The sequence below is a fragment of the Oryctolagus cuniculus genome, chromosome 16 (genome assembly GCF_051225735.1).
Source record: "Oryctolagus cuniculus isolate XC-2025 breed Fujian yellow rabbit chromosome 16, ASM5122573v1, whole genome shotgun sequence".
Lineage (NCBI taxonomy): Eukaryota > Metazoa > Chordata > Mammalia > Lagomorpha > Leporidae > Oryctolagus > Oryctolagus cuniculus.
In genome coordinates, this window is record NC_142882.1 from 71,923,182 (window position 1) to 72,067,360 (window position 144,179).

Below are 144,179 nucleotides of genomic sequence, written 5' to 3' on the forward strand. Positions count from 1 at the left end.
TGTAGGAGAGGTGGTGTTAAGAGTTTCTGAGGAACAGTAGGGATTCCAGTGTGCCTGAAATAACCCATGGAGTTAAGAAGCAAGATAGAGCAAGGACCCTGTAAAGACTAGAGGAGATAATATTGGATTTTCCTGTACTCTATACGCCTTTCAATCTGGTGGAGAGTTTTAGGTATGTGGGAAACATAATTTTACTAAACACTATGGTCATTCTTGGTACTATATTGAAAAGTGATTTCAAAGGAGTAAATGTTGAATCAGTAACACCAATCATCGGGCAACAGAAATAGTTAGGATGAGATATTCACATTACACTAAGACTTTTCTGAAACTGAGATTATGGAGTGAGTGCAGTGGATGGTAATGAAGAAACCCACATGGAGCTCAGTGTTGGTTGAGATAAGGTATGTGAGAAGACCATTAGGAGTCAAGGAACTGAGAGGCCAGAGTATTCACATTGTCATCTGTGTGGGTAGTGAACTCAGGGCCATTGTGTCAAAGACATACTGAGCCAAGAACTTCTATACTGGGTTCTCTCCAATTCATTCTCTTTCAAATCCAATTCTCATCATGCCTTTCTCTTCCTTAACACTCTTCAGTATCTTCTCATTCATGTTAGGATAAAATCCAAAGTCTGTGACGTGGTTCAAGGAGCCATGTGTGATCTGACTCCTGCCTGCTTCGGCCTTAGTCACTTTCCCCTTGGCCCAGTGTGTCAGCAGCATCTCCACCCCTGATCTTCCTACAGCTGTAGGCACGGCTTCTGCTCCTCCCCTCTTGAGGGACCTTTTACATGCTGCCCCTTCTGCTTGGAGCTCATTGTCTTCCCTGCCCTTATTGTCTTCATTTAATTTTTATCTTGGTTTAATTGCTGTCTTTACTGAAACCTTACTTCAGTAACGATAGTATTGTTTTTCTCCTTTTTAATAATATTAACTACTTGTGATTAGATTTCTTCAAGAAAGAGAGAGAGAGAGAGAGAGAGAAAGAGTGCACATGCGAGAGAGGGAGAGAGATCTCCAATCTACTGGTTCACTCCCCAAATATTTGTAATATCTGGGGCTGAGCCAAGCCTCAGCAAGAAGCCTGGAACTCCATCCAGGTCTCTCATGTGAGTAACAGGGACCTAAATACTTTCACTATCACCTGCTGCATCCCTGGGTTCAGATTAGCGTAAAGCTGAATTGGAAGAAGAGTAGTCTGGACTTGAACACTCTGATACAGCATGCAAATGTGCAAACTGGTGACTTAACCATTGCACTACATAACTACCCCAGGATTTTTTTTTTTTAATGAAAATATTTTGGTCTCTATCTACCTCATTCCTGTGTTAATTACACAACAAATCTTACCTGGGTTGGTCAAAGAAAAATTTATTTAGTGTGATCCCTGAACTTCAATAGTAATAAAGAAGACCTTCCATGTTTTTATAACTGATGTTAACATGAAATTGTATCTCTTTAGTCAGGGCTATGTCCAGAAATTTCTGATATTTCAGTTTATTTACATAAAAATCTAATCTCTATTAATAAAATTTCTACATCTATCATAGCAACTTGGGGACTACTACCCCATACCAAAAATCCCCTGAGGTTGAATATTCCAGTGATGTCATTTGAGAAGAAAATTCACCAAATTGTGGTATAATTATTCCCCAGGTCTATCCAAAGTAATTATGAAACCCTGACCTCCTAAATTTAAATGGCAGCACTAAATTGTGTCTGAATCCTTTACTGTAAAGAAGTTGGGAGAAAACATGTAAAGAGAGTTTCTTTTAAGAAAAGAGGAGGTAAAGAAAGGAGAAAAGTATCATTATGTTCTTAGAATTTTATGAACTACATTGAATCTGTTCTTTTTGTGTATAATACCACATAACATCAGAATTCTGTTATAGTAATTATGTATTTGCTGTGACCCTAAGAATCTTACATAGTATAAGATTTTTAAAATAAGTGAGTAAAGGAATGGGTCTTTTAAAAGCTTTTCTAAGGTTAGTGTAGAAATAGATTTTTATTTTTCAATTCATTTTATTTAGAAGATAGTGAGGATATGGTGCTTTTTTAGTTCCCTTTGCCTGTCACCAGAATATATACAGTGACCTTTCTCATAACCCAGAGGCAGTAATACTAGAAATATTAGATTAATAAATGAATATAAGGAGAAGGCATAAAAATATGAGATATGGTACTTGCTCTCAAGATATATTAAAGTTTGACTAAGAAGATAATATCCATAAAATGGTAAAGGATGAAATAAGTTTTAGCTGAATTGCCAAATGGAAGATGGAGATAGTGACACAGCATTTGGGACGAAGATAGAAACACTGGTGAATGAGGCTATCAGAAGAGTTCACTGAGGAGGTAGGAGACAGGGAGATTCAGTTTCAGAGAAACAGAGAAGGGACTCCTGTTTCTGTGCTGTGTGTCTTTGTATAAAAGTGTTTTCTTGAGATACTGAACTCTTCTTTTAAATTGAAAATAACAAACGTAACTATACAAGACTGGGCCGGCGCCACGGCTCAACAGGCTAATCCTCCGCCTTGCGGCGCCGGCACACCGGGTTCTAGTCCCAGTTGGGGCGCCGGATTCTGTCCCGGTTGCCCCTCTTCCAGGCCAGCTCTCTGCTGTGGCCCGGGAGTGCAGTGGAGGATGGCCCAAGTCCTTGGGCCCTGCACCCCATGGGAGACCAGGAGAAGCACCTGGCTCCTGCCATCGGATCAGCACGCGGTGCGCTGGCCGCAGCATGCTGGCTGTGGTGGCCTTTGGAGGGTGAACCAACGGCAAAGGAAGACCTTTCTCTCTGTCTCTCTCTCTCTCTCACTGTCCACTCTGCCTGTCAAAAAAATAAATAAATAAAAAAAATACAAGACTGCCTAATTTTTTTGTTTAAACCTACTACAACATAATCAAACCTTTCCTTTTAGCATTCTTTTCATGAAAGTTCCGCTATCACTAGACAGAGTACTCACTGCATATTTGTTTCTATCTTTTTAGATGGACTTTGTCAAGTAGTACCTGTGATTTTGGCAACACTATTTTGGAATTTGCTTGCTTGTCTATCACACTCCCCGACTTCTCTATGAAGACTTCCTCATCCCACAACCAATGGGAATATCTCTACCATAGCTTTCCATTGAACTCCTTGTTTGGAGGAAAATTCAAATATTTTTTATTTGTGTGTGTCCTTTTTCTATGAGATATTTTTAATATCTTCTTGGGTAATGGTTTTTTTTTTAATACCTGGACCAATTATTTTTTTTTATCTCTGAAAGACCTTGCCATAATTAGATTCTCAGTACATACGTGTTGGAAAAATTATAACAAAGTGATTTGCAAAGCTATGAGATTTATTGACCAATTGTTCTTCCACTGCTGAGTGTGTTGATACGTAGCCTGGACAGTGATGAGTATCGGACTGTTTTGTTTGGGCTCTGTTCAGTTTACTGGGGAGGATCTGTTTGTTGTTACCTTATTTACTTGACGAGCTCTCTCCTGAGAAATCTCACAGGCCTTCAGGAAAAACACACGATTGAAACGTTTTTTTAGGCTTCTCTTCCCTGACTCCACTGCAAATACTTACTGTCACATGTCTCTGTGTCATTGCGTTGGTGCTTTCCCCTCAGAAGCCATTGGAAAGAACAGTCTGTGTTGTCTGGGTGAGAATGCTGCAGTCTAGCAGGGGCAGACAATGCTGCAATCATGTCATCAAGTTGACCTTTCAGTATTCTTTCAGAACTTTGGGTCATGGGAATCAATTAAGAAAATTCAGTAATAACTGGAATCCACAAAATTTGTTACATTTTTAAAAATTAATCTTTGGATGCTACATGTTGATTTAGCATGCTGTCTTGACTCTGTGATGTAAAATGTTAAGATTGTATCTGAACTCTTTGTATAAGAAGAGTATAAACCATGGCCAGTGGACTTTCAGGTCAACAAAGAAGCTATCAGGAAGTTTCTGAGACTTCAAAGAGGAAGGGGAAAAGCAATGAAAATTAATTAAAAACCAATAGCAACAACACTAAAACTAACCAGAATACATAAAGAGAATTAAAAAGAAAATAGTATAGACACTAAGATTTATAGTAAAAAATTATCCCATCCTGTTGGGGATTTTCACTAACAATGCTCAGATAGACCACTGAGAAATTGTTTACACAGGAAGAAGATGGCCTTGTAACCCTTCCTGCTAGAACTCATCACTTCAAAACTACTGAATGTTTCCTAACTGAAAAGTGATCCCTGTTAGGAATTTGGAAAACATTATGCTGAGTGAAATAAGCCAATCCCAAAGGGACAAATACCACTGGTTCTCCTTGATAGGTGACAACTAACTGAGCACCAAAAAGGAAACCTGCTAAAGTGAAATGAACACTATGAGAAACGGTGACTTGATCAGCCCTCGCCTTGACTGTTGATGAACAACTTAATACATTATCCCTCTTAGTATATTTTTTTTGTTTGTTCTACTTAATGCTTTTGGTTGAATACTGTAATCAATACACAATTCTTCTTAAGTGCTGAAACTTAACTGAAAAGTGATCGCTGTTAAATATAAGAGTGGGAATAAGAGAGGGAAGAGATGTGCAATTTGAGACATGCTCAAGCTGACTTACCTCAAACGGTAGAGTTAGAAACATACCAGGGGATTCCAATTCAATCCCATCAAGGTGGCATGTACCAATGCCATCTCACTAGTCCCAGTGATCAATTTCTGTTCACAATTGATCGTAATGATAGGACTAAGAACCAAAGGGATCACGTGAACAAGAATAGTGTCTGCAAATACTAGCTGATAGAATAAAAAAGGGAGAGAATGGTCCAACATGGGAAGTGGGATACACAGCATACTCAGAATGGCAGATGTCCTAAACAGCACTCTGGCCTCATAATCAGCCCTTAAGGCATGCGGATCCAGCTGAAAAGCCCATGAGAGTATTTCAGGCATGGAAAGCCAAGACACTCTGGGGAAAAAAAAAACAACCCTAAATGAAAGATCTCCATGAGTGAGATCCCAGTGGAAAGAATGGGTCATCAAAGAAGGAGGTACCTTTCTCTGAAGGGAGGAGAGAACTTCCACTTTGACCATGGCCTTGTCTAAATATGATCAGAGTTGGTGAACTCAGGGGGCTTCCATAGGCTTGGCAGCTCATGACAAGAGCCTAGGGTGATTACTGAGGCCATAAACAAGAGTGTCAATTTGTTAAGTCAACAACAGGAGTCACTGTGCTCTTACTCCTCATGTAGGATCTTTGTCCTTAGTGTGCTGTACATTGTGATTTAATGCTATAACTAGTACTCAAACAGTATTTTTCACTTTATGTTTCTGTGTGGGAGCAAACTGTTGAAATCTTTACTTAATGTATGCTAAACTGATCTTCTGTATATAAAGAGAATCGAATATGAATCTTGATGTGAATGGAAGGGGGGAGGTGTCGCTCCCCCTCTTCGTGGAGGAGCAACACAAGACCCTGCGCTGTTCTTTCGTCTGCTCGGCCCTCCCCGGGTTTGCTGCTGGTTCTTCCTGGGTTGGCTACCGTCCCTTCCACCTCCGTGGAAGGGCAGTTCCCCCTGGCCACATTCCCCACTTCCGCAGGGGAGCGGCACACCGCCGGCCGGCTCTCTCGGGGGCTGCACAGGTGTTCCCTTAGATGTTCCCCTTAGATGTTCCTGGTGCATGCCGTCTCTCTCCTCCTTTATAGTCCTCCTCCGCCAATCCCAACTTGGCTGCCCACACGCCGAGTACGCTGCTCTCCAATCAGGAGCAAGTCCTACAGTTTATTAGCTGAACTGGAGGCAGCTGTGCAGAAGCTGTTTACTTCTCTCCCAGCGCCATATTGTGGGAGAGCAGATGCATAGAATAAGTCTTAATTCCAGTAACTCAGTCTAGTCCGGATTGCTCCCCACAGGGAGGGAGTGGGAAAGGGGAGGGTTGTGGGTGGGAGGGAAGTTATGCTGGGGGGAAAAAAGCCATTGTAATCCATAAGCTGTACTTTGGAAATTTATATTCATCAAATAAAAGTTAAAAAATAAATAAAAAAAGCATTAAAAAAAGTGAAGTCATCCTCTTTCTTCAAACAAATACCTTTCTAAGGAATGTAGAGCTATTTATTACTGCCTGGCTGTTTGTTCAGTTTTATTATGGTGTAACTTTTTTTTTTCATGGGGTAGAAGTGTTATAGCCCAGTCAGGTATGAAAAATCAGTCGTAGCAAGGGGTAAAAGCTGGAAGTGCCAAAGCATGTATAACTGAGAATTATAGTTTACACACACTCCTACAGGCAAGAAAATAGTGCTACTCCAGCAGCAATATTATATAATAGTTATGCTATAGTAATTATGGGCCAAGCACTTCCTATCTAGTATGTTATTTCATTCTCATGGTGATACCACAAGAAGTATGTTACTATATCTCTATTACAGATACCGGGAATGAGCTACAAAGATTAATCATGTGCATATGGTTAAAATTGTAGAACCTACTTCTGCTTGAATTTGGTTTGTCTATTCTTAAATATTTTTGCTATAGTTCAGATATTTAAGGAATAAATTCATCTTTATAGAGTAAAGAATCATGTACTATGAACAAGAGATAAGTGACCAAAAAGATACCAAAAAAAATTGTCAAGGACTCCATAAATACAGTATCTTCCTGGTATATTCTAATAGCAATCAGATTTGCAATGAGAGACATGAAGGAAATCAACTCTGATCCTTATTGTCAAATATCATTGTAGGAATACATAGTTGTTCCTTAAAAATAAAAAAGAACAAAATTCTGTCTTTTGCAACAAATTGGATTCAACTAGAGACCATTATGCTTAGTGAAATAAGCCAGTCCCAAAAGATAAATATCATATATTTTCTGTGATTTGTGGTAGCTGATATTGAGTACAAAAAATTAATATATATAAGTAAATTTGTTGGGATTTGATTATTTTATAGCATTTATCTATACTCCTGTGGAGCAGTGGCCTTTCTACTTTCTACTTGTTGAAATCTTCATTTAGTGAAGGATTAAAGCTTTGATTATAAAAGTAAATTAAAAATGTTATTGCAAAAATTAAAAACGAGGATGGGAGGGAGGAAATATATTCTTAGAGTTGTGTCTGAACTATAGGAAATCTGTTCTTTATATTAATAAAAATAAAAAGTAAATGAATATAAATGTTAGGAAAATACTTTTAAACCTTACCAACATTTGGAAGAATGCAGTGGAGCTTTACCCTTTGCAGTCGGCTCATGGTTAGGAGAGGTGTGGAGAATGATGGAAAATCTTCCTCAGATTTGGCAAGACCTCAGGTAAAAGCCTCTGGCTCACAGAACTGAAGCAACCCTACTGATAAGAATCCCCCTGCCATTTTTGATGATGAGCCTTTCAGGGGCAACCCCCTAGGGAAGCTTCAGGGCTGTGTAGGCTGGTTCCGTGGTCACCCATTTTCTTCAGGACTACTACTTCTTCCCTTGTCTAGGAATTTAACTTCCCAGAACTTGTCACAGAAGAGCTTATCCAGGCACAGCATGGCTTGATTCAAGTGCTTCTCAAAGACTAGGCAGGCATTTATGGCATCCAGTTTACCTGTCAGCATGGATGGCATAGGAACCTCTTTGAAAAATGGTGCAACTGTGTGTCTTATCTGTTCAGGAAATACTCTGATTTTACTTTTGTCAACTCACAACTGTCCTCAGGCATGAGGTTGAAACAGAATTAGAAGTGTGGGGAGAAATATGGGATATCCACAATCTTTCAGGCAAACACAATTCACAAGAGTTTCATTCCCCATGTGTCTAATAGAATTCTTAAGACCAGCTCCATCAACCTTATCTTTGTTTAGACTCAGTCTTTCGTTAGGCTATGGTGCATGAATGTAACTGGAGCTCCAAAATAAAGTGTCATTTCAAATAGGCTTCTGAGTTCACCAGGATTCTTATGTATTTGTTGATACAAATACAAGGGGTGTTGTGGAAATCTTCTTACCTAATCATATATCTTGAGCGCATTCATTTATCAATGAAAATTATTACTAATTTACCTTCTGCTAATTGATGGATTTTTAAAGGGGATATAAGTATTTGGATGAATGTGAACTACTTATATAACTATGTCTGAGAGCAGTTTGTGGATGTTGGTATTTTCAAAGATAGGCCAAAGGCTGGCACTATAGTCTAGTAGGTTAAGCCTCCACCCATATATGGCACCATCCCATATGGGCACAAGTTCAAGTCCTGGCTGCTCCACTTCCAATCCAGCTCACTGCTGATGGCATGGGAAAGCCATGGAAGATGGCCCAAGTGCTTGTATCCCTGCACCCATGTGGGAGACCTGGACAAAGCTCCTGGCTCCTGGCTTTGGATTGGCCCAGATCCAGCCATTGAGGCCATTTGACGAGTGAACCAGTTGATAGAAGATCTCTGTCTCTCCTTCTCTCTCTGTAACTCTGCCTTTTTAATAAAATCTTCAAAAAAAAGTCACCCTTCACCACCACCTCCAGAGTAATTTATATAACATACCAAAGTATTCCATATTACATTGGATATATGATAGACAAGGGAAGCTTGGCCAAATGAACAAAGTTTATTCTGAGAGCACTGAATCTAGACCATTCTCCTGATCAGGATTTGATGTCTTTTCCTCTCTGATTAAATTACTCAAATAGTTGCAGATCTTTGTAATTTTTTAGCTCTTATCCACGAGGTCCTCCCAACTACTGAAACAGATGTTAGGAAGGTCCATTAACACCACTGCATTGCTCTTTTATCGACTGATTCTTGCCTCCCATCCTAACTTATCAGCATGGACACGCTGAGATTTTACTCAGATGTCACCTTCTCTTTGAGGCCCATTCCAGCCACTCTGTGTAGAGAAACTCTAGTCCTTATTCCTTTCCCGTCTACTCTTCTTTTTCTCCTTAGCTATATATGCTGTAATTTCCATCTCTTTTTATTCAGTGTTTTATCCCTAGTGCCAGGAGCAGGCACTGACACAGAAGAAATGACCAGTATATGCTAACTGACTGAATGAAAAACCTACTTTGTGTGAAATGTAATCAATATGATCGTTGGAAAGAATTTGAGAATGTATATAACACTTTGTTCTTGTTCATTAGTTTTTGCCCTGATAAATCTACACTTAGGAATCTATACTAAGTAAACAATCGAAGACAATCAGAAGTATACCCACAGTCCCTCAAGGGTTGTGCCTCAGCTTACGGGAACATGTCTGTCAGCCACAGAAGTGTGCTGATTACCATCCCGAGACCTGACTAAACGCTTCTGTGTGTTCTCCATCGCGATCGTTCCCATCTACCATTTTGTGTGGTGCTGGATGACCAGATGTGTGTGAAAAGATGTTCAGTTTTGAGGACAGTGACATCAGCGAGGTGACTCCTTTCATGGCTTATAAGACCCTAAATCAACATAGTTTTATACAAACAGTCTTCACTCTGTAACAAAAGCCTTAAATGTAGTCAAAGTCTTAACACAGAAACCTGACTTCCAAGAACTGGTCATAGAGAAATATGTTAAAAAAATAATATAGCACACCAAACAGCAGTCTACATATAGCAACGGTCACCATATCATTATTGATACTGACCTAAAGTTCAAAAGAAATCTCAATGTTTATTCAAAAAGTTAATGTTAAGTTTATTATGGAATATTGGATTTTTATTTTAAAATTTCTTGTTTTCTCAAGCAAATGCTCATGTTAAGTAAAATGCTTGTGACAAGTAAAAAAAAATCAATATTTATTTTGACATACATTTATTTATAAATATATGTACAGAGAAGGAATGGAATAAATTCATTAAAATGTTATATGTGAAATTTGTCATGGATGATGTTTCTCACTATCTTATTCTGGTATATTTCTTTCAAAATTCTCTTCAGGAGTATATATAACTTGTGAATTCAGAAACAAAATTAAAATAGACCAAAACCAATCATACTCTACTAGAGAAAAATAAAAAACCTTACTGGAAAACATTGAACTTTAAAGACTGTTCTTGCAAAAATCTCATTCCCTTGTATCACTGAATATTAAGCAAACTAGGAAATGGGACAGGAGAGTAAAAATCATTTTTGATTGAAAATCGCCAGGTTTCCTTGCATGACCTTTCCATTTACATAACACTACACATTCCTCCTTGTGTCAGTCAGTTCTTCCAACTGCCCTGTGGGGTTGGCAGGTCGAGTAATATTATCTTCAGTTCTTAGAAATGAGATAATCGAGACTCAGAGAGGTTAAGTGACTTGGCCAAAGTAACCCAGTTAGAAAGTAATGAAACTAACATAAAATACCTACATCTTCTTTTCTGGTCACACGCTTGCTCCAAACTATTATGCTGATAAATTAGAAAAGAGAAAGATAGTGATTGTGTTTTCAGCAAGTTATTCGAGTGAGCTTTTATTAGTGCCACAGAGCTTTGAAATCATTGATTGCCACTGTGAGATGATGAGATTGTGCTGCACAGAACTTGGCCATCGTCACCATGTGATTTTCAATTAAGAGGAAAAATCAAAAGTATCCCAGTGTCATGGTCATAACCTGGAGGGTTCAGACAGGCTACCAGCTGCATACAAATCAGGGTGAGCTAACCATTTGTGTGCAGACTGCAGTCTTTCAGAAGAAATGATCCTTCACACTTGTGGCTTAGCTATTTTATTTTTCATTCCATGTATACTGTCCTTTATGAATTAGGCCTCTAGTTGTTTTTTTTTTAAACTCTTGGGAAAACTTAACTGAGAAACTTCACTGAACAATCAGTATAATAATACAGAATGTTACCATGTGTGTTAGCACTCAACAGTTCTCAGAAGTTCATTAGGAATTATGTGGGATCTATAAGAAGCTGTGGGATCAACACTGCTAACCTGATGGCCTAGCTATCAATTTTGTAATTCATAAAACAGGGCTACTAATCTCTATCAAAAGTGTAATAACACATATAATATAGATATGCTGAGTACATTTTTGTTTTGCTTTTCTTTCAATATGGTGATAGCAAAAGAGCTTTCTAGGGTAACATCAGCTAGAGACTTTAAGGGATCCCCTAAGCATGTCATTGTGAGAAGGCATTGCAGGTGGTGCCAAATGATACACCCTTGAGTACCCCATGAGGAGGACGTGAAGGAGCCGTATGAAATATGCTCCCATCATGCCTGCCTGTGGTAGATCCTTAGGTATTATACTGGATCTTAGTGCAAAGGATACAAAGTATCTTTTACAAGTATATGGGAGAGAAGGACATAGCTACCTCATTCTGGTTTTATGTCTTAATTGTAAAGCAAGGTGCAGCTGTCAGAAAAAAAATTTGACTTGATTTTCAGTTTTATTGACAATGATAGCTTTATCTTGTTAGCACAAATAGCACTAAGTAATATGTGAACTGCATACTTGAAACCAAGTAAGATCTGGATTGATTTTATTAAGTACTTTCTGCTTATTTATCACTGGGTACCCTTTTGGCTAACCTACATAAAAGCTTATTTTTAAAACTATGTGTATTAGAAGGTATGGTGTATAATCTCCAAATTTTTATTCCGTAGTCAGTTGAATATAAATGTTAGTTTCCAAATATGTAGACTTCAATTTCACCTTTTAAAATTCTTCACCAATTCAGTCACTGCATGGCAAGCTCTATATTATTATACTGTTGGTGATGTGTCCAGGTCCAAAGCACCCTGCCTTTTAGTTTAAATTGAAGCACTTGACATAATTTAGTTTTGGGGGCTCCTCTGGTGTCATGAATGAAATGATTTGATGAGCATGCTGCCATGCTCAGCAATCATATTTAATCTTCCCTTGGGACACGTAAAAACCAAAAATCAAAGATGACAAGTGATTATCAATTTTTCAGAGCAGATTAACTCTTAATATTAATGTGAATGTCAGGGTACATGAGGATCCTTATGTTTAAGGGTGGAGATTTGAAAATCACTGCCAAGTTCCTGAGGCTGAGATGTGCTAGGATTATTTGCATATGTATCTTTGTTCTGAGTGGTGTGCCTAGGAGCTATGCTGAAGGGTGTAATGTAAGTGTTTCTTTGAAGAGCATAAGATGTGGATCTCTGTTACTTTTAAAATTTACTTTACTGATTTTTATTTATTGAAAGGGAGGCAGAGACAAATAGGCAGATGGGGGTGGGGTGGGGTGGGGTGGGTGTTAGATGTATCAATGTTGGATTTCACTTCCCAAATGCTCCCAACAGCTGGGCCTGGGCCAGGCTGAAGCCAGGAGCCTGGAACTCAATCCAGATCTTTCAAATGGATGGCAGGAATGCAACGCAAGTATTCCAGCCATCACTTCCTGCCTCTTGGGGTCTGCATTAGCAAGAAGTTGGTTTGGAGGAATAGCTGGGACTCAAACCCAAGTGCTCCAACATAGGAGGTGGGCATCTCAAGTGATCTTTCAACCACTGCACCACATGCCTGTCTCTGGCGATGTTTTTGTTCATTCACTCACTCATGCATTCAACAAATATATCTTGGATGCCTATTATGTACTAGGTACAGTTATCTGAATTGAGAATACATAAAAATGAAAAGTTATTAACTTTGAAGGTTATGTTCTATAGAGTGATAGGAAATAGGTGAAATAATTAGCATATTAGAAACTGTGTCTGGTTAGTGTTAAATGTGGTCACACTTAGGACTTACCTCAAAAAATAATATAATTGATTATGACATATTTGAAAATCTTCAAGTAAAAGAAATATTTTCAAGTCAGATTTCCACCACCATCAACATGTTGAAAAACATCTTTATCCTAGTTTGTACCCGTATGTCGTTTAGGACTGGCCACTAGGTGCTATATCTTGAGTATTTGTATAGAGAGCTTTTGTTTAAGTCACTATCACTTTGTTCATGATATATATTAAAGCAAATTCCTTTTCTGTGGCTTCTGATTTACCCAGAATTTCTGTAGATGTAGAGTTGCTCTTGAAACTTCATTAGAGGATGGCTGGTGCCGCAGCTCACTAGGCTAATCCTCCGCCTGCAGTGCCGGCACCCAGGGGTTCTAGTCCCAGTTGGGGTTCCAGATCCTGTCCCAGTTGCTCCTCTTGCAGTCCAGCTCTCTGCCAGGAAGGCAGTGGAGGATGGCCCAGGTCTTTGGGTCCTGCACCCGCATGGGAGACCAGGAGGAAGCACCTGGTGCTCACTGTCTAACTCTGCCTGTCAAAAAAAAAAAAAAATTCATTAGAGGAAATATAATTTTTTAAAAATTTTGACAGGTAGAGTTATAGACAGTGAGAGAGAGACAGAGAGAAAGGTCTTCCTTTTCCATTGGTTCACCCCGCAAATGGCTGCTATGGCTGGCGCTGTGCCAGTCTGAAGCCAGGAGCCAGGTGCTTCTTCCTGGTCTCCCATGCAGGTGCAGGGGCCCGAGCACTTGGGCCATCCTCCACTGCCCTCCCAGGCCACAGCAGAGAGCTGGACTGGAAGAGGGGCAACCAGGACTAGAACCCGGCGCCCATACGGGATGCCGGCACCGCAGGTGGAGGATTAGCTAAGTGAGCTACGGCGCCGGCTAGGAACCATAATCTTAAAAGCTGACCATATTCCAGCACAGATTTTATTTGGAAGTTTGAAAATGAAAATATTAATAATTATGTTATTAAAGTTTTATCATCATTGAATGAACTTCATCAATTGTCAAATCTGTAACAGCAGCCTAATTCACCCATTATCCTGGGCACGTAGTCAGCAGTCAACTCACTGTCGGTATTCTGAGGACTTGAGATCAGTAGTTGGTTAAGGACATGTAACTGTATTTGTGAGAAGGCCCATAGCAGGACCATTACTTGACTCTTTGGGCACGTTTAAATGGGTATCAGAAGAAATTGCTCTATTAGAATTTTCAAAAAAACCTCATTTACTGCTTAAAGTTTGAGCATGATCCAAATGAATGGAAGATGTTGAGTAAATAGTAATTTCTCTGTTTTTGCAATGTCTCCCAGTGGATGTCATAAATGTTGGTTGAATGTTGCAGGAACAAATCCTGGCAGTTAGAAACCCCTGCATGCGGTGCATCATTAGGCTGTTTGTGGAAGGTGTAAATAGTTTCCGTAAGAAGGAGGAAGGGTTAACAGATGGTAGTTAAACAAGGGGACCAGCTGCACACTACAAATTAACATTGAAACTATCACACAGGATTTTTTTTTTTTTTGCATATGCTACTAATAGTTGCTTTGAAATACAATAGAATAAATTGTCCTACAGGGTCAGCATAACAATCGAGTTGGCAGTTTATACAGGGTTGTACTCATTAGGTATTTGCCGGGGCTGTGCGTGGAGCCCTGTTGTTGTTGGACAAATACAGTAGTTAAATATTTTCTTCAAAGTATATACATCCAACAAAGGGCCTCCTACGAAGAGGTGTTCAGCAAAAGAACTGCAGCTGCATGATTTAGAAAGCATGAGGGAAAGGTAAGTACCTCAGAATCCATAAATATCTCATTTTTCTTTTTATACAGGTTTGTCATTAATCAGAATTTTTTTTTTATCTTGGACCTTGGAAGAATCGGTAGAGAAAAAAAATTAAAGGATATATTTGATTCTAAGAAAGTAGACACTTTGTGTCCCCTTAACCAGACTCACTAATATCATTGTTCTGTTATCTTTCATAAGTTATATCATAAATATGGTTTTATTGTAGGCAGGCCTACAGTATAAAATTGATTAGGTTTGTAAGCTGGAAGGCCATGGCTTCACCACATCCCTGTATGTCCTCACACCCCTACCCTGTGCCCACCTGACAATCAGGGTAATTAACCACTCCACTTTGGAAGTGCATTAAAGGCCTGGAACACAGTAAGCCCAGCCCTTTTTCAGCCTTTTCCCTTCTGCCCTAGTCATGCTTGCTGCCCCCATGTTATCGGGGTGTGTGGCTTTTGGGCCACTTGCTCCATGCTTTCTGGCCTACATGCTCCTCCATGTGGATGGCTCCTGGTGCTCCGTATGAATCCAGATTTCTCTCTCTCTCTTTTAGATAGAGCCTTCACTTTCCTGTGAATTTCTCTCTGAATAAAAAGCTTAAAACTTATGCTGCCTCGTTTATTTGTGCCAGTATTCAGAATTCTTCTCTGGATATTAGGCAAGAACCCTCAGGCTCATTAAGGGGTCTGTCTCCTTTAACAATTTGACAACTGTATTTTTCTGTTTTAAAAGAGTGTGTACAGGGGGCCGGCTCTGTGGTGTAGCAGCTAAAGCTGCCGCCTGAGTGCTGGCATCCCATATGGGCACCGGTTCAAATCCCAGCTGCTCCACTTCCAATCCAGCTCCCTGAGAAGGTACCTGGGGAAGCAGTGGACGGTGGCCCAAGTCCTTGGTCCCCTGCACCCACATGGGAGACCTGGATGAAGTTCCTGGCTCCTGGCTTCGGATTCGCACAGCTCTGGCCATTGCAGCCATCTGGGGAGTGAACCAGCAGATGGAAGACCTCTGTCTGTCTCTGCCTCTCCTGTTCTCTCTGTGTAACTCCAACTTTCAAATAAATACACATTAAAAAAAAGTGTGCACATGGTCAGGTTATGGTAACTTGCTGTTTTGAGTATTGAGCGTTTTCCATTCTGCTGCTTCTCCTCCTCCTTGGCACTAAATTAAGTTTAAAAATGAGTTCATGTTACTGAGAACAGTCTTTAATTACTTATGTCTTTCACACTTGAAGTTGTAATGAGTAGTTTGAGGTTATAATGGTGCCACTTCCGAGAGCTTTCATTTCAAGGCCAAGACAAAGGGTTGAGAGCTGTTAGATTAATGGACCACAAAGAAACTGTATTAATGAAGATATCTACACTTGCAAAATTACTAAGTTTTGTCTAAACAGACTTATTTTTTTTTTCAAAATATTCTGAATGATGGTCTTTGTACACTGTTCTGTGCTTAGAATGAACCTTATACTCACTGCATGGAAAGTCGGGTTCGTTGCTGTGTGCTGTGTGGAATGGGTCACTGCCATGGGTGTGGCACCTGCTGTGGTTTCTTCTGGAAAAAGTAGCTTCCTGGTCACACTCGCCACATCGTGTGACATACTCTATCACACAAGATTAGAATGTCTTCTCCTTCTGACCAACTGTATACTTGTCACCTTTATAATCATTATAATCTGTATTTATGTGAGGTATTCAGTTTTATTTCTTGCTTTTCAGTATCTCCAACACACAGAGCTATAAATCAAGAATCTGATGTATTCATTGGTAATTCTTATTTTCCATCTGTTGAAGTCATTTAATGGAGCTGATCTCTTACTGGCTCCAACTCAGAGCCCAGAAAATAATAGTTTAGAATATTCCTATGGTGCTTTTTTCAGTAACTTTTCCCCATTGATGTTTAATGTTTTTTTCCTTCTCTGGTGACGTTTTTTTACTCCAGCATAGAACTGAAGGTGTTGCACTGTCTTCTATTTAACTTAATACTACACACTGCATTCCACGACTACAACCTGTAAGTACAGTGAATTTCCATATAAACTGAGGATTTGAAGGCTGGGACTCTGTCAAGCTTAGATTTTCCCATCTCTTGAAATATTTTCCACTTAGAAACCTCTTTGCATTACTTGGAAAGCTTTTATGGGGCATGCCAGTCAAAAAGATGACTAACCAAAGAAAAAAAGCACTTCAAAGACCAATTTTTTTGGATTAGTGTATGCTTCATAGGCAATTCAATGGCTAAAACAGTTTGCATTGAATGAGTGTTAGAAGGGCAAATATTTTGCTGCTGTTTATATTGCATATATTAAGGGAGATTAATTATATATCAGCTATCTGGATTTTGTCTGACTTTTAAAACTCAGTTTCCATTTTTATTACCCCATCTTGAGCTGCTGTTTCTAGGAATGGAATGTGAGGAACAGATTAGTGATGATGACATCAGGTGAGTGATTGCAGATATATGTCTATGTACTCAAATCCTGCCTAGAGCAGTTATGGTTCCTTGCCTGACAGAAAGAATGGGATGAGATCAGTGTTGTCAATTATGAGTGTGTTTATGCCTATGTCTAAGTATACATAGATCACCTATATTGGCAATGGCCTACCCTCCACAGAATCCAGGAATACACACTGCCGGGGGGGGGGGGGGGAGGAGGAATGGGGGAAGGGAAAGGCAGAAGGAAGTGATCCACTGTTGTCTCCTGGACTTTTTTTTTTCTTTAATATTTGTTGCTACTCTTTTTTAAGATTTATTTATTTATTTGAAAGTCAAAGTTACACACAGGAGAGACAGAGAGAGAGAGAGAGGAGAGAGAGGTCCTCCATCCGATGGTTCACTCCCTGATTGGCCGCAACTGCCGGAGCTGTGCTGATCTGTAGCCAGGAGCCAGGAGCCTCTTCCAGGTCTCCCACATGGGTGCAGGGGCCCAAGGACTTGGGCCATCTTCTATTGCTTTCCAAGGCCATAGCAGAGAGCTGGATTGGAAGTGGAACAGCTGGGTCTCGAACGGCGCCCATATGGGATGCAGGCGCTTCAGGCCAGGGCGTTAATCTGCTGTGCCACACAGCAGGCCCCAGTTTCCTGGACTTTTAAAATGCATCTTGAGTTTTCTTTTGGGCCTCATTCTGATTAAAGGGATATCTATAATACAAGTTCCCAATTCATATTCTCCTTGGATACTTAATATAAGTAGCTCTGCCTTCTTTCCAATCATGAATCGTCATTTTGGAAATGTGTCAGTGATAATAATAGCTTATATGTAATAAACACCATTTTTTTTTGTTAAAGGGATGCTTCTAGATAGTTTATATACCTTATTTTATTCAGTTAGCTCAATTATCTTGAGAGTTTCTCATAGGAACTTTGGTGAAGGTTTTAGAGCTAGTGAATGGCAGAAAATGGAATTAATGTCGATGGTCTCTATGACCTTTTTATTTAAACCAAAGGCTCTAGTGTCCTTGGAATGTGAAGACTGTTTTAATTTTAATCAATTAATCTTCTGCTGGAATTAAACTAAAGTGAGCCTGCATTGAATGGATGAGTACTCTATTCACAAACAGACCTGGGTTGACTATTTGCCTGGATTTTCAAGTATAAGTCATGCCTGCGCCTGTCTTGGTGTCTTACCATGTCATCGGAGACATCAAGTCTGTCTTAATTGGTTGCCACTCCATGCTTTCTTTGCCTGCCTTAATTGTCATTGTTGGCCATCACCCCAGTTGGTTTCCCTCTAAAGTCACATTTCCTAGCTCTGCTCAGACACAGCTGGAGTCTGTCAACTGCCTACAAACATGTAATTTTCATAATATTTTTTAGCTTTCTAAATGGAAATCCCATGGGTGCACCTTTGAGGATATTGTTTATTTTCTAATTCGAAAAAACATAAAATATGTATTTTACATGTGTTATTCTTGAACAGGAAATTTTAAGGCAGAATTTTAGATGCAGCAATGCATGTATCAACTCTATTTTTCACTTCCAAAGTAAAGCTCCTATTTCCATTTTGTCTATCAGAGATATTTACTTTATCTGAAATTTGTTTTTTATTTTGATAAACCATTTACATGTGATGAAGAGAAGTAAAAGTGACTGAATAGCTGACTACTCATAAGAGTACATTTATTTTATTTGGAGACACATATTGCTTTAATGAGAGGGCCCAGGGCCATTTTGGCCTCTCCCCTTGTTAGTCTGGTCCTCCTAAGGAACTTAGGAAACTTCTTTACTCTTTAGTTATTGACCCACAGAAACACCTTTCCTTAAAATAAGCATTAACATCCTGTGGAATCAGTGTCGAGTACTTTGGCAAATGCTAGGGATTGCCTGTCAGTTGGAGGGAGCTGGAAAGATTAAGCAGTCTTCAAGTTCCACTAATTGGGACAAATGTTGGAAAAAGGACTGTAGGGAGACCTACTGAGATGCATCAATAAAATGACACACTGAGGAAAATGATGAATATGAAACTTATTATAATTTTTAAAATTCTAATAGACTCTGTAGACCCAATTTCAGCCAACCAGAATGATATTTGGAAACTTTACAGGAAATAAAATCACTTTTGGAAAATCTTCGTTTGATACTTCTGTCCAGGAACAATTAATTATAAGATGTGCACAAAAACCCAGTTGTAAGTAGAGTGCACATCCTACTGAGGAACCTCCCTTCTTTCAAGGGAGATCAGTCCTGTCTGACCTCAGTTTTACTCTTTCTTTGTTTTATGATTTACTTAGTTGTTGGGTATCAGCGAGGTCAAAGAAGTCAGATTTATCAAAGTCCTAACCAAATGCCTTAAAGGATTATAGATAAAGTGAGTCTCAAGTCATGGAGAGCAATTCAATGAGGCATTAGGAAAATAAATCTCATAACTGCTGAGTGATGTGGGTTCTTTTTCCCCATTTGTCAATCAGTAGTTTTCCTTTAATTAAATCCTGTGATAATTTTATAAATAGTATTCTTTTGTACTTAAGCCTCTTTATTCAATGGTCAACACTTCATTTCTTAACACTACCTTGCAGACACATATGATCATAATCAAGACATGATTGCTGCCCTGCTATCATGTAACAGTCTACCAGGAATACAGACACATGTGTCATGAGTCCTGTGCTGGCATGATACACATGTACAAGCTGTGGGCAGCACATGGGAGGGATAATGAACTCTGGTATTGAAAAGGAGGAGTAGGACCAGGTCAAGAGCAGAAAGGAGTATTTTATGTATGAGTGTGCTGAGGCATTGCTGCTCCAGCAGCAAGGTGTCCTCACAAGATCAGCAGGCATTGCTGAAGCCTCAGGAGTGTGGCTAGGAGTGGACATAGATAAAGCTGGAGTCTAATTACAGAGGCCTTTGCCTGTTAGGCAAAGCAGGCTTCTCTTTTTCCTGTAGGGTATGAGGGAGCCTCTGGTGGGTTTTAAATTTGAAGGACAGTCCTGATTTTGGAATTCTCTTAGCCTTACCAAAAATTAAAATAAGTACTTTCTGGTTTATCTGTGTCCTCCTAATATAAAATTTTCCTTCTTTTTTTAACTTCCATTGAATGAATATATTATAGGAGAGTTGCCTTGCTACTGCTTTGATCACACTTTCAAGTGTGTAATCTCATTGTCTCCTTTCTGTTGTGGATTATCCATTTGACCTTCTAATAAAATGATTTGAAAGCATAATTGGGATGGTTATTTGACACACAAGTGATAAACAAATAAGAGATGGCAAAAAATTATTTTCCACAGGAATTAGGGTCCTTATCACAAATGTCCTCAGTTTCACGTACAGAGTCTTATTAAACTTCGATGCTAGACCATGCATGAAGGATAATGGGCCTTGCTGTTAGTAAAATGAGTGCTGTTTCCGTGGTAATCACCTTAGATTGGCTCCGAACAGCGTACCCACTTCTGTGGCCTCATGGAGAGAACACTGCTTCTTAGTCTGACAATGTCAGTGGAATATGCCATTCTATTAATCTCTAGCCATGGGATACAGAATTTTCTACATAATGTGGTGATCAGCTATTTCTGTTATGATTTTATGGAAAAGGCCAACTGGCTAATGCTTTAATTATTGAGGAGATATTGTCACAGAATTGCAACAGAGAATTCACTTAGGATGATGTCTTTTCAGATCAAGGACAACCAGACTGTCTTGGAGGTCACAAGGATATATGCCTGAGATTTGAAGATTTAATTTTTTAAACTTAAAAACTTAAAGTTTCTTGTTATAAACTTCTTATTGAAAAAATGCAGAGGGCAAAAATTATTAATTCATCATAATCCTATGACAAATAGAACACCACTATTAAAATGTTTGATACTTTTATCCATATTCGTATTCATTTCTATATTAATATCCATATCTTCTGTAAATATGTCTGATAAAGTAAGTGTAATAACAGCAAAGTATGTCTAAAGTATCATTCTAAAACTTCTTATTTTGTATCAAAAATTCTGTTTGTTAGTTATTATTGTCCACATGGTGCATCTAAGGAACTCAGAAACACAAAGCTTAAGTGATTTATTATGGTCACAAAGCTTGCTAAGTACAAGCCAAATTCGAGCTTCAAAGCACAAGCCATTGATGACATGCTTTACTTACAGGCATTCATGTATGTACATATGAGAACATATGGGGCCGAAGAAAATTCCAAATATATGTATTTAAAAGAGAAATCTTACTCCATACAGCTCCACTTGGATTTTTCATTTAATTTTTTGTTGTCCCTAATAAGTTAGATCTATATAGATATTCTGTTTAATGATTTCATGTCATGGAAATCTAATTTACTTATTCAATAGGGATACAAATATATGTTAATACTGAACTTCAAAATAAGCTTTCATTATTATATAACACTTTTTAAATTATAAAGTAAAAATTATAGTTGTTTGTGGATTACAAAATAATGTTATGATCTATCAAAATAATGTGGGATAATTAAATAAGGTTACTAACATATCCATCACTTCAAATACTTTTTTTGTGTGAGAACATTTGGATTTTATTTAAAGCAGCCCAATCCTCCAACTGCTGCCTCTTTATCTCACTGATATTTCCACTCTGCTTGGGTTTCATCTCTCTCTGTCATGGTTTAGAAAATATCTGAACAGAATGGTAGCTAATAATTTGGGTCAGTTGTTGTTTTTCCATTTTTATAAGGATCATCATTCTGATTCACAAAGACTGAAACCGGTTGATTCATGTATTCTTTCCAATTTTATATTTACTAATGGCAGAGGATCATGATGCCAGTGATCCTATCATGGCCAAAGCTAGAGATCAAGCCAACATATTTTTTGAAAAACTCACTTTTGGACCATAAGATCTTCCCGGCAATGTAAGATTCAGTTTTCTTGGTTTCTTTTTTTTTTTTTTTTGAGTTTGTGTGTGTGTGTGTGTGTGTATGTTAAAGATATATTTATTAGAAAGGCAGAATAACGTACAGAGAGAAAGACGAGTTATTTTCCATCTGCAGATTCATTCCGCAGATGCCTGCAATAGTCAGCCAGATCTGGGTCATGCAAAACCAGGAGCCTGAAGCTCTATCCAGGCCTCCCACATCAGTAGCAGGGTCTCAGGGACATGGGCCATCTTCTGCTGCTTTCTTAGGAACATTAACAGAGAGCTGGATAGGAAGCAGAGGATTACAGTGTCGTAAGCCACAACCTAACCTTCTGTGCCTCAACACTGGCCCCAATTTGCCTGATTCTTTGAAGTTTTTGAGATGTTCTAATTCGTAGCACACAGTTAAAAATTACTGTGCTTCTCTAAGGCTAATGTATAGGTATGTATTGTTTAGATTAGGGGATGGACTTCTTAATGGCTGTGTAATACAAAAACAGAACATCGCCTCTAAGAAGATGCGGTTTCTATAATCTTTCTTCATTGCTCTTTGCTGCTCTTCAGGTCTTTTGAAGTCTTATTGAAGACCTTTCCAGTTGGAAATTTCATCCAAAATCCATTTATATGATGCTAGGTATACCATTATTCTGCCACAAACTGTAGTGATGCTTATTATGCCCTTCAAAATGTTGAAGATCTTGCACCATTTTCTCATTTTCTAGCGACCTTTTTTTTTTTATCTTTTATTTAATGAATATAAATTTCCAAAGTACGACTCATGGGTTACAATGGCTTCCCCCCCATACCGTCCCTCCCACCCACAACCCTCCCCTTTCCCACTCCCTCTCCCCTTCCATTCACATCAAGATTCATTTTCGATTATCTTAATATACAGAAGATCAGCTTAGTATACCTTAAGTAAGGATTTCAACAGTTTGCTCCCACACAGAAACATAACGTGAAAAATAATAAATGATTTTTTTTTAAATGATGATGAAATCAGATCAGACCTATCGTCATGTTTAATCCCAGTGAGAGTCAAGTTGGGAATTGATAATTTCTTTTCTTTTCTTTTTCTTTTTTTTTTTTTTTTACAGAAGATCAGTTTAGTGTACATTAAGTAAAGATTTCAATCGTTTGCACCCCCATAGAAACACAAAGTGAAATATACTGTTTGAGTACTCGTTATAGCATTAAGCCTCAGTGTACAGCACATTAAGGACAGAGATTGTACATGAGGAGTAAGTGCACAGTGACTCCTGTTGTTGACTTTACAAATTGACACTCCTGTTTATGGCATCAGTAATCTCCCTATGCACCAGTCATGAGTTTCCAAGGCTATGGAAGCCCCTTGAGTTCTCCGACTCTTATCTTGTTTAGACACGGTCATAGTCAAAGTGGAGGTTCTCTCCTCCCTTCAGAGAAAGGCACCTCCCTCTTTGAAGACCTGTTCTTTCCACTGGGATCTCACTCACAGAGATCTTTTTGCCAGAGTGTCTTGGCTTTCCATGCCTGAAATACTCTCATGGGCTTTTCAGCCAGATCCAAGTGCCTTTAGGGCTGATTCTGAGGCCAGAGTGCTATTTAGGACATCCGCCATTCTATGAGTCTGCTGAGTATCTCACTTCCCATGTTGGATCACTCTCCCCTTTATTTATTCTATCGGTTAGTGTTAGCAGATACTAGACTTGTTTATGTGCTCCCTTTGACTCTTAGTCCTTTCATTATGATCAATTGTGAACTGAAATTGATCACTTGGAATAGTGAGATGGCATTGGCACATGCCACCTTGATGGGATTGAACTGGAATCCCCTGGTATGTTTCCAACTCTACCAATTGGGGCAAGTCAGCCCGAGCATGCCCCAAATTATACATCTCTTCCCTCTCTTATTCCCACTCTTATGTTTAACAGGGATCACATTTCAGTTAATTTTCAACACTTAAGAATAACTGTGTGATAATTACAGAATTAAACCAGTCATACTAAGTAGAACAGACAAAAAAAAAATACTAAGAGGGATAATGTATTAAGTTGTCCATTAGCAGTCAGGGCTATGCTGATCAAGTCACCATTTCTCATAGTGTCCATTTCACTTCAGGAGGTTTCCTTTTTGGTGTTCAGTCAGTTGTCACCGATCAGGGAGAACATATGGTATTTGTCCCTTTGGGACTGGCTTACTTCACTCAGCATGATGTGTTCCAGATTCCTCCATTTTGTTGCAAATGACTGGATTTCGTTGTTTCTTACTGCGGTATAGTACTCTAAAGAATACATATCCCATAATTTCTTTATCCAGTCTACCATTGATGGGCATTTAGGTTGGTTCCAGGTCTTGGCTATTGTGAATTGTGCTGCAATAAACATTAGGGTGCAGACCGCTTTTTTGTTTATCAATTTAAACTCCTTTGGGTAAATTCCAAGGAGTGGGATGGCTGGGTTGAACGGTAGGGTTATATTCAGGTTTCTGAGGAATCTCCAGACTGATTTCCATAGTGGCTTGACCAGTTTGCATTCCCACCAACAGTGGATTAGTGTCCCTTTTTCCCCACATCCTCGCCAGCATCTGTTGTTGGTAGATTTCTGTATGTGAGCCATTCTAACCGGGGTGAGGTGAAACCTCATTGTGGTTTTGATTTGCATTTCCCTGATTGCTAGTGACCTTGAACATTTTTTCATGTGCCTGTTGGCCATTTGGATTTCCTCTTTTGAAAAATGTCTGTTGAGGTCCTTGGCCCATCTCTTAAGTGGGTTGTTGGTTTTGTTTTTGTGGAGTTTCTTGATCTCTTTGTAGATTCTGGTTATTAACCCTTTATCTGTTGCATAGTTTGCAAATATTTTTTCCCATTCTGTCGGTTGTCTCTTCACTCTCCTGACTGTTTCTTTTGCAGTACAGAAACTTCTCAATTTGATGCAATCCCAATAGTTGATTTTGGCTTTCTGTCTGTGCCTCCTCGGTCTTTTCCAGAAATTCTTTGCCTGTGCCAATATCTTGAAGGGTTTCTCCAATGTTCTCTAATAACTTAGTGGTGTCAGGACGTAGATTTAGGTCTTTAATCCACGTTGAGTGGATTTTTGTGTAAGGTGTAAGGTAGGGGTCTTGCTTCATGCTTCTGCACGTGGAAATCCAGTTTTCCCAGCACCATTTATTGAATAGACTGTCCTTGCTCCAGGAATTAGTTTTAGATCCTTGATCAAATATAAGTTGGCTGTAGATGTTTGGATTGATTTCTGGTGTTTCAATTCTGTTCCATTGGTCTATCCATCTGTTTCTGTACCAGTACCATGCTGTTTTGATTACAACTGCCCTGTAGTATGTCCTGAAATCTGGTATTGTGATGCCTCCGGCTTTGTTTTTGTTGTACAAGATTGCTTTAGCTATTCGAGGTCTCTTGTGCCTCCATATGAATTTCAGCATCATTTTTTCTAGATCTGCGAAGAATGTCTTTGGTATCTTGATTGGGATTGCATTGAATCTATAAATTGCTTTTGGGAGAATGGACATTTTGATGATGTTGATTCTTCCAATCCATGAGCATGGAAGATTTTTCCATTTTTTGGTATCCTCTTCTATTTCTTTCTTTAAGGTTTTGTAATTTTCATCGTAGAGATCTTTAACATCCTTGGTTAAGTTTATTCCAAGGTATTTGATTGTTTTTGTAGCTATTGTGAATGGGATTGATCTTAGCAGTTCTTTCTCAGTCATGGCATTGCTTGTGTATACAAAGGCTGTTGATTTTTGTGCATTGATTTTATATCCTGCCACTTTGCCAAACTCCTCTATGAGTTCCAATAGTCTCTTAGTAGAGTTCTTTGGATCCTCTAAGTACAGAATCATATCGTCTGCAAAGAGGGATAGTTTGACTTCTTCCTTCTTGATTTGTATTCCTTTGATTTCTTTTTCTTGTCTGATGGCTCTGGCTAAAACTTCCAGAACTATGTTAAATAGCAGTGGTGAGAGTGGGCATCCCTGCCTGGTGCCAGATTTCAGTGGAAATGCTTCCAACTTTTCCCCATTCAATAGGATGCTGGCTGTGGGTTTTTTATAAATTGCTTTGATTATATTGAGGAATGTTCCTTCTATACCCAATTTGCTTAGAGTTTTCATCATGAAAGGGTGTTGAATTTTATCAAATGCTTTCTCTGCATCAATTGAGATAACCATATGGTTTTTCTTCTGCAGTCTGTTAATGTGGTGAATCACATTGATTGATTTGCGAATGTTGAACCATCCCTGCATACCAGGGATGAATCCCACTTGGTCTGGGTGGATGATTTTCCTGATGTGTTGTTGTATTTTATTGGCAAGAATTTTATTGAGGATTTTTGCATCTATGTTCATCAGGGATATTGGTCTGTAATTTTCTTTCAATGCTGCATCTTTCTCTGGCTTAGGGATTAAGGTGATGCTGGCTTCATAGAAAGAATTTGGGAGGATTCCCTCTTTTTCGATTGTTCTGAACAGTTTGAGAAGAAATGGGATTAGTTCTTCTTTAAATGTCTGGTAGAATTCAGCAGTGAATCCGTCTGGTCCTGGGCTTTTCTTTGTTGGGAGGGCCTTTATTACTGTTTCAATTTCTGTTTCAGTTATGGGTCTATTTAGGTTTTCGATGTCTTCATGGTTCAATTTTGGTAGATTGCATGTGTCCAGGAATCTATCCATTTCTGATAGGTTTTCCTGTTTGCTGGCATACAGGTCCTTGTAGTAATTTCTGATGATTCTTTTTATTTCTGTGGTGTCTGTTGTTACGTTTCCTTTTTCATCTCTGATTTTATTGATTTGGGTCTTTTCTTTTTTTAGTTAGTTGGGCCAATGGGGTGTCAATTTTGTTTATTTTTTCAAAAAACCAGCTTCTCGCTTGGCTGATTTTTTGTAATGTTTTTTTGGATTCAATCCTGTTAATTTCTTCTCTGGTTTTAATTATTTCTCTTTTCCTACTAGATTTGGGTTTGGTTTGCTGCAGTTTTTCTAGGTCCTTGAGGTGCGCTGAAAGCTCATTTATTTGGTAGCTTTCCAATTTCTTGATATAGGCACCTATTGCTATAAATTTGCCTCTCAATACTGCTTTTGCTGTATCCCATAAGTTTTGATATGTTGTGTTATTGTCTTCATTTACTTCCAGAAAGTTTTTGATTTCTCTTTTGATTTCTTGAATGACCCAGTGTTCATTCAGGAGCATGTTGTTCAGTCTCCATGTGTTTGCATACTTTCTGGGGTTTCCTGAGTTGCTAATTTCCAGCTTCATCCCGCTGTGGTCTGAGAAGCTGCATGGTATGATTCTAATTCTTTTAAATTTGCTGAGACTTGCTTTATGGCCTAGTATGTGATCAATCCTAGAGAAGGTTCCATGCACTGCTGAGAAGAATGTGAAGTCTGTAGATGTAGGGTTGAAAGTTCTGTAGATATCTGTTAGATCCATTTGGGCAATAGTGTCAATTAAATCTGCTATTTCCTTGTTGATCTTCTGTCCGGATGATCTGTCTATTTCTGAGAGTGGAGTATTGAAGTCCCCCAGTACTATTGTATTGGAATCTAAATCTCCCTTTAAGTCCCTTAACATATCTTTTAAATAGACCGGTGCCCTGTAATTAGGTGCATATACATTTATAATAGTTACATCTTCCTGTTGAATTGAACCCTTAATCATTATATAGTGTCCCTCTTTGTCTCTCTTAACAGTTTTTGTATTAAAGTTTATTTTGTCTGATATTAGTATGGCTACACCTGCTTTTTTTTGGTTTCTGTTGGCATGAAATATCTTTTTCCAACCTTTCACTTTCAGTCTGCATGCCTCTTTGTTAGAGAGATGTGTTTCTTGTAGGCAACAAATAGTTGGGTTGTGTTCTGTGAGCCAGTCAGCCAAACGGTGTCTTTTAACTGAAGAATTCAGACCATTAATGTTCAATGTGACTATTGATACGTAGTGACTTTGCCCTGCCATTTTCCCGGAAATATTTTCTAGTATATGCTTTGAGCTTCCCATGCTCTTTTACTGGTAGGTGTTCTTCCTTTCCCTTCTTTCATATTGATGGCCGTGTTTCTGTGTTTCTGAGTGTAGCACATCTTTAAGTATCTTTTGCAGGGCCGGACGAGTGGCCACAAAGTCTTTTCAATTTCTGTTTGCTATGAAAGGTCTTTATTTCACCTTCATTCACAAATGAGAGCTTGGCAGGATATAATATTCTGGGCTGGCAATTTTTCTCTCTTAGCACCTGTGCTATGTCTCGCCATTCCCTCCTAGCTTGTAGGGTTTCTGATGAGAAGTCAGCTGTGAGTCTGATTGGAGATCCTCTGAGAGTAATCTGACGTTTCTCTCTTGCACATTTTAGGATCTTTTCTTTATGTTTCACTGTGGTAAGTTTAATTACCATGTGTCGTGGTGAGGATCTCTTTTGGTCATGTTTATTGGGGGTTCTATGAGCTTCCTGTACTAGGATATCTCTGTCCTTCTCCAAACCTGGAAAGTTCTCTGCTAGTATCTCACTAAAAAGGCCTTCCAATCCTTTCTCTCTCTCCATGCCTTCAGGAACTCCTAGAACTCGAATGTTGGTTTTTTTAATAGTATCCTGTAGATTCCCAACAATATTTTTTAGATTTCTAATTTCCTCTTCTTTTCTTTGGTTTGACTGTATGTTTTCCTGTGCTCTATCTTCTAAGTCCGATATTCTCTCTTCTGCTTCACCCATTCTGTTTTTAAGGCTTTCTAATGTGTTTGTCATTTGATCTATTGAGCTCTTCATTTCATTTTGATTTCTCTTGACTATTACACTTTCCTGTTCTACTAGTTTCTGAGTTTCATTTTGACTCTTCCTTAAAATTTCATTTTCACGAGAGAGATTTTCAATCTTGTCCATTAAGGATTTCTGTAGTTCAAGGATTTGCTTTTGAAAACTTCTAAATGTTCTTATCATAAATTTTTTGAAATCCGTATCTTGCATTTCTTCTATCTCATCATCTTCATACTCTTGGCTTGGGGTGTTTTGCTTATTTGGAGGCATCATAGTGTCATCGTTGATCTTGCTCCCTCTATTTCTGTGTTTGTTACTCGGCATAGTTAATTCTTCTTGCGTCACTGTGCGTTTTTTTTTCTTTTTTTTTTATACTGTGTCCGTGTTAAGTGGACTGCCTGCTGTTGGAGGAGCCAGCGACCTATTTTTTTTATTTCTTGTGCCATTTCTAAGATCTACAGAAAACCTCACAACAGCCCTATAGAATATTCTGTTTTTGATTGTGATGAATTCATTCTATCAGTTGTACTCTTTTTGCCAACCATTAATGGTTAACAGTTTTTCAACTAAACAAAAAATTAACAACATAAAGAGTACAAGTGGAATAAATAGTGTGATATTGGGCACACCATACTCAAAGGAGGATGTTCATTTTATGAAAGCAAGCAATATAATACCTTTCTAACGTTGTCTTGCTGAAAGGTGATGGCACTCTAAGTAGGAGAACATATAAATGAACAAAGTTCTTTAACTGATATACATCCATACATATATACACGTTTATATATTTAGTAAGTGTTTACTTTTCAGGAAAGTGAATTAGAGATAAATGGTTATATAATGAATCAGTGGCATTAACCATAGTATTTACTTTTAAAAATTGATTTTGAAGGTTTGATCTTCTATTTATCTTTAGTCTTTCTTTTTAATATTTATAATTTTATTTAATTATTTGAGAGGTGGAAGACAGAGTTCCTGACCACGGGTTCTCTTCTAAAATGATCACATGGCCAAGGCTGGGCCAGGGCAAAGCTGGGAACTGGGAACTCAATCCAGGTCTCCCAGGAGGGTGTCAGAGATCTAACCACCTGTGTGAGCTCCCAGGGTCTGCATTAGCATGAGGCAAGAATTGTCAGCAGAGTGGGGATTCAAACCCAGACACTCCAGTATGGGCTTTGGTCCTCTCAACTGGCATCTTAACTACTAGTGCAAATTCCTGAAATGCCTGTCTGTATTCTTCCTATGCAACAAGAATTCTCTGTGCTTCAGTCATGCTTTTTCTACCTCTGAAGCACAGATTATTTGAAAGAAAAAATGGTATATTTCAGGAACAATGAAACTTTCCAAAATCTAAAGCTGCTTGAAATGTTACCCTGATGTCTTGTTTAAAATATTTAAATGGTAGAGTCTGCATCAGGCTTGTTCTTCTCTGACTGAAAATAGGAGGTTGAAAGTCAGCAGAAGTATTTAGAGTCTCTGTTGATCTGGGTAGTTGGTTTCATTGGTTACAGTGTGGTGCTAATGACAGCAGCTTCAGGGATTGGAGCCTCTGCATGACTCACGTGGCTTCATACTGAGGAATTTCCGTGTTCCAGAGCCTGAGATGCTTTCTACCTCTTGACAGCTGTATCCCCAATCACGCAAATTGCAAGGCGCTAAGGAACTAATTGTTATCAACAAACAGCCATCAAAATTTTTGAATAACCTGCCAATAATGATATAAATTCATTATTTGATTTTGAAATTGCCAATTTTCTAGGACACACATCTCCACTAAGAATTTTTCTGTGATTCAGCTGATGAATACATGTACCTCCACAAAGAAAGACTTCCTTAGATTTCTATGTTAACTTCAAGCACCTTTGGAAGTTTTCAATAAAAATTCCTGAATAAGATGTGAGTAGGATGTCTTGAGCTGGGTTACCTATCTAAATAAAAACTATCTTTCTTTAACTTACTATTGCTGAGATCTCTTTGTTTTATTTTATGACATTGGAAGTTACCAAATACTATGAGAATTCTAAAATTTTACCCACATTCTTGTCAAATCATAATGAATTTAACTAACATTTACTAACTAAATTTGCTAGTCTTTGATGACACTGGTGAACTTATGGATATACAGTCCTTCAGTCGTGCAGGATACAGTCAAGATGAGTATGGAGACTAACTAATAGTCTGTAAGCAATCTGATCAAGTAATTATACTTGCAGTAAGTGTATGAAACAACTAGACACTGAAGTGGAGAATATGAGGAATAGAATGGGAGGAGTGGTTGGATTCTAAGAGTATATTTTAGTCAGAGATGAAAAGAAGGTGTTTCTAATGGAGGAGACGTTTCAGCTGAGCTAGGAACAGTGAGAAGGAATCTGCCAAGCAAGGAGAAGGGCAGAGAACACTTCTGGCAGAGGAAATAGTACGTGCAAACATCACATGTTTGCCAAGGAGAAACGTTTGGTACTTTGAGGAAATGTGCTTATGAGAAGTAAGGAAGAGGTCAAAATATTGGAGAAATCTATAAATTCATATCAAGCTAAGTTAGGTCATTTTTTTGAAAAAAAAAAATCAAAATGTGTTTAAAAAAGAAAAACAACCTTAGAGGAGGGGCTGGCATTGTGGCAAAGTGGGTAAAGCCGCCGCCTGCAGTGCTGGCATCCCATATGGGCACCTGTTAGAGTCCCGGCTGCTCCACTTCTGATTCAGCTCTCTGCTATGACCTGAGAGAGCAGTGGAATTGGGCCCCTGAACCAGTGCAGGGAAGACCAATCTCCTATCTCTCCCTCTCTGTCTCTCTCTCTCTCTGCCTCTGCCTCTGCCTCTCTGTAACTCTGCCTTTCAAAGAAATAAATCTTTAAAAAGCCTTAGAGGAGTTTTAGTAAGGTATATACAGAATTGATCAACATATTAAAGAATCACTCCTGTCACTGTGTGGAAAGCAGACTGAATAGGGGTCAGATGAAAAGCAGGAAGTATACAGACAAGGGGGGTACAGGTTAGAATTTTTACTGTCTGTGTAATTGATAACATTTGTTGGTGGAATGTGGGGAACAGGTGGATCCAGGATGGTTGCTGGTTGTAAATAACTGAATGTACTGTGGTTGTGTTTGGGGATGTGGGAAATATGGAGAGCAAGTTGGAAAGAACAAGATAGAAAATCAGGGGTTCAGTTTTGAGCCAAGTTTTTTCAAATTGAAATTTTCATTTTAGTTTGAAAGTTGAATATTTATAATGGTTTAATATAACAAGTTATTGATTATTGAATAAAATTAGTTTCTTAATGTCATAATATTTTAACTTTTATGTTGACTTTTATAATTAGAGCAGTCTTAAATTTTCTTATATTTAAAACTATTGCTAATACTAAGAATTCACTACATTTCTTATACTAATAAAATTTTCCTTTTTTACTGTAGACTTTTTTTCAGTCTAATGATATCTTTTAGATCTAAATAACTTGTCATAATGACTAATATGCAAAAACGTAAATGCAAAGTTGCTGGTAATGCAGCAAGATACAATGATTCAAATGAGGAGAAATTTTATTGAATGATTGAATTTCTTGGATCACCCTCCTGGGACAAATTTAACAGAAACAAATTACAAAATCAGATTTGTCTTCATGCACAGAGTATTTTTAACTTAGAAATCATGTGGATATCACTTTTAAAATGTTTTATAGTCTGATATGCTATTTACTAGTTCATATTTACCACATGTAGCACCATTATAAAAGACCAATATTAATTATTAATAACTGATATACTATTGTCATTCAATCAGTCTATACTTATTTGTAAGTAATATTTGTAATATTTTCTCTATTTCTGAAGCAATAGTTTAACAATAATTTTAACAATACTTCTGTTACCTAAGCTTTAATCCCTGATACCAATACTTAATTTGCATATGCCAAGAGACTTTATTTTTGTGAAAACTTTTTGTCATGTAGATTTTGAGAGATTTTTTAATTTTTAAACTTTTATTTAATAAATATAAATTTCCAAGTACAGCTTTTGGATTACAGTGGCTTTTTCCCCCAAAAAACTTCTCTCCCACCCACAACCCTTCTATCTGCCGCTCCCTCAATCATCCAATTCACATCAAGATTCATTTTCAATTATCTTTATATACAGAAGATCAATTTAGTATATACTAAGTAAAGATTACAACAGTTTGCACCCACACAGAAACACAAAGTGAAAAATACTGTTTGAGTACTAGTTATAGCATTAATTCACATTGTACAACACATTAAGGACAGAGATCCTACATGGGGAGTAAGTGCATAGTGACTCCTATTGTTGACTTAACAATTGACACTCTTCTTTATGGTGTCAGTAATCACCCTAGGCTCTTGTCATGAGTTGCCAAGGCTTTGGAGGCCTTTTGAGTTCACCAACTCCGATCTTATTTAGACAAGGTACCCTTCAGAGAAAGGTACCTCTGTCTTTGATGGCCTGTTCTTTCCACTGGGATCTCAATCACAGAGATCTTTCATTTAGGTCTATTTTTTTTTTTTTTTGGCCAGAGTTTCTTGGCTTTCAATGCCCGAAATATTCTCATGGGCTTTTTAGCCAGATCCGAATGCCTTAAGGGCTGATTCTGAGGCCAGAGTGCTGTTTAGGACATCTGCCATTCTGAGTCTGCTGTGTATCCTACTTCCCATGTTGGATTGTTCTCTCCTTTTTAATTCTATCAGTTAGTATTAGCAGACACTGGTCTTGTTTATGTGATCCCTTTGACTCTTAGTCCTATCATTATGATCAATTATGAACTTAAACTGATCCCTTTGACTAGTGAGATGGCACTTGTACATACTACCTTGATGGGATTGAATTGGAATCCCCTGGCATGTTTCTAACTCTACCATTTGGGGCAAGTCCAATTGAGCATGTCCCAAATTGTACATCTCTTCCCTCTCTTATTCCCACTCTTACATTTAACGGAGATCACTTTTCAGTTAAATTTAAATACCCAAGGATAATTGTGTGTTAATTAAAGAGTTCAACCAATGATATTAAGTAGACAAAAAAAAAATAAAGTATTAAGTTGTTCATCAACAGTCAGGGCAAGGGCTGATCAAGTCACCATTTCTCATAGTGTCCATTTCACTCAATAGGTTTCCTTTTTGGCGCTAAGTTAGTTGTCACTGATCAGGGAGACTGGCTTATTTCACTCAGCATGATGTTTTCCAGATTCCTCCATTTGTTGCAAATGACCAGATTTCATTGTTTTTTTTTTTTTTTACTGCTATATAGTATTCTATAGAGTACATATCCCATGATTTCTTTATCCAGTCTACTGTTGATGGTCATTTAGGTTGATTCCAGGTCTTAGAGCTATTATGAATTGAGCTACAATAAGCATTAAGGTGCAGACAGCTCTTTTATTTGCCAATTTAATTTCCTTTGAGTAAATTCCAAGGAGTGGGATGGCTCAGTTGTATGCTAGCGTTATATTTAGGTTTCTGAGGAATCTCCAAACTGACATCCATAGTGGTTTTACCAGTTTACATTCCCACCAACAGTGGGTTAGTGTCCCCTTTTCCCCACATCCTAGCCAGCATCTGTTGTTGGTAATTTCTGTATGTGAGCCATTCTAACTGGGGAGAGGTAAAAACTCACTGTGGTTTTGATTTGCATTTCCCTGATTGTTAGTGATCCTGAACATTTTTTCATGTGTCTGTTGGCCATTTGGATTTCCTCTTTTGGAAAAATGTCTATTGAGGTCCTTGGCCCATCTCTTAAGTGGTTGTTTGTTTTGTTGTTGTGGAGTTTCTTGATCTCTTTGTAGATTCTGGTTATTAACCCTTTATCTGTTGCATAGTTTGCAAATATTTTTTCCTATTCTGTGGGTTGCCTCTTCACTTTCCTGACTGTTTCTTTTGCAGTACAGAAACTTCTCAATTTAATGCAATCCCAATAGTTAATTTTGGCTTTGACTGCCTGTGCCTCTGGGGTCTTTCCCAAGAAGTCTTTGCCTGTGACTATATCTTGCAGGGTTTCTCCAATTTTCTCTAATAATTTGATGATGTCGGGTCGTAGATATGGATCTTTAATCCATGTTGAGTGGATTTTTGTGTAAGGTGTAAGGTAGAGGTCTTGCTTCATGCTTCTTCATGTTGAAATCCAGTTTTCCCAGCACCATTTATTGAATAGACTGTCTTTGCTCCAGGAATTGGTTTTGGATCCTTGATTAAATATAAGTTGGCTGTAAATGTTTGGGTTGATTTCTGGTGTTTCTATTCTGTTCCATTGGTCTATCCATCTGCTTCTATACCAGTACCATGCTGTTTTGATTACAACTGCCCTGTAGTATGTCCTGAAATCTGGTATTGTGATGCCTCCGGTTTTGTTTTTGTTGTACAAGATTGCTTTAGCTATTCGAGGTCTCCTGTGTCTCCATATGAATTTCAGCATCATTTTTTCCAAATCCGAGAAGAATGTCTTTGGTATTTTGATTGGTATCACATTGAATCTATAAATTGCTTTTGGGAGAATGGACATTTTGATGATATTGATTTTTTCAATCCATGAGCATGGAAGATTTTTCCATTTTTTGGTATCCTCTTCTATTTTTTCTTTAAGAATTTGTAATTCTCATCGTAGAGATATTTAATGTCCTTGGTTAAGTTTATTCCAAGGTATTAGATTGTTTTTGTGGCTATTGTGAATGTGATTGATCTTAGAAGTTCTTTCTCAGCTGTGGCATTGCCTGTATATACAAAGGCTGTTGACTGTTGTGCATTGATTTTATATTCTGCTACTTTGCCAAACTCTTCTATGAGATCCAATAGTCTCTTAGTAGAGTTCTTTGGATCCTGTAAATAAAGAATCATATCATCTGCAAAGAGGAATAGTTTGAGTTTTTCCTTCCCAATTTGTATCCCTTTAATTTCCTTTTCTTGCCTGATGGCTCTTGCTAAAACTTCCAGAACTATGTTGAATAGCAGTGGTGAGAGTGGGCATCCCTGTCTGGTACCAGATCTCAGTGGAAATGCTTCCAACTTTTCCCTATTCAATAGGATGCTGTGAATGGAAGGGGAGAGGGAGTGGGAAAGGGGAGGGTTGCGGGTGGGAGGGACGTTATGGGGGGGAAGCCATTGTAATCCATAAGCTGTACTTTGGAAATTTATATTCATTAAATAAAAGTTAAAAAAAATAGGATGCTGGCCATGAGTTTTTCATAAACTGCTTTGATTTTATTGAGGAATATTCCTTCTATACCCAGTTTGCTTAGAGTTTTCATCATGAAAGGGTGTTGTATTTTATCGAATGTTTTCTCTACATCTATTGAGATAATCATATGATTTTCTTCTGCAGTTTCTTAATGTGGTGTATCACATTGATTGATTTGTGAACATTGAGCTATCCCTGCATACCAGGGATAAATCCCACTTGGTCTGCTGGATGATCTTTCTGATGTGTTGTAAATTCTATTAGCCAGAATTTTTGAGGATTTTTGCATCTATGTTCATCAGGGATATTGGTCTGTAATTTTCTTTCAATGCTGCATCTTTCTCTGACTTAGGAATTAAGCTGATGCTGGCTTCATAGAAAGAATTTGGGAGGATTCCCTCTTTTTCGATTGTTCTTTATAGTTTGAGAAGAATTGGAGTTAGCTCTTCTTTAAATGTCTGGTAGAATTCAGCAGTGAATCCATCTGGTCCTGGGCTTTTCTTTGTTGGGAGGGACTTTATTACTGATTCAATTTCTGTCTTAGTTATGGGTCTATTTAAGTTTTCTGTGCCTTCATGGTTCCATTTAGGTAGGTTGCATGTGTCCAGGAATCTATCCATTTCTGATAGATTTCCCTGTTTGCTGGTATACAACTCTTTGTAGTAATTTCTGATGACTCTTTTTATTTCTGTGGTGTCTGTTGTTACATTCCCTTTTTCATTTCTCATTTTATTGATTTGGGTCTTTTTTTTTTTTTAGCTAGTTGGGCCAATGGTGTGTCAATTTTGTTTATTTTTTCAAAAAGCCAGCTCTTCTTTGGCTGACCTTTTGTAATGTTTTTTTTAGAATCAATCCTGTTGATTTCTTCTCTGATTTTAATTTTTTCTCTTCTACTAGTTTTGGGTCTGGTTTGCTGCAGTTTTTCTAGATCCTTGAAATGCATTGGAAGCTCCTTTATTGGTGCCTTTCCAATTTCTTGATGTAGGCACCTATTGATATAAACTTTCCTCTCAACACTGCTTTTGCTGTATCCCATAAGTTTTTGATATGTTGTGTTGATATCCTCATTTACTTCCAGAAAGTTTTTTATTTCTCTTTTGATTTCTTCTGTGACGCAGTGTTCATTCATTAGCATGTTGTTCAGTTTCCATGTGTTTGTATACTCTCTAGGGATTCCTGAGTTGCTAATTTCCAGATTAATTCCACTGTGGTCTGAGAAGCTGCATGGTATGATTCTAATTCTTTTGAATTTGCTGAGACTTGCTTTATGGCCTAGCATGTGGTAAATCCTAGAGTAGGTTCCATGCACTGCTGACAAGAATGTAAATTCTTTAAGTGTAGGATGAAATGTTCTGTATATATCTGTTAAATCCATTTGGGCTATAGTGTCAATTAAATCTGCTCTTTCCTTGTTGATGTTCTGTCCGATTGATCTGTCTATTTCTGAAAGTGGAGTATTGAAGTCCCCTAATACTATTGTATTGGATTCTAAGTCTCCCTTTAAGTCCCTTAACATATCTTTTAAATAAACCAATGCCTTGTAATTAGGTGCATTTACATTTATTTTATTTTATTTTATTTTATTTTATTTTATTTTATTTTATTTTATTTGACAGGCAGAGTGGACAGTGAGAGAGACAGAGAGAAAGGTCTTCCTTTGCCGTTGGTTCACCCTCCAATGGCCGCCACGGCCGGTGCGCTGCAGCCGGCACACCGCGCTGAGCCGATGGCAGCAGCCAGGTACTTATCCTGGTCTTCCAAGGGGTGCAGGGCCCAAGGACTTGGGCCATCTTCCACTGCACTCCCTGGCCACAGCAGAGAGCTGTCCTGGAAGAGGGGCAACCGGGACAGAATCCAGCGCCCCAACCGGGACTAGAACCCGGTGTGCCGGCGCTGCAAGGTGGAGGATTAGCCTAGTGAGCCGCGGCGCCGGCCCCCAAAGGTATTTCTAATAAATGCTTTGAACTTCCTGTGATCTTTTACTGGGAGGTTTTCTTCCTCTACCTTCTTTCATATTGATGGCCGTGTTTCTGTGTTTCTGTGTGTAGCACATCTTTAAGCATCTTTTGCAGGGCTGGACGAGTGGCGACAAATTCTTTCAATTTCTGTTTGGTATGAGAGGTCTTTATTTCACCTTCATTCACAAATGAGAGCTTTGCAGGATATAATATTCCGGTTTGGCAGGTTTTTTTTCTTATTACCTGGCCTATATCTCACCATTCCCTCCTAGGCTGTAGGGTTTCTGATGAGAAGTCTGCTGTGAGTCTAATTGGACATCCTCTGAGAGTAATCTGACATTTCTCTCTTGTACATTTTAGGATCTTTTCTTTATGTTTCACTGTGGTGAGTTTGATTACAACGTGTCGTGGTGAGGATCTCTTTTAGTCATTTTTACTAGGGGTTCTTAGATCTTCCTGTACTAGGTTGTCTCTGTCCTTCTCCAAACGCGGGAAGTTCTCTGCAAGTATCTCACTAAAAAGGCCTTCTAATCCTTTCTCTCCATGCCTTCAGGAACTCCTAGAACCCAAATGTTGGGTTTTTTAATAGTATCCTGTAGATTTCCAACAATATTTTTTAGATTTCTAATTTTCTCTTTTCTTTGGTTTGACTGTATACTTTCCTGTTCTCTGTCTTCTAAGTCCGATATTCTCTCTTCTGCTTCACCCATTATGTTTTTAAGGCTCTCAACTGTGTTTGTTATTTGATCTATTGAATTATTCATTCCATTTTGATTTCTCTTCATATCTCAATTTTTGTTCTATTAAATTTGTCATTTCATTTTGATTCCTCCTTAAGATTTCATTTTCATGAGAGAGTTTTTCTATCCTATCCAGTGAGGACTTCTGTAGTTCAGGAATTTGTTTTTGATTACTTCTAAATGTTCTTATCATAAATTTTTTGAAATCCATATCTTGCATTTTTTCCATCTCATCATCTTCATAATCTTGAATTGGAGTGTCATGTTCATTTGGGGGTGTCATAATGTCTTCTTTGTTCTTGTTTCCTTGTTTTTTTTGTTTGTTGCTTGGCATTGTGGAGATATTCTTTGGTTTCTTCTTTTTTTTTTTTTTTTTTCCTCGCTGTGGTAGCTTTTCTCTTTATACTATGACTCTAGATTAAGTGGACTGTCTGCTTTTGGTGAATCTCTAGAGGCTTGTGGTAGGTGTGGCCAGAGAGTTCTGTTCATTTCTTCAGAGTTAAGTGTGTGCCAAAGGTGAAACACCCAGGTTTGGCGTGGTAAATCTTCTCTCTCTCTCTCTTTTTATTCAGAAGGGAAGTAATTCTGTACAGCTGAGCTATTCTCCTTGAAGGCAATCAGTGAGCGATAGCCTCTGTGGGTATAATATTCATCTTCTCTGTCCCTATAACTTCACTTTTACATAACATTTTTTCAGTTTGATTGAGGTATAATTCAGAAAACTGTGTATATGGAAGTTGTGTAACATAATTTTTTAATTAAAAAACCTTTTCATTTGAGCAGCAGAGACAATAATGACTCTTCAAATTCATATACTCAAGATATCTTCCATTTACTTGGGAATGAATGTACTTCCATTTACTTGTTCAGTTATCATCATCACTGTATTATTTGTATCAATTCTTTCAGCAATGTTTTAGAGTTTTCTGTGCACAGATCCTTTATTTCATTAATGAAATATGTTTCTAAATATTTCATTATCTTGAGGCTATCTAAAGTAGGATTATTTTCTTATTTTTGGGTGGTAGTCTGTTGTTTGTGCATAGAAATTCTAATGCTCACTTGTTGATTTTCTATCCTGCCTTACTGAATTCGCTTAATTTTATAATATTCGGTCAAGTCTTTATTATTCTATATATTAGATCATGCTATCAAAAATGTAGATAATTTTACTTTCAATTTGAATTCATCTTCTTTCTTTGTCTTGCCTAACTGTTCTGGTTTAGATTCCCAGTCCTGAGGTTGAATACAAGTGGCAAGACTGAGCATCTTTATCTGTACTGGTCTAGGAAATATTTAAGCTGCTCACATACTGGGTATGATGTTAGTTTTTGGCTTGTGATATATTGCTTTTATTATGTTGGGCTACATTCCTTCTACATGTATGTTGAGGTTTTTCTATCATAAAAATATATTGAATGTTCATATGCTTTTTGTATCTATTGAGATGAATGTGATTTTTTGCCTTTATTCTGTTGATAGACAGTTTCACATTTATTGATTTGTGTGTGTTGAAACATCTTGGCATCCTAGGGATAAATCTCACTTGATAGGGGTGTCTAATCCTTTTAATGTTCTGCTGTGTTGTTTGCTACTATTTTATTGAACATTTTTACACCTATATTTATCAGGTACATTGGCCTATAATTTCCTTTTATTTTTTAAATAAATTGATTTTATTTATTTGAAAGAGTTACAAAGAATGGTAGAGACAGATCTATAGAGAGAGGCCTTCCATCCACTGGTTCACCACAGAAGTGACTGCAACAGCTGAAATTAAGCTAATTGAGAGCCAGGAGCTTCTTCCGGGTTTCCCACGTGGGTGCAGGGACCCAGGGACTTGGGTCATCCTCCGCTGCTTTCCAAGGTGCATTAGCAAAAAGCTGTATTGGAAGTTGAGCAGCTGTGAATCGAACTAGCGCCACATGGGATGTCAGGGCTTCAGCCCACTGAGCTGGCCTCTATAATTTCCTTTGCTTGTAGTATCCTCTGGTATTATGGTACTGCTGGCCTTGTATGTTGACTTTGGCAGTGTTCTTTTTCAAGGTTTTTGGAAGCATTTGAAAGGGACTAGTATTCTTTAAATGTTTGAAGCTATGAAATCCTGGTTTTCTCTGGGATGGAAGATTTTTTGTGATTTCCATTCTTCTACTAATTTTGGACTCCATTTGTATTCTTTTTCTAGTTCCTTGGAGTATAATATTAGGCTTTTTATTTGAGATTTTTGTTTTTCAATGCCAGTGTTTATTGCCATAAATTTTCCCTCTTAGAAATACTTTTGCTGTATCCTATAAATTTTGGTTTGTGTGTATCCATTTCATTGTTTCTTGAGATACTTTTGAATTTTTTTTTATAATTTTATTTATGTGAGAGGTAGAGTTACAGACAGAGATGGAGAGACAGAGAAAAAGGTCTTCCATCCACTGGTTCACTTCCAAAATGGCCACAATGCCCGCAGCTGGGCTGATTTGAAGCCAGGAGCCAGGAGCTTCTTCCAGGTCTCCCATGTTTGTGCAGGGGCCCAAATACTTAGGCCATCTTCTGCTGCTTTACCAGGCCATTGTAGAGGCCTCAGAAGAGGAGAAGCCAGGACTTGAACTTACACTTGTATGGGATACTGGCACCACAGGTGGAAGCTTAGCCTACTATGCCACAGCACCAGCCCCTTGAATACCTTTTTAAATTTGTTTTTTGACCTATTATTCAGGAATATATTGTTTAATTTCCACATACTTAAGAGTTTCAAATTCCCTCCTAATTATTGATTTCTAGTTTTGTACTGCTTTGTTTGGACAAAAATCTTGCTATGGTTTTAGTCTTCAATTTTTTTTAAGACTTGTTTTCTGGCCAAACACTTCAATATCCCAGAGAAAGTTTTATTTGTGCTCTTGGATTGAATGTTCTGTGTGTGTATGTTAGGTGTTTTGGTCTAAAGTATAATTCATATCCAAGATTTTCTTACTGATTTTTCTCTTGAATAAGATATGAACCTGGAAGGTAGGGCATTAAAGCCCTCTACTTTTGTTGCTCTATATTTTTCACTTCAGTTCTGCTAATATTTACCTCATAGTTAGGTACCCCAATGTTGAGTACCTATGTATTCATTATTGATGTATCTTGTTACTAAACTGATTCCTTTATCTTTATATAATAATGTTTCTTGTCTCTTATTTTAGTTTTCACCTTAAAATTTATCATCTATCTTGTTTGAAGTAAGAATAGCTTCCCCTGCATTTTGGTTTTCATTGGTATGGAATGTATTTTCCCCTTTGTTTAATTTCTTTTTTAAAAATTTATTCTAAACACAAAGTGACATCGAGAGAGACACAGAGATCCCCCGTCCCCTACTTCATTCCCACACATGACTAGCAACCAGGCCTGGGCCGTACTGGAGCCAAGAGCCCAGAACTCCATCCGTGCCTCCCAGATGAGTTGCAGGGGCCCGAGTGTTTGGACGGTCTTCCACTGCTTTCTCAGGTGCATGGGAGGGGAGCAGGATTAGAAGTGGAACAGCCAGGACTTGAACCAGTACCCCAATATGGGAGGCAAGCATCACAAGCCATGGCTCAACTTGCTGTGCCAAAACACAGGATCATTCCATCCCTTCATTTTCAGTCCATGTGTGTCCTTAAGGCTAAAGTGACTTTCCTGAAGGCAGCTTATAGTTGAGCCTTGTTGTTATGTTTTGTTTTTATCCATTCAGCCAAATCTTTTGGAGAATTTAACCCATTAACATTCAAGGTAATTGATAGATGAAGACTTGTTATGGCTATTTTGTTAGCTATTTTCTAGAGATTTTGTTCCTTTTTCCCTCTTTTATTGTCTTCTTTTGTGATCTGATGATGTGATTTGATATATCTACTATTTTATTCTTTACTGCTGCTATGAAGTTTACGTAAACATTGTGTTAATCAGCTTTTCTGTTACTATAGTGGAATACTTGAAGCAGCTCATTGTATAGGGAAAAGATGTTTTCTGACTCACTATTCTGGAGGTGTAAGATCTAGGGGCCTTGTGTGGCTATGATATTCTTGCTAACAGAGCTCCAGAGGAGCGATCGTGGTAGCACACAGGGAGCACAGGTGTGTCTCTCCAATAGGCATTGCCTCATAAGGGATCCTTGCAGGGAATCTGACCTTGTAACCAGTGTTTTTCTGGCCTCCTAGATTTTCCTATAAAATATCAGTGGGAACCACCATGACTCCTTAGTCTTGAATTCTGTATACCTAGAAAAGTAGCATCATGTAGACAAAACCAGGGTCTGCTACCTTCCGTGAGTTGTGCCTGGGGCTGCTTGAACCATGCCTGGAGGAACTGAGGAACACTGCAATCAGAATTCAAGGACAAGACCTAAAAGCAGCTCCAGGCAGTGAGCCTGGTAAGGTTCCTCAAGCCTATCCTTGAAACCACTTTCCCTTCCTGGATCTCTGGGCCTATTATGGGAGAGTCAGCCCCTGAGACCTCTGAAGTAACTTAGGAGTCTATACCATTGTCATGATGATCCCCTCTGTTCATACTAATATTGATAGCAAAGGATCATTCAAAACATCCTGGGTTTCCTCTCCTGAAAATACTCTTCATTCTATTCCACCTGGCCAGACTAAGAATTGTCCAAAGTTTTCTACTCTTTGCCTTTTGATTACATACTTCATCTTTAAATCATCTCTTTGCTCTCTCATTTCATTGCAAGCAGTTAAAAGTAATTATGCAGCAGCCTGAATGTTTTTCTCCTTTGAAATGTCTTCCACCAGATAAATTAGTTCATCCCTTTAGAGTTCAGCCTTCCAACGCATCTGAGGCTGTGGCAATGCAGTCAAGTTCTTTGTCGTGGTGTAACAAGGGTTGTTGTCAGTCTAATTGCTAATAGAATCCTAATTTGCATGGGAGACCTCATCAGCTTGGTAGTGTTTAGTGTCCACCTTTCTAACAGTATCTTGGTCACAACCACTTAACCAATCTCTGAACCTTTGTAGATGTTCAAAAATAGCCTTGTCTTGAGAGCCTTCATTGGAATCCCCCATAATGCTTCACTTCCACCCTTATCTAGCCTGCTCTCTCTGCTCAACCTCTTCCTGTTGCCCAGCATCAAAAGTTCCTCCACACCTTTAGATGTGGTGATGATTCCACTTCTCATCTCCAGTTTTTTTTGTAGCAGCTTTTCATCAGTATAACAAAATGCCTGAGGCAGGCTGCATTATAAAGAAAACTTGTCCATTCTGGCTCATGTTTCTGCAGGGCTAGGGGCCTCATCTGCCTATGACCTTCTTGTTGAATGAGTCCCACAGTGGCACAGAGCAGCACATGGAAATGGAGAACACCACTGTCTCTCTCTGTGTGTGGTCTTTCCTATTCTTTCTGAAGTTATCACGTTTCAGTTACGAGGGTTCCACAGAATGACTTAATCTAATGACTTTCTAAAGGCCTCACCTCTAAATATTGTGGGTTAAATTTTCACCATCTTAATACTATTAACATAAGACTTTGGGGACTAACTTCCTTGTGAATCATGGTCTATTTTAAGCTGATAACAATTTTGATTACATAGAACAATCTCTGTACCTTCACTCCGTGCATGGAATTAATGGCCTTTATTTTTCAACATTTTTTTTAAAAGATTTATTTATTTTACTTGAAAGTCAGAGTTCACATAGAGAGGAGAGGCAGAGAGAGGTCTTCCATCCAATGGTTTACTCCCCATTGGCTGCAACAGCAGGAGCTGCGCCAATCCGAAGCCTGGAGCCAGGAGCCTCCTCCGGGTCTCCCATGTGGATACAGGGTGTCCTTTTCTTTTTTTTTTTTTTTAAAGATTTATTTTATTTATTTGAAAGACAGTTACAGAGAGAGGTAGAGACATAGAGAGAGGTCTTCCATCCACTGGTTCATTCCCTAGATGGCCACAATTGCTGAGCTGCACAGATCTGAAACCAGGAGCCAGGAGCTTCTTCCAGGTCTCCCACAGGGGTACAGGGGCCCAAGGACTTGGACCATCTTTTACTGCTTTCCCAAGCCATAGCAGAGAGCTGGATCAGAAGAGGAGCAGCCAGGACCCTCGAACCAGTGCCCATATTGGCTGCCGGCGCTTCAGGCCAGGGCTTTAACCTGCTTTGCCACAGCACCAGCCGGAATTAATGGGCTTTTAAGAAGGGATAGGAGGGACCAGGCATTGTGGTACAGAAGATAAACTACCATTTGAGACACCGAAATCCTTTATTAGAGAGCCTGGTTAAAGTCCCAGCTACTCTACTATATAATGATTTTAGGCATAGAACCCTGAAGTCATAGGCAATGAAAGCAAAACTAGACAAATAGGATACATCAGACTTCTTGATCTTACTCAATTGAAACCATCAATAGTGTGAAGAGACTGCCCTCTCAGCTGCTCTACATCTGATCCAGTTTCCTGGTAGATGTGCCTTGGAGGTAGCAGTGATAGCTCAAGTCCTTGGATTCCTGCCACCTGACCTGGATGGAGTTCTGGGCTCCTGACTTCAGCCTGGCCCAGCCCTGGCTGTTGCAGGCATTTTGGGAGTGAGCCAGCTGATGAAAGATTTTTCTCTTTCTTCCTCTCCATCTCTTTTTTTCTCATCTCCTCTCCTTCTCTCTTCCTTCTCCTTCCCTTTCTCCCTCTCTCTCTTTCTGTCACCTGACTTTCTTTCTTTCTCTTTCTTTCTTTCTTTCTTTCTTTCTTTCTTTCTTTCTTTCTTTCTTTCTTTCTTTCTTTCTTTCTTTCTTTCTTTCTTTCTTTCTTTCTTTCTTTTTTTACAGGCAGAGTGGACAGTGAGAGAGAGAGACAGAGAGAAAGGTCTTCCTTTTGCCGTTGGTTCACCCTCCAATGGCCGCCATGGCTGGCGCATTGCAGCCGGTGCACCGCGCTGATCTGAAGGCAGGAGCCAGGTGCTTCTCCTGGTCTCCCATGTGGGTGCAGGGCCCAAGCACTTGGGCCATCCTCCACTGCCTTCCCGGGCCACAGCAGAGAGCTGGCCTGGAAGAGGGGCAACCGGGACAGAATCCGGCGCCCCGACCAGGACTAGAACCCGGTGTGCTGGCGCCGCAAGGTGGAAGATTAGCCTAGTGAGGCGCGGTGCCGGCCCTGACTTTCAAGTAGACAAATATTTTCTTTTTTTAAAGTATTTATTTATTTGAAAGGGAGAGTTAGAGATGGAGAAAGAAAAAGAGATCTTCTATCCACTGGTTCACTCCCCAAATGCTTGCAATGTCAGGCTGGACCAGGCTGAAGCCCGGAGTGTCATCCAGGTCTCCCACTTGGTTGCAGGGGCCCAGGGACTTAGGCCATCTTCACTTGCTTTTCTAGGCACGTTGGTAGGGAGCTGGATCGGAAGTAGGGCCCATATGGGATGCCTGCATCACAGGTGGCAGCTTACCCATTATGCCTCAATGCTGGCCCCTGAGTAAATTTTCTGGAAAAAAACATTAAAGATATAATCTCTCTGCTTCTCTATTATCTACTGTCTGTGGATCCAGCAACAAAGCAGCCATCCACGACTCAGGAAGAGATCTCTTACTGGGAATCAAATTGGCTGACACTTTGGTCATAGACTTAGAGGCCTCCAGAACAGTGAGAAATATGTCTGTTTCTTTCTTATAATAGCCCAAGCTATTATCCATAAAAAATCAGGAATAATATCCATAACATAAAAGGAAAAGAGACCTGAGACAATTTTAATTGAATTCCTTATTTATTAATTTACATTAGAAATGCAATAAAGTCAGTTCCTGAGGATCATTCCAAGGTTACTTAGTATTTCTTTTTTTCTAAGTAATAAAATCATGAAATAATTAATGCCTTACCCCACACCTTTTGCTCTTTTCATTATTAGCAAGTGACATTCTAACATTAAAGGTAAGTTATCCCACCAATGCATAGCCCGTTTTCCTCACTTGAATCTTTTGAGAGCCTTAGATGAATCAACTAAATAAGAAAATATGCTAATTTTGCTTCAAGGGTATAGGCTTTGTAAAAAGAAGCAAAATTATGAGCCAGTGTCTTTTTATAGCAACTTGAAAGGTTAGATTAAAATAAAGCAAAAATTATTTCATTTGCATAATTTAAGTTCATTAGCTTGGTAGCATTGTGCGCTATTATTTTTTTCCAATGAGTGAAGTTTATTCACTCCACAAATAATCATTTATTAGACACAACCTAAGGTATGACTTGACTAGGCTCTTAGAATAAAATGTACAGATCTGTGCTCATTTTTATTGAACACAGCGGATTTATTTCAGCACTCACTTAAGTCCGTGCGTGGAGCATTCTCTGAGAAACAAGGGGGCGGTGATGGTCTGCACGAGTCTCCTGGGCAGCACTGATCAGCTCTTGTCATAGCTCCGAGGAAAGAATGTGCAATCACTCTGAGTGCTGCTCCCTGACTAGTTCTGCCTCCTGGCAAGACAGTACAAGGCTGCTGTCAGGAGCGGTGATGGCTCCAATAACAGATGCCGCGAAAAGTAGGATGGGCACCTCTGTGGCTTGTAACCAGCAGCTGCACACCACGTTTAATAACGGCCGTGAGCCTTGCCTGGTTTCATAGAGGACAGTCAGAATTTCAGAATGCTTCTGGCCTTTGTCTTCAGGTAGATCACTGCCCCTGTTAAGGTGCTGTGGGTCTTTAAAGAAAAGAAAAAGGTTTCTGCTCTCCTTACCTCTCTCAACTTTTCTAGTGTATCACTTCCCATGTACCCGGGAGATAGACATACAAGATACACCAATGTTAATCAGATACAGTTTCCAGAAACCCGTGATATTAACATGCAGTAAACAGGAAGGTTGCCACAGTGTTGCAATCACCTATAGGTTTGTGGGCAGCAATTAATTTTAAGAGTGTCTATTTGCTGGTTTAATATAATACCTAGGTCCAATATTTCATTTTTGTTATAGTTCTTTATTAAACTTTTACTTATTGAAAGGCAGGAGTGGGGGAAAAAGGTAAAGAGAGAGAGAGAGAGAGAGAGGGATAATATATTGGGATTTTTCCATATTCTTTTTTTTGACCTTGTTTATTTGAGAGGTATAGTTATAGACAGAGAGAAAGGTTTTCCATCTGCAAGCTCACTCCCCAAATGGCCACAGTGGCTAGAACTGGGCAAATCCAGACCTAGGAGCTTCTTCCTGGTCTCCCACATGGGTACAGTGGCTCAGGCACTTGGGCCATCTTCTCCTGGTTTCCCTGGCCATAGTAGAGAGCTGGGTCAGAAGTGGAGCAGCCAGGATATGAACTGGTGCCCATATGGGATGCTGGCGCCACAGGTGGAGGCTTAGCCTACCGTGCCACAGCGCTGGCTCTGAGATGTTCCATCTTTGGATTTGCTTCCTAAATTCCCACAACAGCTAGGACTAAGCTACATCAAAGCCAGGAGTCCAGAATTCTCTACAGGTTTCCTCTGTGGGTGGTACTTTAACAATCACATGGTGCCTCCCAAGGTTATATATTAGCAGGAAACTAGAATGATAAACAGAGCTGGGACTCAAACCGTGGCTCTCTGATATGGGATTCTAGTATTCCAAGCAGTGCTTAACCACTGCTCCAGATGTCCACTCCTGTTTGGTTTCTATATTGAAGGTGGGTGGAAACTAAATTAGAGAAAATAAGAAGATGATCAGAGAATATGTGAAGAGTGTAAAAAAATCTGACAGTTTTCAAGATCTTAATCTGCAGAGGGAATACTTTTTAGCAGGTTTGTTATATATAACACACACACATTTATATATTAAATAACTTGTGAGTGACAGCACACTCCCATCCACTGGTTTACTCTTCAAATACCTGTGGCATCTTGTGTTAGGCCAGGCCAAAATTGTGAACCAGGAACTCAGTCTACATCTCCCAGGGAGGTGGCAGGGATCCCACTTGAGCAACCACTTGTTGCCTCCCAGCATGTACATTAGCCAGAAGCTTGAATTAGGAGCGGAGTCAGGACTTGAGACCAGGCACTTTGGAATGAATGTAGGCCAAAGATGGTTCTCCCTGCTTTTTCCGTTTAAGTGGAGTTCTCTGAAAGGTCAACCCAGGCTTGGGTTGCTGAGAGTTTTTATCCACCAAGATATGCAATAAAAATAAAGCTGCATGTGTGTGAAAGCAAGCAGTCGGGCTGGTAGCCAGGATCCACAGAGCAGGTGGGTGAAGGCTGTGCAGGAACACAACAGGTGCCATCTCCCCGTGAACATGATCACCATGAGCGTCCCATCTGTTGGGGTCGCCTCTCCATGCAGGTGGCTCCTGGAGTCGTGGTGCTTCTTCCTGAGGAACTTTGGAGGCTTGAGTGCTCCTGTTTGAGAGCACATTGTACATTCTCTTGCTTTGTATCATCACCTACACACTGAAGTATTTCCTTATTCTATGCCAGGGTGGGTCCAGGTTGTGTGGGGCCTGGAATTGATGAAATTTTATGAAAGCAGAATGTAAAATTGTAAATATACAAATTTCAAATCCAAAGTTATAAAAAACAAATTTAAAAATGTTACAAATAGTGCAAGCACAAAAACTTTCAGCAGGAAAATATCTCGTGATACCATTTTCCCCACGTCTTTAGATGGTCTCTAATCATCACTTTGTGTACTGATGATTCTGTAATATTTTCTCTGATAAAGAAAAGTTGAGCTAATCTTTTCAATTGTTGGCTTCTTTTTAAAAATTGATTTTGGTATTAATGCTTATTATTGGTTGGTGGCATATAAATCTCGGGATTTTTGTCTGATTTAGGAAAACCTCTCTCAAGAGCCTTTCATACATGTCTCATAAGACTTAGAATTTCCTGCAGTTAATCATCAGGCCACATTGTTTCAACTTTGTCTTTTCTCTACCACTTTCTGTCCCTGTGTTCCTCAAAACTTCCCCCTAAGTTTGTGTGTACCCCAGCTTCAGGTATCAGAGCTCATCTCATGATGTGACCTTGACCTGCCCTTTTATATTCTTGAAGGGTCAGCAGGAGAGTTCCTGAAAACTACTTTACACCAGAATTGTTGGTAGCAATTAAACTGTACTTGGAAGTGACTATAAACCATATGAATGCATATTCTACCAAAAAAAAATAGATCCCCAAATTATCTGTCTCTGAGCAGATTCCCATGACTTTTCCAAAACACTTTTAGATAGGGGGAATGGTGACAGAGGGAGCAGGAATCAGTGTCATTTTTGGACCTTGGAAACTGCATTTACTTTGGGCCTTGTTTTCAGAGTCTGTTTGTAGTCCCTTCCCATCTGTGACACTGCCATAAGTCCAGTGTTTTGGAGGGCCATGGGATGTGTTCCTCCAAAGCTGGTATCTAGCCCCATTCTCAACCCCAGAACTTCCTGCCTGGATCAGATCCACCTGGGTCCTAGAACTGCATTCCCAGGTGCATCCTCTTTTTGACACTGCAGTTGTGCAAGTCTGCAAGCCTGGCAAGGAGGTATTCATAGGAGTGGAGAGTATACGTGGCGCTCAGAGGTGCAGGCTCATCTAACAGGCATGCTGAGGACCTTCACCTTCTAGGAAGGAGCTTGGAATAAAAGGGAGAGTGATGGACGTAGGCGGAAGATCCTCCCATCTACATTCTTGCACAATGCTCAAAAATATTAAGGATGAGTTTCTTTGGAGAGAAATAGCAGTGTTCTCAGCCAGGTCTGGCAAGCATAGCTTACTTTTGCGTTTTATATGAATGCATTGCTAGTACCTCCCAAGGCCTCGGAAGGAGCCTCTGTGGATGCGGAGTCCCAGAGATTAAGCTGCATTAGTTTTTCAGTAAATCTCCTGTGTTCTTTGCCATTAATGAAGCTGTACATCAAACAGTGTGCCTGTTGGCGTCTCTCCATCAATCACATCGCTTTTCTATTGAAAAAACACTCAAGGGCCTTATATTTTAATCTTCAAAAATCATTAATACTAATTATTGTCATACTTCACTTATCCCGAGTTATCTTATCTAGCAAAATTAACTGTATTTAAATAATACTAAGACATTCTACAATGTGCACCATGGAGGAACCTTGAGGACATAATGCTAAGTAAAGTAAGTCAGCCACAGGAAGACAAATAGTGCATGATTCCACTCTACCAGTTATCTGAAAGAGTCAAATCCATAGAATCAGAGTGGAATGGTGATTGCCAGAGGCTGGAGGAGGGCAAATGAGAAGCTAGTAATCAATGAGCGTAAAGTTTCAGTCAGGCAAGATGAATAAGCTCCAGAAATTTGCTGTTCGATATTGTGCCCATAGTCAAAAATAATATATGGGTATTCACCTGAAATTTGTTAAGAAATTAAATCTCATGTTAGGTGTTCTTATAACAATAAAACTATTGAGAAAATAGAAGCAAAATATTTGTTTCTCCAAAATTAAACATGGAATTCGTTTAGATTCAGATACTTCAGTTGCTATAGTCTCTAGCCATTAACCTGGTTACTGTTTGTGTATTTTTAGCATTTACTAGTATTAACTTTTTCTCTTTTAATGTTTATTTATTTATTTGAAAGACAGAGTTACAGAGAGAGAGAGAGAAGCAGAGAGAGAGAGGGAGAGAGAGAGGTCTTTGATCTGTTGGTTCACTCCCCAAATGGCTGCAATGGCTGGGGTTGAGCCAATTTTAAGCCAGGAGCCAAGAGCTTATTTCAGGTCTCCAACGTAGGTGCAAGGGCCCAAGGATTTGGGCCATCTTCTACTGCTTTCCCAGGCCGTAGCAGAGAGCTGGATTGGAAGTGGAGCTGCTTGGACTTGAACCAGCAGCTATGTGGGATGCTGGCACTGCAGGTGATGGCCTTACCTGCTACGCCACAGCACCAGCCCCTCCTGATATCTTTTTACCTGTTTCATAGTATGCTAGAAATAACGTTGTAGAAAAAAAAGTATTCAGAATAGTTGAGGTAGCCACTGGAAAAGTGAAAACAGATGATGGATAAAAAGACTCATGTAATGGAGTTGTCTTAAAAAAAAATTGGATCTGTATTTTGTGCCAGAAACTATCTTAGTACTTGGGAAATAGTTATAAAAAAAACGGACACAAATTCTTTACTTCGTGATGCCTGTGTTTTGAGTAGGAAGTAATCGCTTAAAGCATCAACTTCTATAGTAAGTCAGGTAAGATGAGACCCATTGGGTGGAGCGACATGAAGTTTGCTGGTGATTTTGACGGGAGCACATTGCAATGAAGTAAAATCCTGATTGTATTTAAGAGAAAATGGCAGGCACAAAATTAGAAACAATATTTTAGACAACATTTCAGAGGGTTTGCTCTATAGGCATGGAGAATAATGGGGCAATATCTGGAGGGAGAAGTTAAGTCACTAACTTTAATTAAAGAGAAAAATTTCTATATTTTGCACTGTTAGAGAAAATCTTATAAAAAGACAAAAATTAATAATTAGGCAGTCAGAGAGTTAGAGAATGGTTTCAGTAAGGTTTTTGATTAAGAGCTGATGATTTCAAAAGCTTTGTGCTTAGGAGGAGCAATAGTTAATCAGTGAGAAGTGGAAAGAAGGCAAGAGATTGAGTCGGAAACAATTGGTTGAGCTAATGTAAGAGTAGGAACACTGGAGATCTTGATTTTTTTTCCAGAAAAATACAGAGCAAAGTCATATTTGAAAGAGTCAAAAGGGAAAAGAAGATATTTTAAGTCTTAGAAAAGATGAGATGAAATTAAATAACAATTTATCAAAACAAGGGAGTGAATAGGGGAAATGTAGTAGGCTTGTGGGCTGGACAATTGTAAAGGCTTCCTTAGGAATAGTGGTTCTCAAATTAACATAAGACCATTCTGGAGAAGTGAGTGAGTGTGTATGTATTTCCAACTTTTATCTGCAAGGCATGCGAGTATAAAGTGAATGAGGAGTTGTTTAGTCCATGGTCTAAGTGAGGACAAGGAAGCAAAAGAAACAAAGTGAACAGAGGGTATACATGGGAATAGTCACACCTGATGGAATTCAAGTTCAATGAGAAAGACAGAAGGTGAGAACAATAAAAATGCTACGGGATCGAATGTTTATATACTAATTTGAGAACAGAAAAGATTGTGGGAACTACAGTAGATTAGAGTGGATTATTGGACAGAGTAGAAATGTGAGGGGGTGCCAACTTTTAGTAATGATGAGATCAAGGATAGCTTTGCTGAGGGAAAGAAATCTCTCTCATGAACAGAGAGAAATCAGTGCACTAAGAGTGCTGGCTTTGAAAAGCAATATATATGTGCTTATTATCTCCAAGAATTATTACATCATTCATGGTGAAGAGGGTGACACGAAGCCAGGAAGCTAAAACCTTCATGGAGTGAGACACAAGTAGTCTAGGGGTTGGTAGATGATGGCCAGAGGTGGTTAGTGGGTGGTATAGACTAAAGAAAGGAAATTCAGGGGGCCAGCATTGCAGCAGAGTGTGTAATGCTATTGCCTGCAACATTGACATCTCATAGGTGTCAGTTCAGGTCCTGGCTGTTCCACTTCTGACCCAGCTCCCTGCTAATAACCTGGGAAAAGTACAGCAAGATAGCTCAAGTTCTTGGGCCACTGTCAACAATATAGGAGACCGGGATGAAATTCCTGGTTTCAGCTTGGTCCAATGCTGACCTTTATAGCCATCTGAGGAGTGAACCAGCAGATGGAAGAGTATTCTCTCTCCTCTCTCTCTTTCCCTCTCCCTCTCTTTCTCTTTCCCTCTCCCCCCCTACTCCCTCTCTCTAACTCTGATTTTGAAAATAAATAAGTAAATCTTTAAAAACAAAAAAATTAAATTCAAACCTGCAAAGAAGGGACAAAAAGTTTTAAATATTGGCAACATCTAGCATAGCTTTCTAAATAGTTTTTGTTTATCCTGAATAATTGAGAAATACTATCATAAATCAGTGTATTTTACATATGTAATGTATTTTAGAAAGATGTTGTTAAATAATTATATATATTATGTTTTTATTTGGTGTTTAAAAATATGATAGATAGGATTTGCAGTATAATTATACTGATATATTGAAAAATTATTAACTTACATTTATCCTTAAAATTGACAATAAGAAACTATCAGTGGATAGGGAAATATTTCAAAAAATTCAGCATTCATTAATAGTAAAACTGGTATCAAAATAGAATCAGAAAATTTATTTAACTTTGTAGAATGTCTCTATCAAAAATTTACAGAAAAATTATGCCTAATGCGGAACTCATAGAAATAATATATTCACATTCAAAAGACACTTTTAAGTGCTTGCTATTACTACTTTAATTCGTTTGTGTTACTCAAATTTTTGTCATCATAACAAGTAACTGAGGGAACCGGTGCCATACCTCACTTGGTTAATCCTCTACCTGTGGTGCCAGCATCCTATATGGGCACTGGGATCTAGTCCCGGTTGCTCCTCTTCCAGTCCAGCTCTCTGCTGTGGCCCAGGAGGGCATTGGAGGATAGCCTGAGTGCTTGGGCCCTGCACCTGCATGGGAGTCCAGGAGGAAGCATCTGGCTCCTGGCTTTGGATCAGTGCAGTGCCGGTTTGGGGAGTGAACCAATGGAAGGAAGACCTTTCTGTCTCTCTCTCACTGTCTAACTCTATCTGTCAAATAAAAAAAATAATAATAACTGAGAGGAGTCTGGGGCTATGGGTTCCTGGCTTCTGTCTGGTTCAGCCCCAGTTGTTGTAAATGTTTGGGGCATGAACCAGCAGATGAAAGATTTTCTCCCTGTCTCTCTCTTTGTCTCCCTCTCTCTTTGTAATCCTTCATTTCAAGAAAGCAATTTTGAGAGAGAGAGAGAATAAATGAATGACTGGGAAGCTATTTGGCAGGAAGAAGGCTTTGGAAGTCACTAAGATTGGACAGCCCCATTGACATGGCATCTGATGAGGATAGAGGCTGCCAGTGATGAAGTGTGTGTACACAGGAATAACCAGATAGTGGCCCAGGAAACAGACGGGGAGCATGCTTTTCAATGTGGTCTTTCCTGGTAAAGCCACACCATGTAGTCTTAGGGGCTCCACCCAAACAACTTGAATCTGTTCACTTTGTAAAACTCCACTTTCAGACACCATAATTGGATGAATTTCCATCCTTTATCCAGTAACATAAGATACTAGGAATCAAGCCATAGATATATGAACCTTGAGGGGAACACTAAAACTATTATCCAAACCATAACAAAGCTCCAACTAGAACAATAAGAAAATGTATAAGAACTGGTAAGGAGGGGCTGGCACTGTGGCGTAGTGGGTAAAGCCGCTGCCTGCAGTTCTGGCATCCCATATGGGCACCAGTTTGAATCCCAGCTGCTCCACATCTGATCCAGCTCTCTGCTATGGCCTGGGAAAGCAGTAGAAGATTGCCCAAGTCCTTGGGCCCCTGCACCCACATGGGAGACCGAAAGGAAGCTTTTGGCTTCAGGTCAGCGCAACTCTGGCCATTGTGGCCATCTTGGGAGTGAACCAGCGGATGGAAAGATCTCTCTCTCTCTCTCTCTCTCTGCCTCTCCTTCTCTCTCTGTGTAACTCTGAGTTTCAAATAAATAAAAAAACTTAAAAAAAAAAGAACTGGTAAGGAAAAAACAAAAGCTATCTTTACCTGAAGTTGACATATCTGAAAAATTCAAGAAAATTTATATATAAACTGTTAGAATTAGTAAAGAAGAGCAATAAATTTCTGGAAACAAAGTTAATGTACAAAAAGTATTTGCATGCTTTATGACAGCTTAAAATAATAAAGATAGGGAAGAATTCCTTAAACTACTAAAATTATAAATGAGAAGCTGATAAATTCGATTACATTAGAACAACATTAGCAACAACAGCACTCTGAATTCCAGACACCAGAAGACAAGGAAAATTACAGTCTTGGATATATTATTTGAAATGCATATAATTTACAAAGGATTGGAAACTTGAAAATAAAGAGTTTGGCAAACTAAAAAAGGAACAACTCAGTGTAAAAAATAAGAAATTCATAGATATGAATTCCAAATAACCAATAAACTTACAAGCATGTAAAAATATTTACTCTCTGTAGTAAGCAGGGTAATACAAAATTAAGCCCAAAATAATCTGCCCATACCCCAAAAAGATCTTCTCAGAACTCGTGTATACATTAGGCTATAACTTAAAGGAGAATTAAGTTGCAAATAGGATTAGGTTGTTAGTCAGAGAGCCTTGAGATAAGATAGTTAACCTGGATTATTTATGTTGACTCTATATAATCACAAACATTCTTACAAGTGGAAAAGGAAGGCAGAAGAATCAGAAATAAATTTCAAGACTTTATGGTGATGGTTTTGAAGATGAAAGTAGGAATCCTGAACTGTACAAGATAATCTGTAGAAGGTAGGAAAGACAAGGAGACAAATTCTCCCTTGGTGCACCCAGTAAGAATATAGCCCTGACTTCTCACTTCCCAAACTGGAATTAGTGTTAATTTGTATTGTGTTTGTGGTCATTTATTATGACATTAGTAAAAAGCTAATAGGTATAAGCCCCAGTGAAATACTATGATAAACGTTTGAAAATCACCAAGATGGCAGACCTCTTAAAAAGTCATGTGCTATGATGGTGGAAATATGGAAAGTTTCATACAATGTTGGTGATAGGTTGGACAATCATAAATTTTCTCTGTAAACAAATTCTACAATGTCTGAAGTCGGTAACTTTAATAAATGTTTGTTTATTTGAGTGAGAGTGAGCCAAGCCAAAGCCAGAAGCTAGGAGCTCAGTTCAGGTCTCTCATTTGGGTGGTAGGAATCTTGCTGCCTCCCAGGGTGCACATTAGCAGGAGGCTGCAAATGAGAGTGGAGCTAGTCCCCAAACTCATTCTAATATGAGATGGAGACATCTCAATTGGCATCTTCACTGCTGGTCCAAATATGCAGCCCAGTATCAGGAATTTTATTTCTAAGTCAATCTTAGAGAAATGACGACACAAATTGACCAAGATAAATAGAAACAAATTAGTTAATAGAATTATTATAATATGAAAATTTGATCATCATAAATTCTCACCAAATAGAAAATGAATAAATGATGCTTATATAATGGAATAATACACAGCATGTGAATGGACTAGAGCTATTTATGTTTAATGGCAAAAATATAATTTTGAACCAAAAAAAAACAGCTTTCATGTGTGTATAAGTGCATATGTATGCATATACATGTATATATACATAAATGTATCATACAGATATATAATATCATTTATATGCATTTTTTAAAAATGTAAAAATTATTTCTTATGTTTGATTTTATTGTTAAGTGGTAGTTTAATTATAACAAAAAAAAAAACCTTTGGAAATCTAAGTGCCAAAATCAAGCTTTTGACAATATCTGGTAGAGTTTGGGAACTGGATGGAAGTTCATAGTGTGTGTGTATATGCACATATATGTTTATACATATATGTATATGTACATACACACATATATTCACATGCAGAGCTAGAGATGGAGATAGTGTATATGTCACACATATATATGATTTTAGTTTACAAAAAGTAGATTGCACAGTAGATGCCAACTTCTGATATAATTAACAAAAAATAATAGGAATCATTATCATTGAATTATAGTCTCATTTTCAAATTCTTGGGGTAAGTCCCTTGTTTTCTCCTACATTAATCACTTCTGAGAGCTCATTGTCAATGCCCAGTGGTCTGGCTTTACTGCTTACAAATAAATCTTGGGCATCAGGAGCTTGGTCCAAGGTAGAAGCTCAGAGCTGGTGCTGTCTTCCAGCCTTATCATTTGTCATTTCCTTGTTTGTAGCCTACAAGTTCCCAGTGTACATCAGTAAAGCAAAGCACTTCTCTCCATTGTTTGAAGGACCCATCAACATACTCCTCCAAAATAATCTACCCATACCCCAAAAAGATCTTCTCAGAACTTGTGTATACATTAGGTTATACCTTAAAGGAGAATTAAGTTGCAAATAGGATTAGGTTGTTAGTCAGAGAGCCTTGAGATAAGATAGTTAACCTGGATTATTTATGTTGACTCTATATATGGTCTAGGGCAATTACGTCTTTCTCTGGGGCTTTTGCTTTCACTTCAAACTCTGCCTCTCTCCAGTCCTCCCACCCTCAGTGCCTCCACCGAGCCCCACTTCCACCTTTGTCTTGGCAGGTGTGGGCATAGTTTCCCTCAGTGAATCTCTAAAAGTAGAACTTGGAACTTCATTTTTGAAGGTTATGTGATAATGACTTCTGTTAGCTTTATGATTTTTATCTTTTTAAACATACACAGAAAACTAATGCACAATTTATTTGGTGGGTTTCTTGTTCTATCCCTCAAATAAACTGGTGAATTGTACATTTCAGGAGTTTAACCTCTCTGAAGATGGCCTAAGCAAAATTCAATTTGCCTAAGCAATTTTAGCATTGTACATGCTCTTAAATGTGCTAAACCCAACAACAGCATGCCGCACTGGCCCTGTTGAGGGCACACTCTAAAAGGATTGAAGTAGGAAAAGACCGCAGTCTTGGTCTGGATCAGTCTCAAAGTCTAAGGGGATGGAGCCGGGCTTGCTAATCCTGCAGGAGGTTATTTTCACTGTCCAAAGAATTGTCTGGCAGATGTAGGATTCTGTGAATTACAAGGATGATCTAAATAATGTTGGCAAAATCAAACAGTAGCTCACACTGCTAATCCTTCCGCAGTCCCCTGGAATCTCTAGCATGCCTGCATCTTTGTGATTGGAGTGTTGTTGAATAGGCCAATGTGCTTGCCTAAAATTGCAGCTTTGCAGTCCCCTGGGTGCTTGGGCTAATTCACAGACTTCATCTTGAATTGCTAAGACAATCAAAAGAGAAGTCATTTCCTTAAATGGATAGATATCCTTTGTAGATTTGCATCCTAATGACTCTAGCATTCTGCTTAGCAAAATGCGCTAGGACACCAAAAACCAATTAATAAATGCCTTCAAATTAGACAAGTGGCCATTTCATATGATAGTGATATCCATGCTATTTGAAAAAAAATAACACATATAGAATGCTAGCAGATGTTTTCCACTTCCACTATTGATAGATCAGGATACAGAAGTGTTCAACTGCACCAGGAAGAATTTGGGTCAGCATGAGGAAATCAGTGTGTATTTAAGAACTCTTTGTGTGTGTTTAAAATATGTTTTAAGAAACAACCCTTCCTTTCAAAATGTTGTGAGAGAGCTGTTGTTGAGAGCTGCAGCTGCTTGGATGCATTCAATTGAGATGATTCATCTGGGAGCAGTGTCATCAGAGGGGGAAGCAGAGTGTGGAGGAGAGTGGATATATTGTTAAAGAATTTTTAGAACCAAGGTTCATATTCTAGAACAGTTGTCTCCAAAGTGGGGGTGATTTTTCCAAGATTTAAATGAGTTTTTATTAGAGTCTAAGAAGGCAAAATTAGAATTATTGTTTATGCTTGCTTTTTATTGAACTGTTTTAATTGTATTGATATTGTTACTTTGGTTTTATGTTTCATATGTAATATATCTGTTAGATGAATATAACATTAAAAATCTGTTTTCTAGGATGTAAACAGATTTTACATTTCTGCTTTTACTGAAAAGTATACAACTTCAAAATACTTCAGCCTCTCGTTAAGTCTGTTACACCAAATCTGACATGGGAGAGAAAGGCCAGTGTAGTCTTGATAATGAAAATCTGAGGCCAAGGCTATGGTTGGTTCATGTAGGAACTCGGTGAGAGTTTGAAAAAAGTCACCTTTCTGGAGAGGTGCATCAGAGTGGAAAACAGAATATGGGCTGGGTGTCAGTCTGTTCCATTCTCCTCTGAGTGCTCTTGGGCAGAGGGCACTGCACATCCTCTTGTAATAGCCTAGCTAAGGCAGACCAAGGACACCACAGAGGCAGCAGCTGAGTGACCATTGTGTTCTCTGTGCTTCCCTTCCCCAGATGAATCTCAGAGCCTTAAATGAAAACAAAACAAAATCTTCAGATCTGGAGAAATGGTTAGTTCTGATACAAATTTTGGCCCCAGGAAGAGAAAGCAAAAATGCCAAAATACATAATTACATATTCAGGGAAACCTATAGCCCTGAATAGAATCTGGGTCTATCATGTTAATGGGTTTCCAAAAGAATGATAAAAGTGAGTTTTATTTAAAAATTATTGCAACCAGATAAATATAAATTGAATCAAAGTTTTTTAAAAAATATTTATTTGAGAGGCAGTTACAGAGAAAGGTAGAGACAGAGATCTTCCATCCTCTGGTCCACTCCTTAAATGGCCACAATGACCAGAGCTGGGCTGATCCGAAACCAGGAGCCTCCTCAAGGTCTCCCAACCATAGGGACTATCCTCAGTTGCCCACTCCCCACCACCCCAACCTCTCAACCCCAGGCCACAAACAGAGAGCTGAGTCAGAAGAGGAGCAAATTGGTGCTCACATGGGATGCTGGGATGCCAACTTTGCAGGCAGAGGCTCAGCCTGCCATGCTATAGTGCCAGCCCCTCAAAATCTTCATAAATTTGGATTTTCTCATAAACTGAAATCACTAGTCTTTGCAGAGAAGATGCACTGAGCTTTAGATACTTGCTTTAGATAGATACTCTCTATGTAAAATAAGACATCATTATCAGAGCCAATGTTTTAATAATACGGCAAGAGTGACAGGTTAATGCTACCAAGCAAGAGCTGTCTATGAACAAGTCACTGTCTCCAAATCTCAGTTTTCCTATTTTTTGAAACTATGGAATTTATAATATTCCTTAAAAGTAAAATACTGTTCTGGCAAGTTTTTTGAATTTCATCCTCGAGTAAAATGAAATTATAAACACCAATGACAAAATTGTTTCATTTTGACTCAGATGTAGCCTAAAGAATTCAATGAATACCAGACTTACACATCTTACACCTGTGACACTAAAAGATTAAATTGGTAAATCTGGTTTGTCCAAATCCTACACATTCCAAAGAGATTTGACCCTTGTCTAGGTCATGGGATGTAATTTGTGAGCCCTTGGGATATTCTACCAAACGAGAATGTATTTGCTTATTTGAAGTTCTTGGCCCATGCTAAATAGTCTATACTAATGTGAGCTATGGTGGTCACCTTGGGTCACCCAGATCAGCTGGGCCTCTTGACCCTTGGCAAGTCTAGAGAGTCAACTATGTGAGTGGTCAGCTGTGCCTCCATGACTGATCCCTATTAAAGGTCCTGGCTACCAGGGCTTGGGTGTTTTCCTGGTTAGCACTACTCCATCTGTGTTGTCATATACTGCTGATGGGACAACCAAGTGGTGTTGGCATGACTCCTCTTAGAGAAGGCAGGTTGTACCTAGCATTCATAACTGAGTCATGTTTAAACAACAATATGTCAACAGCAACAGGAACCGATCTGACACCCTAACACAGAGGGATTGCAAAGTGTGGAGTGAGGTGGGTAGATGAGGCCTACCCATCACTCAGGAAGCTCAGTGCATCTTTTCTCTAAAGACTGGTGATTTCAGCTTCTGGCTCAGCACAGGTTTTCAGCATACTCATGAGTCATGTCCTTCAAACCTCATTTGTCTCCTCCTTTGATTGCCCAATGAAAGAATGACATTGCCTGAGCTGCTCCAGAAATTGGAAAATTGCAGGCCACTGTGAAATGCTTCCTTGTCCTCTGTATTTGGCACTACCTGTGTGCCCCTAGTTTTTTGAATCTTGATCCTTCCTCCAATTGGGATAAACTTCCTTCTGTGGAGAAGGTGAGGGTAAAGAGCACAGGCAAAAGGCGAGCCTTCATTCCTCTGAATACCGGGAACTGCTCTCCAGTACTAAGTGGCATCATTTTTCTCTTTCTGGAAACTACCCAAGTTCTTTATACAAAATGACCCTGGCCTTACCTTCCAGTCTGATAACCCCTCCTAGTCCACTTGGCTCAGGCACTTTGGATTTGGCTGAGCCCAGACAAGTTAAGATTGTTATTACAACTACCATATTCTTATAGATCATCTTAGCTCACAGATCCAAAGGAAGTATCCAGAACTTCACTTGGCTCTGGTAGGTAGTTGTTTATAACTGGCATTCATTGTGATTCCTGGTGTTTCAGGGTGTCTGATCAGATTGGGGGTACATCACACTAAGTCGTAATATTATGAATATCAAGGCAACTCTTTTTTTTTTTGACAGGCAGAGTAGACAGAGAGAGAGAGAGAGACAGAGAGAAGTGCTTAGCTTCTAAGAATTGTGCATGGAAAGTAGAAATTTTTCTGCTGTGTATGAAAAACTTAAGTACAAGTTTGGTGTTTTCTGAGCCCAGGTTGCTAAGTCAGTTTCTCTCTCAAATGTGGCATTTTCTATCTATTCTCTATTCTTGAATGCAATTTGTTGAGCATGTTGCTAGTAGCAAAAGATTGTGTTTATCAGCTTTGTTGGTAGCAAAGTTTGGACAAATGCTCGAATTTGGCAAATGAGATATGAGCATTAATGTTAGGAGTAATGTAAAGAAACTTTTAAGAGAAAGGCTGAGTTCTTCAACACTTTCTTCTTTGGTACTACTGCCTGGAATTCAGATGTGATGGGAGAGCACTGGAGCAATATTGAATCACAAAGACTACACTTCAGGATGACAGATGAGTGAGATGGAAGGAATCCATGTCCCAGAGAACTTCATGTGACATCTGTTTGAATGCTGCTCTGCCTTCTTGCAGATTTTCCTTTCTTCAAAGAGAAATAAGTTTCTGCTTTGTTTAAACTACTACTCTTGTAAGATTTACTGCTAAACTAGTTTTACTTGAACAAGGAAATTCCTTGGAACTAGTTCTGTGATTCTAAATATAGTTAACTATATAAATTCCTTTGCATGTAAACATGATAACAGAGCAAAATTTAGGATAATTCAGGCCATTAAATCATCACCACAAATCATTTTGCATGATTGTGTAGTAGAGAATCGAAACCCAACTTTCCACCTACTAGATGTATAGACTTGCAAAAACGTGATCTCCCGCAGGTGCTTTTTACTCTGTGTCCTAAGTAGATGAGATGACATAGGCAAAGTGCCTCTACTGAAAGGTGCGCTACAAAAAATTAAATACCTCTTTAAAGTTCACTTTCTGATAAAACATTTCCTTGTCTTTGCGTCTTTACTCCTTGGCTTGTTGTTTTGCCCAAAGCACACACCAAATAGACGATTATTTAATAAATGAAGGTAAGGGCTCTCCAGAGTCTCACAAGCCACGTGCCTTCATCGTCTCCTTATTACTGCTTTTTCACTCTTCAAGTTATGTAAAATGTTATATTAGTGTTCAGAAAGACTGATGGGCCACTTGATCTCCCAATTTACAGCCAGGGAGTTAGTTTGGAATTGAGCAGAACCTGGCGCTTTATTTCCTAGTGTGTAAACAAATACAGAATTATTCATTGCACGAGATTCTGCTGGAGACGAAAATGAGTATTAACAGTTGTTGTTTTGAGTGCAATAAGCACCATTTGTCTTAATGGCATATGTAATTTGGAATCAACACATCGCGAGCAAGACTGTTTCTGTATAACATTTTCAATAGCATTAATCTCCAAAACATACTGGAATGGCCATGTTTTAACAAATTAAGTAATTTTATTCTCTCCAAATTTATGCTACTATCTTTGTGTGTTTGCATTTTCATCTCTCAGAAGGAAAATCCCCAGAGGTGAGAACTGGTGAAGATAGAATAGCCCTTTGTGTTAATATAAGGGTTTGCCAAAAACTAAGCTGAAGCCCTGATAAGAGAATTGTTCATGTTTAATGATCTACATGATACATTGTAATTCTTTCATGTACAACTAGTTCCATTAATTCTGCCCTTTCTGTCCCTTTCTCAGGAGTGTCTTGCAGAAAGATCTGGTACCATCAAAAATGTTCCATGCTCTTCTCTTTGTATCCTGTGGTTCAGAGAGCATATTTCAGATGTTGGAGAGGGGAGGATTTGAAAGAATAAAAGAGCAGCAGAAGAGGTGAAAGGAAGGAGGGAATCTTTCTTCTTCACCTTTATAAACTCTGAGAAATACTGGACCTCTTCACCTGGCGGATTCATAGCATTTGAGCTATAACTGCTTTCGTCTGTCTTTAGTCTAAAGGGAAAGTCATCTCACTGAAATAATGACATAATCTTAGAGGTTCCATGAGAACTCATTACCACCAAATTGAGAAATCTCTGCATATTCTGTTGTTCCTTCCCCAGATATGCTAGTATGGTTTGTAAAGAAGGAAACTTTAATTTACTATGCTATGTGATAGATTATTATAATTATTATATTTGAAGGGCATCAAGAAATAAACAGATCATGGAGAAAATCAACAGAAAAATAATGATTAATAGTGGTTTAGGAATTAAGAAAGGGAGCTGCTTTGTTTAATATGTATGAACCAAGTTAAAAATATTTTCCCTTTTCTAAAATATTTTTAGAGGTGGGGAGACACGTGGGGAGAGCTCCTATCTGTTCATCTGTTGCTTCACTTCCTAACTGCCCATAGAGGCAAGGACTTGGGTGGGCTGTGACCGGGAGTCAGCTCTCTTGCACAGGTGGCAGCAACCCGGTTACCTGACCCATCACTGTTCCCAGGATATGCACTGGAAGTAAGCTGGAATTACAAGCCGGCTCTTGGAATTAAACCCAGGCACTCCCATATGGGGTGCTGCCATTGTAACTGAGATCATAACTGCTAGGCCAAGTGCCCATCTCGTATGTACCAACTTTGAAGTTGAGCGTGTTACCTGGGTAGGATCCAGTGAAATGATACTGAGAGACACCCAAAAGTTTTTTTTTTTTTTTTTTAAATAGAATCCATGCTGACATATGCATCAAACTGGATTTGCCTGAAAGCCAGATATTATTTCTATTTTAAGTGAAATTAATTGAGCTTTCAGCAGCTTTATGATATTTCAGACAGGTATTTGTCAGGACTTCGTCAGCAGCTAGTGCTCTCAGGGAGAATGGGAGAAGCAGGGCTGAGCGGGGAGGGAGGGCGAGACCTGAGTGGCAGAGCCCAGGTGGAATCCCATGGGAGGATGCCTGCGCGAGGACAGGTACTTGTCCGTGCCTGCCCTGTTCTGACAGGGCTGCCTGGTCCTGCTGTGGATGGCGAATGGATCGGTAGCACCAAATGACCTGAGAAAACAATGTAAGCATCACCCCAGAGGAGCAGGTTTTCTGCATAATTTGTTCTCACTGACAGCTTTATGTATTCTCTCTACACTTGTGCTACCAAAATCCTGGAAGAAATTCTTCCCCCAAATACTCCAACATATATAAGTGTCCTAGTGCCAGGATTTGATGTTTCTTTTTTGAGTGATTGTGACTGTATTTGTAAATATGGACTCCATCTATATCACTTGATGGGGAAGCACTTGTCCTCATTAAAAAGTTTTACCCTCCTGACTCGCTCTGGACTCAAATCCTAAATGTTGAAATGTGCAAATACTAGAAGGCAGCTTTATAATAATCACCAGATACATATGCAAAGCTGATTCTTTAAAATTCCCCTATTGCTTTTTTTTTTTTTATCTCAGGGGCATGTAATTACTTTAATTTCCATTTCGTTTTCTGTGTGTGTATGTGTGTGTGTGTGTGTGTGTGTGAGTCTGTGTCTGTGTTTTGCAAGTTTGGGTTAGAAACTTTGAAGCTGCTTTTTTTTCTCTGTTGGACTTTTGTGTTGCAGGAAATGTGCAGTGCAGCAGGCAGTGTGTATATATTAAAGTCAACAAAAATAAAGATGTCTTTTGTCTTTAATAGATGTTTTCTATTTACATCTTTTTTGTCAAACTCTTTCCACTAACATTAAGGGAGCTGATTTTGAGGGATCATAAAATTTAAAAATTCTAGTTAGTTTTAACATTTGCATTTTTAAAATGCTCAAGGAATATATATTCTTGTCTCAAACCATCTTTTTAGATGTCTCAAACCATAGATGTCTCAAACCATATCTTTTTAGATATGAGTGTTTTCCCTGTCACTTAGATGGCTTAGAATATAAGGAATGATCTTAATCATGTATGACAAGGTGTTTTTAGTAGAATCTACCTCATCAAATCCAATAGGACCTATGAATATATTTAAAATGGTATACCTGTGGTATACCAAGAGCCACTTAATGTTAATTGCTATATGCAAGAACCAGAAGCCAACAAATTACATTTTTCTGTTTAAAAAAAATATTTATTGAGAGAGAAAAAGAACTCCCACCTACTGGTTCACTCCCAAAATGCCTACAGCAGCCGAGTCTGAGCTGGGCCGAAATCCAGAGCCGGGAAATCAATCTTGGTCTCACCCATGGTTGACAGGGACTGAAGCATTTGAGCCACCACCTGATGCTTTCCAGGTTGTGCATTGGCAGGAAGCTGCAAGCAGGCGTGAGTCCAGGCATTCCTACATGAGAGGCAGCGGCTTACCTGCTGCGTCAGATGCTGCCCATGACTTTCTTGATGTATGAGTACTAGACATTTCGTTGACACACAACTTTTGATAGTTATTGAGAAAACTAATAGTTATTGAGAAAACTAAAGGCTTTAAGTTCCTCATAATTACTCTGTGTCTTTTTTGGACAGGCAGAGTGGACAGTGAGAGAGAGAGACAGAGAGAAAGGTCTTCCTTTGCCGTTGGTTCACCCTCCAATGGCTGCCGCTGCAGCCGGCGCACCGCGCTGATCCGATGGCAGGAGCCAGGATCCAGGTGCTTTTCCTGGTCTCCCATGGGGTGCAGGGCCCAAGCACCTGGGCCATCCTCCACTGCACTCCCTGGCGATTGCAGAGAGCTGGCCTGGAAGAGGGGCAACCGGGACAGAATCCGGTGCCCCGACCGGGACTAGAACCCGGTGTGCCGGCGCCGCAAGGTGGAGGATTAGCCTATTGAGCCACGGCGCCGGCTCTCTGTGTCTTTCTTCCACAGATTATAAACTTCTTGAGGTCTGGACAATGTCTTTTACTCATTCTGTTCCACCTTTACCTTGAGATACTACCTTGCCTGTCACATTGAAAGCAGTCAATAAATATTTCTGTAGTAAGTGAACAAATAAATGAACAAAATGAAAGGAGACATCTAAAAATATCAGTGTGAAAGAGCAATTCCTTCTTTTACCGGGAAATTTTAAAAACATTTCTGTAGAAATCACCTCTTAGTATCAATAGTACATTGTGATAGACTGTAAAACAGTTTAAAAAAGAAGCTAAGAACTAAAGTTTTGTACTTCAAAAGGCAAGTGAAAGGCCAGTGCCATGGCTCACTAGGGTAATTCTCCGTCTGCGGTGCCAGCATCCCAGGTTCTAGTCCCGGTTGGGGCACCAGTTCTGTCCCGGTTGCTCCTCTTCCAGTCCGGCTCTCTGCTGTGCCCCGGGAAGGCAGTGGAGAATGGCCCAAGTGCTTAGGCCCTGCACCCGCATGGGAGACCAGGAGAAGCACTTGGCTCCTGGCTTCCAATCGACGCAGCGCACTGGCCGTAGCAGCTATTTTGGGGGGGTGAATCAACAGAAGGAAGACCTTTCTCTCTCTCTGTCTCTCTCTCACTGTCTAACTCTGTCTGTCAAAAAAAAAAAAAAAAAAAGACAAGTGAAAATTTTAATTGGAATACATGCCAGTGGTGTTAAATGATCAGAATAGTGTGTTTCCTAAAGCCTCGAGGTTAATTATATCTTGAATGTCACATATTGTGGTTGAAAGTTTCTCCTTACCTAATCCCAGTTTGACATATACCATATTTCAATCATGATAAATTGATAAACGTTTTATAACTATTTTGTGAGTTACTATTCATTTCTCAAAATACTTCACATCCACTGCATCAGGAGGTATCACTGGCCGGCTGTACCTGTAAAATGTATCTTGGATCTGATGACTCTGTGTCTACCTCTGTATACATTCACTCTTACCCATCAGTTCTGTTGCCCAGTCTCCCTGATCCTCCCCTTCCCTCTCATTCTTCCCTATCAGCCACAGTGATTTCCCAACCCTGCCAGTCCTCCACCTCACCTGGCATTTCCTCTAGGATCTGATTGGGATGCTTCCACTTCTCTACGGTGCAACATATCCACCGTCTCTCTATACTCTAAGCCTCTTCCTATCCAAGAGTCTATGAATTTGCTATTTTTTCTGCTTGGAAATCTACTTCCCACAATTTCCAAAGCCACCTTCTCAGTGCTACAGTCAATGTCTCCATTTCTAACTTCTCTATGCTAATTCACATCCAAGTCAACCACTAGTCATGCTTTCCTGTTCTATTTTTTTTTTTCCATGACATTTCTCACGGTTTGGAGTTAAATGACTGATGTAGTTAGTTTTTTTTACTTGCCTTTTGTCTGTGAGAATGTGACTTATGGAAGGACTTCATCCCTGTTGGACTTTTTTTATTTTTTGACTCTGTTGTAGTTCTATAGCCTAACATTATGCTTGGAGAATCTCTGCCATGAAGGGAAGATCTACATTTGAGACACTGACATTGTAAGGTTATGTTCTAATGTTGGGTTTACATTCCTTGTCCTTGAGTCATCCAGGGAACAAAGACATAATTGCTTAAAGAAAGACTGGAACTCCTGTTCATACTTTTTCCATCATGTTTTCATAAGTTGACTTACAGTCACTTGTTTTCATGTAAGATTACCATATACTTCAGGGAAATGACTGGAGAATTAAGGAAAAAAGATCAAAGAGTCTAGTAACTTGTTTAAGGTTTTCAGGCTGAAGAAAGCTTTGTAGGTGTGTTTGAAAGTTGTCCTGGGGACACTGTTTCGTAGAAGTTCTATTACTGTATCTCCATGCTGCAGTTGTTGACAGAGGGGGAGATCCATAATCTTCTGGAGCACAGTTAGTTCTTATTACAGTATGGGGCATTTTGGGCATTTAAATGACCATTCTAATAAGAGAAGAAATGTGATATTCCAATACTATGACAATGGTAGTTTCACTATTTCCTTGATGCCAGAACTCCTTCAAATCTGCTGTCCTGGCAGCATGGGCATTACTTATGAAAACAACTGTACACAAACAGTGGTGCCCAGATCTAAAGAAGAGGAACTAGGGTGGGAAGAGAGGCAGGTAGTTTGAGACTAATGGAGAGAGGTGGAGAGTTCCTGTCCCATCCCTTAATCTGAAAAATATATGTAAAACAAACGCTAGAAATGATTAGAGAGGGTCATGTCTGATTCATAGTACAGTTCTTAAGTTACATTGGGGTTGTGTCCTGAGAAACCCATCATAAAGTTGAAAACTTAAAAAATCAAAAATGCCTATTATGTACCTAACCTACCAAACATGATAGACTGGCTTACCTTAAATACACTCACAAAACTTATTAACGTGGAGTTAGACAAAATTACTTGGGGTGAAGCACATTTTATAATCAAGAGATGAATATCTCATGGAATTTATTGAATACCTATACCCAAAACACATTGGCGACGTAGTATGCTGCAGAGAATTGGTTAACTATCATGACCATGTGGCTAAGCAACTGTTCAGCATCATGATAGACTATTATACTGCATATTACTACCCCAGTAATGTATTGAATTATACTACATGTTACAATGCCAGTATAATTTTTTTTTTATTTTTTTGACAGGCAGAGTGGACAGTGAGAGAGAGAGACAGAGTGAAAGGTTTTCCTTTACCGTTGGTTCACCCTCCAATGGCCACTGCAGCTGGCGTGCTGTGGCTGGCACACTGCGCTGATCCGATGGCAGGAGTCAGGTGCTTCTCCTGGTCTCCCATGGGGTGCAGGGCCCAAGCACTTGGGCCATCCTCCACTGCCCTCCCTGGCCACAGCAGAGAGCTGGACTGGAAGAGGGGCAACCGGGACAGAATCCGGCGCCCTGACCGGGACTAGAACCCGGCGTGCCGGCGCCGCAAGGCGGAGGATTAGCCTAGTGCCGGCCGCCAGTATAATTTTAAATACTAAAATTCAAAATTATAAATGTGGTTTATGCTTAATATGTATCAATTTTGTACCATTGTTAACCAGAATTTATAACTCAAACCATCATAAGTTGATAAGTCAGACTGACCTGCACACACGCACTGCCCCACGTCTTTCCTTCTCTTCTCATTCTGTGAATTCGATTTATGGAAAAATAAGACCCATTCTATGTGCTATTCAGAGCGTATACTCTGAATACATCCTGCAGGACACAGCTTTGTCTTAAAAGCTGTTGTTCTTCAGCCATGTGATAATCAACTCCTCAGTAGGCCGTTTCGTCATTTAGGAAGCTGTCCATTCCAGGGTGATGGCTTTTGTGATAAAACCAATAATCCTAGGGACTTCAGCCCCTTGTCTTACTTTGCACTGAAATTGGGTTTCCTGGAGATAATCATGAGATCTACCCATTATTCTACGCCTCCCTAGTCTGTGTTATCAGCACTCCAACATTATTACTTCAATGTTCATAACCAACTGATCAGATAATTAGCTCCTAAAATCCTTATTTTTGCAAAATATATTCTAAGATATGCTTCCTAATAGTCTACTCATCAAGAGAACTGTCTTTTTTTTTTACTTAGAGTCACTTCTCAATGAATCTGTGATGGCCCAAACAGTCACCTTTTAGTTACTGTGAATATACCATGTGGAATTATTTGTTAACTCACTCATGGTTTTATATTTAGTCAACTCTTCTTTGCGAACTAGAAGTCCACAGGTGCAAGCTGAAGGAGCAGCACCAGGGTGGTGGGAGTGGAAACTCTGTGAGAGCACTCAAGTAACCCAGAAACTCCACTGGACTTCCCTGTAAGGCCTAGCGAGGGGTGCACAAAGCGTCCTGATCTGTCACTAGCCCTTTAATCCCTATCCCCACGGGATCGATTGAATTAGGACAGTTGAGTGCTCCTACCCTTGCTTGTCAGCTTGAGTCAATTGGAGAAGTTTTCCTTTCCCTTGGACCACTTTGGGTCAGACTAGCATGTCCAAATACAGTCTGTGCTATCAAATAGAATGCTTATTTGTCAGAAAATGAGATGCAAAATATAGCAACTTATAATTGCTCAATTTACATCATATCCTAATAAAACCTTTATCTCTGAGTGACTATTGTGTGAGTTACTTATTTTACAGTATCACTGCTCATAGTATTTTTTTTTTAAATTTCACTACTTTTAGCATTGTATGTCTTGATGCTAATTATTGTGTATCACGTTTACTTTACGAAGATTCGAAATCTTTTTCAGGAACATAAATGCCTATTATACATTTAAATATTTAGTTGCGGCGGAGCCAAGATGGCGGAATAGTGAGGGCGCGCACCGATAGTCCGGGAAAATTTAGTTTAATAAAAGGGGAGTTACGGCAGCCGCAGAAAATAGAACCAAACAAAAATTGCAGGGGAAACCCTTCTGAATGGAGCAGGCGTGAATCGGACGACCTACTGGGAGAACAAGGTCGCCCACCGCATGGAAGCAAAGTCGCGGGACCCAGCCGCAGAAGCCCCAGGGTCTGCGCGACAGTGCTCCAAGGAGAGTGCACACCACACAGAAAACAGCGGGGAGACTTGAGACGCTCAGGGCTCCGAGTCCACACATCGGCGCTGGAAGGGGAGGTGAGCTCAATAACCCGAGACATTGGTGGGGAAACGGGGGTCAGAATCTAGAGGGGGGCCGGAAAGTGCAGCAAACTCACTACTGGAAAGAAGGAAAAAAAAAAAGCTTCGGGGTTTCTCTTCCCCCTAACCTTGCAAAGGTTACAAGCCTGCAAGACTTGAAGAATTCCCAAGAGACAAAGAGCAGGCCTCCTCTTTGGATTTACATATCAGTGGGGGAGAGTTAAGGAACTGAGTCACTACAATTCAGTAGCCTAGGCAACCCAGTGGGAGTCCAGGGGAGCCAAAGACTGGAAGCTAAATACCATCAATTCTGCACAGCCCTGCCCTGCAGTGTTACTTACCCCCTGAATAAATAAAATAAATAAATAAATAAAAAGAGAGAGATTTACCACGCATAACCTGAGGGTGTCACCTTTGCACACCCTTAACCTGGAAGAACCAGGCAGAGCTCTCAGGCCCCACCCATCTCAAGCCTCCAAGGCTCCTCCAACAGCAGGCAGTCCACTTAACACGGACACAGTATAAAAAAAAAAAAGAAAAAAAAAAGCGCACAGTGACGCAAGAAGAATTAACTATGCCGAGTAACAAACACAGAAATAGAGGGAGCAAGATCAACGATGACACTATGATGCCTCCAAATAAGCAAAACACCCCAAGCCAAGAGTATGAAGATGATGAGATAGAAGAAATGCAAGATACGGATTTCAAAAAATTTATTATAAGAACATTTAGAAGTTTTCAAAAGCAAATCCTTGAACTACAGAAATCCTTAATGGACAAGATTGAAAATCTCTCTCGTGAAAACGAAATTTTAAGGAAGAGTCAAAATGAAACTCAGAAACTAGTAGAACAGGAAAGTGTTATAGTGAAGAGAAATCAAAATGAAATGAAGAGCTCAATAGATCAAATGACAAACACATTAGAAAGCCTTAAAAACAGAATGGGTGAAGCAGAAGAGAGAATATCGGACTTAGAAGATAGAGCACAGGAAAACATACAGTCAAACCAAAGAAAAGAAGAGGAAATTAGAAACCTAAAAAATATTGTTGGGAATCTACAGGATACTATCAAAAAAACCAACATTCGAGTTCTAGGAGTTCCTGAAGGCATGGAGAGAGAGAAAGGATTGGAAGGCCTTTTTAGTGAGATACTAGCAGAGAACTTTCCAGGTTTGGAGAAGGACAGAGATATCCTAGTACAGGAAGCTCATAGAACCCCCAATAAACATGACCAAAAGAGATCCTCACCACGACACGTGGTAATTAAACTTACCACAGTGAAACATAAAGAAAAGATCCTAAAATGTGCAAGAGAGAAACGTCAGATTACTCTCAGAGGATCTCCAATCAGACTCACAGCTGACTTCTCATCAGAAACCCTACAAGCTAGGAGGGAATGGCGAGACATAGCACAGGTGCTAAGAGAGAAAAATTGCCAGCCCAGAATATTATATCCTGCCAAGCTCTCATTTGTGAATGAAGGTGAAATAAAGACCTTTCATAGCAAACAGAAATTGAAAGACTTTGTGGCCACTCGTCCGGCCCTGCAAAAGATACTTAAAGATGTGCTACACTCAGAAACACAGAAACACGGCCATCAATATGAAAGAAGGGAAAGGAAGAACACCTACCAGTAAAAGAGCATGGGAAGCTCAAAGCATATACTAGAAAATATTTCCGGGAAAATGGCAGGGCAAAGTCACTACGTATCAATAGTCACATTGAACATTAATGGTCTGAATTCTTCAGTTAAAAGACACCGTTTGGCTGACTGGCTCACAGAACACAACCCAACTATTTGTTGCCTACAAGAAACACATCTCTCTAACAAAGAGGCATGCAGACTGAAAGTGAAAGGTTGGAAAAAGATATTTCATGCCAACAGAAACCAAAAAAAAGCAGGTGTAGCCATACTAATATCAGACAAAATAAACTTTAATACAAAAACTGTTAAGAGAGACAAAGAGGGACACTATATAATGATTAAGGGTTCAATTCAACAGGAAGATGTAACTATTATAAATGTATATGCACCTAATTACAGGGCACCGGTCTATTTAAAAGATATGTTAAGGGACTTAAAGGGAGATTTAGATTCCAATACAATAGTACTGGGGGACTTCAATACTCCACTCTCAGAAATAGACAGATCATCCGGACAGAAGATCAACAAGGAAACAGCAGATTTAAATGACACTATAGCCCAAATGGATCTAACAGATATCTACAGAACTTTCAACCCTACATCTACAGACTTCACATTCTTCTCAGCAGCGCATGGAACCTTCTCTAGGATTGACCACATACTAGGCCATAAAGCAAGTCTCAGCAAATTTAAAAGAATTAGAATCATACCATGCAGCTTCTCAGACCACAGCGGGATGAAGCTGGAAATTAGCAACTCAGGAAACCCCAGAAAGTATGCAAACACATGGAGACTGAACAACATGCTCCTGAATGAACACTGGGTCATTCAAGAAATCAAAAGAGAAATCAAAAACTTTCTGGAAGTAAATGAAGACAACAACACAACATATCAAAACTTATGGGATACAGCAAAAGCAGTATTGAGAGGCAAATTTATAGCAATAGGTGCCTATACCAAGAAATTGGAAAGGTACCAAATAAATGAGCTTTCAGCGCACCTCAAGGACCTAGAAAAACTGCAGCAAACCAAACCCAAATCTAGTAGGAGAAGAGAAATAATTAAAACCAGAGAAGAAATTAACAGGATTGAATCCAAAAAAACATTACAAAAAATCAGCCAAGCGAGAAGCTGGTTTTTTGAAAAAATAAACAAAATTGACACCCCATTGGCCCAACTAACTAAAAAAAGAAGAGAAAAGACCCAAATCAATAAAATCAGAGATGAAAAAGGAAACGTAACAACAGACACCACAGAAATAAAAAGAATCATCAGAAATTACTACAAGGACCTGTATGCCAGCAAACAGGAAAACCTATCAGAAATGGATAGATTCCTGGACACATGCAATCTACCAAAATTGAACCATGAAGACATCGAAAACCTAAATAGACCCATAACTGAAACAGAAATTGAAACAGTAATAAAGGCCCTCCCAACAAAGAAAAGCCCAGGACCAGATGGATTCACTGCTGAATTCTACCAGACATTTAAAGAAGAACTAATCCCATTTCTTCTCAAACTATTCAGAACAATCGAAGAAGAGGGAATCCTCCCAAATTCTTTCTATGAAGCCAGCATCACCTTAATCCCTAAGCCAGAGAAAGATGCAGCACTGAAAGAAAATTACAGACCAATATCCCTGATGAACATAGATGCAAAAATCCTCAATAAAATTCTGGCCAACAGAATACAACAACACATCAGGAAAATCATCCACCCAGACCAAGTGGGATTCATCCCTGGTATGCAGGGATGGTTCAACATTCGCAAATCAATCAATGTGATTCACCACATTAACAGACTGCAGAAGAAAAACCATATGGTTATCTCAATTGATGCAGAGAAAGCATTTGATAAAATTCAACACCCTTTCATGATGAAAACTCTAAGCAAATTGGGTATAGAAGGAACATTCCTCAATATAATCAAAGCAATTTATGAAAAACCCACAGCCAACATCCTATTGAATGGGTAAAAGTTGGAAGCATTTCCACTGAAATCTGGCACCAGGCAGGGATGCCCACTCTCACCACTGCTATTTAACATAGTTCTGGAAGTTTTAGCCAGAGCCATCAGACAAGAAAAAGAAATCAAAGGAATACAAATCAAGAAGGAAGAAGTCAAACTATCCCTCTTTGCAGACGATATGATTCTGTACTTAGAGGATCCAAAGAACTCTACTAAGAGACTATTAGAACTCATAGAGGAGTTTGGCAAAGTGGCAGGATATAAAATCAATGCACAAAAATCAACAGCCTTTGTATACACAAGTAATGCCATGACTGAGAAAGAACTGCTAAGATCAATCCCATTCACAATAGCTACAAAAACAATCAAATACCTTGGAATAAACTTAACCAAGGACGTTAAAGATCTCTACGATGAAAATTACAAAACCTTAAAGAAAGAAATAGAAGAGGATACCAAAAAATGGAAAAATCTTCCATGCTCATGGATTGGAAGAATCAACATCATCAAAATGTCCATTCTCCCAAAAGCAATTTATAGATTCAATGCAATCCCAATCAAGATACCAAAGACATTCTTCGCAGATCTAGAAAAAATGATGCTGAAATTCATATGGAGGCACAAGAGACCTCGAATAGCTAAAGCAATCTTGTACAACAAAAACAAAGCCGGAGGCATCACAATACCAGACTTCAGGACATACTACAGGGCAGTTGTAATCAAAACAGCATGGTACTGGTACAGAAACAGATGGATAGACCAATGGAACAGAATTGAAACACCAGAAATCAACCCAAACATCTACAGCCAACTTATATTTGATCAAGGATCTAAAAGTAATTCCTGGAGCAAGGACAGTCTATTCAATAAATGGTGCTGGGAAAACTGGATTTCCACGTGCAGAAGCATGAAGCAAGACCCCTACCTTACACCTTACACAAAAATCCACTCAACGTGGATTAAAGACCTAAATCTACGTCCTGACACCATTAAGTTATTAGAGAACATTGGAGAAACCCTTCAAGATATTGGCACAGGCAAAGAATTTCTGGAAAAGACCCGGGAGGCACAGACAGTCAAAGCCAAAATCAACTATTGGGATTGCATCAAATTGAGAAGTTTCTTTACTGCAAAAGAAACAGTCAGGAGAGTGAAGAGACAACCGACAGAATGGGAAAAAATATTTGCAAACTATGCAACAGATAAAGGGTTAATAACCAGAATCTACAAAGAGATCAAGAAACTCCACAAAAACAAAACCAACAACCCACTTAAGAGATGGGCCAAGGACTTCAATAGACATTTTTCAAAAGAGGAAATCCAAATGGCCAACAGGCACATGAAAAAATGTTCAAGGTCACTAGCAATCAGGGAAATGCAAATCAAAAGCACAATGAGGTTTCACCTCACCCCGGTTAGAATGGCTCACATGCAGAAATCTACCAACAACAGATGCTGGCGAGGATGTGGGGAAAAAGGGACACTAACCCACTGTTGGTGGGAATGCAAACTGGTTAAGCCACTATGGAAATCAGTCTGGAGATTCCTCAGAAACCTGAATATAACCCTACCGTTCGACCCAGCCATCCCACTCCTTGGAATTTACCCAAAGGAGTTTAAATTGATAAAGAAAAAAGCGGTCTGCACCCTAATGTTTATTGCAGCACAATTCACAATAGCCAAGACCTGGAACCAACCTAAATGCCCATCAATGGTAGACTGGATAAAGAAATTATGGGATATGTATTCTTTAGAATACTATACCGCAGTAAGAAACAACGAAATCCAGTCATTTGCAACAAAATGGAGGAATCTGGAACACATCATGCTGAGTGAAGTAAGCCAGTCCCAAAGGGACAAATACCATATGTTCTCCCTGATCGGTGACAACTGACTGAACACCAAAAAGGAAACCTCCTGAAGTGAAATGGACACTATGAGAAATGGTGACTTGATCAGCATAGCCCTGACTGCTAATGGACAACTTAATACATTATCCCTCATAGTATTTTTTTTTTTGTCTGTTCTACTTAATATGACTGGTTTAATTCTGTAATTATCACACAGTTATTCTTAAGTGTTGAAAATTAACTGAAATGTGATCCCTGTTAAACATAAAAGTGGGAATAAGAGAGGGAAGAGATGTATAATTTGGGGCATGCTCGGGCTGACTTGCCCCAATTGGTAGAGTTGGAAACATACTAGGGGATTCCAATTCAATCCCATCAAGGTGGCATGTGCCAATGCCATCTCACTATTCCAAGTGATCAATTTCAGTTCACAATTGATCATAATGAAAGGACTAAGAGTCAAAGGGAGCACATAAACAAGTCTAGTATCTGCTAACACTAACCGATAGAATAAATAAAGGGGAGAGTGATCCAACATGGGAAGTGAGATACTCAGCAGACTCATAGAATGGCAGATGTCCTAAATAGCACTCTGGCCTCAGAATCAGCCCTAAAGGCACTCGGATCTGGCTGAAAAGCCCATGAGAGTATTTCAGGCATGGAAAGCCAAGACACTCTGGCAAAAAGATCTCTGTGAGTGAGATCCCAGTGGAAAGAACAGGTCTTCAAAGAGGGAGGTGCCTTTCTCTGAAGGGAGGAGAGAACCTCCACTTTGACTATGACCTTGTCTAAACAAGATAAGAGTCGGAGAACTCAAGGGGCTTCCATAGCCTTGGAAACTCATGACTGGTGCATAGGGAGATTACTGATGCCATAAACAGGAGTGTCAATTTGTAAAGTCAACAACAGGAGTCACTGTGCACTTACTCCTCATGTAGGATCTCTGTCCTTAATGTGCTGTACACTGAGGCTTAATGCTATAACGAGTACTCAAACAGTATATTTCACTTTGTGTTTCTATGGGGGTGCAAACTGTTGAAATCTTTACTTAATGTACACTAAACTGATCTTCTGTTAAAAAAAAAAAAAAAAAAAGAAAAGAAACTATCAATTCCCAACTTGACTCTCACTGGGATTAAACATGACAATAGGTCTGATCTGATTTCATCATCATTTAAAAAAAAATCATCTATTATTTTTCACTTTATGTTTCTGTGTGGGAACAAACTGTTGAAATCCTTACTTAAGGTATACTAAGCTGATCTTCTGTATACTAAGATAATCGAAAATGAATCTTGATGTGAATGGAAGGGGAGAGGGAGTGGGAAAGGGGAGGGTGGTGGGTGGGAGGGACGGTATGGGGGGGAAAGCCATTGTAACCCATGAGACGTACTTTGGAAATTCATATTCATTAAATAAAAGATAAAAAAAAATAAAAAAAAAATAAGGACTAGTGCTTAAGACTGCAACCAACTAGATAAGAAAACCTTCCTTGATGAATATAAATATTAAATCTTGCTGTATTTGTCCTTTTATGTTTGATACAAAAACCATGAAGCTAGGGGCCGGCATTTGGTAAAGCAGTTAAGAAGCTGCTTGGGACCCCCACTTGCCATGTTGGAGTGCCTGGGCTTGAGTCCTGGCTTTGCCTCTGATTCCAGCTTCCTGCTAATGGGTACCCAATGAGGCAGCAGGTAAAGATTCAAGTAGTTAGGAGACCTGAGTGTTGTGGACATCTGAAGAGTGAACCAGCAGGTGGGAGATTTTTCTCTGTGTCTCTGCCTCTCAAATAAATAAAACTTTTTAGAAATTAAAAAAAATAAATAAATAAATATTTAGTTGCATCGCATCCAAAGGGACATTTGATATTTCACAGTCTTCTCTGCACCCTCCTAATAAATGATCTTATTTTGGTATCAGTTTTGCAGGTAACTCACTGAAAGGATTATTATTTGTGCACAATGGTAGCATGCAGATCCTTACTGTTGTTTAGAATTAATTTGGCCCTGGTCTTTGTTTTTTTTTTTATTTTTTATTTTTTTTTATTTTTGATAGGCAGAGTGGACAGTGAGAGAGAGAGACAGAGAGAGAAAGGTCTTCCTTTTGCCGTTGGTTCACCCTCCAATGGCCGCCGCTGCAGCCGGCGCACCGCGCTGATCCGATGGCAGGAGCCAGGAGCCAGGTGCTTTTCTTGGTCTCCCATGGGGTGCAGGGCCCAAGCACCTGGGCCATCCTCCACTGCACTCCCTGGCCATAGCAGAGAGCTGGCCTGGAAGAGGGGCAACCGGGACAGAATCCGGCGCCCCGACCGGGACTAGAACCCGGCGTGCCGGCGCCGCAAGGTGGAGGATTAGCCTATTGAGCCACGGCGCCGGCTTGGCCCTGGTCTTTGTAATTTGTTTATACCATACATCTCTTTCCACACATAAGTCATTAGTTTGACAACTTCCTTCAGTGAAAGAGTATTACATTTTTGTGTGAGTTAACAAGATCAGTTTTCTAGAAACTATAATAAATAGCAAAGATGCATTGTGGAATTATTTTGTGCTTGCCATATCACTTACCCATCTGCTTTTTGAAAGTAGCTATTTGCCTATGAAATTTGACTCCCATTTCAACATTTTAATAGTTTATGGGGCAATTTTTACAAGTTGAATCTTATGGCAGTTGCTCAATGACACACATATTATTTATATTAATAAATATTACCCTCTGAGTACTAAAAACGATACTGATAAATATTGATAAATGCAAACAACCATAGTAATGCTCCTAAATAAGATCTCTAGCAGCTGGGGGTGTATGACAGTTTGTGACCAACAGGTGGCAGCAGTTCCCAGAAGGTTCTCACCGGAGAGCTTGTAAAACCAAACAGTTCTAACTCAGATGCTTTGCTCTTCACTAGGGTTATGTATATAGCACAATGTATTTAAACTGATTGATAGATGTCTTTATTTCATGCTTTAGGAATGAAATTATTCAATTGAGTTTATATGTAAATATACATTTATTTATTGTACTTGCTGAAAAATATATAGTTCACCAATAACGGACTTCCTTTCTGTTGAAGAAGGTTGGAAAGTAATGATGCATTGAGCACATTAATTCTTCTAACTCTTTAACCCTGGGTATGCTTTAAAGAAATCACGTTAGTGACTTCTTACAGATTTCCATTTGTCTGCAACACATAAAAACATGGGTTTTGTTGTTACTTAGAAGTAGGACAAACTCCAACGATGAGAGCTGGTGGCACTCAGAGTAAGATGTATTGGTGATGCCATGTTTGGTAATACTATAGTGTATTGTTCTTTAGTAAAGTGTGTTCTGTTATATGTACCTTATGCCCTTGAAGATATATTGTTTTTGTTCTAATGTGTCCTCATAAAAACCAGATTAACACAATTAAAACAAACCAATCAACCCATTTAAAAGAAAAGCTATAGAACAAATCAGTCATGTGAATATGTACTCTAATAAGGATTCAAACGAATGTTGTACAGCCAATCAGTGATAAGAATGTTCCTCTGATACCTACCTCATTGGACATTTTTAACAATATTTAATGAACTTTTTAGTTGTCATAGTTGGAGGAGAGATTGCTGTTGGTAACCAGTGGGTAGAGCCAGGTATGCTGATAAATATTTTAAGGGAACAAATAACCTGGCCACAAAAAGGACTATCTGACCCTAACTGTCAATAGTGACAAGACTGTAAAACTCAGGTCCACCCTAGGTAATTTGTTGGTAAAATCAGTTGTGTCTACATTTTAGAAATACATACACATAAAGTTGAACAAATGTGAATACAGGTGTATAAGCTAAAAGGTGAAACTACAATTATATCAGGCTCTTTAAAGGAAAAAATAAAATCTTCCCATCCTTTGTTGCATCAAAATATCAGAGTATAAAATAGTTTGCTTTCTTTAAAGTTCTGAAATTGTCTATTGTGGAAGCCCTAAGAGACAAGTATGTTTTTAGGCTTCTGCAAAAAATCCCTTCAGAAAACCTTATTAACTACCCAGAAAAACTTAAAGAACCATCCTATCAATTCTACATGTGCTAAACAAATGTTGTGCTGAATATAACCACTAAAATATTGCTATGTATGCAGTTGTTTTTGAATTTTTGGTATATATTACAAAGACAAAATGCAGTGCAGCCATTCCTTCCCCATCCATCTTGCTTCAACACTTACAAAAGCTGATTTTTCACTTGCAGAATTAAGGGAATATAGGAACATTTCATGGAGTAACTTTTGCTCTTTCAGTCTGCCTCGTCCTTAAACAATTGTGTGTGTGTGTGTGTGTGTTCCACATGGAGACATTGCAAATACTGCAAGTATTCCATGTTCTTGAAAGTCCTCTCAAAATATTTTGTGAGGTTTATGAGTATAAAGACGTAGTGCAATGTATGTAGAGGAGTGGGTGGTTGGCATGGCAGTTAAGCTGCCAGTTACAATGCCTGTAACCTACATTGCAGTGCCTGGGTTTGAGTGGGAGGCAGTAGGTGATGGCTTTAGTAGTTTGGGCCCTGTCACTCAAAGACCTGGAATGAGTTCTCATTCCAGCCCTGGGTGTTGTAAGCATTTGGGAAGTAAATCAGTAGTTTTTTCTCTCTGTCTCTCTTTCAAATAAATAATTTTTAAAAGATACTTAGTGTTTAGAATATTATCTCTGTCTAGTACAAAAAAGTTATTTAGACCCAACAAATAAAAAATACATACCATATTTTATGATTACTCTAAGGCGTCTAATTAGTATCCTCCTTATAAAAATGTATAAAATTTTTATAAAAAGGGCCTTAAAAGTCTGACTTGGCCTGGCCAGTGCTGTGATGTAGCAGATGTAGCTGCCTGTGGTGCCGGCATCCCATACGGGCACCGGTTCAAATACGGCTGCTCCACTTCCAATCCAGATTTCTGCTATGGCCTGGGAAAGTAGTAGATGATGGCACATGAGCTGGGGCCCCTGCACCCACGTGAGAGACCCAGAAGTTTCTGACTTCGGATCAGCGCAACTCTGGCCTTTGCAACCATTTGGAAAGTGAACCAGCAGATGGAAGACCTCTCCCTCCCTCTCTCTGCCTCTATGTAAATCTGCCTTTCATTAAATAAATAATTTTAAAAAATCTGACTTTGCTTAAAATTTCATATTTTCATCAAAATTTAAGTAATTGAATTTTTAACCACTGCTTTATTTCTGAGTTTTAAATATGGTCTCCAATAAGTACCTTTCTATTACAATTGAATTACCTTTGTAAAAACAAAAGAAAAAATAGCATAGCCACAAGTGGGGAGATTATGCTGGTACAATAAACAAGTTTAGTTTGCTGATCCAAAGCTCACTGTATCTGGGAGTATTGCCTTGTCACTGGGCTCCTTAGGTTTCACAACAACCTGATAAGCAGGCACCTAACTTCTGTGTGCTGTAAAGGCTTGTCTTCCTCTGTTTTCTGATGGAAGGAATTATGTCTGACTCTGTCGATCAAGCTTTGTGCTTTGGTTAACTGATAGGCATTCTTCACTTTTCTGTGCAGGGCTTACTTCATGAAGGCTGTGTTATATAAGGAACAAAAAACGAATGTGGGAAGACAACTTAGGCCAAGTGACATTTGCACATATTTTAGTATATGGGAGAAAGGAAAAAAAGGGAGGGAAGGAGGAAGGAAGGAAGAGAGAAAGCAATCCCTGATGCTTTTGTAGTTAAATATATTGCATCAAAATGAAAAGTATATGACATAAATTTTTAGTGGCAAGTACTTGCATGTCTGAGGAATGCTTTGGGAAATATATAAAGTAATTCAAAGAAGATATTCCTCCTCATAAAGTTTACTTTTTTCCACTTTCACTCTCTGTAATTGAAAATAGTTCCTTATTCTCTTTTCAGTGTTACACATTGAAATTTCCCTGAAGAAAATATATAGGATAGTTCCATGAGGCCATTTTATCCAAGGAGGATAAATCAGAGACAGTCTAATTTGTTCAATCTTTTTGCCATTATTTTGAAAGAGGCAGCATTGCTCAGTTGGCAGTGTTAAATTTCATCTTCATTTATTTAATGATGGTTTATTGAGCATTTGCTGTATGTGAGATGCTTTTCTGAGTGCTGAGAATGAAGCACCAGGAACAGCATATATTATAATCTTTGCTTCTTGGCCATAAAATAAGTGTTTTAAAAGTTTTATATTTAACATTTAATATTACCATTTTAACATTGCCATGGTCTCCTCAAGAATAAATATGTTTGATAATGTTTAGTTAAATTACTTTAATTATTATTATAGTTCTCAGAAACTTGTCTTCTTCCAAATACAATTATAATCACTATTCTACTTGGCAATTGTGCATAAAAATTGAGAAACACTTCTGCAGAACTCTAACATCCAGAATTCTAAAGAACAGAAAAGGCCTGGATAACCTAAAGGACTGTTTGATAAATGAGATTTCTCAAGTGTTTTCCAGTTCGTTTTATGTAACATTGATTTGTAAATAAACCCAGACAAATGAAAGCTTAGATACTTGAGGTGAATCCATGCTTTGCTATTCTAAGCATTAAGCAACTGTTGACTTCAGAATTTAGTTGAAACTCAAATTAGTTGAACATGACCCTCACTGGGGAGAGGAAGAGTTTCAAGGTCTCAAATTCTTTTCAACTCATTGTCTTAGTTTAACAAAAAAGCTGCAGAATGAATCCTAATCTCTTGTTTAAGCACAATATGAAAAATTATTCAAGCCACTCTTTTGGAATATGGGAGCCAGGAAATCTGCTTTGTTTTCGAAAGCAGGGCCAACATAGGAAGAAATGGAAAGGACAATTGCCATCTGCTAGAAAAACTAAACAGTCTCACAGTATCTGTATCTATTAAAGCAAATACAGAAAAATTAAACCATTAATACAATGCTCAGTAAGGCATGCCACTTTTCTTTCTTGCATGTATCTTTCACGTTGAGTGGTACTGCAATAAAATATATCGTTGTATTTGTTAAAATTCAACAAGATGCCCCAAATCTGATTTTCTGGGGTTTAGCACACTTGAGTATCTACTGGTGGCTATGAATGCTACTGTTAGGATGATCTCTGCTAGTGGCTAGACCTGTTGGGTTGATCCCACTACTGGTCAACACTTGTTAAGACTTGGTTGTGTCCCTTGCTAAAAGCAAAGCAAAATTTGTCTGGTTATAAGATTTGGTCTTGTCAGATGTAGTCAGGGGAAAAGGAGAAATTCAGAACATGGGCTACAAGTTCACTTGCTTGATTCCGTGTCAGTGGACTCTCTCCCTTTTGTATTTTGGAGTAGACATCCCCACTTGTGTTATTTCCTCTCTTTCAGGAAGACCTTAAGGTTTTGGTAAACTTTTCACTTGCATAAAATGCCTTGCTGTGGGAATTAAGAGGTGGAGAGAGTGGAGTGTGACTACTCAGTCCTTGTAACTCCACAGAGGTGAGACTTAACACTTGCTTTTAATTATTAAAGTAACTCTGTGATAGAGAAATATTTCTAGAATACAAAAGAGAGCACTCTCTATACCAGGCATACACTTAATATAATACTAGTATGTTACTAATATAGCCATGTTTTATCCTCTAGAAGTACACATGAAATCTTCCTAAAAGAGCAGGAGAAGAAGGTTTAAGAAATATATGTTTCTATTGTCAAAAGTCATTTCCTGTGCCCTTTTTTGTTATGAATTATTTACATTTGAATAAAGAAATAAAGTTTTGATTCATAGTGAACAAATTAGAATATATGCTAGAGAAGACATTTAGTTTGCTGGTTAAAATGCCCACATCTCATATTGAAATTTCCAGATGGGAAATCTGGCTTTGGCTCCTGACTCAATTTTCCTGCCAGGGCAGGAGGTAGAAGTGGTGGCTCCGGCCATCCGCGTGGGGGACCTGGACTGTGTTTCCAGATCCCAGCTTCAGCCCCGGCCGTGGTTGTTGCAGGCATATGAAGGCTGAACCAGCTGATGAGAACTCTTTTTCTCTTTTTTTGGCTTTGTCTTTATCTCTCATCCTTTCAAATGAATGATTTTTTTTTTTAAATCTAGAATACATACTATCTCATTCTACCGTCTGATACAAAAACTACACCCATCAATATGAAGGGATTTTTTTGTTTGTTTTTCAGAATTGCCTTTTGGAATATTGGGGTGGGACTTAGAAGTATAATTGCTTGTATTAAGGATACAAATTGCCACAGATTAAATCTGCTAGAAGATTTTTAAATGATTGTTTTTAAAAATTGTATAATTTTTAGAGAAAATCAATTAAAAATGGTTGAAATTAGAATTTAATATATCTATTTATAATATTAAACAAGTGAATTAAAGATACTATCCTTCAGTTTTTATATTCAATTGAAATGTTAAATATTTATATGAGAAACAAAAAGTATGTAAGAGACTAATATTTAAGTACTGAAAATTAAAATCCTGTTTTCAACTGTATTTATTAGTTTTTGCATAAAAACTGGAAGACAGAGATCCCATGGTTGCTTTACTTCCCAAATGCTTGCAACACCTAGGGCTGGAGAGCTCAGTCTGGGTTCTTCATGTGGGTGACAGGGATCCAACTCTTCTTAAAAAGAATTATTTATTTATGTGAAAGGCAGAGAGAGATTTCTTCCCTCTGCTAGTTCACTCTCCAACCTCAACAACTGGGCTGGTCCACACCAGCCCAGAACTGCATCTAGTCTCCCACGTGGGCGGCAAGGGCTGAAATACTTGGGCCATCTTCTGATGCCTTCCCCGATTAAGGCTGGAAGAAGGGCATCCAGGACTCAAACTGACACTCCAATATGGGATACTGGCATTGCAAATGGTGGTATAAACCACTGAGTGATAATACCAGTCCCTGGACCCAACTTACTGAGTCAACACTGGGTGCTTCCCAAAGTATACATTAGCAGGTAGCTGGAATTGGGAACAGAACTAGGACTCAAACTTAGGCTTTGATAGGGAATATAGACATTGCAAGCTTCATCTTAACTACTGTTCCAAACTCCTGCCCCCAAAGTCCTGTTTCAAAAATGACATGATTAATATGCACATACTCTAAGAAGTATATCAAGCTGAGATAAACCATTTTGAAAATGATAACCTTTTCATGTAGATTGTTATTTGTATGCATTAATTTAAAAAGTTACAAGTATGATGAGAACATGATATTCTGCTTAAAAGTAATGATTATCAGAGTTAGCATATATTGTTTAATTGTGGCTTTATACTTTTCAACAAAAATATCAATATAAATGTTTACAGGCACTAAAATTTCTCGATATTGTTCTGACAAAAAGAAAACCAAACTTTGTTCCAGTGTAGTGAATATGAAGAGGAACAAAAGAGGCATCAGCAATGTAATACCATACACAGGGTTAAGCAGTTCTTTTTCAAAGAAATGTAGAACTAAAATATTCCTAAAGGTCACATGCCATCTCTTCAGCCCATTTAAGGTTTCTGAAATGCCACTCCGAAGTAAAATAACTACCTCTCCAGAAGAGTCATTCCATTAGAGAGCCAACTAACATCAGTACCGAGATAAATGGGAGAACAGAAAATTGATTTTACACTTGTGCTGTAAGTGTGGTCAAATGTTATAGGCCAGCACATCAAATAGGATTCCAAAGAATTGCTGTGCCTGAAAAATAACAACATAAGAGGATGTGGTTAAATACGGCTTAATAATGTGGTCTCGTGCGTCCTGTGTATAGTAAAATATTTATCTACTTTTTCTATTTGTAATATGAAACATTTGTATATCTTATTTCCTTTGTTAATAAATTTATTATCTTAATGTTCTTGCAAGTGATATTTTTTATCCCAGCTCATTGCTATCACATGTACCCAGAGGCTGGCAGGCATGTAGCAACAGTAGTTTATATTTTGTTTGATTTAAAATGTACAGATTGTGCCTAATGAAGATATGTTAATTAAATTTTATTTAATGTGGTACCAAGCCCAGATGCAAGTGTTATCCACGTGAAAAATTTTAAAAGAATACTATTCATTGAAACTATTAAGGTGCATTAGACCCATTGGAAACACAAAATGTATGTTCACCCTTCAACTTTCGGCAATTCCTTTGCCTTCTCCATGCGGCTTAAGTTGCTTTAATGTTCAACTGGGACCCGCCATTTCTTTCCGTGTGCTTTAGACCTTACTGTGGTTGAACAGAGTCAAGTATGATGAATGCGATACAGTGTATTCCTTCCTTACAGCTCTAAAGAGTCCCGGGGGTAAGTAGAAAGCCAGGCGATGACATTTTTAAAAGCCCTGGTGTGCTCTTGGCAGCTTAACAAGAAAGTCATAGCTAATATTTTTTTCCTCTTATGGACATTTAGGGCTGTTCGAGACCACGATAGCCTCTCTCCACATATTGCTGAGCAAGTGATCAATTCCAAGTAGACTGACGGGTGAATGAATTTCCAACAAAGCGAGGAAAGATTGGAGAATTTAGTTCTTTTTTAAAGATGGTTCTATAGAACAGTCATTGCATTCTACTCTAACCCTTCAACCCACCGCCCCCAGCCCCAACTCAGTTTATTTCCTTTTATTTCCCCTTAGGAGGAAAGAGGGATATTTTAACCATGCATACTACTCACCCATTATTCTAGAATATGGGCTCCTGTATGGAATTCTACTGTCTACGTTATGAAAGAAAACAATCACCTTTGCCCGGCTTTAAGTGTAATTCTGAGAGATGGGAACAAGGTTGTATTCTGAGCATTCTCTTGCTAGAAATCCTACTTTAAATGCATTACTTTCCACCTTGCTTCTTGAAATCAAGTTTGAGTCTAAGAATTTAAAGTACAGCTTTATTTTCTTGGTTAGGTAAGTTCAGTGATGCTGAGAGTTAACACAAAAACAGAGTACCTTTAAATATAGATGCTTTTGACAGTGAAAGTAGAATTGTGGAACTTATAAAAAATGCTTAATGTCTTAGCTTCCTCTAGTAGTTGGCATCCTTGGTCGGATCAGGCACCAGAGGAAGTCAGAGCAAGATGACTGGGGTCCTCCTGATTCTGAAAGGTGTCTGTTGACCAATCCACTGGTGATCACTCCCTCCCTTCCCTCTCGCAGCTTTAACTTTCCTGCGGTAGTGTCTTGATAATAAACAACACATTTTTATTGTACGTATGTATTAGAATTCCCGTGGCTCTCTCTGGATTTGAAGGCATATGAAAATAGAGGTAAATCACTGTGTTTTTATATACTTGTAATCCTGACTCACCTTTTTCATGAGGAACACAGCAAAGGTTCTTGCTGCTACTTCCTCCTGCCCCCTGCTCCGCTTTGCTTTTCCCTTTTCTCTTCCCCATCCCTTCCCCTTCCTACTGCCTTCCTTTCTGCCTTCTTACATCCATGTATCTTGTTTTCAGCTTGCTTTATTTCAACATAGCTGTGTTTCAGAATCATTGATAGAATTTCAGACTTGAAAACTCCAGTGAAAATTTAGGGATGAAGAAATCGAGATCTAAGTGGAGAGTTGCCTGCTGTTGACAGGCCTACTTCCCATCCACCAGTTCACTCCCCAGATGCCTCCAACAACTAGGGCTGGACCAAAGTCAGGAGCTGGTGGTCCCATGTGGCTGTCAGTGAACTAAGGACTTGAGCCATTGCACATCAGTGGGAAGCTGGACTCAAGAGTGGGGCTGGGATGGAAACCACAGTACTCTGATACGGGATTTGGGCATTCTAACCAGCATCTTAACCAGGAGGCCAATTGTCCACACCAAATTCTTGTTGCTTAAATCCCATCAATGGCTCAAAATGAAGTTATGTTTTTGGAGTTGGATATGTTGGCCACAGTCACTTCTATGCATTTTTATTGTTCATAGATTTTCAATCTGCCACCACTACTTATGGAACAGAATCTATTTTATTCTTAAAGACATTATACTGACTGTTCTCATTCAGACCACTTGACCACTTGCTTTATAGACTTCTGTTGAGAAGTCTTTTTGGAATGCATTTTCATTAAATTCTTGGATCACTAGTACTTGTTTTTGCTACAAATATGTGTGTTCTTTCTTTTATTCTTTTGTTTTTGCTGGCATAGATATTTTTTTCAAAACAGTTAATGAAGGAAATAAACTTACCTAAGTTTCCATCTGTTCATAGTTGAATCTTTTAGGGTATAAATTTTCAAAATTTTGGAAGATTGTCTAGAAATAGGTTTTCTGTCATTAATTCTGTTAAGTATTTATAAAGTTTTGTCATAAAAACTGTGTTCTGATTTTATTTCTGAGAAATAACCCTTTATCATATCTTTTAAGATAAAGATGCCTCCCAAAAATCATCTTTTGTATTATATCTCTCCATTTTTTCTGTATTCTCTTTCTGATATATCAGTTATGTATTTGAATTTATAAGAAATAAGTTTTAGTATCTTCTATGTTTTTTCTTTTATTTATTTTTACCTTGATTTTATTTTAATTTCACTTGTTAAGGTATTTTTCAGTTCTTCTATTAAGTCATTTATTTCATCAGTTTAAATTTTAGGAATTTTTTCTTTATCTGATTGATATTTTTAAGTTGGATAATTCTTATTTATTCAGTATTTTTTTTCTGCTGCTTATTTTCTGTATGATCTTAACCAAGCTATTAAGCTGTATGGCTCAGTTTCTTTAATAAAAAGAGAGACACTGCCATACTTAATGGAACTCTTTTTGGGACCCAATGACTTAATACATATAAAATATTAAGAAACCTGCCTGTCTATAGAGTATGATAAATAGATGATAGCAATTCATTTAATCTCATTGTCAGGATATAAATACTCACTGGATTCTTTAAAGTCCTCCCAATTAACTGAATTTTATTTATACTTATTGCAGCTCAATATTTTGAGTCATTTGAATTTTCTCTTTTAGACTAATTTTACTTTCAGTTAATTTCAGGTGTTATAAAACTATAGAATAATATGACCATGGATTAATTTTCAGCCCAGGGATGTAGACATATTTTCCCGACAGGATCTTCTCTGAATGAAATGACTTATTTAAAAGCTGGAATAGACGGTGATGTGGCATAACTGATGGACTTTCCTTCAAGATAAATGAGAAACAGACAGTAAAGAAACCTCACATATGAGGAGGCTTCGAAACACTCATGGAAGATTAAAAACGCCCTTTAATTTCATTTTTACACAGACCTTTTGAAGCCCACTCTTAGAAAAAGTTCGTTAATCTGGGATGCCGATACCCATATTTGGTGCTCTGACTCTTCCCAAGGATATAAAACGTTTTATTAAGTCCAGGATGTAGGACATCATAGTGACAAAGCCTGGGCTCTGGTGATAGCCTACCTAAATTCCAGCCCTGACACTTACTAATGGTGTGCTTGGTCAACTCTCTGAGTCTGATTCCTCATCTATAAATGGGGATAATACAAAACGGGAGCCTCTAAATTTATTTGATATTTTTTCAAAGTCTAGACATGTAGAACTTGAAACATTAGTTCTGAAGATGAAAAAAATGTGTGGCTCCACATAATGAATGATGACAACTGAGGAGAAAGGGATGCTTCATAAAAAAGGCATTCTGAGCAGGTCTGTGAGGTGGGCAGTGTTTCTCTTTACAATCTTATCACTACCCTTCTTTTCTCTCATAGATTCTACAAAACCTTTCTGAGAAAATAGTCTTCATGGAATTTCTCCAGATGCCATACTACTGAAGTGTTCATTGATAAGATTTAATATATAATCTCTCCTTAAAGTACTTGTGTTTCCAATAAGCAATTTGAATAGTTTATTTATTAAATAAACATTGATCAATATTATGCCCCAAGAAGTATGCTGGGTGTTGGAAATTCATAGATTAAGAACAGTCAGTTATAGTTCCTTTGGTCAATAAGCTTATAATCTAGTAGATGAAAAGCTGAAATAGCTTCTAAATTCAAAGGAATGGAGTTTGGACATTCATAGTTTTGAATTTCCGTCTCTTCGATGTAGTCAAGAGCTGTTGTTAAAATTTTTCCCATTTTTCTTGCCTTGAAAGTGTGTGGTCTGATTGCATCTTAGACCTTTTAAAGGAGGTTTCAGACTTTCAGCAGATTATGTATGTAATAATCCTATATCTTATAAGCACAAACTTGGAAGATAATTCATTTATGTATTTAGCAGATATTTATTGGATTCCTACCAGTATTTAGTCATGAACTAAATATTGAGAAACCAGTAACTTGTATCCTTTGACAAAAAAATTGTTTTAGAGGAGAACATGAAACCTGTTGAAGTGAAATGGACACTATGAGAAACAGTGACTTGATCAGCTCTTGTCCTGACTGTTGATGTACAATGTAATACTTTATCCATTTTAGTATTTTTTTTTGTTCTAGTACTATTGGTTGCACTCTGTAATTAATACACAATTATTCTTAGGTGTTTAAATTTTAACTGAAAAGTGATCCCTCTTAGAAATTTGGAAAGAATTATGCTGAGTGAAATAAGCCAGTCCTAAAGGGACAAATATCATATGTTCTCCCTGATCAGTGACAACTAACCGAGCAACAAAAAGGAAACCTGTTAAAGTTAAATGAACACTATGAGAAATGGTGACTTGATCAGCCCTTGCCCTGACTGTTGATTAACAACTTAATACGTTATCCCTCTTAGTATTTTTTTTTGTTTGTTCTACTTAATACTTTTGGTTGAATACTGTAATCAATACACAGTTATTCTTAAGTGTTGAAACTTAAATCAAAAGTGATCCCTGTTAAATATAAGAGTGGGAATAAGAGAGGGAAGAGATGTACAATTTGGGACATGCTCAAGCTGACTTGCCCCAAATGGTAGAGTTAGAAACATACCAAGGGATTCCAATTCAATCCCATCAAGGTGGCATGTACCAATGCCATCTCACTAGTCCCAGTGATCAATTTCTGTTCACAATTGATCATAATGATAGGAGTAAGAGTCAAAGGGATCACATAAACAAGACTAGTGTCTGAAAATACTTACCGTTAGAATAAAAAAAAAGAGAGAGAACGATCTACCATGGGAAGCAGGATACACAGCAGACTCATAGAATGGCAGATGTCCTAAACAGCACTCTGGCCTCAGAATCAGCCCTTAAGGCATGCGGATCCGGCTGAAAAGCCCATGAGAGTATTACAGGCATGGAAAGCCAAAACAATCTGGCAAACAAACAAACAAACAAACAAAGAAAAAAACACCTAAATGAAAGATCTCTGTGATTGAGATCCCAGTGGAAAAAATAGGTCATCAAAGAAGGAGGTACCTTTCTCTGAAGGGAGGAGAGAACTTCCACTTTGACTACAACCTTGTCTAAATGTGATCAGAGTCAGCGAACTCAAAATGCTTCCATAGCCTTGGAAACTCATGACAAGAGCCTAGGGTGATTACTGAGGCCATAAACAAGAGTGTCAATTTGTTAAGTCAACAACAGGAGTCACTGTGCACTTACTCCTCATGTCGGATCTCTGTCCTTAATGTGCTGTACATTGTGATTTAATGCTATAACTAGTACTCAAACAGTATTTTTCACTTTGTGTTTCTATGTGGGTGCAAACTGTTGAAATCTTTACTTAATATATGCTAAACCGATCTTCTGTATATAAAGAGAATTGAAAATGAATCTTGATGTGAATGGAAGGGGAGAAGGAGTGGGAAAGGGGAGGGTTGCATGTGGGAGGGAAGTTATGGAGGGGAAAGCCATTGTAATCCATAAGCTGTACTTTGGAAATTTATATTCATTAAATAAAAGTTAAAAAAAATTTAAAAAACTTATATAAAGGTAATAAATGAGCATCAACATTTAAACAGAAAAATTATAATAGAGTATTCCATATAGTTAGTCATCAATATTTTATCTTATTATTCAATATGTGTAGGAAAAAAGGATCCAGATTTGGCATCATTTATAAAAGTATCTGTCAAAACTATTTCTATTCCTTGAAATAATTGTAGAAGACAACTGTTTCAGTCTGATACACAGCATCTATGTAAAATTCAAAGCCTACATCACTGATGCTTAATGAACATCTGAATATTTAGTATCTTGAACAAAATAAAGATAGCCAGTCATACTGTTACTATTCCATACTGTACTTGACTTTTCATTCTGTACATTAAAGCAAGAAAAAGAAATAGAACACATTTGGATTAGAAATGAAAAGAATTAAACTGTGTATTCATAGCTGTCATAATTGTCTATGTAGAAAATATTAAGTATACAAAAATTTCTGTAGATAAAAGGAGATATTAAGATTATAGGTTAAAAAACTCAATTGTGGGGCCAGCACTGTAGCATAGCATTGGCAAAAATGTATTTAAAAATAGAGATAGAGGCAAAAATCTATAAAATAAAAAATGATATATTAGAATTCATCAAAATTAATGTTGTTCTTAAAAAGACACTTAAAAAGTCAGAGACTAGATGAAAATATTTGAAAAACCTATATGCAACTCAACATTATAGAAGACACATGATTTGCAAGCAAACACATTTGTCTTTAAAAAAAATGCAAAACATGTCCACAATGTAATGTCGAAGCACACTCACTAGAATGGTTAAAATGAAAAAAAAAAATCTGATCATACCAGGTGTTAGCATGGATGTGTGGCAATGGAACTTTCATGCATTTCTCATGAACTTAAAAAACACTACAGTTAAAAAGAACACTTTGGAAAACAGATCAACAATTTTTATGAAGTTAAACATACATTGGTCATGTTACTGAGCAAGTCCACTCCTGGGTATGCATCCAAGATAAGTAAAATGAGTGGCATGTGAATATTCCCAATAACTATATACAGAATAGTTAATCTAAAAGAAAAATCCCAACTAGGCATCTCTTGATGAATGAATACATAAATTGTGAATACATTCAATGGAATACTGCTTTGCAATATAAAGGAAAAAGGAATGGGCTCCAAATACTAGCAGCTTTATCACAGATGCATTATATTAAGTAAGATGATTTCAAAAAGACAACATACTTTATAATTCTATTCAGCTAAATTCTAGAAAAGACCAAGTTCTAGTGATAGTAAGCAGATCCACCATTACCAGGGGACGGGGAATAGAAATTGAGTATTAGTCAAAGGGAAGAGAGAATATTTTAGTGGTTTGCAAACATTCTAATAATCACTGTTTGCAATTCTCAAAGCTCATCAAATCATACATCTGAGGCTGATATGTATGCATTGTATTATGTAATCTTACTTACAGTACACTGCTGGTGACATCCTCCCTGCCCTCAGGAATCTGAGCTTTATTTTGGACCTCTCCAGTTTGAGATGTTTGTATGAGGTTGTTGAGTATGAAACTGTATATAAGAGAGATATCCAAATTGGAGTTCTTGATCTGTGACTCACTGATACTTAGATGATGAAAGTGACCAAGGTTATATAGGGGAAAATTTTAAAAGACAAAAGGTTAAGGACGGAAGTTTGTATAATGCTTACATTTTGGGGATGGATCTTCAGCCAATTTTGTCAAACTGAATGGTTAGAGCTAATTACTACCAATTCAGTGTAGCCTAATTAGCACTTACGGAGAGGTTAATGATTATTTCACTCTGTAAAGTATTAAAACTGGTGGATTGTGCATTGACCTATGACTGTACCTGCCTTTCCAGAGTTTATGCAGAAGGATGTGGATAAGTACCTTGAAATTATGACAGCCGTCTTGAAGAATGAAGTTAGAAGTTCCAGTGTAGATCAGAAAATTTGGAATAAATATTACATTAACAATATAAGTATTGAAGTTTGACTACCTCTCATTGATCACTTCTCAGTCTTTGGTCCTAAACATTCCTGGCAATTTCTGAAGAAAAAAACCACTTAAATATTAACTAACTCTTTTGCAAATTTCTTTTGTTTTATTTATTTATTCTTGCCTCTTCAGCTGTTAAAATACATAAAACTCATTAAAAATTCATAAAAATCACAATATCATGCATGTATATTCAGTTAAAATTATGTTCCTTCACATCTTTAAATGTATATGTTAAATAAGGATACTTCACCTCACCACTGTTTTTGGGATACAATTTCTGACTTCATTCAGGTTGACAAACTGCAAATATAATGTTTTATTTATGATCTTTAATGGAATTTTCAGTTCATTTACATTGCTCATCCAATTTAGTTTTGCAAGTAAATTTCCTGAAGCTCTGAATTAAGTCTTTAATATGAAAGTTAACAAAACAGCATTTGTTGTATTCATTTTCTGTGTTAATCCTGTAAATCTACTAAAAGCAAACAAATTGAAAATTCTACTTTTTGTTTTTATCAGAACATAATTCACTTGTGTTATTTATAATTGTTTTGTCCTCCACCATCCTAAGAAACATAGGTGTTACCTGATTTTCCCAAGAAGAGATAGCAGCGTTACGAGTAAATCATACTGAGGGCCTTTCTCCTCACTTCTGAAACATTCTACTTGTTTCATATGCATGGCTGCATTACTTGGAGTCTATACTCCTGAGTATATTCAAGAGAATGAAATGGAAGCTCACAGATCCCTCAAAAGTTGCCATTTACAAAGGCAGTCTTGAAGAAAGTGGCTTTATGGGGACGGCACTCTGCTGTACCAGGTAAAGCCACAATTGCAGTGCCTGCATCCCATATGGGTGCCAGTTCAAGTCCCAGCTGCTCCACTTCCAATGCAGCTCCCTGCTAATGTGCCTGGGACACAGCGGGAGATGGCCCAAATTCCTGGGTCCCTGCACCCATGTGGGAGACCCAGAAGATAACACCTGGCTCCTGGCTTTGAACCGGCACAGATCTGGTTATTGCAGTACTTTGGGGACTTAATCAGTGGATGGAATCAATCAATTAATTATTCAGTCTCTGTAACTCTGCTTTTCAAATAGATCAATTAAATTTTTTGAAAAGTGGCTCCAATTTTTTGCTTCCTTTATAAACTATAACATGCAGAACAAGTATAAATACTGCTGCAGCTGAGGTCTAACTGGTCCACACATGAGAAGTTATCAACAGACTCAGGGTGATAGATTCTTGGAACCTCACTATGAATCAGCATGAAATCTGTCCACGCATAGGTTGCTTCATATTGCCAGCAGCTGACTAGCCTATACTGCTGTCTTCCAGGCCACTTGAGTTCATTTGTTGATTCACCCAATGCATTGCTTCTGCAGTTCAGTGAAGCCAGCTGTACATGCCCATGATGGAGCTAGTGTGACTGATGAGATAACTTCCTGTGCATTCTGCATATCCTCCCAAGAAATCTTCATTACCCAACGTAATTTGTGCAAGACTCCTCCTTAAAGCTCTTAGGAAGCTGACACATGGAGAGAATGATTAAAAGCAAATGAGGCAAAATAAATACAGTAAAAGTAAAAAATGCAAGTAGTATCATTTGTAGTAAAGTCCTTTGACAACCCATAAATGTCAAGAAAGTATTTAAAGACTGATTTTTTAAAAAAAAGTTCATATATTGAGACATGCTTTTTTCTTAATAAGTATTAATGTACAATGAACATAAAAATAACAATCCATTAAGAACATTCTAAAGTAATAATTATCATACTCTTCTTGACCCAAGGACTTCTGATTCAATCCAGTTAAACATCAACTATAAATTTTGTATACATTTAGCAAATATATACCCAGTGTCCCTAGCTTTATATAATCTCAAAAGAGAAGTTTTAGGTAGAATTCGATTCCTGTAATAACTCCAAGAAAACTTCAATGAAAGTATATTAAATTCATCTTTTAAATTTTTGTATGTGTAAAGATGAAATCATTCTCTAAGAACTTTAGCTAGCTAAGTAAATTTCTCTTTCTGTTTGTGTTACGGCTATATTCTTTATTAAAGGTTATTTTTGAATTCAAAATATTGGAACTTTAAAAAACAACAATTCCAAAAAGGGACAAAATGTTGTAGGCATAGAATTATGAACTGTGTAGTACCAGCGCCGTGGCTCACTTGGTTAATACCCCACCTACGGCGCCAGCATCCCATATGGGTGCTGGGTTCTAGTACCGGTTGCTCCTTTTCCAGTCCAGTTCTCTGCTGTGGCCCTGGGGGGCAGTTAGGATGGCCCAAGTGCTTGGGCCCCTGCACCCACATGGGAGACCAGGAGGAAGCACCTGGCTCCTGGCTTCGGATCGGCACAGCACCGGCTGTGGTGGCCATTTGGGGAGTGAACCAATGGAGGGAAGACCTTTCTCTGTCTCCCTCTCTCACTGTCTGTAGCCCTACCTGTCAAATTAAAAAAAAAAAAAAAGAAACTGTGTAATAAATGCAAGTTGTTTACAGTATGTATTCAGATCTAGAATATCAATTGTTATCACTGAGCTTATAATAGAAGGATTATTTGGTATACAGTTTATATGGAATTCATTATTGGTAAATATATACCTTTTATGTCTTTTATAGGATGAAATGTGTGTCTCCAAAATTCACATGTTGAAGGACTGAACCCAAACATCTTGGAGCCTAACTGTATTTGAAGTAACAGCCTTTAAAGATGTAATTACATTACAAAGAGATCACAGTGGACCCTAATCTGATTAGCCTGCAATCTGAGGAAGAGATTTGAACACCAACACCTATAGAAGGAAGACAGCATGAAAACACAGGAAGTGAGCCAACTATAAGCCAGGTGATTGTGTCATGGGCATCACAAGGAGTCAACCCTGCTCCTAGCTTGAACATGGACTTCAGCCTCCATGTAGAAAAGTAGAAAAGTAAGTACCTACTGTTTAGGCCATCTACTTTGTGGTGATTTGTTATGGTCTCCATAGCAAAGACATTCAGTGCTTTTGCTGAAATGTTGTGGCTGTAATTAAAAAATAGGTAAGGGAATGTTTTATTGAAAATGGTTAGTTTTCTTTTATTTAGATTTGAGTCTATATTTTAGAAAATATTTTGTCCTTAATCAAAATACTTGCCAGCTATATGCCAAAGAGATGAATCTTTATCCACAAGTAAATAATTGTGATTTGAAAATTCTTGGTATAGTTTGGGTAACTGTTAGTATTCTTAATTATGGGTTATTGCTGACTCCATGTAGCTTTGTGTATATGCTCATAGGAAGTTTCAAGGGTCACAGGCCAAAGTGCTAGTTTTTCCTTGCATGGTTGTTTTTATATATCAGGTTTGGAGAGCTATCCCATAGGCTACTGACAGATTATAATACTTTTTTTAGCTTTTATTTAATAAATATAAATTTCCAAAGTACAACTTTTGGATTATAGCAGCTTTTTCCCCCCATAACCTCCCATCACCTGCAACCCTCCGATCTCCCACTCCCTCTCCCATCCCATTCACATCAAGATTAATTTTCAATTATCTTTATATAGATAAGATCAATTTAGTATATACTAAGTAAAGATTAACAGTTTGAAGCCACACAGAAACACAAAATATAAAGTACTGTTTGAGTACTAGTTATAATGTTAATTGACATACTACAACACATTAAGGACAGAGATCTTACATGGGGAGTAAGTGCACAGTGACTCCTGTTGTTGATTTAACAATTGACACTCTTATTTATGATGTCAGTAATCACCCTAGGCTCTTGTCGTCAGCTTCCAAGGCTATGGAAGCCTCTTGAGTTTACAAACTCCGATCTTATTTAGACAAGGCCATAGTCAAAGTGGAAGTTATCTCCTCCTTTCAGAGAAAGTTACCTCCTTCTTTGATGGCCCGTTCTTTCTGCTGGGATCTCACTCACAGAGATCTTTCATTGAAGTCATTTTTTTTTCCAGAGTTTCTTGGATTTCCATGCCTGAAATACTCTCATGGGCTCTTCAGCCATATCTGAATGCCTTAAGGGCTGATTCTGAGGCTAGAGTGCTGTTGAAGACATCTGCCATTCTATGAGTCTGCTGTGTATCCTGCTTCCCATGTTGGATTGTTCTCTCCTTTTTAATTCTATAAGTTAGTATTAGCAGACACTAGTCTTGTTTATGTGATCCTTTTGACACTTAATCCTATCATTATGATCAATTACGAACTGAAACTTATCACTTTGACTAGTGAGATGGCATTGGTATATGCTACCTTGTTGGGATTGAATCAGAATCCCCTGGGATATTTCTAGCTCTACCATTACAGGTAAGTCTGAGTGAGCATGTGCCGAACTATACATCTCCTCCCTCTCTTATTCCCACTCTTATATTCAACGGAGATCACTTTTCAGTTAACAACTATGAATAATTGTATATTAATTAAAGAGTTCAACCAATGGTATTAAGTAGAACAAAAAAATACTAAAAGAAACAAAATAGTAAGTTGTTCCTCCACAGTCAGGACAAGGGCTGATCAAGACATTGTTTCTCATAGTGTCCATTTCACTTCAACTTCCTTTTATGTGTTGTTAGTTGTCACTGATCAGGGAGAACATATGACATTAGTCATTTTGGGATTGGCTTATTTCACTCAGCATGATGTTTTCCAGATTCCTCCATTTGGTTGCAAATGACTGGATTTCATTGTTTTTTACTGCTGTATAGTATTCTATAGAGTACATATTCCATAATTTCTTTATCCAGCCTACTGTTGATGGGCATTTAGGTTGATTTCAGGTCATAGCTATTGTGAACTGAGCTGCAATAAACATTGAAGTTCACACGGCTCTTTTATTTGCCAATTTAATTTCCTTTGGATAAATTCCAAGGAGTGGGATGGCTGGGTCATGTGGTAGGATTATATTCAGGTTTCTGAGCAATCTCCAAACTGACTTCCATAGTGACTTTACCAGTTTGCATTCCCACCAACAGTGGGTTAGTGTCCCTTTTTCCCCACATCCTTGCTAGCATCTGTTGTTGGTAGATTTCTGAACGTGAGCCATTCTGATCGGGGTGAGGTGAAACCTCATTGTGGTTTTGATTTGCATTTCCCTGATTGCTAGTGATCTTGAACATTTTTTCATGTGCCTGTTGGCCATTTGGATTTCCTCTTTTGGAAAAATGTCTATTGTGGTCCTTGGCCCATCTCTTAAGTGGATTGTTTGTTTTGTAGTTGTGGAGTTTCTTGATCTCTTTGTAGATTCTGGTTATTAATCCTTTATCAGTTGCATAGTTTGCAAATATTTTTCCCATTCTCTTGGTGCCTCTTCACTTCCCTGACCTATTTTATAAATTTCCTCTTAACATTGCTTATGCTGTATCCCATAAGTTTTGATATGTTGTGCTGTTATCCTCATTTACTTCCAGAAAGTTTTTGATTTCTCTTTTGATTTCTTCTATGATTCAGTGTTCATTCAGGAGCATGTTGTTCAGTCTCCATGTGTTTGCATATGCTCTAGGGATTCCTGAGTTGGTAATTTCCAGCTTCATTTCACTGTGGTCTGAGAAGATGCCTAGTATGATTTCAGTTATTTTGAATTTGCTGAGACTTGTTTTATGGCCTAGTATGTGGTCAGTCCTAGAGTAGGTTCCGTGTACTGCTGAGAAGAAGGTGTATTCTTCAAGTGTAGGATGAAAAGTGTATAGTCCTCCAATACTATTTTATTGGAGTCTAAGTCTCCCTTTAAGTTCCTTAACATATCTTTTAAATAACCCAGTGTCCTGTAATTAGGTGCATATACATTTATAATAGTGACATCTTCCAGTTGAATTGATCCCTTAATCATTATATAGTGCCCCTCTTTGTCTCTCTTAATAGTTTTTGTGCTAAAGTTTATTTTGTCTGGTATTAAGATGGCTATGCCAGCTCTTTTTTGGTTTCTGTTGGCATGGAATATTTTTCCAACCTTTCACTTTCAGTCGGTATGCATCTTTGTTGGAAAGATGTGTTTCTTGTAAGCAGCAAGTAGATGGGTTTTGTTCCTTAATCCATTGAGCCAATCTGTGTCTTTGAACTGGAGAGTTGAGGCCATTTACATTCAGTGTTACTATTGATAAGTAGTGACTTTGCCCTGCTATTCTTCCAAAGATATTCCTAGTACATGCTTTGAACTTCGTGTGATCTTTTACTAGAGATTTTCTTCTTTTACTTTCTTTCATATTGATGACTGTGTTTCTGTTTGTAACACATCTTTAAGCATCTTTTGCAGGGCCAGACGAGTGGTGACAAATTCTTTAAATTTCTGTTTGCTATGAAAGGTCATTATTTCACCTTTATTCAAAAATGAGAGTTTTGCAGGATATAATATTCTGGTTTGGCAGTTTTTTTCTGTTAGTACTGAGGCTGTATCTCACCATTCCCTCCTAGGCTGTAGGGTTTCTGATGAGAAGTCTGCTGGGAGTCTAATTGGAGAACCTCTGAGAATAATCTGACATTTTTTCTTGCACATTTTAGGATCTTTTCTTTATGTTTCACTGTGGTGAGTTTGATTATAATGTGTCGTGCCTAGAATCTTTTCTGGTCATGTTTATTGGGAGTTCTCTGTGCTTCCTGTACTTGGATGTCTCTTTCTTTCTCCGAACTTGGGAAGTTTTCTGCTAGTATGTCACTAAAAAGGCCTTCTAATCCTCTCTCTCTCCATGCCTTCAGGAACTCCTAGAACTGAATGTTGGTTTTTTTTTAATAGTATCCTATAGATTTCCAACAATATTTTTTAGATTTCTAATTTCCTCTTTTCTTCTTTGGTTTGACTGTATACTTTCCTGTGCTTTGTCTTCTAAGTTTGATATTTTATCTTCTGCCTCATGATTCTGTTTTTGAGGCTCTCAACTGTGTTTTTTATTTGTTCTATTGAATACTTCATTTCATTTTGCTTTCTCTTCAATATCTCAATTTCATTTCCTACTAGTTGCTTCATTTCATTTTGATTCCTCCTGAAGATTCCATTTTCATGAGAGAGATTTTCTGTCATGTGCTGCATGGATTTCAGTAGTTCATGTATTTGTTTTTGATTATTCTAAATATTCTTATAAATTTTTTGAGATCCATATCTTTCATTTGTTCTAACTCATCATCTTCATAATCTTGTATTGGAGTTCCATGTTCATTTGGGATTGTCATGATGTCTCCCTTGTTATTGTTTCCTCAGTTTTTGCATTTGTTGTTTGGCATTGTGGAGATATTCTTTGGTTTCTTCTTCTTCTCCTCCTCCCCCCTCCCCCCTCCCCCTCCTTCCTTCTTCTTCTTCTTCTTTTTCTTTTTCTTTTTCTTTTCCCTGTGGTGGCTTTTCTCGTTGTACTATGACTCTAGATTAAGTGGACTATCTACTTTTGGTGAATCTCTAGAGGCTTGTGGTGGATGTGGCCAGAGAGTTCTGTTCAGTCCTTCAGGGTTAAGGGTGTGTCAAAGGTGACACACCCAGGATTGGTTTGGTAAATCAATCAATCTCTCACTCTCTCTTTTATTCAGAAAGGAAGTACTTCTGCTCAGCTGAGCTCTTCTCCTCTATGGCAATCAATGCCTGAGCACTAGCCCCAGTGGGTATAATATTCATCTGCTCTGTCTCAAGGACTACACAAAGGATCTGTGCAGTCCTCAGTGTAAGCTCAGATTCCCCTGCAATGTCTCTCACTGGGTAGCCGAGGCCGCCTGAATTTGTGGCATCTCCCACTGAGACTACTCATGTCTCAGCCACATCATGAGTTCTCCAACTCACCCTCAGTTTTTTTTTTTTTTTTTCACTGTCCTGGTTCATAAGCTCCACACATTCACTAGAATCTAGTCTCCTGTTATTACTCCCCACCAGAGTCAGGTTTTTCTGCTTGGCTGAGGGCAGGCATAGCTGTTACATATGTCCAAAATGATGCCTGCTCTATTGTATCATGACCCTTTGTAAGGTGAGTGGAGAGAGACAATCGTGTCCGTACCATCCCTTTTATTTATTTTTTTCTCTCCTCTTGTTAGGCTGGTGTAATTTCCCCCATGGGGCTTCAAATCTCATGTCCTCTAGGCTCTTCCTGCCACTTTTCTGCCAGTGTCTTGGGCTACTGCGGTTTTGTCTCACCTCTCTTTCCAGTGCTGGTGTGCAGGAGACTCGGCAGCTGGGCTCCCGAGTCATGAGCACCCGTGTCCTCTATGTAGATCCACCGTGTCCCTCTAATTCTGGAAGAGTTTTCTCTGCCACTTTTCCCCTAACTCTTCCCTGAGACTACACTATCTCCACTTTTATTAAACTATCTTTTCCTGGACTATCAGTGAGCTCCCTCCCTATTCCACCATCTTGTAACCTCTCTTGAAATATCTTAATATCACCTAAAATAACATTTTTAAATAGGTTCATTCTGTGTGAATGGTTGTATTGGTTCTAAGGAGAAGTTCCTTTTAGATTTGAGAACCTATTTGTTAAAGGAGACATTTATTATAGAACCATGTATCATGGAACAAGACCATGTAGTTTCATGGTGATAGACTGCATGATATTGCCCAAGTTTAAATGGCCCAGGTAAGATTAAGGAAAATTCAGGAAGGTCAGAAGAGAAAAGATTTATCCTCAAGCAGGAGAGATAACCATGTCCAAAGTTTTCAGAAAAGGAATCGAAATATTTCTGGTAATCTACCTTTTCTTAAAAGGAGACCTTAGTAGAAAGAAACCATAAACAAATTAGGGGCAGTGTTGGGGTACTGATATGTGATTTTCAGAAAAATATCTCAAAAAGCTAATAGCTCTTATCTAGAAATGCTGAAGGGAAGCTATCTTCTTGACTCCATACTTTAAGAAAAACTTTAAGAATTCATTACAAAAAAAGCTTTAGGAATTCATTACACTTGGTCATATAAATGACAGTGTGCTTTGAAATAAAATTTTCTCTAACTAAAGGTTGAAAATTCCAGTGATTCTCTAGTTGTTTGACAATTCTAAGTGATTCTTATACCTAGAAATGTGTTCTATAAGTAAGTAATGAAATGCCCTTGTAGTCATTTTGCTATGGTATTAGCATGACATTTATCATTAATATGCAAATATATTGTTTATATACTTAGAACATCAGTAAATTTGATATGACATTAAAATATGTAGCTTAATGCTTCTAGTGTCAGTTCTGGCTCATTTAGACACCTTTGAGTAAGCATTAATTTTTTCCTCTTCTACTTGATTTTAATAGATTATTGCCTCTCTTAGAACTATTTGAAATGTTTTTCTTCATTCATTTACAAAATAAATTAACATGTCATTTTTCCATGAGTTTTTGAAAGCAGATAGGACAGTGATGGCACTTGTACAGTATGTATCTGTATACACATTTCAAGGCTTTAAATGAGTCATTTGAAGAATAGGCCTATACAAGCATCTGCCATTGCTAAGCAATTATTGAAAGGTAAAATTGCAATACTATCAATAGAAAATGAAACAGTGTGAGAGCTGTGGTAAAATAAAAGTCACCTGGGGAAATAGCAACTGCTGGTTGTTGTTTATTTTGTGTATACAGAAATAGCAAGTTGGCATTTGACCTTGAAAGGAAATGTTTTTGTGCGTATTGATGAATACAATTCTCAATAATCTTTTTGCTTTAGCAGAATACACTGACTCCTCTTGTTTTGTGACTCTAAAATAAATATTTTAAAAAGTGACTATAATCTCAACTATTAAACAGAAATACAACCTTTTGGGTGAATATATGGTGATTATGCTCCCTATATCAGTAATCCATACCTTTACATCTGTTGTAATATTTTAAAATATATTAATTAATCTTATTTCCCTGTTAGTATTTATGAATTCCATCATTATGAATTTTTAAGATTTATTTTCATTTTATTTGAAAAAGAGAGAGACAGATCTTCCATTCTGCAGTTCACCCCCCCCCCCTTTTAAATTTATTTATTTATTTGAAAGTCAGAGTTACACAGAGAGGGAAGGAAAAGCAGAGAAAGAGAGGTCTTCCACCTGCTGTTTCACTTTCCAGATGGCTGAGCTGGCTGTAGCTGAGCTGATCCGAAGCCAGGAGCTAGGCGATTCCTCTAGGTCGCCCATGTGGGTGCAGGGGCCCAAGGACATGGGCCATCTTCCACTGCTTTCCCAGGCCATAGCACAGAGCTGGAGAGCAGCCAGGACTTAAACTGGGGCCCACATGGGATTCCAACACTGTGGCTGGAGGCTTTACCTACTACACCACAGTGCCGGCCCTCTGTGGTGCACTTCCTAAATGCCCTCAACAACCGAAGCTGGGCCATCCCAAAGCCAAGAGTCAGGAACCCCATCTGGATTTCCCACATGAGTGCTAGGGACCCAAGTAACTGAGCGACCACCTTCTCCATCTCAGAATGTGCAGAAGCAGAGGTGCTGGGGCTCAGACCTGGCACTCCAATGTTGGGTTAGGACATTCCAGTGAGTGACTTAAGTACTGTGCCAAAGGTCTGCCCCAGAATTCCATTGTTCTCACTTTTGATTGATTCCAACTTCTATATGAGTTAACTAGTATAGCTTTTATATATAAAGGAAAGACTGACAAAACTTTAAGTCATAATAAAATAGACAAATTCAGTTTTGAGATATGAGATTTTAAGAGACAAAGCACACGCTAAACATTTCAAAAGGCAAGATTCAAAATTTCAATTTCAAAACTAAACAAAATCCAATTATATACTACTTTGAAAAGTGAGAGGTAAAATGTAAAGATTTATAAAGGTTAAATCTTTTAAAATAAGCAAATATTTTAGAAATAAAAGGTTTTTGATAAGTAATTTTAAAACCATGGGGAAATAGGAAACAGGGCTATGGAAAGGTTTATCTTTCACTCTTGGCAGAGTCTAGACATGGGTGCCTAAGACTTACATGAACAGGGATTTATAAGTAGCAGATAACAGAATTAGATATCAAATATATCCCCAAGCCAAATCCCTACTCAACTGTCCCACATATGTCACCATCCAGTTTATTATCTATAGAATAACTGTTAAAATAATAGTTAAAATGAGATATAATAAACAGGAATTAATATTCATAAATACAGATCACTACTGATGATTTGTGATAACTTTCAAAATTCAAAAGTTCTCCATTTTCATAACGATAGAGTGAGGATTCCTGCCGGCAGAACTGCTTCCCAATGGAAGAATTATAACTTTTAAAAACTACTTTAAAAATTTAAATCTCAAGACATTTTGCTAAGAATGCACAGCAAGTGAAAAAATAGTTAAGAAAATCTACTCTGTTTTAATAAGAGCACAAAGAAACTGTGACACTTGAGATATTCCATGCCTCTTTCATTATCAACCTCCCGCCTCCTCTGGAGTTCAAGATGATAGGAGATGTATTCAGCAGATGTGGCAAAGAATAAACAACTTCTTCCAACTCCATCAGCTCCCATTCTAGGGTTGTGCTGTTTTCCCAGGAGGGGCAGACAGCAAGCATTTGTCTTTCCTATAGCTCGGGTTGCAGAGTCTGAACTCCTCACATGTGCAACTGAGAGGTTACTCAAACCCTACATATGGCAGGCGAAGAATGATGGGATACTAATCATCTTCCAGCTTACTAGGAAGGCAGAGTTTCCATGTAGCTGGGAAGTCCTGCAGAGAGAAATAGGGGGCCAGCACTGTGGTGCAGTGGGTTAATGCCCTGGCCTGAAGTGCAGGCATCCCATATGGGCGCTGGTTCTAGTCCAGGCTGCTCCTCTTCCGATCCAGCTCTCTGCTATGGCCTGGGACAGCAATGGAAGATGGCCCAAGTCCTTGGGCCTCCGCACCCGTGTGGGAGACCCAGAAGAAGCTCCTGGATCCTGGCTTTTGATCTGCACAGCTCTGGCCATTGTGGCCAATTAGGGAGTGAACCATCGGATGGAAGACCTCTGTCTCTGTCTCTGTCTCTGTCTCTGTCTCTCTTTCTCTGCCTCTACTCTTTCTGTGTAACTCTGACTTTCAAATAAATAAATGAATCTTAAAAAAAAAAAGAGAGAGATAGGCCTACCGCCCTATCCCCAGCTTAGCAGCAATGGAACAGACATTGTGCTCAGCAGAAGTGGCATGAAACAGATAATCCCAATATTCTACCCCCAAGAACTGACTTTATTTGAAGCAGAGGGTAGGGAAGTTCAAGCACAAGGAAACAAAAACAGCAGAGATCTTTGTGGTCCATAATTAAGAGATTGGGGAGTTCCGATAGAGCAAGAAGCTAAACCACAGCCAATCACTTTACCAGAGACTGGGGAAGAGAAAGCTAGAGATGTTGCTTAGGTTAGAAAACAGACTGAAGGCAAAAAGTACCCCTGCCAACAGGACCAGATTTAATCTGACCAGGTGTTCCATTAGATTTACCCAAGTTTACTCTGCTCGTTGCTCTTTTTCTCCCTACATCTCTGTATTTCCACCTGAGGTGATTTTTATTCTGTATAAAGAAAAGCCTACAGCATTTCCTTTAGTATAGACTTTACTTTTGTAGATTTTCATAGTTTTGGTTAATCTGAAAATATATTTTTTAAAGAGAATTTAATAAATGTATGCTTACAATTGACACATAATTGTACACATTTATGGAATACAGTGTGACATTTCAATGCATTTATACAATGGGTAATGAACAGATTAGAGTCGTTAGCATAGCTATCACCTCAAACATTCAACATTCAGAATCCTCTCTACTAGCTATCGTGAGACACATGATTAATGGTTTTCAATCAGTTACCTCATTGTGCTGTAGGACATCAGAAGTTACTTCTCCCATCCAACTGCAGCCCTGTACCATCAACCACCCTCCCACTATTCCCTCCTCTCTCCTCCCCTGTGCAGACTCTGGTCATCATCAGTCTATTCTCTGTTTTAAGTTTTCACACATATGTGGGCACATGCAGAAATTTTTTTTCTGTGCCTGACATATTTTACTTAACACAATGTCCTCCAGGCTCATTGTGCTGTGGCAAATATATCCTTTTTAATGGCTGAATATTATTCCATTGTGTATATGTAAACACATGTGTTTTTTTTGTTGTTTTTTTTTTTTACTAAAAATATTTCCTGGACACCATTTTCATTGAACAAGATCATTTAGCAAGAAGTAAACAATTTAGCAGATTGTTTACTTTTTAAATAAACTTTTATTTAATGAATATAAATTTCCAAAGTACAGCTTATGGATTACAATGCCCCCCCCCCCATAACTTCCCTCACACCATCTGCCATTCTATGAGTCTGCTGTGTATCCTGCTTCCCATGGTGGATCGTTCTTTCTCTCTTTTTTTATTCTAACGGTTAGTATTTTCAGACACTAGTCTAGTTTATGTGATCCCTTTGACTCTTAGACCTATCATTATGATCAATTGTGAACAGAAATTGATCACTGGGACTAGTGAGATGGCATTGGTACATGCCACCTTGATGGGATTGAATTGGAATCCCTGGTATGTTTCTAACTCTACCATTTGGGGCAAGTCAGCTTGAGCATGTCCCAAATTGTACATCTCTTCCCTCTCTTATTCCCACTCTTATATTTAACAGGGATCACTTTTGATTTAAGTTTCAACACTTAAGAATAACTGTGTATTAATTACAGAATTCAACCAGTAGTATTAAGTAAAAACCAAAAAAAAAAAAAATACTAAGAGGGATAAAGTATTAAGTTGTTCATCAACAGTCAGGGCAAGGGCTGATCAAGCCATTGTTTCTCATAGTGTCCATTTCACTTTAACAGGTTTCCTTTTTGTTGCTCGGTTAGTTGTCACTGATCAGGGAGAACATATGATATTTGTCCCTTTGGGACTGGCTTATTTCACTCAGCATGATGTTTTCCAGATTCCTCCATTTGGTTGCAAATGACTGGATTTCATTGTTTTTTACTGCTGTATAGTATTCTATAGAGTACATGTCCCATAACTTCTTTATCCAGTCTACTGTTGATGACATTTAGGTTGATTTCAGGTCTTAGCTATTGTGAATTAGGCTGCAATAAACATTAAGGTGCAGACAGCTTTTTTGTTTGCCAATTTCATTTCTTTTGGATAAATTCCAAGGAGTGGGATGGCTGGGTTGTATGGTAGGGTTATATTCAGGTTTCTGAGGAATCTCCAAACTGACTTCCATAGTGGCTTAACCAGTTTGCATTCCCACCAACAGTGGGATAGTGTCCCTTTTGCCCCACATCCTTGCTAGCATCTGCTGTTGGTAGATTTCTGAATGTGAGCCATTCTGATCGGGGTGAGGTGAAACCTCATTGTGGTTTTGATTTGCATTTCCCTGATTGCTGGTGATCTTGAACATTTTTTCATGTGCCTGTTGGCCATTTGGATTTCCTCTTTTGGAAAAATGTCTATTGTGGTCCTTGGCCCATCTCTTAAGTGGATTGTTTGTTTTGTTGTTGTGGAGTTTCTTGATCTCTTTGTAGATTCTGGTTATTAATCCTTTATCTGTTGCATAGTTTGCAAATATTTGTTCCCATTCTGTCAGTTGCCTCTTCACATTCCTGAATGTTTCTTTTGTAGTACAAAGACTTCTCAATTTGGATGCAATCCCAATTGTTGATTTTGGCTTTGACTGCCTGTGCCTCTGGGGTCTTTTCCAAGAAGTCTTTGCCTGTGACTATATCTTGCAGGATTTCTCCAATGTTCTTTAATAATTTGATGGTGTCGGGTCATAGATTTAGGTCTTTAATCCATGTTGAGTGGATTTTTGTGTAAGGTGTAAGGTAGGGGTCTTGCTTCATGCTTCTGCACGTGGAAATCCAGTTTTCCCAGCACCATTTATTGAATAGACTGTCCTTGCTCCAGGAATTGGTTTTGGATCCTTGATTAAATATAAGTTGACTGTGGATGTTTGGATTGATTTCTGGTGTTTCTATTCTGTTCCATTGGTCTATCCATCTGTTTCTGTACCAGTACCATGCTGTTTTGATTACAACTGCCCTGTAGTATGTCCTGAAATCTGGTATTGTGATGCCTCCAGCTTTGTTTTTGTTGTACAAGATTGCTTTAGCTATTCGAGGTCTCCTGTGTCACCATATGAATTTCAGCACCATTTTTTCCAGATCTGAGAAGAAGGTCTTCAGTATCTTGATTGGTATTGCATTGGATCTATAAATTGCTTTTGGGGAAAGTACATTTTGATGATGTTGATTTTTCCAATCCATGAGCATGGAAGATTTTTTCATTTTTTGGTATCCTCTTCTATTTCTTTCTTTAAGATTTTGTAATTCTAATTGTAGAGATCCTTAACGTCCTTGGTTAAGTTTATTCCAAGGAATTTGATTGTTTTTGTAGCTATTGTGAATGGGATTGATCTTAGAAGTTCTTTCTCAGCCGTGGCATTGCCTGTGTATGCAAAGGTAGTTGATTTTTGTGCATTGATTTTATATTCTGCTACTTTGCCAAACTCTTCTATGAGATCCAATAGTCTCTTAGTAGAGTTCTTTGGATCCTGTAAATAAAGAATCATATCGTTTGCAAAGAGGGATAGTTTGACTTCTTCCTTCCCAATTTGTATCCCTTTAATTTCTTTTTCTTGTCTGATGGCTCTGGCTAAAACTTCCAGAACTATGTTGAAAAGCAGTGGTGAGACTGGGCATCCCTGTCTGGTACCAGATCTCAGTGGAAATGCTTCCAAATTTTCCCCATTCAGTAGGATGCTGGCCGTGAGTTTTTCAGAAATTGCTTTGATTGTATTAAGGAATGTTCCTTCTATACCCAATTTGCTTAGAGTTTTCATCATGAAAGGGTGTTGAATTTTATCAAATGCTTTCTCTGCATCAATTGAGATAATCATATGGTTTTTCTTTTGCAGTTTGTTAATGTGGTATATCACATTGATTGATTTGTGAACATTGAACCATCCCTGCATACCAGGGATAAATCCCACTTGGTCTGGGTGGATGATTTTTCTGATGTGTTTTTGTATTCTATTGGTGAAAATTTTATTGAGTATTTTTGTATCTATGTTCATCAGGGATATTGGTCTGTAATTTTCTTTCAATGCTGCATCTTTCTCTGACTTAGGAATTAAGCTGATGCTGGCTTCATAGAAAGAATTTGAGAGGATTCCATCTTTTTCGGTTGTTCTGAATAGTTTGGGAAGAAATGGAGTTAGTTCTTCTTTAAATGTCTGGTAGAATTCAGCAGTGAATCCATCTGGTCCTGGGTTTTTCTTTGTTGGGAGGGCCTTTATTACTGATTCAATTTCTTTCTCAGTTATGGGTCTATTTAGGTTTTCTGTGTCTTCATGGTTCCATTTAGGTAGGTTTCATGTGTCCAGGAATCTTACCCATTTCTGATAGATTCCCCTGTTTGCTGGCATACAAGTCTTTGTAGTAATTTCTGATGATTCTTTTTATTTCTGTGGAGTCTGTTGTTACATTTCCTTTTTCATATCTGATTTTATTGATTTGAGTCTTTTCTGTTCTTCTTTTTAGTTAGTTGAGCCAGTGGTGTGTCAATTTTATTCATTTTTTAAAAAAACCAGCTCTTTGCTTGGCTGATTTTTTGTAATGTTTTTCTGGATTCAATCCTTGTGATTTCTTCTCTGATTTTAATTGTTTCTCTTCTCCTACTAGATTTGGGTCTGGTTTGCTGCAATTTTTCTAGGTCCTTGAGATGCGTTGAAAACCTATTTATTGGTGCCTTTCCCATTTCTTGATGTAGGCACCTTTTGCTATAAACTTTGCTCTCAACACTGCTTTTGCTATATCCCATAAATTTTGATATGTTGTGTTGTTATCCTCATTTACTTCCAGAAAGTTTGATTTCTCTCTTGATTTCTTCTATGACCCATTGTTCATTCAGGAGCATGTTGTTCCGTCTCCATGTGTTTGCATATGCTCTAGGGATTCCTGAGTTTCTAATTTCCAGCTTCATTTCACTGTGGTCTGAGAAGCTGCATGGTATGATTCTAATTCTTTTGAATTTGCTGAGACTTGCTTTATGGCCTAGTATGTGGTCAATCCTAGAGAAGGTTCCATGCTTTACTGAGAAGAATGTAAAATCTTTAAATATCAGATTGAAAGTTCTGTAGATATCTCTAAGATCCATTTGGGGTGATTTCTGTCCGGTTGATCTGTCTATTTCTGAGAGTGGAGTATTGAAGTCCCCCAGTACTATTGTATTGGAATCCCTTTAAGTCCCTTAACATATCTTTTAAATAAACCGGTGCCCTGTTATTAGGTTCATATACATTTATAATTGTTACATCCTCCTGTTGAATTCACCAGAGTCAGGTTTTTCTGCTTGGCTGATGGTGGGCGTTGCTTTACATATGTCCAAAATGGCGCCTGCTCTTTGTCTTTATAAGGTAAGTGGAGAGAGAGAGGCTTGTGTCCTTGCCAGTTCCCCTCATTTATTCATTTTTTTCTCTCCTCCATTCAGCCTGGTGAACTTTCCCCAGCGGGGCTTCAAGACTTGTTCCCTCTAGGCTCTTTCTGCTGTTTCCCCGCCAATGTCTCAAGCTACTGAGGTTTTTGTCTCATCTCCCCTTCCAGCGCTGGTGCGCAGACTCCCAACACATGTTCTTGATTTGTTCATCCATCAATGGACCAGCTAGGTTGACTGCATATCATAACTATCATGCATAGTGCTGCCATGAACCTGGGAGTACAGATATCTCTTCAACATATTGATTTCCTTTCCTTTGGGTGTATACCTGTAGTGGGGTTTCTGGATCTTGAAGTAGTCCTATTTCTAATTGTTTGAGGACACTCCATATTGTTTTCCACAAGGGCTGTGCTAATTTACATTTCTATCAACAGTGTATGAAGCTTCTGCTTTCTCCCTGTTCTTGCCTGCATTTGTTTTTTGCCTTTCTGTTAACAGTCATTTTAGCTGAGGTAAGACAATATTTCATTGTGGTTTTGATTTCTCTTTCCCTGATGATTAGTGTAGTTGAGCATTATTTCAAACACTAGTTGACATTTGTTTATTTTCTTTTGACACATGTCTACTCAACCTATTTGCCTATTTTTAATTGGATTTTTTAAGAGCTCTGTTGGGTAGAGTTCTTTAATCTCATCAGATGAACAATTTGAATTATTTTTTCTCATTCTGTAGGTTCTTTTACTCTATTGACTGTTTCCTTTGCTGTGCATAGGCTATTTTATTTGATATAATCTCATTTATCAAGAAATAAGGTCATCTAGTTTCAAAAGGAGAAAGTCAAATTGTCCTTGTTTATAGATGATATGATCTTACATGTAGAAAAAATAAATCCTTCACCAAAAAAAAAAACCTGCTAAGTGAATTCAGTAAAAAATACTGGATATAAGATTAGCCACAAAAATCAGTAGCATTTCAATACCCCGGTATCAAATAGAAAAGATCAAAAAAGCAATTCCATTTAAAAGTTATAAACATTGCAAATTATCTAGGAATAAATTGAAACAAGGAAGTAAAAGAAATTGAAGAGGCCACTAAAAAATGGAATATTATCCTATGGTCATGGATTTTAAGAACAAATATTTTAAAATGCTCATACTACTCAAAATAACCTACAGATTTGATGAAATTCCTGTCAGAATATCAGTGACATTCTTCACAAAAAGGAATCTTAAAATTTCTATAGAATCACAAAAGTGCTCAATTGCCAAAGTAGTACTTCAAAACATACTACAAAGATATAATAATGCAAACAGCATGATAATGGCATAAAAACAGAAACCTAGACCAAAAGAATACACACATACATACAGAGAGAGAGATTCTACCCACTGGTTCACTACCAAAATGGCTGCATTGACTTGGTCTGGGCCAGGTCAAAGCTTCTAGTCTAGAATTCCATCACGACATGGGGATGTCCCCCACATAGGTGGCAGGTTCCCAAGGACTTGAACCATATTTCGTTCCTTTCTAATGTGCATTAATAGGGATCTAGATTGGAAATGGAGAAGCCAGTACTTGAATTGGGTCTTGAATGGGAAGCCAGCATTGCAGCCAGTGGCTTAACATGCTACACCACAGCATGCTGTCCCTCTGTATTTTATCTGACTTATTGAATACTTAATTTATACTATTTCTGTTCCATTTTTCTCAATATCTTTGTCACTTAGCTTAAGTTTTTATCCATATCATGCAATGACTTCCCGTTTTATTTAACTGTTTGCTTTTGAGTAACTTTACAATCACTTTTTAAAAATGCTTTTCAGGCATTTCATCAATCTCCCCTTCTTCACAGTCCAATATTCATGAATTATTGTGTTCCTTTTGGGGAGACATATGGTCTTCCTTGTACATGTTTTTTGTTTTTCTACTTTTTTTTAAGATTTATTATTTGAAAGGCTGAGAGAGAGAATGAGAGCAATTCCCTCTACTGGTTCATTCCCCAAATGGCTGCAATGGCTGGGGCTCTGCCTGGGCAAAGCCAGTAGTCAGGAACTGCAACTGGCTCTCCCATGTGAGTGGCAGGGCCCAAGCATTTGGGGCGTTTTCCTCTGCTTTCCCAGGTGCATTAGCAGCAAACTAGATCAGAAGCTGAGCAGCTAGGACTGGAACTGGCACTCATATGGCATGCTGGCACTGCAGGCTAGGCTGTCACTAAACCTGCTGCACCACATCACCAGTTCCTCTATGATGGCTTTTGCACATCTGGAGGAGTTCTTTGTTACTATCTCCTCTGGAGGATGTTTTTCTTTTCTTCTTATTCTCTTCATTCTCCTCTTCTTCCTCTTCCTCCTCCTGTTCTTCTTCCTTTTCCTCTTCTTCTTCTCCTCCTCCTCCCTCCTCTCCTTTCTCTTCTTGATTGGAGGCTTTACTTCCTGGATATTTGCCTCTGGGACTTTGTGAGGGCTTAGTCCCAGGGGTGTGTGTGAGGTTGGGCCCAAGAGCTTTGGCCACAGTTTGTGGTGGGGGCAGAAGTTCAGAGAGACACCCAAGTTGGAGCACTTTTGCCTACAGGAGGGGCTGTTGGAGCTTCCTAGTGTGTTCATTGTCCCAACCATTAATGTGCCAGGGTGAGCCAATTGATTCACAACCCAGCATGAGCTCACAGTGCCTGTGCACCCTACCGGCTGAGGCACACATGGGTACAGAGCCCTGATCATTCCAGTGTGTCCCCTGACTCCTCCTCAGGGTCTGTCCCCAGTGTGCAGGGAGCTCTGAGTTTCCAGTCAGACCAAGCAGGTGCATAGGAACCCAGTGCAATACATGACCTTCTCAGCTTGGTTGCCTATCCCCACACCTCCCACAGTCACAAGGTGCAAAGGGTTATTCTCCACGCTGCAAGCTGCCTCTTCCCAACTCCAAGGCCTCCAGCAGTGGTGAAACTGTCCAGTGTTCCCTGGCTTAGAACACAGTTCATCTGAAACTCCAACTCAGCAAATTCAGCACTTTGGTGAGAGGAGGGAAGGGCATCTTCATGGCCTCATTTCACAGAGCAAAGCAGTCTCCCAGACCCCCACCAGTTTCCCAAGCTGGACTCGTAGCCAGTGGGGACCATGAAACTCCCCCTGAGTCAAAGCTGCCAGCGGGCAGGGCTGTGGCAGTGTGCTCCAGCTTTGCCCTGGAAAGGTGGCGCCAGCCTGCAGCCAGTTGTGTAGGTACAGGAGTGGTTGGCAGTGGGCTCTCCGTCCTCTCTCCCCACTGCTCCAGAGTCTCTGTTTTCCACTGTAAATTTCTGTCAGTCCCCTGGGAACCTGGTTTCTGTTTTTCTGGTATCTGCACCTGAGATCACTGTGACTTTTCACTGTTGAGCCAATCTTGGACATCCCCTCACCTTTGGTTTTGAAGAACGTGTGTGCCTGGTATCCCAACCTAGTTGGAAACCACTCTCCTTTATCATCTCCTGAATTCCATTGTTTCTTCTGAAAATCAAGTTTAAGTTTGATTGTAGCTACTTTTGAGGAGATTCATGTTTATTTTCTGATTGCTTTTAATGTTTTATTTTTACATTGTATCAATTTTCCTATGATATGTGTGTGTGATTTCTTTTAATTGTATTGCTTGATATTTCTAGATCTCATTTAAGTTTTGATTTAATGTCTTTAATCGGTTTTCAAAACTTCTTTTCTTAAGATTTATTTATTTATTTGAAAGAGTTACAGAGAAAGAGAGGCAGAGGCAAATAGAGTTACCTTCGGTCAGCTAACTCACTCACCAAATGACTTTTACAGCCAGAGCTGGACCAAGCTGAAGCTAGGAGCTGGGAGTTTCTCCCAGGTCTCCCACATGGGTACAGGTTCCCAAGGACTTGGCACATCTTCTGCTGCTTTCCCAGGCACATTAGCAGGGAGGTGGATTGGAAGTGGAACACCCAGGACTCAAACCTGCACCCAAATGGAATGTTGGTGCTGTAGATGGCAGCTTAACCCAGTCTGCCCCAGTTTTGGAAACTTCTAAATCCTGATTCTTTAAGTCTTCTCTCTGCCTCGTTGTGTTTCTTTTCACACTTTGGGATATAATTACAGGTGTTAATGTTTTTTCCATGTTGTCTGTGTCCCTCGTATTCTTTAGTAAATGATTCCATTTTATTTCCCCTCTATTTTCATTGGACATTGTTTTCATGAGTTAACTAGTTTTCTCTTTACTTGGGACTCATTCAATGTCAAATCCTACCACTGCGTGTTTAACTTCAGTTGTTGTGTTTTCAGGCCCAGGGTTAGTATTGGCCTTTTGCTTTCCTTCACATTCTCTACCTAAATCTCTGCTCCTGTGATTTCATATTGTAACTAACTTAACTTTTCTTTCAAAGTCATTGCTGGTTATCCCAATTCCTTAACATCCCACGATCTGCCTCTATTTTTCTTTTTTGTTCTCCCTTCTTTTAATTTAGTTGTTTTTTTTTTCTTTATACCTACTCTGTTTTCTTTAAATGTTATTTAATATGTGGAAAATGAAATTAATTTTGAGTTTTTGATATTATCGTTTTCCAAAAAATGTTTAGCTTTTTTTTTCAGGCCTTCAGTTATCTTAAGAGCACCTATTCATCCTACACATCTTGAACTTCAGATTTCTCCAGCTGGCGTTAGACTGACCTAAGCTCTGGTTTTCCTGCATATCAGTCTTCCTTTCTGCTCCGCCTCTCAGGCTTTTGGCCTCCACTTATGTATTTTCAAATGTTTAAACAGAAAAGCAATGCCAGACATTAGACTTATTTTTCCAAGTTGATCTTCTACGAGGACCTTGTCATACAAGAAATCTGTGATCTGAGAACTCCCTTATTCCTTCAAGTACACACACACATATATTTGGAAAACATGTTTCTAGTTTGCTCTGTGGTTTGGTTGCCCTGAAATACTGCTCTGACATATAGGAGCTGAATTCTATCTTTAATCAGAAAAGAATAATAAATGTTTCTACTTCCATTTTTAGACCGAAGAACATTTCAAACCCTTATATTAACGCTGTGTTGTTTGTGCTCACATTTTTCATCTTCTCATGAATTATTTTAATTTATTTGGCTTTTCCTTTGAATTCTGAGGGAGTTTCTAATTTTCTATACTTCACTAAGTTATTTTTCTGGGACTGAAGTCTGTTCTGAACTGATACTAGCTAAAAATGTTAATTCACTTTTCTGACTTAAATTTTCTTTAGTTAACCTTGTTTGTTTCATCATCTACGTATCTTGGAGCGTTTGTGTGCGTATGTCTGTGAGGGTTTTTCTTTCTTATGTTTTGCGTGTTCTTTTGTATATCCACTTATGTTTGGAATACCTATGTCCTCTTGTCAGTTTTCATTAGTGCAGTTTTAAAAACATTTTTATATATTTTCACAGCTTTTCCTATTTGGAGATAACTTATTTCTCTGAATGTTGATTATAGAGATTCTTATTTTATAGCAATCTTATTTTATAAATGTATATTTAGCTTTCTCATTACTCATTCTTATGCAAAAACTCCTGGTGGATAGATAGTTGATGATTATGTAATGCCTAATTTTATATTTTGTTTGTATAGGTATTTGGTAGGTATATTTCATGTTTATAGATTGAGGTTGGCTTGGCACCCACAGTTCTCATTCTAATTCCTTGAGTCTGACAAAAATTCATCAGTGGCCAGGCAGATTCTCATTTGGGTTCCTTTTCGCTGTTAGGATATGATCTCCTACCTTCAGTGACTGATTATCTTTTTTTTTTTAAGATTCATTTATTTATTTGAAAGTCAGAGTTATATATTGAGAGAAGGAGAGGCAGAGAGAGAGAGGTCTTCCATCCGCTGGTTCACTCCCTGAATGGCCACAATGGCCGGAGCTATGCTGCTCCGAAGCCAGGAGCCAGGAGCTTCTTCTAGGTCTCCCACATGGGTGCAGGGGTCCAAGGACTTGGGCCATCTTCTACTGTTTTCCTAGGCCATAGCAGAGAGCCGGATAGAAAGTGGAGCAGCTGGGACTCAGGTGCCCATATAGGATGCCAGCACTACAGGCAGTGGTTTTACCCACTATGCCACAGCTCTGGCCCCTGATTATCTTTCATTTTAGTCCAGAGTATTATCTGAAAAACTGGAATCCCATGATCCCTTGCCCTAGGGAGTTTCCTTATGTATTTACAAATACGGCATGAAGTTTTACTTGAGGGAGCTCTGTTTTGTAAATCAAATATAAATTTGAGAATATTGCATTGCCAAATGCACTACCACTGTGGATTCCATTTTTAATTGCATTCTGCGAATGCCAGTCTTAAATCCCTTTCTTTCCCTCAGCTTTGTATCAGGATATCTTTGTCACTATCTCAGATTCTCCCATTTTTCTATCATCAAAAGCACAACATATCTTGTGCTCTTTCAAATTAAAATGCAGATGGTGGGGTCTGTTCTGTGTCTCAGTTGTCTTGGCACCAGCTTGTTTATGCTAAGAGTGTGCACAGAATCATGAGGTTGCCTCTTTCCCTCCTGAGTGGCTAGATGTAGATGACCACTTTGTCATCACTTCCATGTCTATTTCACAACAAGCTCACGGCAGGGGTATGGCCTATGTACACATTATGTTATGGTTCTAAAAATTTTCTTTCTTTATCATTTTTATGTATCAACAAAAAAGGAAGTGCATGGGAATCATAGTATTTTAAGTTTTTTGTGTTTTCCTTTTCTTACAAATCTTTGCTCAAATATAGAAACATTATTTTAGTACAAACTGAAACTATCAAATCACAGAAATAACAAAGAAGCTGATTTTGTGAAATGTTCAATCAAATTTACATAAAGACTTGGTTAAGGAAACTTTGGATAAATCTTTGAGTCCTGTAAGGCTTATATGATAAACAAGGACAGTACATATTTAAGTGGTGTCATTATAATGACAATGTGTTATACTAAAATATACAGATAAATAGCTGTTAGCTGTCATTATTATAGATCATTATTTTATAATTGTTAGAAAATGTTAATAAGTATATCAGAATTGGTATTCTTTGACATTCTGTTAGAATGGATTTAAAGCAATCAAGGAGTAGATTTATCTCTTTGCAAAGCTGAAGTCAGATAATTTCTTTTTTGTTGGATGAAAGAATTAATCAGTGTTTAATTTTTAAACAGTGAAAAACACAACAGATGATGGCAAATATAGGTAAAGGTTTATTATGATGTGTTTTAAGTCTTCAGATGCACATTTCAAATGAGTAGCAGTACTATTAAAACTTACTGATAAAGCATATGTCAATTCTGGCAGCAGTATTAAAAATGATTGATGAAATAGCATTATATCTCATAAGAAATCTGACAGCCTTTTTGGCATCTGAAGTGTACATTTTAAAATATGAATATATTTGAGTAATGGATATACAGGTTTTTTAAAAGTAAAACTTAGCTTGAAACTTGAACCAGAATTTAAGTCATTTTTATCTCTTGAAAAAGAATTCATTCCATATACTGTCTAAATGTGAGATTTATCTTAAATGATATGTGCCTTTCCACCTATAGATTTGATTCAATAGAAAGAAATTGTCTGCTTTCAGATTTCTGCTGGGAAGATTCTCAAAATACTTGTTACTAGCAAAAGGTAGAAAAAGTGGATTTCAGAGGTGTTCGGTGGTCCACAATGATACGGTCAGAAATGTGTCAGACATTCTCTTTCTTCCAAGAAAGATCAGAAGTCTTGGGCAGAAGGAAAAACTCATTCAGATACTGTGCATCTGATAACTTTTATGATCAAGAAGACAACCATGTTATAAGCAATTAATTTTAAATGTGAAAATAAATTCCATGTGTACTTTGTGGTTGAGCCAGAGCCATTTGTCCAATGGTCACAAGTTATTTACTGTTTATAAATAATTCTAATGTCTTAAATTTACAAAGTACCAGGTGGAGTCTACATGTTCTTAGTAGAATTTTCTGTTAAAACTGACAGACATATGAAAATTGTACATATTTTTGGAGAACTATGTGATGTTTTCAGAAACTCTGGTGGCTTCCACAGAGACAGTGATTTGAACATCTACTTAAGCATCAAGTCCCCTTCACCAGAGCCAGGGAAGCAGAGGGGGATACCACACTGTACAAGTATTGTTAGTTAATCAAAACAATTTTCAATAAAATAATTTAAAAACACTTTCAGCTTTTTTATATAGTTTTCCATAAAATTTTAACTAGATTAATGTCATGATATTTAAGCAACTGGAAAGAAATTTATTTTACTTTAAGATTTGTTTTATTTATTTGAACAGCAGAGTTAGAGAGGGAAAGACAGACAGAAAGATCTTCCATCTTCTGGTGACTCCCCACATGGCACCAACAGCTGGGACTGAGCTAGGCTGAAGCCAGGAGGAGTCAGGGGTTTCTTCTAGTCTCCCAGGTGGGTGTAGGAGCCCAAGCACTTGGTCTATCTTCTACTGCTTTCTTAGGCACAATAGCAGGGAGCTGGATTGGAAGTAGACTGACTGGCACCCATAAGGGAATGCCAGAGTCTCAGACAGTGGTTTAACCAGCTATGCCACATACCAGTCCTAAGAAAGATAATATATTATTTTTTTCCATTTACAGCTCAAAATTTGGTTTCCTTCATTTATCATATATTTTAAAACAGTATCCTTAAAAGTCATTTAAAATATTACAGGAAGTTTTCTGAAGGACATTTATACTTTTTTAAAAGAAAACTTTTATTTAAAAATATAAATTTCAAAAATACAACTTTTAGATTATAGCGGTTCTTCTCCCCCATAACCACCTTCCCACCCGCAAATCATTCCATCTCCTACTCCCTCTCACATCCCATTCTTCATTAAGATTCATTTTTAATTAACTTCATATACAGAAGATCAACTCTATACTGAGTAAAGATTTCAATGGTTTGTACCCACACAGACATTCAAAGTATAAAATCACTATTTGAAGATTATATTTTTTTTGACAGGCAGAGTTAGACAGCAAGAGAGAAACAGAGAGAAAGGTCTTCCTTTTTCTGTTGGATTACCCCCCAAATGGCTACTACGGCCGGTGTGCTGCGCCCATCCAAAGCCAGGAGCCAGGTGCTTCTCCTGGTCTCCCATGTGGGTGCAGGGCCAAGTAATTGGGCCATCCTCCACTGCCTTCCCAGGCTACAGCAGAGCTGGGCTGGAAGAGGAGCAACCAGAACAGAATCCGGCACCCCAGCTGGGACTAGAACCTGGGGTGCCGGCGCCGCAGGCGGAGGATTAGCCTATGAGCTGCGGCGCTGGCCTGAAGATTAGTTTTACCGTTAATTTTCGTAGTATAACACATTAAGGACAGAGGTCCTACATGGGTAGCAAGTGCGTAGTGATTCATGTTGTTGATTTAACAATTGACACTCTTATTTATGATGTCAGTAATCAAGGACATTTATACTTAAAGTCAAAATAATCAATATTCTTGGGCTTAAATTTGCTTATGTATAGTTCCTGGCCTATAATTTATGCTTTTTTAAAGGATTGGTTTTATTTATTTGAAAAGTTAAGTGACAGGGAGAGAGAGAGAGATAGTGATCTTCCATTTGTTGATTCATTTCCTGAATGGTGCAAATGGGCCAAACCAAAGCCAGGAACTTGGAACACCAACCAGGTCTCCCAAATGTGTGGCAGGGTTCCAAGCACTTGGGCCATCTTCTGTTGTTTTCCCAGGTGTATTAGCTGGGAGCTCAGTCAGAAGTAGAGCAGATGGAACTTAAACCAGCATCACTTTTGGGGTGCTGGCATTATAGGCTGTGTCTTAACTAGCTATACCAGAATACCTGCCCCTTAAGGTATAGCACACCAAATTATAATATGTTGTCTAGAAAAGTTTGAACAAAGGTGGATTACTATAATATTGTCCATTTTGCTGTTGGTGAAATGCTCTAAGATCATGAGTCATATAATTTTCATTGAGAAAAATTCTATAGAATTGCCTAGAAAAAAACATTTTTAACACCCATTTTATCCCATAGTAATGAGGCAAATTCTCATTAACTCAGAAGAAATAGATGGATACCCTCCTTCATTTTCTCATATCTTCTCGGGAGAGTCTAATGGTTTTTTTTTTTTTAACTCAAAACAAAGAAATAGGGTTGGCATTGTGGTGTGGCAAAGCAGGTAAAGGAACCCCTTGTGACACTGGCATCCTAAATAGGAGTCAGTTCCTCTCCCAGCTGCTCCACTTCTGATCCACCTCCCTACTAGTGGCCTGGGAAAAGCAGGAGAAGATGGCCCAGGTGTTTGGGCCCCTACCATCTATTTTTTTTTTTTTTTATTTGACAGGCAGAATTAGACAGTGTTAGAGAGACAGAGAGAAAGGTCTTACTTCCGTTGGTTCACTCCAAATGGCCACCATGGCCAGCGCCGCGCCAATCCGAAGCCAGGAGCCAGGTGCCTCTTCCTGGTCTCCCATGTGGGTATGGGAGCCCAAGCACTTGGGCCATCCTCCACTGCCTTCCCAGGCCACAGCAGAGAGCTGGACTGGAAGAGGAGTAACTGGGACTAGAACCTGGTGCCCACATGGGATGCCAGCACTGCAGGCAGAGGATTAGCCAAGTGAGCCATGGTGCCGGCCCCTGCTACCATCTATTTTACTAAATACCTGGATAAAGCTACTGGATCCTGACTTTGGCCTGGCCCAATAGTAGCTGTTTCTGAGGAGTGAAACAACAAGTGGGAGATCTCTCCCACTCTCTGTAACTATTTGCATTAAATAAGTAAACCTTTAAAAACAAAAAGTATCTCTATTAAGCATCTTTTAATATTTTTATATGAGGCCGGCACCGCGGCTCGCTAGGCTAATCCTCCGCCTTGCGGCGCCGGCACACCAGGTTCTAGTCCCACTCGGGGCACTGGATTCTGTCCCGGTTGCCCCTCTTCCAGGCCAGCTCTCTGCTGTGGCCAGGGAGTGCAGTGGAGGATGGCCCAAGTGCTTGGGCCCTGCACCCCATGGGAGACCAGGATAAGTACCTGGCTCCTGCCATCGGATCAGCATGGTGTGCTGGCCGCAGCGCGCCAGCTGCAGCGGCCATTGGAGGGTGAACCAACGGCAAAGGAAGACCTTTCTCTCTGTCTCTCTCTCTCACTGTCCACTCTGCCTGTCAAAAAAAAAAATTTTTTTCTATGATCCCTCACTTTTAAATTTATGCTTTTCTTGACAATCTGTGTGAAGCTAAAGTCACAACACCCCAAAATCAGCACAAAGTTTTCTATAGTGCATATCAATAATTAGAATCAATCACATAGTAACCTCTATCCATAAGGGAGGGTAGTCTTAAACTATACACATGTAAGAAATCAATTACTACTGAATAGGCAACTAATAATCTGCTGAACAACCCTGAATACTTATCTTAAGGCAACATTCACATGAATTTTCTTAATCATGTATCACAAGAGCCCTCTCTATTATTGTTGTTTTTCTCAATTACTGAGAAAACAAATGTGTAGATGGGTCCAATAACTTGCTTGCAATCAACAGGTAAGAGGAATTGAACCTAACCTCTACTTGATGCAATTGCTGACTTTTAGCCACCATGCCTTGTTGCTTTTAAGTTGATCTTCCCTGGTCTCCTTATGACTTTACTTCGGAAAACCAGCACTAGATTCCAAAGATGAATTAACTTCTCTGAAAGACAGGAATCCTGAGCTGATGTACAAATACAGTAACCTTTTAAAATATTCATAGACCCACGATATCTGCAAAGACTTTTGAAAACTGCTTGCTTTGCTTTTTCTTGATTTATTAAGGAGGCAGGGCACTATGACTTGGCTTTAATACTGAGAAAGGCATTTAAAGTTAGAAGGAAGATCTTCCCATAAGTTGAAATTTTAAACTTTAGATTCCTGAGTATTGAGACATTTTGCAATTCTGGTTTGATTCTGTGTTAATAATAGTTGGTTGTAACTGGATACTGTTAACTTATTAACCCCAAACCTGTTTCCAGTCTTCTTGTCTTTCCTTTCCACTACAATATGCGTAGATGAAACCTCATATTTTTCCAGTGTCTATGTGCACTCTAGTTAGACAGGTGATACAGTTCTGGTCAACAGTACCTAGAAAGAACTCCCTTGAGGAATGTTCTTTCGCTTCCCTGTTAAAAAGTGTACCTTTCTTCTTTCTTAACTGGATTTATACCCAGTCTGTAGCAACCATTTTGCAACCACTGACATCCAGAGAAATACTGGACTTGATATTGAGTTGCTAAATTAATGCCTTATCCACATTTCTGATTTTCTTGTTCTACTCTTACTTTCCATAAAGTCTTTTACTAAATTCAAAGTTTTTTCTAACATATAAAATTTGCTATGCTCTTCAGTAAGGTTTGCAACAGTTACTGGATTGATTTATTTCAAATACAAGCAAAGATGTTGGGTGTATTGACTTACTGTAATGATATAAAGTTCCTGCAAGCCTTTTGGGCCTAGGATGTAAGTTACATTTTGCATTTACATGGCTACAAAATATTACAGGTATGGCCTACTTCTAAATTACTGATAGGATTTCCATGCAGTGACAAAATGAACATAGTCATTCACAAACTCTGGATTTCCTTATTAATATGTTGGAAACTCTTGACTGTTCCAAGCTGGATAAACTAATTATCTAAAACTACTCAGGCTTCCACAGGAAAATACAATAGACTGGGTAGCTTGAATCACAGGAATTTATTTTCTCATGGTTCTGAAACCTGGACATCCAAGACCAACATGCCAGCTAATGCAGTTGCTGGTGAGATGCAGATGATCATCTTGCTATATCCTCACCAGATGGAGAGACCTCTGGAACCCCTTCCCTTGTGGAGAAGGACACTAATACCATTATGTAGGCTCCTCTCTCAGTAATTCATTTAAATTGAATTACCTCCCAAAGGTTCTGCCTCCAAACACAATCACATTGTAGGTTAGGACTTCACAGATAAATTTGGGGCATACCCGATTATTTGGCCCATAGCATCGATCTTCAAATGTACAAAGGCTTAACAGATTTCCTCGGTTCATACATCATGAAAGGTGAAAAGAGGTCTAAGATTAGTGACGATCCATTGTGCTAAATTTCTCCTCATTTTGGTATACATGGATATTGCATTTTCAATGTAAATTCCTTTAACTCAAAATTTCCTCTATACATAAAATAATTTGTAAGTAGAATATTCTTTAGTCTTTATTTTCTGATTTTTTAAAATCAGAGGAACCTTTTAGTTCTTTGTTTATTTTAGTGTTTGAGAGCCGTGGGTGTGTTGAAATTTATTTTCTTTATATAGATAATAGATATATGGATATATATATAGAGAGAGATAGATGTAGATATATGTATCATTTTAATTTACAAACTTAATTGTTGATCATTTATGCTATATTATAATTTTCTGTTTTATATAGTTCACGAGAATACAGGTTGAGAATTTCTTAATGAGACTGCATTGATCTGGGTGGTGGGGTGGGATGGATGAAATTTGAATGAAGGCACAAAAATGGTGCAGCTGCTACATGTGAACATTTAAGAGGTCCTGCTAATGCATTTTCTGTAGTACTGGTGATGGGGAGAAGGAATGATTTAGGATAGCTAGGTCCAAGATTTCTGTTTTGCCTGATGTAAAATGTTCTTGGCACTACCTTTCCTAATCTTGAGTTCATTTAGATCAGTGAGTCAGTCTGTGGACATACGGAGTTTGATGTATTTGCAAGATTGCCAAATAAAGATGTGTGTATAGAGAAGCCAGGAAGTGTGCTTGTTAAGGATCCTGAGTACCTGCACTATTTCAAACGGAGATGTAGAAGTGTGAACACCACCCTCACTCCTACTACATACACAGAAAAGTAAACAGAGCAGGGGGAGAGTGAGTTGAGTCTTATTATAGGAGCCAAAGGAGTGGAGTTAGGAGAAAGAAGCCAAACATATCTAATCCTGCTGAGTACTCAAAAAAATATATGCACTGAATAATGCCTATCAAATTTGTTCATTAGAACAATGCATAACCTAGTTTCTGGCACAGGAAAGGAGAAATTTTAGCAGCAAATATAGAAGAGTAAATGTATTACTACTAACTAGAGAAAGAGGTGGAAGAAATATATAAATTCTATGTAAAACATTATTGTCAGCATGTATATATGCAGAAGAGAAGAGCTAACAGAGATACTGAAAATGCAGAAGAGAATGGGGATAAAAAATGGAAGAAAACTGAAGAGACAGGGAAGTCTCTGTTATGTAGGGTGAGTAGGATGCAGAAGAGTGGCAGCATGAATTTTGTTTGTCAATATTCCACGGTTAAAAAGTTGGGTTATATCCTACATATAATAGAGATATAATAAGTATTTTATGTAAGAGTTTAATATTTATTTATATTTTTAAAATATTTTAGTTAACAGGAGAGTAAGAATAAAGTTAGGTACAAGGAAAATCAAGGGAAGTAGGACAGAAAGAATTATTATTGTAAAACTTTAACTTGGGAAGATGAGCAGTACTTACATGTGGAGTAGAAGGCAAAGTGGGTAGAATATTGAAGGAAGATTTAAAGTTCTTGGTAAGGGCACATGAGAAAACAAAAATTCACTAGGGGGAATCATAAGTGTGAATTAAGAAGTTATATTTTAGTCTTTATTTTGGCTGCCTATGGAATATGAGAGCGAGAAAATCCTTTAGACAGTTGAAAATGTACATAGAAAAGTAGATAGATAACAAAGACTAGACACAGGCCGTCTGAGGCATCGTGATATGGATGATGGCTGAAAGTGCAGGAGGTGTTTGCTCAGTGAGACTAGTATACAGAGAGCAAATGAGGGCTTTTCATAGAACCCTGAGGAATTTTTTTTTTTTTTTGAACAGGTAGATTTAGACAGTGAGAGACAGAGAGGAAGGTCTTCCTTCCGTTGGTTCACTCCCCAAATGGCCGCCACGGCTGGCACACTGCGCTGATCTGAAGCCAGGAGCCAGGTGCTTCCTCCTGGTCTTCTGTGAGGGTGCAGGGCCCCAGCACTTGAGCCATCCTCTGCTGCCTTCCTGGGCCACAGCAGAGAGCTAGACTGGAAGAGGGGCAACCGGACAGAATCCGGTGCCCTGACCGGGACTAGAACCTGGAGTGCCAATGCCGCAGGCAGAGGATTAGCCTAGTGAGCCGCGGCGCTGGCACCCTGAAGAATTTTAACATTTAGAGCCACACATGGCAAATGAAAATCAGTCAAAAGGGTGAAAATTATACTCAGAGCAGAATCACACACACAAAATACATCCAATCAAATTCTGTTCGAGTGCTGGAGCAAGATCAAGTAATAAAATTTACAAGTGTCTGTTGAAATATGCCACCAAAAGAATATTTGTAATATGAAGTCAAGATTTTTCATTGAATAGTGAAGGAAAATATCAGATTATAGAAGGCCAAGTCATTAATGGTAGTAGAGGAACTACAGACATAACACTCTTTCAGAACTTTGGTTAATGAAACTAACAAAGGAAGTCAAAGGAATAGGAGAGCTTTTGGTTTCTTCTTGCCTCTGGTCATTCTTTAATAGAATTTTGGATAACTGTGGAAGTCCATGTTTAATGTCTTTCTTTAAGGTAGTTCATGCATCAGTACCAGGGTCAGTGATACCACAGAGTTGTGCTTACCTCGTAGGAGCTGTGTTTCAAGCATTTAGCCATATGGAATTACAGATGTTAATGCACTAGCCCATGAAGAAAGGGAGGCCAAAATTATGTGAATGTTATATCTTTTTTTTTTTTTTTTTTTTTTGACAGGCAGAGTGGACAGTGAGAGAGAGAGACAGAGAGAAAGGTCTTCCTTTGCCGTTGGTTCACCCTCCAATGGCCGCCGCTGCAGCCGGCGCACCGCGCTGATCCGATGGCAGGAGCCAGGATCCAGGTGCTTTTCCTGGTCTCCCATGGGGTGCAGGGCCCAAGCACCTGGGCCATCCTCCACTGCACTCCCTGGCCATAGCAGAGAGCTGGCCTGGAAGAGGGGCAACCGGGACAGAATCCGGCGCCCCGACCGGGACTAGAACCCGGTGTGCCGGCGCCGCAAGGTGGAGGATTAGCCTATTGAGCCACGGCGCCGGCCAGTGAATGTTATATCTTAAGACCCATTCTGGTTTGTTAGTGGCAGAGACTTGTAACTTTCTTCAGGGATTTCTTGGTACTCCCAGAGATAACTTAATTTGTTCACTCTAAGCAAGATTGAGTATTTTAATAAAGTCCTGACTAGTGCTAAGTACACCATAGCAACATTTAAGAAGTATCAGTTCTATCATAGGAAATGATGAGTGTCCTGTAATTACTTGTTTTCATCAGTAGCTTATTATTTCTTGTTATTGCTTGTTTTCACCTGCATTTAATATTTCTACCTATATTAATGACTGTCTTAATTTAATGTTTTCTTTCCTAGGTCACAAGCTAAAGTTCAGTTCGAGGTAAGTCTATATGCGACTAACAATAAGGACTAGAAAATCTTTTCTTCTAACAAGTACCTTTTAATAGTCTAGTTGGAGATTTAATTCTTGGTCATAAACCTAACAATTCTCAACCTAATTGAATCTTGATATGTTTGATACCTATATTGGAGTCCTTTCTAAATGCCAAAAGTTCATCATAGTGAATATATTTCACTATGCTTTTCTCTTTAAAAGTATTATTGGCATATTTATTTTATGTTGCTATTTGAAGGGTAATGATGACTTTGAGTTTGAAAGCAGATAAAAACATTTTCCTTGGATTTTCATTCAAATTTTTTTAAAAAGATTTGTGATATAGCCAATATAGACTTTTATTACCTATTTATAAATAATTTTCTTGCTATCAATTATATCTGAAAACATGCATAGTAAAAACAGTCAAGCATGACAAAAGCATGTACCCATATCAATAGTATTAAGAAAAAAACCTTAAGCATACTAAACTAAAGTATAAATAGGGAAGCAAAAACAACAGATCAGTTTATTCTATGCTTTACTGATAATAAACATAAAGCAATGGCATTTCAGTGTTAATATCCTTTGATCTTATCTTACTTGAATGTTTATATCAACCAACAAAAATTTTGAACAGAGAGAAAACGTCATTGATTTTAAATATTTTTTTTAGGTTATATGCATTAAAGATATAAATTCTGATAGACGTGAAAAGATTCTGGAGGCCATGTTGCTGATTTGGTTGGTTGGTTTTACAAGTTGGCTCTGAGCATGCTCTGAAGGTCTGTGAGGTCACTTGCATGGGATGACCCCGGCGATGAGGTTGCAGAGCATCAGGAGAGGGCCATGGACATTCCTACTGAAGTCTGAGCGACTGCGAACTCATCTCTGCTACCTATTGAACTTCTCCATGGGCTTTTATTAGCAGAAAAGATTGTACAGTTTAAAATGTTTGAAATCCACAGATATAGTTTTTACTTCCTCTTCGGTGACAGAGACCAAATGACCTCTTCAAGGTCATGCAAGTAAGTTGTAGACCTAAGTGTAGAGTGTGGATCTGGTAGCCAACAGCTCCCCTTCTCCCAGTGGACTTAAACCATGTGGTACACATAAAACTACTAAATCGTTTGTGCATGTTTTCCTTGGAATATGGAACCATTTCCTGGAGACTCAAGATTGAGAGGATTAGCTTGAAGAAAATTAAAAAAAAAAATTATGTCCAAGTCTCTCCTTGAGCTAGGATCCTTCTTGAAATATCAGAGAAAGGGGACGTCATACTACTTCAATGATAGTATTCAGAATAGGGAGAATGCTTGACATAGCACATACACGACTGTTGAATGAACAAATGTGAGCATGTGTGCATACTTGTGCATTAAATTACTTATTAAAACCTTTTACAAGGGGGCATCAAAAAGTTTGTCAAAAATGGAATTTAAAGATCAATTTATTTTGATACAAAAATTTTTTTTAAAACTTTTATTTAATGAATATAAATTTCCAAAGTACGACTTATGGATTACAATGGCTTCCCCCCCATACCGTCCTTCCCACCCACAACCCTCCCCTTTCCCACTCCCTCTCCCCTTCCATTCACATCAAGATTCATTTTCGATTATCTTAATATACAGAAGATCAGCTTAGTATACATCAAGTATGGATTTCAACAGTTTGCTCCCACACAGAAACATAAAGTGAAAAATAATAGATGATTTTTTTTAAATGATGATGAAATCAGAGCAGACCTATTGTCATGTTTAATCCCAGTGAGAGTCAAGTTGGGAATTGATAATTTCTTTTTTTTTTTTTTTTACAGAGGATCAGTTTAGTATGCATTAAGTAAGGATTTCAACAGTTTGCACCCCCATAGAAACACAAAGTGAAATATATTGTTTGAGTACTCGTTATAGCATTAAATCTAAATGTACAGCACATTAAGGATAGAGATCCTACATGAGGAGTAAGTGCACAGTGACTCCTGTTGTTGACTTTACCAATTGACACTCCTGTCTATGGCATCAGTAATCTCCCTCTGCTCCAGTCATGAGTTTCCAAGGCTATGGAAGCCCTCTGAGTTCTCCGATTCTTATCTTGTTTAGACAAGGTCATAGTCAAAGTGGAGGTTCTCTCCTCCCTTCAGAGAAAGGTACCTCCTTCTTTGAAGACCTGTTCTTTCCACTGGGATCTCACTCGCAGAGATCTTTTGCCAGAGTGTCTTGGCTTTCCATGCCTGAAATACTCTCATGAGCTTTTCAGCCAGATCCGAATGCCTTTAGGGCTGATTCTGAGGCCAGAGTGCTATTTAGGACATCTGCCATTCTATGAGTCTGCTGAGTATCTCACTTCCCATGTTGGATCACTCTCCCCTTTATTTACTCCATTGGTTAGCGTTAGCAGGTACTAGACTTGTCTATGTGCTCCCTTTGACTCCCAGTCCCTCCACCATGACCAACTGTGAACTGAAACTGATTACCTGGAACAGTGAGATGGCATTGGTACATGCCACCTCGATGGGATTGAATTGGAATCCCCTGGTATGCTTCCAACTCCACCACTTGGGGCAAGTCAGCCTGAGCATGTCCCAAATTATACATCCCTTCCCTCTCCCATTCCCACTCCCATGTTCAACAGGGATCACATTTCAGTTAATTTTCAACACTTAAGAATAACTGTGTGATAATTACAGAATTAAACCAGTCTACAAAAATTTTTGAAATTGATGCATGTGAGGGTTCTTTAAGATGTTGATGGAAAATGTCTATGCCACACCTATATATGGATTTCAAAAAAATTTGCACTGATAGAAACATTTTAATTCAATTTTTCTTTGAACATACTTTTAAAGATTGTTTTATTTATTGGAGAGGCAGAGTTTTACAGAAAGAGAGAAAGTCCTTCCATCCACTGGTTAACTTCCCAGATGGTTGCAACAGCTGAAGCTGGACCAGTCAGGAGCCACAGCTTCTCCCTGGTCTCCCACGTGGGTACAGGGACTCAAGCACTTGGACCATCTTCCACTGTTTCCTATGCCATTAGCAGAGAGCTGGATCCAAAGAAGAGCAGCTGGGTCATGAACCAGCACCCATATGGGATGCTGACACTGCAGGAAGAGGCTTAACATACTCTGCCACAGTGCCAGCCCATCTATGAACACTTTAAAGTCACTTGATATATGAAGGACCAGAACCCATCCACCAACATGTAAGGCATAACAACACTGCTGATTCTCTCATATGTGTGATATGCATCATAAGTCATGATGCAATCTGGGAGATGTTCTAATGTAATGATTGGATTAATGGGAACTTCATGGGTAACAGTATTGATATATGAGTGTACCTTCTATTTCAAGGTACCTACTTAGGTACCTACAAAATCTACAGTATCCTCCATCTTGGTTAGGTGGTCTTCAGTTCTAAGGATTGTTGAAATGCTTTAAACACAAAGGGAATTCCTCAAAATCTTACCTTCTTAATTTTTGTCCATAAATTTTAATTGGCTAATGTTGACTCTCAGATTCATTACTTCATGGCACTGATAATATTTGAAAGAGAAGGAGGAGGAAGATAGGAAAAGAATAAATAGAAGGAAGAAATGAGGATTCTGAATCTACTTTTCAAAGTCAGAGTTCATATTCATCCTGGCTGATGATGTTCAGGAGTAAGTTCAAATGTCATTTCCCCCATGTTATGGGAAGGAAATTAAAGCCTAGGAAGGCTAAGTAATAGAGCCACATTCACACTTGGGAAATGGCTCCCCCTTCTTTCTTGTGAGTTAAGCCTATTTTTTTTTTTTTATTTGAAAGACACACACACACACGAGAGAGGGAGGGAGAGAGAGAGGGAGAGGGAGGGAAAGAGAGGGAAGCGGGGAGAGAGAGAGAGAGAGAGAGAGATGAGAAAAGGAGAAGATCTCCCATCAATTGGTTCACTCTCCAAATGCTGCAACAGCTAGATCTGGGTTGGGCAGAAGCCAAGAGCCTGGAACTCAATCAATGTCTCCCACCCGAATGGCAAAGATTCAACCACTTGAGCTATAACCTGCTACTTCCCAGGACGCTCAACAGTAGGAAGCTGGAATCTGGAACAGAGCCAGTTCCAGATCTAGGAACTGAGATACAGGATGTGGGAATCCCAAGAGCTGTCTTAACAACTGTGTTGAACACCTTCCCTTCCCTCTTTTTTGACCAGTTCAGGCTCAGAAACATGACACTGGGCTTCCTGATTCAGTAACAGCAATCCAGCTGCCTACAATTTCTCAAGACCCACATAGTCTGAAACCCATTGCCTCAGATACCATGTATGCACATTTGGTTTAAGTCCAGAGCAATTTTGGCGGCACATGCTTCTCACCATTCACTGCCCCTGCATTCAGTTCCAGCTGTGGAGGAAGAGTAACAGCTGGAGGCAGATGACAGCAGCATGATATTTATTCACTTATTTATGTAGGATGATAAACATTTAAACAAAGGAAAACTGCATAATTAAGGAGTGTTAGATATTTATTGGAGATGGAGGAAATGGTGAGTTGAGGTACTTGTTTGGGGGCTTTGGTTTGGTTGAGAAGTGAGCAACCTTGCTGTGTCAGAACACAAATAATACTATTTATGGACTTAAAATTTATTGGAGACAGGAGGAGACTCTAAGATCATGCTCAGTGACCTCACTTTTTTTTTTTTTTTTACAATGCTGGAAATGAGGTTTTTCTGTGAAGAATTATGAGAGTTGGTTTGAAGTAGGAGTTACACAACGTATTTTTATTTATTTATTTATTTATTGACAGGCAGAGTGGACAGTGAGAGAGAGAGACAGAGAGAAAGGTCTTCCTTTTGCAGTTGGTTCACCCTCCAATGGCCGCCGTGGCTGGCGCATCATGCTGATCCGAAGCCAGGAACCAGGTGCTTTTCCTGGTCTCCCATGCAGGTGCAGGGCCCAAGGACTTGGGCCATCCTCCACTGCACTCACGGGCCACAGCAGAGAGCTGGCCTGGAAGAGGGGCAACTGGGACAGAATCCGGTGCCCCGACCGGGACTAGAACCTGGTGTGCCAGCGCCGCAGGCAGAGGATTAGCCTATTGAGCCAAGGTGCCGGCCACACAACCTATTAAAAGTTATGTTTGTGTGGGAGCAAACTGTTGAAATCTGTACTTAATGTATGCTAAACTGATCTTCTGTATATAAAGAGAATCAAAAATGAATCCTTATGTGAATGGAAGGGGAGAGGGAGTGGGAAAGGGGAGGGATGCAGGTGGGAGGGACGTTATGGGGGGGAAGCCATTGTAATCCATAAGCCGTACTTTGGAAATTTATATTCATTAAATAAAAGTTAAAAAAAAGTTTAGGAAAGCTGGTAAAGGAATGGGCAAAGGGCAAGTGATTGGAAAACACTACTTCCAGTTATATTAAAAACTCAACTGATATTAACAAACTAATTTTTGGTGTCAGAAATCCAAAAAATAGTGTTTATCTGAACTTTTTTTTTACCATTTTGGTATGTATATGCAAAAAGAAACTAGATATGCCATTAATTTAGGGTGAATTCATGCTTGAAGAAAATTGAAGTAGAGTGGTATCAGAGAGTTTGGAGTGCTGGCAACAGAGCAATGCAATTGACGAACTGTACCTTTCAAAGGGTGTTAGGGAAGGAGGCTAGGAGGCCGGATACAACTTGTTAATAGGAGAAGGTAACAGACCATAGAATCCCATGGTTTAAGTGAGATTAGTGTAATTGCAGAGTGGCTTAATGTATTTGGATGCTTAGATGTTTGTGCTCAGAATATAGGGCATAAATATATTATCCCAATTCATAAATGTAAAATCAAGTTGCCCAAACTCATAGAGCTAATATACATCAGACTTGTAAACAGAAATTTTAATTTCACAAATTGTACTGTTAGATTGTTGGGCTGTACTAGTACTCTAGATATGGAATATTCCAAGAAGAGGTTGTGAAGAAAATGGAATTATTGATCATGTATAGGATATTCTGGAGAGAACATGAGAAAGTTTGAAAGGTATAGGAGAGCAATGGGAGAAGGCAAGGAGAAGGCCTTGAGCCTCAAGATGATGATCAAGATAAGAAGCACAGAGTTGCTTGGTTCTGCCCAAGATCTTTGCTGCTTCCAGGCCAGAAATATGAACCATTTATTCTTACTTAGGGCCACTGTGTATTGTGTCATTATTGCTTCCTTGCAATGGATTATGTCTCTAAGTACTTCCCTTATGGGAATAAACTCAGATTCTAACACATTCTGGATCATGTGGTCCATTGAGATTATGGTAAACACTTTACACTTTCTCTTATTTATTTATTTGTGTATTGAGAGAGAGAGAGAGAGAGAGAGAGAGATGCATAGAGAGTAATCTCCCATCTGCTGGTTCAGTCTCCCAAATACCAACAATAGCCAGGGCTGAGTTAGGCCAAAGGAAAGGTAGAAGCTGGGAACTCAGTCTGAGTCTCCCATTATTTGGAAGTACTTGGACCATCACCTTCTGCCTCCCAGAGTGTGTATTTACAGGAAGCTAGAATCAGAAGTATAGCCAGGACTTGAACTAGACACTCTGATATGGGATGTGGAGTCCCAAGCAGTGTTACTGTTGTGCTGAACACCTACTACATGCATTTTCTACTTATGGAAAAATGCACATGGGTGTAAAGGCAGATGGAAAGTGTATTTTAAAACATTGCAAAAGAACAGGGGAATGCGGCAGATTTTGGAAGTGCCCTATCGAGATTTATGGACTGGATAATATTTCTCAGAAACCTTTTTGAGACAGAGGGCCACATGTGATAAACACAGAGATATAGACAGCCATAATGGATACTAACAAGAGTAAAGAAGAAAGAAAAATGAGTCCAGGAAAATCTTAAAAACTGCTTCTCCTTGACCTCACAAATTGTACATTGACAAAACTCAATCTGTGTTTGGAATTTTTCCTGGAGGCAAGAAATTGAGGTAGATCTGTACTTCTGGCTTAAAGGTAGAAGAGCGAAAAGTAGACTTCTTGATTCCAGATCCAAACAGAAAAAAGGACAAGTAAGGCTTGTGTGAATGGGGATCTTTGTTTTGTTAGGCATTGAGTCTGGAGTCTGGGTGAATTTTAGGTTAGCCCCTGAGGGCAGAGAAGACCCTACTTGACATCTGTGTTATATGCTCACACAAGAATACTGCAAGACTTTTCCTTATTTTTCTCAGGGACTTCGTGGACTTGCTACAGCACATCTACCTCTCTGTTTAAATCCTTTGTCTATGAAGATGTTTCTTTAATAGGAAACTGTTTTCAGATACAAAAAATTGTGACTATAATCAATCCCCAATTGTCTTTCCAGTATTTGGAAATCTGAGGATTTCTGTAAGTTTCATACTGTGTATGACTGCTTTCCCCTCATGAGTCACTGAAGACTGAATAAGTTGAATATCAACTGCCCATATGGGCTTGAGGAACCGAACTACTTAAATGTCTTTCATATCAGTTCTTCCCTTTGCTGTGGGATCTATTCTGAAGACCTACTGAGAGAGAATTTTCATGAGACATCTGAAAGTAGGGCCACCTCTACTTCTTGGAGGAACACAAAGTAAATTTTACTCATATACATTAGGGGATTATTTTAAGATATTTATTTATTTGTTTGTTTGTTTTGCCGAGTTAGAAGGGCAGGAGGGATAGATAGAGAGAGAGAGGTCTTCCATCCACTGGTTCACTCGCAAAATGGCTGGAGTGGCTAGGGCTGGGCCAGGAGCTTCTTCTGGGTCTCCCACATGGATGCAGGAGCTCAAACACCTGAGCCGTTTTCCACTGCTTTCCCAGGCCCATTAGCAGGGAGCTGGATCACGAGGGAGCAGCTGAAACTTGAACTGGCGCCCATACAGGATGCCGGCACTGCAGGTAGAGGGATATTTTGTATACTCTATATTAGCTACCACAAATCAGAGAAAACATATGGTATTTGTCTTTTAGGTTCTGGCATATTTCACAAAGCACAGTGGTCTACAGTTACATCCATTTTGTTCAACAGACAAGATTTCATTCTTTTAAAAATGACTAAGTAGTATTCCATCATGTGTTTTTAGCAAATTTTCTTTATCCAGTCAATGGTTGATGGGCATTTGGGTTTATACCATATCTTAGTTATTGTGAATTGATGTTCTATAAGCATGGGAGTACAGATAACTTTTGCATATGCTGAATTCATTTCTTTTGAGTATATTCCCAGAAGTGAAATGAGTGGATCATATGGTAGATCATCTGTTATCAGATTTCTGAGGAATCTCCATACTGTCGTGCATAATGGTTATATCAGTTTATATTCCCACCATCAGTGTGTTAGGGTACCTTTTCCTCCACATCCTCTCCAGCATTTGTTATACTGAGATTTAAATTTCCAAGAACTATTTGTTGAAGAGACTGTCCTTTCTTCAGGGAGTGATTTTAGCTCATTTTTCAATGATTGATTGATTATACCTGCTAGGATTAATTTCTGGAGTTTCAGTTCTGTTCTGTTAGTTTACATGTCTATTCTTGTACCACTACCAGGATGTTTTTTATTAAATCATCCCTGTAGTATATCTTGAAATCTAATATTGTTATGCCTCTGTCTTTATTTTTATTGTTTGAGACTGCAAAGAACGTCCTTGGTAATTCCATTGGAATAACATTGAATCTGTAAATTGTTTTGGGTAGTAAGGACATTTTGAGAATATTACTTCTTCTAGTCCATGAACATGGAAGATTTTTCCTTTTTTGCGGGTAATTTTCTTTTTCTTTCCTTAATGCTTTACAATTTTCTTGTAGATATATTTCATATCTTTGGTTAAATTTATTCCAAGGTATTTAAATTTTTGTAGCTACTGTGAACAGGTCTGATCTTATAAGTTCTTTCTCAAGGAATGTCATTATTAGTGTATGCAAATGCTGTTGATCTTTCTATGTTGAATTTATATCTGGAAATTTTCACAAATTCTCTTTTGAGTGCCAGTATTCTCTTAGTGGAATAATTTGGTTCACCTATGTTTCGGATCATGTCATCTGCACACAGGGGGAATTTATTTATATATTTTTTTTTGTTTTTTGTTTGTTTGTTTTTGCTTTGTGGCTCTAAAACATCCAGAACTATATTGAATAGTAACTGTGAGAGTGGACATCTTTGGTTCAGATATTAGTGGAAATGCTTTCAGCTTTTACCCATTTAATATGATGCTACTTGTGGGTTTGTCATTTATTGCCTTGATTATATTGAGGAATATTCCATCTATAACCAATTTACTTAAGGTTTTCATCATGAAAGGATATTGTATTTTGTCAAATGATTTCTCTGCATCTACTGAGAAATCATATGGTTTTAATTCTTCAATTTGTTAATGTGACATATTGCATTTATTGACTTGCATACATTGAACCATCCCGGCATCCCTGGGTAAATCTCTCTTGGTCTGAGTGGATGATCATTTTGATGCTAGATAGTAAACCTGGATGTAGCCTTACACATGGCTTGGTTCTTCAGGTATCAACTTGTTCATGCAACTTCTGAGATTGTACAAGTTTAGAATAAAGAAGCAAGATTTAGTCTAGAGGGGCACAAATGTGATAGAAAGAATTCTAATCAGGTGAGTCTTTGAAAGAGGAATTGCAGCCCTCCTTGACTCTGGAAGGGCTCTTTTTCTGGCCTTGAAAAAGGAAACTGAGGTGAGAGGAGTCCCCTGCCTTCCCCCACCAGCAAAGACATATTGTGAGGTCTTTGGTAGCCTGGAGTAATCACTGGCTCATTGCTAGTTAGAAAATTGTTACAAAAATGCAAGAATCTGAATTTGACAAATAAACACATGAGCTTTAGAAGGGAACTCTACTCCAAGAAGCACTGTAGGCCAGCTGATACTTTGACTATAGCCTTGTGAGTCCTTAGGTAGATGCTCCAGCAAATGCACCCTTGGGCTCCTCATTCACAGAAACTGGCAGATTGTAAATACATTTTGTTCTAAGCTGCTGAGTTGTAATTTGTTACAAAGCAGTAAAATATCAATACCTCAGAGTTAACCAGTTCACTAGGCAGTGAATATTTATTGAATGGCTACTTTGTATGGTAGCTTTGTATGGTTTAGAGACTTCTGAGAAAGAGCTGTTTAATACATCTCAATTTTATTCACAAAGTGGGCAAAAGGCTCTTCAAAGTCTTGCAGTGCTGAAGGCTATGCATAGCATCTAGCTGGTTCTTTCTGTGGGAATACCAATTAATGACACACTATGGCATTTTAATCATTACTGCAAATGTAATACAAATTTATTTTCTTTTTATAAAATAATTTTCAGATAATACATAATAATAAGAGATACAATTCCTAATTGGCATTGAGGACTTACATATTCAAATACACTGAGCAAAGTATTTAGCATAAATAGGTCATTTTATCCACATAAATTTACACAAGTGGAATATTAAGTTAGGAAAAAAGTAAACTAACTTAGCCAAAGTCACATACAAGCATGTGGAATTCTCACTCAGTTCTGTGAATTTTAAAGGTGGTGTTCTGGACCCAGGTCTGTGGTCCTTGAAGCAGAGTATTTGTGCCATGTGCTGCCTCTTATACTTTACTCAAAAATCTTAGAAAAATATCCAAAGTATAATTTTTTTTTTTGACAGGCAGAGTGGACAGTGAGAGAGAGAGAGACAGAGAGAAAGGTCTTCCTTTGCCGTTGGTTCACCCTCCAATGGCCGCCGCGGCTGGCGCGCTGCGGCCGGCGCACCGCGCTGATCCGATGGCAGGAGCCAGGAGCCAGGTGCTTTTCCTGGTCTCCCATGGGGTGCAGGGCCCAAGCACTTGGGCCATCCTCCACTGCACTCCCTGGCCACAGCAGAGGGCTGGCCTGGAAGAGGGGCAACCGGGACAGAATCCGGCGCCCTGACCGGGACTAGAACCCGGTGTGCCGGCGCCGCTAGGCGGAGGATTAGCCTAGTGAGCCGCGGCGCCGGCCAAAGTATAATTTTTTTAATATGAACTTTATCTATGTTTAATGCATGCATGCTATAATTTTGGTTGTCATATCTATAATAGGAAAAAATACGAATCATTTACAATATTAGCTTTAGTGGTAATTAATTTTCATATGATTTTTTCCAAAGAATGATTATTACTGTTAATGGTGATAAAAATGTAAAGAGACTTCAACATCAATACACTGTTGATCATTATAAGTGATAGAACACAGAGATTGTGACAGTGAGATCATAGCTCATATTTTTGTACAAAATGTAAGGCCTAGGTCACATTAGTTTTCAAATTTCAGATTCTGGATCCCAGCTGAGACCCATGAAACACATAGATCCTAGCCGGCGCCGCGGCTCACTAGGCTAATCCTCTGCCTGTGGTGCTGGCACACCGGCTTCTAGTTCCAGTCGGGGCACTCGATTCTGTCCCGGTTGCCCCTCTTCCAGGCCAGCTCTCTGCTGTGGCCAGGGAGTACAGTGGAGGATGGCCAAGTCCTTGGGCCCTGCACCCACACAGGAGACCAGGAGGAAGCACCTGGCTCTTGGCTTTGGATCAGCGCGGTGCGCCGGCCACAGCCCGCCAACCGCAGCAGCCATTGGAGGGTGAACCAATAGTAAAGGAAGACCTTTCTCTCTGTCTCTCTCTCTCCCTGTCCACTCTGTCAAAAAAAAAAAAAAAAAAAAAAAAAAAGGAAAAAAAAGAAACATATAGATCCTTTTAGGAAAATGGACATTTATATGAAATTCTGCACACAGTTTCAAAGGGACACCTGTTGGCCATCCACTGAACCAGATTTAGAATTTCTGGTTCGATAGAGATAGTATTAACTGAAAATTATCAAAACTATAGCCATAATTTTATTTTAATTTATCTACCAGTGCTAGTTCAACTGAGTTGATATTATGGACTTAAAAATATCTTATTATTTCCATCTGTGCACACCTCATAGCTTCTTGGTCATTTTATAAATCGTTCCATAAATATGTCTATATTTTGTCTGATGCCACATTTCAGATTGTAAGGGACAAATAAGACCAGTACTTTCTTTCAAAGAGGTCTCAAATTACTGTCACAGAGAAAATACTTGGAGAGAAGAAGAGTATAAATATCCACAGTAACATCCACAGAAGACAATACAGGGCCAGTTCTCCCCAGGTTCCCGAGTCATAAGAAGTCTATTAGTCCTTGATTTGAGCCATGGTGAGTAAGCATTTTCTAATGCATGAGAATCAGGGGAACAGAATAGCAGTGTATTAGGGGAAAATTAATGACCAAAGAGCAGAAGACACTGTGAAAGTAACAGAGTACCCAGAGGAAGCAACAAGAAAGCAGGAAAATCTATATGGCAAACACATATATACTAGGAATTTTTATCCTGTTGAGCAGGCAGTGAGAACTATTGAAGGCTTATTATAAAGTTCATACTTTAAGATAGATTCTGAATAAAAAATATAGAGGATGGTTGGGAAAGCAAAAGGAAGACTGAGTTAAGGGGACCAGTCATGTACACGCCAAATATTCTAAGTTAGACCAAAATAAAGGTTTATTTTATCTAAAATGGTGGCAATAATGATGCAAAAAGAGAAGAGATGATAGATGTACTATTGGGATGTTAAGTAAGTGAAATTGGCAAGATTTGGCATCTTTGTATTGATTCGGGAGTCTGAAGTTGACATAGCTTTTGGATTGACTGAGTCCAATCAAGTGTAAACAATTTAGTTGGAGAAACTGGCTTGTAATCAGAGTAGGGCAGGAGGAGGTAGGGGGATAGAATACTTAGTTTAGGACATTTTCATTTCAGTTATGGTAAGGCCTGGTAAACATTTGATATGTATAGAACCTAAAGTGTTGGAAAGAGTCCACATGGAGATGAAGAATTAGAGTTTAGGACTTAGTTGATGCTATAGGTGTGTATTAAACCACAATGGGAGAGTGTAAAAATGACAGAAAGCATATGAGAAATCCTGGAGCATATTAATATTTAAAGGAAAAATGTCATAAAATAGCTGAATACATAAACCAAGAGCAACCATCCAAAACATGGTGAACTTTAAGAGTTAGACCGAAGCCAAACAAAAAATTTTAAGATGGAAAACAAAGTCAACAAGTTTATGATGCAGAGAGCTTGGTTAAGGTAAGAACTACAGAATGTCCACTGATTTAGATTTCAGGGGTTATAATTGGAATTTGAATTATTTTCCAGCCACTACTACTCTTTTTTAGCATTAATATTCCCATTTTGTCTTGGAGGATACTGACTTTCTCCACTGGCGATATGCATTGTGTAAAGCTGACTTATCTCAGGATCCAAGGGGAGGCATCCAGGTCCACAACATACTCTAGTATAAAGCAAATCAAGAATAGTAAGATAAATTTTCTGAAGCTTTTTCACAAAAGTAAAAAAAAAAAGAACATTAGGTATATCTTTCTGATTAGGTGCACCGCAAATGGAGGAGCTGGAATGGCTTCTGCCATCTTGTGACCATGTTTAGCCTAGGAATGGAGCCAATGCTGAAGATACTGGCTTAAGAAGTGGAGGGAGGGAAGCCACAATCTGACTTACAGGCAGAGGTAATCCTGTGTTGTTTAGTTACAGGATCTGATACATTCCTTTGAGTCCCTGGAGCAGCAGAAGGGTGTTGGAGGGGTATCTAGCACGGTGATTAGGATGCCCACATCCTAAATCAGAATGCCCAGATTTGGTTCCTAGCTCTGCTTCTGGCTTCCCGCCAGTGCAGACCCTGGGAGGCAGTGATGGTGGCAGACATTTTGGATTCTTGCCACCTGTATGGGAAATATGGATTCTGATCTTGGTTCCCAGCTTGGCCCCTGGCCAGCCAGAGTCTGTTGCAGGCATGCAGGAAGTGAGTGCATTTTCTCTCTCTCTCTCTCTCTCTCTCTCTCTCTCTCTCTCTCCTTCTCTCTCTCTGTCTCTCTCTCTCCCCCCTCCTCCTTCTCTCTTTCTCCCTCTCCCTCTCTCTCCCTCTCACTCCCTTCTCTCCCTTCTCTCTCTTCTCTCCCTCTCTCTTTTTTACAAATAAAAATAAATAAAACTATAAAGCTGTGCTATCTTGCTTTAAAGAAATTAAAGTGACTGTATGATTATTCAAGGTGGAAATGAGGGGAAAGAATTTCTTCGTGTCTTGCCAATGAAAGGGAACGTTTTATCAGAAAAAAACAGCATCTAAAAGACTTGGTTAAGACCTTCCTAGGTTTTCTGTTCTTTAATGGTGAATACAAGATTAATCTCACAGGAGATGACCTGAATTGGACAGACTTGGGAATGAGATGCTCAGAAAGGTGAATATTCTGTCACAGCCTTTCTTGCTGCTTCTGAACATGTTTCTTTAAAGTGGGGTCAGAGAGGGTGACCGGCCATCACTTACAAGTAAAGGGTTGTCTTGGCAAGCGAACAGACCCTAAGCTGTGTCCCTTTCATCAGTCTTTAAAATTAAAGTGAGGTTCAGCAGATACCTTGAGAAAAGATATTAAATTGCAGATTTTGCAGTTTTGTTGTGCCTGCAATTTCCCAATGTTGCTAGTGAGAAGCTGAGAAGGTCCTTAAAAGCCTTTGTGCTGGGCACCTGCAGAAATCTAATTTCTGATGAATAGAGCCCTAATTGGGTCAATTATTCTATTATACTACACAAGAGTACTTCAAACTGCTGCTTCAGTAGAGAGAGATGCTTTAGCCTCCCCATTGGTGTTCTCCAATTGGAACAGAACTCAGAATCCCTCATTTAACTTTTCATATCCCTGTATCAATTTTTTCCTTCCAATCTCAATTTATCACATGAGTCAACTGCTGAATTAAAGGGAAATAATATTTTTCATCTCTGAGACCAGGGCTAACAAAGGTGATTTTTTTGTTTAAAATTGTTTCTTTCAATTGTAAATATGTTGGACAACAGCTTTAGTGTACCTTATTCAAAGGGAATATTCTTTTATTAAATATCACTGGAGGAAGAACAGTGAGGAAGCAAGTGTGACTTGCATTTTATCTGCTGCCTATGTTATATTTTTGTACATATGTAAGACTCTAATTTCAATTTTATTTCCTTATTATTTTGAATGACTGCACCATGTTCTTTTTCATAATCACCTGTCACGTGGATTTAAAAGGGCAAGGCAATTTTGAAGCCAACACATGATGACACTTGTAGATTCATTACTATATTGAGATTTATTTATTAAGCATTTCCTTTATGTTGGATCTTCTCATTTGTAATTACAGCATGGATTTCTTTAATTTGTAGATTTTCAATCATTAGCTCACCTGTGCTTTGGGCTTTACTTGGAAGAAGACAGAGTTAAGCTGTTATTGTGTGTTAAACCACTATTGTGTAAAAACTTGTGCTCTTTGAAAGCATTTGCTTGTGAGTGGGTACAATCAAGGTGTCATCTTGGCTTTCTTAAAAGGCCAAAGAGACTCTCATCACTTCAAAAAATTTTAATTCAACAATGTGTTCAATGAGATGTGTCTAGCACTTGTTAAAGACTTTTTGAGTTTTCTTAGTTTTCTTGGACTATAGTGGGAATTGATTCCTGATACTAGCACTGCAGGAAATAGAGCGGTGAGAACTGAGCATGGCACAGTCTTTTTTTTTGTCAAGCAGTATTTGGTATAAAAAGAGATGAGAAATTGCATGGTTGACTATAATTTATAGTACCCTGTAATGAGTCTCATCAGAGAGTTCCAAGCAAAGTGCTTACTACGAGGGCTTTAAAATGTGTGTGTGGTGTGAAAGTGCATGTTTTGGTGCTTGTATACGATGTGTGAGTTTGTGTTTCCATTCTGTAGCATTCTGATGTATTCATTCTGCAGTCTGTGGGCAGCTGCATGTCTGGACCCACAGCTACTAATCCTGAATCCATTCTAAGGTATACATTGATACTTCCACATATTTCACTGGAATTGATTTGTTTCTGCTTTCTCTGAAAACCATGAGTCTAGCAAGGATCACATTTTGATTGATTTCATGGTGAGTCAGGTAAAATAAAAATTAGTCAGCAACTTTTTCTGGCTTTTTTCAAGAGGGGCTTAGAGAAAGTTATATTATGAGTGTTTTATAAGCATTCTCCCTGTATTAATTTCCTTCATAGAGGCAGTCCTACGTTGGTTAACTTTTCTCCTTCCTCAGAGAAATCCTGAAATGTAGAAGTTTTCCATATATAAACATTTTCCCCTGATTGTTACTTAAAATAATAAAAATTTCTAATATAATATTTTGATATTCTCTCATAAACATCAAGTCTCTTCTATTTCTGGTAAAGCATTGTTTTTAATAGTATCCTGTCATTTTCTTGTTAACGTGTGATTCTGTGCTGTGTCTATTTTCATTTAGTTTTTTGATTTCTTTAAAATAATAGTTTTTCAGAGAAGTCATATTTAATTTGTAGTGAGTTTAGACAAAAGCTAGAATATTTGTCATTGAAATGAATTCTGGGTATCTTTAACACACACC